At 37.0% G+C, this 144,179-nt stretch overlaps 8 protein-coding genes across 10 annotated transcripts in view; 5 read left to right on the top strand and 3 right to left on the bottom strand.

Annotated features, from left to right (window-relative positions):
* Positions 1–23,237: 23,237 nt before the first annotated feature.
* On the top strand, positions 23,238–35,027 carry rbpms2a (RNA binding protein, mRNA processing factor 2a). 2 transcript variants are annotated; one of them, XM_084398046.1, is made up of 8 exons: positions 23,238–23,772; positions 26,937–27,014; positions 27,143–27,181; positions 28,510–28,572; positions 29,085–29,235; positions 29,491–29,639; positions 33,860–33,940; positions 34,017–35,027. In XM_084398046.1, exons 1-7 carry the CDS (start codon positions 23,719–23,721, stop codon positions 33,923–33,925), a joined length of 600 nt encoding a protein of 199 aa, XP_084254172.1. In that variant the 5' UTR covers positions 23,238–23,718; the 3' UTR covers positions 33,926–33,940; positions 34,017–35,027. The 2 variants fall into 2 exon arrangements, with proteins under 2 accessions (XP_084254172.1, XP_084254171.1); XM_084398045.1 differs by having other exon boundaries at positions 23,287–23,772; positions 29,491–29,654.
* Positions 35,028–39,199: 4,172 nt separating this feature from the next.
* ap3b2 (adaptor related protein complex 3 subunit beta 2) lies at positions 39,200–78,608 on the top strand. Its single transcript, XM_084396321.1, is given in 28 exon segments — positions 39,200–39,346; positions 54,119–54,194; positions 56,468–56,542; positions 56,743–56,838; positions 57,789–57,949; positions 59,009–59,075; positions 59,159–59,341; positions 59,735–59,914; positions 61,611–61,708; positions 61,973–62,027; positions 62,389–62,460; positions 62,632–62,694; positions 63,642–63,774; positions 64,102–64,211; positions 64,289–64,465; positions 65,689–65,875; positions 66,081–66,199; positions 69,868–69,982; positions 71,096–71,215; positions 71,218–71,284; positions 71,386–71,557; positions 71,822–71,909; positions 72,008–72,117; positions 72,787–73,015; positions 73,094–73,178; positions 73,866–73,963; positions 76,519–76,657; positions 77,758–78,608. Coding segments are annotated over 28 exon segments (3,333 nt in total). The 5' UTR covers positions 39,200–39,239; the 3' UTR covers positions 77,909–78,608.
* Positions 78,609–79,732: 1,124 nt separating this feature from the next.
* Positions 79,733–97,085, top strand: cpeb1a (cytoplasmic polyadenylation element binding protein 1a). 2 transcript variants are annotated; one of them, XM_084398042.1, is made up of 12 exons: positions 79,733–79,836; positions 80,329–80,422; positions 83,212–83,394; positions 86,068–86,273; positions 86,404–86,659; positions 88,939–89,052; positions 89,624–89,713; positions 91,875–92,011; positions 92,090–92,288; positions 94,030–94,124; positions 94,209–94,289; positions 95,991–97,085. In XM_084398042.1, the coding sequence occupies exons 1-12, from the start codon at positions 79,822–79,824 to the stop codon at positions 96,099–96,101; spliced, it is 1,581 nt and encodes a 526-aa protein (XP_084254168.1). In that variant the 5' UTR covers positions 79,733–79,821; the 3' UTR covers positions 96,102–97,085. The 2 variants fall into 2 exon arrangements, with proteins under 2 accessions (XP_084254168.1, XP_084254169.1); XM_084398043.1 differs by lacking the exons at positions 79,733–79,836; positions 80,329–80,422 and adding an exon at positions 82,978–83,120.
* A 2-nt stretch (positions 97,086–97,087) lies between these two features.
* Positions 97,088–103,215, bottom strand: sv2 (synaptic vesicle glycoprotein 2). Its single transcript, XM_084398044.1, has 13 exons — positions 103,042–103,215; positions 102,383–102,439; positions 102,126–102,287; positions 101,586–101,748; positions 101,361–101,482; positions 100,366–100,529; positions 100,158–100,238; positions 99,946–100,041; positions 99,772–99,860; positions 98,840–98,967; positions 98,649–98,744; positions 98,366–98,525; positions 97,088–97,749 (listed from the first exon to the last, which is right to left on the bottom strand). The coding sequence occupies exons 1-13, from the start codon at positions 103,103–103,105 to the stop codon at positions 97,566–97,568; spliced, it is 1,566 nt and encodes a 521-aa protein (XP_084254170.1). The 5' UTR covers positions 103,106–103,215; the 3' UTR covers positions 97,088–97,565.
* Positions 103,216–103,531: 316 nt separating this feature from the next.
* Positions 103,532–121,756, top strand: snx1a (sorting nexin 1a). The gene is made up of 15 exons (XM_084398041.1): positions 103,532–103,677; positions 106,643–107,333; positions 109,896–110,032; positions 110,656–110,722; positions 113,091–113,134; positions 113,227–113,368; positions 113,456–113,534; positions 114,638–114,713; positions 114,908–115,021; positions 115,142–115,235; positions 115,384–115,589; positions 118,931–119,074; positions 119,155–119,235; positions 120,277–120,348; positions 120,439–121,756. The coding sequence occupies exons 1-15, from the start codon at positions 103,576–103,578 to the stop codon at positions 120,487–120,489; spliced, it is 2,100 nt and encodes a 699-aa protein (XP_084254167.1). The 5' UTR covers positions 103,532–103,575; the 3' UTR covers positions 120,490–121,756.
* Positions 121,757–124,384: 2,628 nt separating this feature from the next.
* Positions 124,385–133,531, top strand: snx22 (sorting nexin 22). The gene is made up of 6 exons (XM_084396285.1): positions 124,385–124,557; positions 130,753–130,941; positions 131,485–131,579; positions 132,258–132,296; positions 132,737–132,804; positions 132,907–133,531. Exons 1-6 carry the CDS (start codon positions 124,468–124,470, stop codon positions 133,098–133,100), a joined length of 675 nt encoding a protein of 224 aa, XP_084252411.1. The 5' UTR covers positions 124,385–124,467; the 3' UTR covers positions 133,101–133,531.
* Positions 133,532–133,566: 35 nt separating this feature from the next.
* Positions 133,567–135,508, bottom strand: ppib (peptidylprolyl isomerase B (cyclophilin B)). The gene is made up of 5 exons (XM_084396286.1): positions 135,145–135,508; positions 134,611–134,724; positions 134,437–134,530; positions 134,091–134,275; positions 133,567–133,950 (listed from the first exon to the last, which is right to left on the bottom strand). Exons 1-5 carry the CDS (start codon positions 135,277–135,279, stop codon positions 133,828–133,830), a joined length of 651 nt encoding a protein of 216 aa, XP_084252412.1. The 5' UTR covers positions 135,280–135,508; the 3' UTR covers positions 133,567–133,827.
* A 1,790-nt stretch (positions 135,509–137,298) lies between these two features.
* The window catches only part of depdc7b (DEP domain containing 7, paralog b), a 7,457-nt gene continuing 576 nt past the window's right edge, over positions 137,299–144,179 (bottom strand). Inside the window, exons 2-9 of the mRNA XM_084398029.1 lie at positions 144,072–144,179; positions 143,850–143,977; positions 141,242–141,434; positions 140,915–141,165; positions 140,680–140,822; positions 140,474–140,599; positions 140,289–140,364; positions 137,299–137,612 (exon numbers count right to left, since the gene is read on the bottom strand). The exon at positions 144,072–144,179 is cut by the window's right edge and continues 337 nt beyond it. Of these exons, the coding sequence (XP_084254155.1) occupies positions 137,389–137,612; positions 140,289–140,364; positions 140,474–140,599; positions 140,680–140,822; positions 140,915–141,165; positions 141,242–141,434; positions 143,850–143,977; positions 144,072–144,179 (1,249 nt within the window). The 3' untranslated portion in view covers positions 137,299–137,388. The remainder of the gene's footprint in view (positions 137,613–140,288; positions 140,365–140,473; positions 140,600–140,679; positions 140,823–140,914; positions 141,166–141,241; positions 141,435–143,849; positions 143,978–144,071) is intronic.

Below are 144,179 nucleotides of genomic sequence, written 5' to 3'. Positions count from 1 at the left end.
TTGGCTGCCGCCTGGCTACTGTATTTGCATAGAGCGATCCTGATTGGCTGATGCTTCCGTCTGCGGCGCTTCACTGGCGTTGCTCGCGGCAGAAGTTGAAAAATTCTCAACTTCTGCCGCGAGCAACGCCAGTGAAGCGCCGCCGACGGATCCACAATTCTTTTCGGCAACGCTTGACGTCACCCATTCAAAGTCAATGGGAAGCGTTGACGCTGACGCCCCGTGTGAACGTACCGTTACTCTCTGGTGCTGTGCACTCGCCCCGAGACTCCGCCCACACGCTGTTCTGATTGGCTGTGGGATTTGATTAATTTAATGCATCTTGTAGTCGCGTCGCGTCTAGTGTGGACAGACAAACTATTTGTCGCTGGAATGTTATCTTATCGCGTCTGGTTAGGACACGGTGTCACAGTGTGTTTGCTGCTACTACATCTACTGACTAGCCAATAAAAAAATGCAACATGAAATGGCGTATTGATCAACGCGACATGCCTCTAAAACTTAAAACTACTTCCCTCAAGCTCCATTTGCAAAATCCCTAGCGATGATCGCGTCCATAATCTCCTCTTCCGCTTCCTCCTCTTTTTTTTCAGCACACATAAAAGCCACATTCCCAAAGTGTGAATCCTCTTGCTCTATATGTTTACCACTAGCGCATGCTGATGACGTTTCATTCTTCTATACTAACTTGCGTCGTAGCCTACGATTCAATAGGTGTCATCATCGTACAGTCTACAAACATGTTATAAACAAGTTTATCAGATCCATGTCGTACAGTGTGATTTGTAATGATCTAATAGGATTGCTGAAATCGCTGTACCAGTCTGTAACAGGCATAAGATACTGTTGTAGGACTAGTGCATCTTTGAGCCTACATTCAGTACAAGTAAAATACTTAAATACTGTTAAAATCAGATACTTTAGGGCCTGGTTTCACAGACAGGCTTTAGATTAAACCAGGATTAAACCTTAGTTCAATTAGGACATTTAAGTATAGCTTTTATAACCATGCCTTAGAAAGAAAAAAAAAACATTACTTATGTGCATCTTGAGACAAAACAATGGCATTGACATATTTAAAGATATGCCAGTGCAAACTGCTTAAACATGCATTTTAGTCTGATACTTGCGCCTTTTCTGTTCAATTTTACTCGAGTGCTATTGTGATGGATCGCTACGATATATCTGTACTTTTACTCTATTTTTTCAGGTCCTCTTTACGCCTCTGCACATTAGTGAGGGGAGAGAGTGAGTATTTCCATTTCTCACAGTTTATAAATAGTTAACGGCAGCTCGCGATTGGAAGAGGGCGTACTACACTTGGATATCTTATCTTAAAGAGACTCTTCAAAGCACCAAAAAGGAAACACAGCCGGTGAAACGGAGACTGTAATCTGAGGATGTTAGCAGTACTGTAAGTTTGTATTTATATAAGGCAAAAGATGAATCAGTTCTTCCCGAAATCAAGCTCAAACTAACTTGATCAACAAACCCGCCCCTCCAGCGCCAGGAACCATGTAGTCTAGCAGCATATCTGGTCTACTTTCAAAGATTCAGCAGCGTAAACCTCACAAACTTTTGACGAATCCAGTGACTTTCCTTCTTCAGAAGTGTTTGTTGGGAACTTGTAAACATGCCTTTGCTTCCTGTGCATGCTGACTCAGTGATGTTGAGTAGAGGCCAGCTAATCTGGCTAGTGCTCTGTGACAGATTCATGCTTTTTTGAGAAAGCTCTTGATGTTTTTTATGCTTGAATGCTATGCTTTTATGCCTGGAACTGCGTGCCTTTTCAACCTCTGGGATTAGGTGAAGCGATCATCTCACATAGACGTGAAGAGAAGGTTAAAGGCCATAATTCTGCTTTCCATCACACTTCTACATCCACATTATATGTGTTCAAAAGATTTAAATCTGGATTTATGACTATTAGTTTTTAGAAGTCGGAATATAACCTTGAGAACAAAGCAGAATAGTGTGGTCAAGGATATCTCTTTTACTTCCTACTAACTGCAAACTCTTTCATGCATTTGGAAATACCCTACAAACGCTGATAAGATTTGAGACCAGAGCATGTCTGGAATATTTATAGATTAAATGACACAATCCAGTGACTATTTCTTCATTGTACGTACAGTGTGTAAGAATGTTAGCTGGTGGAAAACATGCTCAAGGGCTGTTTGACTCAAAATGTATCCTGAGATGTTGGGATTCCCACGCTGTGTTGTGTGTGTGTGTGGATCAGTTCACCGTAAACAGGGATAACGGGTCACAGAGGAAGGCGGGACACTTGTGGGTGGAACCCCAGCAGCACCTCCTGTCCCGGCTCTGTGGGTTCAGCCTCACTGGGGACGCGTGGAGGTTGTGGAGGTGTCAGTCATGTGGTCATGTGGTCATGGGAAAGCTGGAGCCGGAGCAGAGATGAATCTGACATTGTTCCAGCAGGGTACTGACCTCAGAACAGGGCTTCTGCACAGAGAAAATGAAAGAAAGAGAGACTTTTACTTACATAACGGCTTAATGTTACCTCAGAATTATTTTGTCAAATTGGCTGATTATACATTTCTTAAACAATTTTCAATTATTTTGTTTCACTTATTTTTGAAACTTAGTTTTACTATTATAATTTTTCACTGCACTGTTTTCAGTTTAGTTCAGCACTGCTTGGGAACCAATCTTAAACTTATACAGAGCTAATTTATTTTGGTTTAGTTTAGTTTAGTTTAGTTTAGTTTAGTTTAGTTTAGTTTAGTTTAGTTTGGTTTGGTTTGGTTTTGGTTTTGGTTTGGTTTTATTTTGGTTTGGTTTGGTTTGGTTTAGTTTGGTTTTAGTTTAGTTTAGTTTAGTTTAGTTTAGTTTAGTTTGGTTTGGTTTGGTTTGGTTTGGTTTGGTTTTGGTTTGGTTTGGTTTTATTTTGGTTTGGTTTGGTTTGGTTTGGTTTAGTTTGGTTTTAGTTTAGTTTAGTTTAGTTTAGTTTAGTTTAGTTTGGTTTGGTTTGGTTTGGTTTTATTTTGGTTTGGTTTGGTTTGGTTTGGTTTGGTTTGGTTTTAGTTTAGTTTAGTTTGGTTTGGTTTGGTTTGGTTTTGGTTTGGTTTGGTTTGGTTTTATTTTGGTTTGGTTTGGTTTGGTTTTAGTTTAGTTTAGTTTAGTTTGGTTTGGTTTGGTTTTGGTTTGGTTTGGTTTTATTTTGGTTTGGTTTGGTTTGGTTTAGTTTGGTTTTAGTTTAGTTTGGTTTAGTTTGGTTTTAGTTTAGTTTAGTTTGGTTTGGTTTGGTTTGGTTTAGTTTAGTTTAGTTTAGTTTAGATTAGATTAGATTAGATTAGATTAGATTAGATTAGATTAGATTAGATTAGATTAGATTGGATTGGATTGGTTTGGTTTGGTTTGGTTTAGTTTAGTTTAGTTTAGTTTAGTTTAGTTTGGTTTTAGTTTAGTTTAGTTTAGTTTGGTTTTAGTTTAGTTTAGTTTAGTTTAGTTTAGTTTAGTTTAGTTTAGTTTAGTTTGGTTTGGTTTTAGTTTGGTTTGGTTTGGTTTTGGTTTTAGTTTAGTTTGGTTTGGTTTAGTTTAGATTGGTTTGGTTTGGTTTGGTTTTAGTTTGGTTTGGTTTGGTTTGGTTTTGGTTTTAGTTTTAGTTTAGTTTAGTTTAGATTGGTTTGGTTTGGTTTGGTTTTAGTTTGGTTTGGTTTGGTTTGGTTTTAGTTTAGTTTAGTTTAGTTTAGTTTAGTTTAGTTTAGTTTAGTTTGGTTTGGTTTTAGTTTAGTTTAGTTTAGTTTAGTTTAGTTTAGGTTAGTTTAGGTTAGTTTAGTACTGCTTTGGCAGTACAAATTCTAAATTTAAACAACTAGTTTAGTTTAGTTCAGCAATTCTTGGTAATACAATTTCTACATTTATGCACAACTATTTTTTAGTTTAGTTTAGCACTGCTTTAGCAATACAAATGCACGATTTACAATGCATTACTGTTTTGTTTTGTTTAGTTAATTAAGAGAGAAAGAGACAGAGAAAGGGTTAAGAATGGAATTTCCCACGTTTTTCTTTTCTCTCCTCAAAGTTCTCAGCAAACTATATTTAGTAGCATTGGAGATGCTCTCAGTGACTCTGTGAGGCAGAAGGTCATTTTCCTGCTATATTTTCCTTCTCAAGAGACCCCCTCGGCTCCCTCCATATTTCTCCCCTGCTGCGAAAGTCCTGTTAATCGTTTTCTCTCCGTGTTTGTTGGGAACATGTTGCCCTTGACCCCCTGGTTGGACCCCCACTCGGCCGTCTGACGTCATGTGGGAGCTACAGCTCAAACACACTCCCTCTCTCTCTCCGCCAGGTGTGATCCTGATCAATCATTGCCCTATTCATCCCTCAGATTCAATCCGCTGGTCATGTGACCTCTTTTGTTCTGCACATGCACTCGGTCAAACTTCACGCCACAGTATTTCTCTCTTTCTGCTCTGGTCTGCGGCCAAGTCCCTCGTTCCTTCCAGTGGATTGTCCTCCTCCACAAAGTGAGGGAGGGACGGTTGGGGGAGGTGGAGAAAGGGAGGCAGGAAAAAGAGAGAAAGAGAGGAGAGCCCAACAGAATGTAAACACCTCTAGTCTAGGACAGGCTGTTCTTAAAATGTTCAAAATAAGTGATTTATAAAGCTTAAGACGTAGAGCAGCACCAGATCTCTCTGAGCTCATGCGATCGATCAGAAAACCACGTCTCTGTCATTCTTTCAGCACAAACTCGCTGTATTTACTGTATCATTCACTGGCAGGGGCCTTGTGTTGGGCTATGTTGTAGGGACACAAATGACCGTCTGTAATATATTCAAACTGTGCACCTACTACAAAAATTACGGTTATCTCTGGGAGATACAGAAAAAATAGGATTAAAAAAAATTATAAATCATTTTATTTTTACATTTCATTATTTTCACATTTTAACTTGATACTGCTTTTCGATACTTCAAGCACCATTTGCTTAATTAGTATCTTTGTTCTATTGTTTTTTAATTTCTTTTATTGCTTGTACTTTGATGTTTTGGTGATTATTTTAATTATTTAATGACTACTTGAGTAAATTACTTGAAACTCTTCACTTAATTGAGAATTACTTGATGGCTACACTACACACCACCATTGTTTTGATATAATTAGTTGTTTATTTGAATGTTCATTTTAATATTTAATTTGATCCTATAAAAATATTATCATGGAATTAAAATGTTAATATAGCGTTTAACTTTAAAATAAAAGTGGAAATGTTCGTAAATTAGAGAAGTGTTTTAACACTGTTGAATGATGTAATCATATTTAAAACCAGGACAATGTAATGATTTATTAATAACTGTGTACTTGATTAAATGACTTGAAACAATCTTTACTTAGTTGAGGATTACTTGTTTTAGTGTAATATATTTTATTATTAATATTTAACCTTTTAAATAAATGTATTATTATTTAAATATTTTATATTATTTTATTAAATATTATAAAAAATATGAATATAAATATTTAGCTATTATAAAATTGCATGAATCACATTTTTTCCCCCTAAAAATATTGAGATATAGACAAATGTTAGTAGTTTGAGATTGCAGGAAGACTGACTCAACACTCATTTTGACACATTTGAGGTCATTTGTAAACATTTTTGTGCCATGACTTTTAAACTTTTTAAAATATCAGATTCCGGCTTCCCCGTGTGTTTGTACACGTGAGTTTAGCACAGATCATCTCTCCTGATTAATCAGCTCTGCATCTGGAAATACCCAGAAAAACTCTGATAAGATTTGAGACCAGAACATGACCGTAACGTGAACAGAACCGAGAGCTAATTACAAAATCACTGGAGTAATTTTGTGTGATTATTGGCATTATGTTGTCTTGAGCGTTATCAAACACAAACACAAGGCCTGCGATCTTTCCCGTTCGGAGAGATTTCAAAGTGTTTCTGTTTGGTGGAAATGAGGGCGGCAACAGCGCAGAGGACAGAGGGGGCGCAGAGAGAGCGTTTTAGCACTGCTATGAGGCTAACGTGATCGGACGTTTTCATTGAGGCGAGAAAGAAAGAGAGAGAGGAGGAGGGAAGAGAAAGGAGACATGCGGGGGATGTCGAGGGACCTTTGGGACGCTCTTTCTGCTTTTAGGTGAAACCGCAGCTCTGCTTGTACCTGCAGCACCTCCTCTCTGAAGAAAAGAGAAAGAGAACACCAAAAAATGCTGAAAATAACAATGGAAAGACATGTTTAAAACATGAATTTCCATGCTGGTCCAAGCTGGTTTATGCAAATTAGTGCTGGTCAAATAGTGAAGCTGTCTGATAGAGTTGCTAGTTAAGAACAGAAACATACTCTACGCAAGTACATGCACTTGAAAAACACTGTAAATTATTGATGGTTTTATCTGGTGTTATTTATACTAATATGTATCTTTTTAAATATTATTTTAATATTTTACACTATGCACTGACTCATATACTTATGCAGTATGTACTCATTCGTGTAGTGTGTGAATTATAAGGTTATTTTGTCATTCAACATCGGAGTCTGATGCCTCTCCCCCTCCGCTAAGTGTCCAACATTCCACATTTTTCCATAAATTTAGTGCATCATCCGGGTGTATGAACACTATACTCACACTATTTGTACTTAAAAACGTCCTACAATAGTGCATAAGTATGCAAATTGGGACGCACCTACTGTAAATCAAATGATTAAATCAAATAATTAAACCAATAAAAAATATTATTTATAATAAAAATGTTATCATTGGGAAGAAATAATGATTTATCATTAAAACAGCAACTATTGGAAATTTTGAGAAGACTTGATGCTTTATTATTAAAATGAAATTTTAAAATAGTGTTATTGGATTGCAGCAGTAGTTTTGTGAAAGTGAATATTATGTGATATTAATAAACAATAAATCCTGTGTTTTCATGATAAATTTATTTATTGGTTTAATTATTTATTGACTTCATTATTTTGGTACATTTAATCATTGCTTTCATTAATTATTGATTGATTTAATTATTTCATTTTGAGTACTGTGGTCCATCATACCTATAATCTAGTGCTGTCAAATCAATTAATCGCGATTAATTATACATAGACTTTTATGTTAAATGCGATTAATCGCGATTAATCATTTTTGGCAGCGATACTCATGCTCGCGTTCCCCTCGAAACATTACGAGTGCGATATGTTCTGATGCATTTCGGAGAGCAATGTGAAATCAAGCTTGCGTATAACTGTTTGTGTCCATTCACAGAGTATGTTTTCAGGCCTAAGAAGCCTTCATCTCACCGGCATCCCAAGCTGCGTACACCAAACGCACCACAACAGTGTCTTTTCTGCAGGGAAACTGGACATTTGGGGACGTTTACAATACTTCACAGCAGAGAAACACAACTGACACCTTCCACACAGACTCTGTTCTTCACCATGAAGAACTGAAGAGCTGTCACTGTGAAGAGCAGAGGCTAGATGATGCTAGCGGTGTGACATCATGTCCAGACACCTGACCTCCAGGGAGTCTGGCTGCGGTGAATCACCTGGAAGAGAGAGAGAGTGAGAGAGAAAGGTGTGACACACAGCCTGATCAATCAAAACAAGATTACTGAAAATACTAAGAAACACATGATATTGGTACCAATTTATCAGTTAACTGTCCTCGTTTCCCCTATTTAGATCAAATGCTCACTTACAATTAATCTTTAAAAACACTAATGTTTTAATAACACTGTTAAATGGAATCTTTAGCCAATTTCGAAATGAATATCCATTTTTCATACTGTGCGTTATAATGTTGTGATGCCTAAATTCACTTTAGGTGGTATTTAAAACAACTGATTTTAGTTTTTAGTGTTGTATTTTTCATTTATTAAGATAATAAATATTAGATAGTATATTAAGATAATATTAATTGCAATATTTATTATAGAAATATTAATTATTAAATATATATTTTAATATTTAATATTTATTGGTTATCAACCATGACATTAAAACTATTCTTGGCTTATCAGTATCGGCCAACATTTTGATTACGACAATTAAAGAACAAAATATTCCAGAATTTATCATTAATATTAATTACAGAACTAGAAAATTATATGAAATAATATTAACATTATCTAAAAAGAATCATAAAGCAAATTTCCGTAAAAATGACCAGAACGACTTTTCCGGTAAAATACACAAATGTGCTGGTCATACAAACAATATCACTTAAAAAAATAAATAAATCTGGGTTGTTTTAACCCATGTTTGGGTCAAATATGGACTACTTTTTTTTAATTACATTTTTGAACCCAATGGTTGGGTTTGTCCATATTTGACCCAAATATGGGTTGAAACAACCCAGATTTTTTACCATAAAAACCATTTACCATATCATAACGGTAATTTACTGGAACATATTTACTGGTATTTCTGAAAAAGTCCTGTTTACACGTGATATCGTAACTGTAATGTACCAGTAAAGACTGTATGTTTGCAGAGTTGGTGGAGATTTGGTGTTGTCCTTACATAGGAAAATCCATAAAGTGTCTTTCCTTCTTCTCCAAAACAATGGAGTCGTCCACTCTTTATGCTCAGGTGTATAATTCCCCAGCCGGGCTTCCCTGAGTACAATGACCTCACTTCCTGTCTTTCTTCTCTTCACAATTCCTGTTCGACAATGGGCCAGATTTTTCCACATGCTGCTGCTTCTTAAATCTAACATCAGGATCGTTTCCACTGGGAATGCCGTCCGGTGGCCCATGAATTCAAGCGAAGACCTTGAGTTAAGACCAGTTAGGACCAAACTAGCCATGCCAACTTCATCTTTTACTTTACCGTAGACCACAAGCGAGCAGAAACTTTTCTTTCCGAAGCCACTGCGCTGTGAATGATTTAGCGTCCCTGCGGCGGTGCTGCTGGGAACAGCAGGATTACACCAGCGCTGACTTTAGCGCTCATCATTTATGGAGGTTCAGGCTTGTCCCAGCTAGAGCTTCTCGGGAGCTGGAGGGCATGAATAAGGCATGTTCAGCCGCTGCTCCGTGTGTACGGTAGGCCTCAGACGACGTGATGGAGTCCAGGGGGGGAACAGGAGGGGTCGGTCGCAGGAAAACACACACTAGGCCAGACAGGAGGCATGTTGTGACTGGGAACAATGAGGTTTATTTAGTATGACAGCAGCAGCAGGAGACGCAATGAACACGAGAGCTTCAAGCAGGTGTGTGTCCGGCTGCCTTCAGACCGGTGGACGGAAACATTATTATACTGGGGTTAAGCGTTTCGCATTTTTGTGATTCAAATATTATAATTTTTTGGACTTAATCAGGAAAGTGATCTTAAAGGGATAGTTCACCTATTGTAAACACTTTGTCATCATTTACTCACCCTCGTGTCATTTCCAACCTGTTTCTTCTGCAGAACACAAAATGAGAGAGTTTTTATATCTTTTTAGCAACGAAGCTTCAAAAAGGGGCTCAAAAAGCTGCATAAAAGTATTATATCCCTATATTTCAATTATATTCAAATATATACCTGTATGATCACTTTGTTTGAGAAACATTTAAGTTATTCATTGAAAATCTTGACATCTGCCTCTATCAGGGTTAATAAGTGAATAGCAAATGTCCAATTTGAGAATGAATCATTCATTTGAATTAAAAAAACAAAACAAAAAATGGTTCACAAAACCGGTCTGCATGATTTGTTCATGAATCAAACTGAGTTCAACTCACTGATTCAATGATTCAGTCACAGCAGTTAAGATCTTACTGGAGGTGAATATAATTCAAGAAATTTTGACTTCAGAATGTTAGTTTTTGTCCTGACTAAAAGTCTTAGTGATTATAATTCATTCAATACATAAAATCATCTGGGTTTGGAACGAGATGAGGGTGAGTAAATACCTTTTTTTAAGGGAGTCAGATTGGCATCTCTGGTGGTCCCAAGGAGAGATTCAAATGTAAAGTTGTAGGAATCAGTCATTGGAAAACCCATATTGATTCATCACTAATCAGATTATATCCCCTTCGCTCTCCGCCTTCACATTTGTGTGCTGTAATTTGTGAGACGAACATTTGATTACACATGATGAATTAAAAATTAAAAGAGACGGCTTTCCTCTTTTCTCCATTCTCATGTATCTTTGATGTGCATTTCATTTCTTTTTCTCTGGTTCGCTCTCAGACCGGCATAACACGAGCGCGAGGACGTTTTTAGCTCGGTTTGGGTAATGAACTGTAAGATTTGACTGTGTGGAAGGAAAGGCAGTGAGACGGAAGACGGTCCCTCTTGAGGGCTGCTAAAAGCCTGCTGTCGTAAAGCCTTTCTACCGCCACACCCCACCAGAGCAACGACCGCAGAATCCCGCACAGATGACATTGACAATTTCGTATATAAATGCAGTTTAGATTTAGGAAGACCAGTACTATTGGTAGCGTCATGAATTTCTATGCTGGTTTGGTTCTGGTGAACGTCACTGTTGAAGCTTGTGGACCAAGTAACTAGCTTAAACAGAAACGTTTCATTGGTCAAGCCAGGTTTAAGATAATGTTGGTACACCGGATAGACCAGCGCCAAACAAGTACAAACCATTTTGGACCAGCGTAAAAATTCAAGCTAATTGAGTTACTATAGCTAAACTGTTAGAGCAAAACACAACTAGCAATGCAAATGGCCATGGTTTCGATTCCCAGAGAATGCATATGCTTCATTTGTAGCTTGACAGGGTTTCTACAGTTCTGTCATGACAACTTTTGGAGAGATTGGCATGCCAATGGATATGGCAATGTTGGTGTATTTGGTCTTGGTGGAATGGATCTGCTACGCTGCTGCTGTAGTACGGAGACTTGATACTGCCAATACATTCACAGACATGCAGCTGCTGCACATGTACATACATGAAATAACCCCCGTATCAGATCTATACAGGTGGAGCTGGGGAAGGTGGAGGGTTTCTGAAAGCGCGGTGCAGTCTGATAACATCAACACTACCGGTATTTGAATGTTTAGCTTGAGCTCATTGACCGCTGATGCATCAGCAACCAATCAGCTGCGTTATGTAGATGATGATGCGATCACTACCAAATGGGTTAAGGACCTGTAAGCCTGCGCCATCTAGAGTTTCATACCAGAACTTGGTGTTTATGAAAAGCAGAGGAAAATCTGGGAATTTTAATAATGTAGACCTGGAAAAGTGAATCAAATGTTTGGCTAAATAATTTCATGAGATATTCAAATTATTTAGTTTCATTGTCAAATAATTTTTCAAATATCCTTATCGTGAAAAACTACGGAAGCCCTGAACCGCAACGTAAAAAAATAAAAATAAAAATTTAGAGCATTTCGAGATTAAAGTCGAAACATTTCGAGAATAAAGTCGAAACATTTCGAGAATAAAGTCGAAACATTTCGAGAAAAAGTCGAAACATTTCGAGAATAAAGTCGAAACATTTCGAGAATTAAGTCGAAACACTACCAGAATACAGTCTTCTGTAGAAGTTGCGTGTGTGCTTGCCGTTATTTCACATTGCCGCACAGGCATTCATGCGTGTGTGTGTGTGTGTAAACTGGATCAACACAAAATAATAGCTTTACTTTTATCTTGGCTTTCAACAAAAGGAAAATCTACAGGTCTACCAACATGGCATTAGGCTATAGGCCGAAATAGACTTTAGCCTACAGGCGAAAACACTTTTCAGACTGGATCAAGATATCCAGCTTTATAAATGAATGAATGAATGCATGAATGAGGCATTTATATAGCGCTTTCCTATGTCTACTGTAGGCCTACACTTAAAAGCGCTTTACAATCATTTCAGGGAATCTCTCCTCAACCACCACCAGTGGTTATTATATTTGAGGAAATCTCGGGATCCGGCCAAATGATTGGATACAGAATGATGCACTTAAAATGTATCCAGAACGTATTTACGGTGAAGAGGGAAACAGTGCGGTGACTGTTAAGTGTTCTCGACCCAGATAGTGTTGCCTATTATAGATGAGCACGAAAACACGTCAAAAACACTGCCACATAAAGTTTCGACCAGATTGTGAACCTACTCCGGCGGAGTCTGTGCTCGTCTATAGGCAACGCCATGATAATCATGCATGTTGGTAGATTGGCACCTGTCGAATTTTCTTTTTGTTGAAAGGCCAGATCAAAGTAAAAAGCTACTATTTTGTGTAGATCCATGTCCGAGGCACATGTGCATTTCTTTACACAGACACACACACACAAAAAAAAAATTTAGAATTGGAAACACGCCCTATGCACCAGTGGACGCGAGCCGTTATGAATGCACACACACGCAACTTCTACAGAAGACTATATTCTGGTAATGTTTCGACTTTATTCTCGAAATGTTTCGACTTTATTCTCGAAATGTTTCGACTTTATTCTCGAAATGTTTCGACTTTATTTATTTTTTTTAAAAATACGTAAAAAAAATAATAATTCTAGTATTTTGAGATTAAAGTCGAAACATTTCGAGAATAAAGTCTAAACATTTCGACTTTAATCTCGAAATGTTTCGACTTTAATCTCGAAATGTTTCGACTTTAATCTCAAAATACTAGAATTATTTTTTTTTTTACGTATTTTTTTTTTTTTTACGTTGCGTTTCAGGGCTTCCGTAAAAAACAAACGAACAAGAGTCGTGCAAATGCATTGGTCAAAATGTGTGAGAACCAGGGTTGTGCAAAATTCAGAATTGGCTCCATTTCAATTCACAAGTTGGTATTTGAATTGTATTGGCCACTTGTCAAAGTTCAAAGGTATTCAACACAGGTGATGCATTCTGGGAAATTAAGTAAAGTTCAGTTTTAAAATGGATGATTTACAATGCATTCTCAATTCAGTTATGAATAGTGCGCAACCCTGCTGGGAACCTTCCTTGAACTTACTGTTAGTTTGGGAATTGTACATGCTGGTCTTTACAGCAGGGACATCCATCAAAGTTTCAGTTTGAAGTTTTAGTTTGGACCGGACTGAAAGTCCATGTCTGTGAACTTGCGCTGCTATATCAGGTGGACGCTTCAGGGGGCCAGTGTCGCTCCGGCCCCTAGTCAACAATACGACTGACAGCCAGGCCTTTTACGGAATAGAAACCCCCTAGAAATGATAAGTAACACACACACACAAATGGACTCACCACTGTATGGACATCCAGGCCTCGGCGTGTAACAATAGCTGGGACTGATATTTCTCTCCGTTCTTCATGCTTTGATATACATGAGCACCTTTCCTCCCTAAAAGGACGGAGAGGATCTACAGAAACAGACCTTTAAAATCCTCAAGACTTTTAAGCTTCTTGACCACACAGGTTTACAAGACCCAGATCTTCCATCCCGATAACACCGGATTACGTAGTAAACTTCTACTTCCATCTTTTTTTTTTTTCTCGTTTGTCCTTTTAAGTCTGGGTTTTCTGCTCTTTATATTAGTTTATATTAGTTTTGTCTCTCGGCCTCCGTCAGCGTGTTTTATCAGCTGTCAAAGGGCTGGAGTGCTCAACTGCTGATTTGTTGGAAAATAAACACTGACAGTTTAATTTATCTCAGCTGCTCTGGACTCCATAAAAGGCCTTGGTCTTCTGAAAGTCTTTTGTTTACATTTGAGCTCTTGGATGTTTGATATAAAAATACTTAAACAATGGGAAAATGAAGCCATTGGGTGTCGTAGACAATATTTAAGCTTTGCTAATCAGCAAATCTGTGCTTTTTTTACTCACATATCACGTATTTGGGTGAGGAATCACTCAGCGGGCTGGTTTATTTAGTTGATGTGTGTCAACAGCTTTGAACTTCTGTGTCTAGTTGTGCTGAAAAGAGAGATTTATGAGTGTTTTGGGAGGAAATGAGGAGAGAGATCTCATTTATGTTCCAGTTAAGCATCAGCTTTGTCTTAGATGTTTCTGCCAATATCATAAAAATAGAAACAAATAAGCCAAGTGTTGAGATACAGCATATGCAGGATATAGACATATACATATACAATTCACATGATGGACATACATTATAGATGTAATTCTAGAGCCAAGATACCAAAATCTGCAATCAAAAGTCAAATATTTCTCATCAAATACTAAGACTGAGCTATGCCATCTGCATTATTTTTATCACTCTGTACTATACTGTATATCTACAATTGTCTCATTTCATTTATATATTTATATATATTTATTATATTTAATATTTTAAATACTAATGCTGTAGTACAATAATATTAGTATTATAATGTAAATATTTGTAATGTATAATATAAAATGATATCAAAACTATTAAATTATATATTCTATATACTCATTATATATATATATAATATAGCCTATACTTATTAGCATGCATATTACTAGGATATAGGCTGTTTATTAGTACTAATAATGCACATATTAATGCCTTATTCTGCATGACCTTATTCTACATCCCATAATCCTACCTAAGCCTAATAACTACTTTACTAACTATTAATAAGCAGTAATTAGGAGTTTATTAAAGCAAAAGTCATAGTTATTAGTTAGTTAATAGTGAGAATTGGACCCTAATCATATATATATATATATATATATATATATATATTTTTTTTTAAGTACTAATACAAGTCATATTTAATATTATAATATAAATAATATACTGTAGAAGATTTACTTTCTTATTCCTGCTGTTTTTTTGTTTTTGTTTTAGAAACATCTGAGAGGTTATACCTACAGTAAATTACATATTGAAATTACAAATTAAATATTTTATTATTATTTATTATTATTAATCTATTTAATATTTTATCTATTTTATATTTAATCTCATTGCTGTCTCATGTTTTTACTTTGCTATAACTAGTTCCTGTTGTCCATGAGGCTCTCTCTCTCTCTCTCTCTCTCTCTCTCTCTCTCTCTCTCTCTCTCTCTCTCTCCCCCTCTCTCTCTCTCCCTCTCTCTCTCAGGGAGACTCTTCACTGGAGCGGTCTCCCAGCAGCTCTTGGCAGCAGACGTTCAATGCAGAGAGCAAACAGGGAATTCACCTTAAAAGGAGCCAATCTTGAGTCTCTATAAACCCGAGAGAGCTGAGAGTGTATATACAACGGCATGAAACAGTTTACAGTCACTCCAGCACTTCTTAAATAGTTATTTACGTCTGTTTTTCTTGTGTGTGTGAGAGAGAGAGAGAGAGAGAGAGAGGGAGAGGGAGAGAGAGAGAAACTCTACATTTGCATGGCTTCACTTTCCTATAAGATACCTCTGTGTGAGTTTATTGTCTTTTATAATCTATTGTCTTTTTTACTGTCCGATGCACAGCTTACACAACAAAACGCTCACTGTTGGGCCACCAGACAAGCATGTGATGAATAAAACTTTGAACTTTGAGAGTTACAGAAAATGGCTTACTGAGTGTTTACGAATGACAGTGGTCTGGGTTCATTGGTTGAAGTTGTTCTCTGAGCATCATGGGAGACCAAAGCCCCTCAGATAAACACCTGAAAATCACAGGATTATTATGTGATTACACTTGAAAGTCAAACAGTGTTTAACAGTCGTAAAAAAACATCTTAATCTAGCCTAATCTAGTTTCTTGTCTTGTGCCCAAAAACCCTATAAAACCATCAAGCCAGACCAGCCTGAGCAGGTAAGGCCAGAAAACCAGATTAGGCTACATATAACAAAATATAACAATAATAACAATTGTTTTTTAAATGACAAAAACAACCTGATGAATGCAAATATTGTTTAATATTTTGTGTTGACACAATTAAAATAACCACAATGACGTTATCCTCTTGAAGGTGAATCATCCTGATAAATTTGGAAATGTGGTTTATACCAGGAACAAATTTATGACTTCTGAATCTCGACACCGTCTTCAGACAGACACGAAACTGCAATAAGAGCTTTTGAATATTTTACACGCAGCTCTGCGGTACGTCAAACACAGCTGACAGCACCGAGAGATACAGCGCACATTAAAGTTGGTTTCAGTGACCCCTCTGCTGATCTGAGATCAGCCGTCTGTAGTCCTACATGACAGTTTCAGCTGAACTGAGTTAATATTTACTTTGATAGATATTAAGTTTTCATATTATGAGTTTTGTGACCGCATTTAGGGTAAGTTTACATGACAACGCTGAACTAAAAACGGAAAAGTTTTTCACGTACAGATGACAACACTGTCAAAACGATCCCGTTCACACTGATCCGCAAAATGAGGAAAAAAAGCCCGCTGTATTCTGCTGCCAGGCCAGTAGATGGCGATGTCAATTTTTAAAGAAACGCATGCGCCTATAGACTGAACATGTGATACTCATGCGCATGACATCACCTTTTTTGTAGTTTACACAGAGACGATAATGTTACCGTTTTCAAAAGTTTGCATTTTCAGGCCCCTAAAAAGTTTTCCATTTTAATTTAAAAACGGTGTCGTGTAAACGGCCTATAATGACAAAAAAATGCTATATATATACACTGTAAAAAAAATCCCGTAGTTTTTACGGAAAAAAACTGGCAGCTGGGGTTACCAGAACAATTCCGTAAAATATACAACAAAACAGTAATTGCTTTTACCGAATAACATGTACATTTTATAGTTTAAACCAGCATATAACACACTGGAGTTCTGTTATATTTACTGGTTTAAACTGTAAAATGTACATGCTATTCTGAACAACATGTCAATTTTACAGTATAAAGCAGTAAATATAACAGTAAATTTCAGTAATATGATAGAATGGTAATTTACCGTCCTATTGAAGTATTAATATCTGTTTTGTACACTGATAACCACCAATCACAGCAGTGATGAGAGTCACATGTTCAACCAAAGCTCAACACAAGCAGTTCTTCCATAAGAAGGTTAAAACTAATATATATAAAAGCTGCACAGTGTCATTCACACAAACATTAAACACCATCATGGTAACACATGAAATTTTAAAAATGCAATAAACATTAATTTAACAACATTAAATGTAACATAAACCGCTAATGTACATAACTGATTAGAAAAAAACGAAGAAAACTATGAAGAAACAAACATAGTTATTTCAACAAAAATACATCAAATGTGAAGTGTCACAGGGAATTGTTTTTCACTTTCAAAAACTGTAAATTTAACAGTATGTTACAGTAAAATTACATTAAATGTACCGTTAGATCTATCACAGTTATTTACCGTATATAGTACGGAAACTTTCTGTTAACCAATTAACAGTTTTTCACTGTAGCATTTTTACAGTCTTTTACCGTTAAAATTATGATAATTTTTTACAGTGTATATATAGCCTATATAGCTTTTATGTTTATACTTATGTAATTTTGCTATTTTAGTTTTTTTTGTGCATTTTTTTAGTTTTTTTAAAATATTGATTCTTTAATTTTAGTTTTAGTTTAGTTTAGTTTTAGCTTGATTTATTTCCAATTAATAATTGTAGTGCTTCATCTAAAACTTGTTTCAGTTTATTGTCAAATCAATATTTCTAAGTTTCATTTAGTTAAAGTTTTTCAACTAATATTTGCATTTTCTTTTATTTCAGCTTGTATGTGTTTTTAATAGTTTTAGTTAACAGTAATAACCCTGCACCAAACTGCCATTTTTAGCAGATGTACTGTACGTTTTATAATGCGTTTTCATCACCAATAAATCTCCACTCGTACACTGAAAAAAAAAAAGAAACAATATTCACTCAGAAATATAGTGAATTTCACAAACAATTACAAAGAAATAGCAAAGTAACACATTCGATTAAACGTGAAATGTAGAAAAACTGACAAGTATTTTCTTGTTTTATTTCTAACATCAAAAATATGTTTTACAGTGTATAACACGGATGTCCAGCCAGTTTCCCCGCATTGATGCTGTAATCCTGCGAGCGTGTAAATCTCAGAGCCAGAGCGAGAACATCTCGCCTGCCTGTGTCAAACAAACGTGTCAGATGTGCTGCTCTCCTCGTGCAGTGGAGATCTGCACACTGTCATCTTGATCATAACAGAGGAGCAGAGCTATACACAAACACGATTTACAGCGAGTCCACGCTCTTTTCCTTTCGCTCATACGCTGTTCCTTAAGAAAACCAGAATCCCTGTTTGTTTATGAACTTTTACATCTTCTGAATTTTATTACTGACCCCTTGCGTGACCCCTGCAGTTCCTCTAAACACTAAGTGGGGTGTGAGTGCTCTCATTTAGGTCCTCTTGCTGTTATCTCCGCGGCGATGAAGAATGTTAGGGGTTGTTATTTATACCGCTCGTGTCTGATAGCGAGGTGGCGGTGGCAGACGTGTTTATCTCTCGATTAGGAAGGGGGCAGGGTGGGTCCCCCGCTGGGACTCCATAGGGTAAAAGAAACGCCCTCTGCTAATTAGAGTGTTTATCTGATATCTCGATTAACCGAGATAGACATTTGCATCTGAGGAGAGATTCAGCTTAAACACGAACCAAACAACTGTTGCTGTTTGGATTTAAAGAGGCAAATGCTTAAGAGTCTATGGTTGGATCATTATTGGCATGTTATATGTTTGCCAACAGTTCTTCTGACTCTAATTGATGGAGTGTGTAGCTTTTCATTTCATGAACAACCATGTAGGAAGACACATGATCATATTCCAGGATGACAATGTCAAGATTCCTCAGGCTCAGATTGTGAGGATCATGAAGAATCATTTTCACACATGAATCGTCTCCTCTGAGTCCAGATCTTAAATTCACTGAAAGTCTTTGGGATGTGCTGGAGGAGACTTTACAGAGTGCTGGACTCTTGCATTGTCAATACAAGATCTTGACCAAATATTGATGCACACGTTGATGGAAATAATATCACAACGTTAATTTATATTATATATCATGGCCAGGCGGTGTATTTAATATGTTCTGTCTCATGGGTATTTACAGAAGCAAATACTTTACTATTTACAGACAAAATGCTGTTTTAGAGGAAGTTGTTGTTCGAGTTGTTTTATATCTATTTTCGTGCAAAGCAGCGCAGTTACAATACATTAAGGAGGAGGGCATTAATAAAATATACAAATGACAACATTTTTATTTTATTTATCTAATTTTATAGCATTCTTTAGCCCAGTGGTTCTCAACTCCAGTCCTCAGGACCCGCTGCTCTGCACATTTTGTATGTCTCTCTTATCTGACACACTCAGTTCAGTTCATGGAGTCTCTCCTAATGAGCTGATGATCTGATTCAGGTGTGTTAAATAAGGGAGACATACAAAATGTGCAGAGCACTGGGTCCCGAGGACTGGAGTTGAGAACCACTGCTTTAGCCTGTTCACTGTCAATAGCTATGTTTCCATTCACCTGTTTTTTTTTTTTTTTTTTACATTCTCTTTATTAATTTTTTTCTACATTGGCACACACACACACACACACACACACACAAATTAACTTTGCGAATACAGTGTGCAGAAATATTCTTATATGTGACGCTGGACCACAAACCCAGTCACATGGGTACATTTTCTGAAATTGAGATTTATACATAATCTGGAAGCTGAATAAATAAGCTTCCCATTGATGTATGGTTTGTTAGGATATAACAATATTTGGCCGAGATAAAACTATTTGAACATCTGGAATCTGAGGGTGCAAAAAAATCGAAACATTGAGAAAATCTCCTTTAAAGTTCTCCATTTATGTTCGCGATTGTGATGCATTCACTCACAAAAATAAATGTTTTATATATTTACGGTAGGAAATTTACTAAATATCTTCATGGAACATGATCTTTACTTAATATCCTCATGATTTTTGGCATAAAATAAAAAACAATAATTTTGACCCATACAATGTATTGTTGGCTATTGCCACAAATATACCTGTGCGACATGTGACTGGTTTTGTGATCCAGGGTCACATATGTAAACAATTAATATTTTAACACAAGTAGTGACATAGGGAAGAAAGAAATAAGGAAAAAAAAAAGGGGGGGGGGGGGGGGATAGTAGTAGTAGTGGGGTTAAGGTTCAATTATTGCTGTCTTATTATAATAATTAATAAAGGGTTTCCATACTGCATAAAAATTATCAGTCTTATTTTTTTAAGGAAAATCTATTATTTTCGAGTTGAAGGTGGTGCATAACCATTCACCTATTCTTAATGCACGTTTTGGGATATCGCAAAAAAAAACTAAAACACTGGATGGAAACGCCAAGATGTGCATAAATTCTAAAAAAAATAAGAGACCTTTTCTACATAAAAAACTCTCCCTGAAATCCTAAACCATGAGTGTGCATTTATGAGTCATGTTAATCAGTGGCTCAAAACCCTTTTAGCAATGCTCATGAATAGTTAGAACTTGCTAAACTTAACAATGGAAAAATAAAGCAATAAATAAATACTTTTACAACCAAAACTGTCTGGACTGTGCCATTTCTTAAATGCATGTGAATATTCTGTAGATGGAGGAGGGATTGTACATAAACAGGCCTACACTACAGCTATAATACTACAACAATTTCCATATCATACGAGAATATCAGTGACTGAAGGTGTGAACTGCTGATACTGTGGCATCTTTTCCTCTTTAAATATGAACTAGGAAGTTCAGAGATTGCTTTAGTTAAGCAGTAAGCAGGTAAATGATTGTTAAGGCCTCAGGTTTCTGGTCTCAGAGTAATTGTGTTCCAGTCAGGAAGCCAGTCATTCCTGCACACACAGTCTGCATTAACACACACACACACTGCGACGGCTTAGGCGGAAACTGACTTCAGCTCTGCTTGTGTACATAGAAGACTAGTTGAATCACAGACTAAAACACACACTGTCTCTGACCAATGAATCACGGCATCTGTAGATCAGTTATTACAGATCAAACTGCAAACACATCTATCATTCAGAGAAACACATCATATGACGCTCAAGAAGAACCAGCTGACCGAAAACTAGTCTATGGCCAATAATGGTAAAATAACAATGAATAATAATGTATTAAAATGTATACATTAAATATTAAAAAATAATGTATTAAAAATACATTATATTTATAAAATATTAAATATTTATCAAATATAAAAAAAATTTTTTTAATTAATTTTAATTAATAAAAATTTTTTTTTTAATAATGTATTAAATATAATATCATTAATTAAAAATATATACTTTAAAATACATATTAAATTATACTAATAGTAATATAGTCAGATTAATATTATTATAAATTATCATGCACCATTACATAATTATTGTTGTAATATTTATTTAATTTAACACCTAATCTCTTATTCTTCAAATGATTGAAACCGTATGTTAATTATTATGATATTTATAGAAGAACATAAATAAAGTTAATACTGTAGTGTTTAAACAAAGGTAATATAATATTCACAGACAAACTGCTATATAGTTGTTTCACATCTATTTGATAAACGAAGGAGCTTTAATAAAATATAAAAATGAAAAATGATGTGTAACCAGATGAATTTGTTCTTCTGTTTTTGTTTGTCTGCTTTAACACCAGCGTCTGGTAAATGCTTTAACAGGATGATAAATGTTTCACACTCGAGCGCATTTACCATAAAACATGCGCGGGAAATCAAGAGTGTCACGAGACCGAGCCAAACACGTCACGGGACAGCCGTGAGATCTCGCAGGCCTCAGAGGATATTTACAGAAAGGGCAATGTGGAATATTTAATCAGAAATGAAATGTGTGTAACCTGTATATCCAGTATCAATGTCACACGCAGACAGAACAAATTCTGTTCATTTTGGCAACATGGGCCAAAGACCCAATAGATCAGCCAGTTAAAATGAGTGTGAAGTTGATTCTGTCTCACTTTATATTCAAGGAAACCGTGGCGCACACACACACACACACTACAGTAAAAGACATAACAATTAGAAACACGTTCAATAATGGAGGACAGAAAGAAGTAAAGAAAGAGGAAGGTTTACATACAGGGCTGTCGTCGATGCTGTCCCGGCCCAGGGATGAGGGGCGCACATGTCCTGGATTTTAGCAATGGCCCTGGTTAGATGTAAAGAGTTAAAGGTATAGTGGAGGATTTTTTACTTCCGAGTGGATCACCTATACTATTGGTCCTCCTAATTGTCAATCATTCTGGTAAATCAATCAAACTTATTCAAAAAGTGGAGAGGGCGGGTCTTATCTAAAATTCGGAAAGATCCTCATACCTTTAAATGATCTGCAGGTTTAGATATGTTATGTTAATGTAAAGATATAGGCTACTGTATAACATCAGAGGACTGGTTGATAGAAACAGTGTTTAACAGCGTTATTATTGTTAACTAAAACTATATATATATATATATATATATATATATATAAAACATTTTTGTTACTAAATAAACGTTAACTCAAATAAAATAAAATATTTTAAAAAATTCAACTTATTTTATTTTAGCTGGTTGTCAAGGTAACATTTCTCATTTTCATTTAATTTACCTTGAAGCACAGTGTAACTAAATTTAAATAAACTAAATCTAATAAATAAAAATTTATAAAAACTATATAGATATATTTAAAAAATGTTAATAAAAATGACAAAAGCACATAATAAAGTTACTTAAACTTTACCTCAAATTAAAGTGAAAAATAAAAATAAAATCTAATTCAAAATACTAATAGTAAAATAATAATAATAAATAATAATAGCATAGTCAATGATACCAAAATAACACTGGGTAGAAGTGAATTATTATCCATAAATATATATATATTTTAAAATGACTCAATTTCTGTCAAGTCATATTTATCTTAAATATTGATATATTATATTGATAAATTAAATCTATATATATATTCATGAAATTATTGAAATAAAATTGTTATTATTTGAAGAATAAGAGATTATATATTAAATTATATAAAGATGACAACCTATAGGCCTACCTCACTTGAATAAATTTTAGATCATTAGGCAATGGTCTGAAACCAGAGGCCTTTCCTTTGGAGGCGCTGTCATGCAAAAATATTTTAAAAAAGACATACTTTCCCATTGACCGGCTACTTAAAAGTAGCCGCATTCTGATTTTACCAGCACTTTTGGAACCTTAAAAGCATGAAATTGACCACTTAGCTTTTAGTCGCAAGTAAAGGGGTTTTCTGGTAACTTTTCTCATTTTCCTGCGGCTCCAGAGTGTGTAGTCACGTGACACATACGCCTCAAGTGATTGGCTCAAAACAGCCTGGCTGCAGAACTCAACGCTGATGAGCAAAGATGGCAGATTGGCGTACTTTGGGGGTCATTGACATAAATGGTTCTCTAGTTATTATAGACCTCCTTGGTTTCGGAAACAGCCATCGTGTAGGCAGGGTTAGAGATCCAGAGAGGAGGCAGGCATGGATGTAAAGGAGGGGTTAGATATGTTGATGATGGTGGTGGTGGTGGTGGTAAAGTGGGCCGGGCCTCGCGCAGCTGAGTCCCATCTGAAGCACGGGTGCGCGCATTTAACATGATTGATCCGCTAATAGGACAGAGGAGCAGACGCACAACTTCAGCTTTAAATCTACCAACGGTTCCTCTTTTCTCCTTTCTTTCCACTTCAACTCAAACGAGCTTGATGTGAGCGAGGGGGGAAAAAAAATCCAAAAATCACCTCCTTTCCCTTCTGTCACCCTCACAGAGCACCTCTCACCTTTACTTTCGGATTGTGGCTTTAACTCACGGCTTCACTGGGCACAAACGACACGAGATTCTCTTCTGCAACTTTAACGCACACCAGGGACAAAATCACCGACAGGGAAAACTGATTTTTTATTTTTCTGGCACAAAGAAGCGTTAAAGTTACACAATGAGTCTGAAGTCAGATTCAGAGACGAACACCAGTGTTTCATTAGAAGAGGAGGTAAGAGAAATAAACTCTTTTAGTAAACATAAAACTTCATTTGGTGGAGTTCAAGCTTCTGCCGGCGGATGACTGTGGAAACTCTTTTGGCGTTTGACATGTTTTAAAAGTCGCTTTAAAGGCGTTTCAGAGGCATGTTTGCTGCGGTTTGAGGAGGAACGTTTGCTGAGGAAAAGCTTGAGAGGGAGTTTGAGAGGAATGTGGAGTCTGTTGATGATTAATCTTAAAGTTGGCATTGAAATATGAGACTCACCTGATGAGACGCACACACTCTTGTGTGACTGTGGATAAAGTTTAATGGGAGATTTAACAAGCAAATACTCCAGTGTGTGTGTGTTCTTTAAAGTTTTTCTGTCCTTTTTTCTCCCGTCATTCTCAAACACGCGCAAACAGTGACGTATATTGAACGTGGGTCTAAAAGACGCAATGTATCTTTTTGGAATTCTTTTCACTTTTAATGGTTTTAATGTAATTTAATCTAATTAAAATATGCTCTTGCAGTGTAGTATTGTCAGTTATCGGTCAATTTTTTTTTTTTTTTTTTGACAAACGGTTTAATTTGCATAACGTGAAAATTTGAGACCCAACAAGATTACATTTGAATTCTTGAGATAAGAATTACAAATATATTATATTACGGTATAATATAATAAACTATAACTTCTGTCCTTTTTCTGTTTGTTTCCAGTCTGTCATCTCTGACTTCCGATGAAGGCGTTATTTTTTATTAACTTGAGACACAAGACTTTTATTTTTATTTTTATAGCCTAATAATTTAATGTTTTAATTTTTTTTGGCTTGTCTTTAATTTGGCATTTACATTCAATTATATTTAAGTAATGTACAACTTGCAGTAAATTGAGTGAACTAAACATCTCAGTCTGATTGAAAGCCTTATATTCTGTATAGAATCGTATTTTAATAGTGACGTTCTCAACTAGTTTCTTCACTGAGTGTTTGGGTCTGCTCTAGATGTCACCTCTGACCTCTTGTAAAGGCATTTCCTGCAGTTCAGTGTATTTTACTTACACAAGACCTTACAAAGCGGTTTGCAAACACTCCCTGTCAGGAAATATCAGACTAGAGCTGTTTTGTTTTTTTAAATTAATGTCATTATGAGAAGTTTGTGAGGATGGTTGTGTAAATGTTCCTGTAGTTTAAGCTGGACTCTGGTTCAGGGTTTGGGGTGGGAGTCGTGTCCTGTCATTGTTACTGGGCAGCACTGGGTCAGTGCGTTTGGTGTGGCGCATTCAGATTGTTCATTGTGTTCAAGCCTGAACCTGCAATAATTAGGACAGGGGTTTCCTCCCTCTGTGCTCCGACCCAGTCGCTCACGTCCCCCGTATATGCCCTTTGTTAGTTTCTGTCCCGTGTTTCTGACCGCCAACAAAATCAATGGTTTATTTTGCTTAAGTGGCACATTGTCCCTTATTTGTGGTGTTTATTCCTTTTTGATTAAATTCCTGTTGTTTATTTCCCCTCTCAGCTATTGGCAGCGTTTGAGCACTGATGCTCGTGTTTCAGGAACATTGAGGATAGTCAAAGTTTACGCTGAGGGTTTGTGAACTGAACTCCGAGACCGTCCTCGCCTCCAGCCGTTCCACCACTCGCTCCTCTGAGCCGGCCAGGAAATGATGGCTTTCCAGTGGATGATGTATTGGTGGAAAAGCGTAGAGGAATCTGAGCGATGGACATGTGTCCAGTTTTACACTCTGATGCTTTGCTGTTTTAGCACTTTAATGATCTGACACTGTTTTTAGGTTTCATTGGTGGTACTATGATGCTCAATTGGTACCATATATTCTTGTACCATGGCGTTTATATGATACCATGTTACTACATGTCCTTAATATCATGGTATTATCATGGTGCTTGTCCACAAAAAGCAAAAACTTGGTGCTGTCTTTTTTCTTGTAGTTAGTGCAGGATAAAAAGGTGACTCTTTCTTCCTAAACATGTCTGGGTCCTTATAAATATAATCAATTATTGAAACATTTAACATAACATTTTGATTAATGGTCATTAAAAATAGAATTTTTGTGCATTTTCATGATTGAAAATATTTATTTAGCTATTTTTCTGCACAGAGTAATAGAAATGACAACTTTTATTATTGCTTTTATAGGACAAATTACTGACGATTACATTTATAAGACTTGCAAAACACAGGGGTATTATTATTATTAATAATTGTATTGTTGCTCTTGTATTATATCGAATCAAATCCGTTTTGAAAATGATAGGAATTACAAAATGCAGAGGAAAACGGTCAATTGGAAACTGACACCTTTGTAGGGAAATTGTGTTAATGTCACAATGAAGGAAAAATAATAATAATTTTCTTTTGGTCCTGGACATGTTTTTGTGAGACTGAGCCAAAAACCAGTGTCTTTCAGATTGAGTCGGTTCACCTCTGAGGCGTTTGGAGAATGTGATGGGTCAGCCTGAACCAAAGTTCTCTCTCTCTCCCCTCTTTTCCGTAAAAGGTCATAGCACACTGTGTCCTTCATCCAATCGTTCTCTTCTGCTCTCTGGATCTGTGTGAAGTTGCAACATCTGTTTTTAAATGATCGTTGCTTTTTGGGTAACTCTAGAATCTGTGATGCTTAGTTGTAATTTGTTGGAAAAAATGTGTTCTAGGAATTGAGGTCGAGTTTCTCTTAGCCATGTTCATTCTTCAAATAACGTTTTTTTTTCTTTATTTGATTGCCCTTTGCTCTCTCTCTTTGTTCACTGTAATATTTGATCCATCCTGTTAATTTGCCGAGTTAAATTAGATTTTCTACCTTCCACTCACATTGGAGCAATAATGCTGTCCGTGGCCTGCAGACGTCTCTGCATCCATGCTTAGCCTTAGGGTCACACACACTTGATCACCACGCACACACTTCTGCTCACTAAACTAACACGATCTCATGATTTTGATCTGAACACATTTAGTGTCCAATAGCAAACTCTGCAGACAAACGGGGAGACTCTGACACAATAGGAAGGGAGAGAGACGTTCAAAGGTAGTTCTAAACAATTCCTATTTTTATTCCTTTTCAGGTGCACATTTCTAAGACCATACATTGTTACGGCACTCATAGCTCAGAGGTCACGGCCTTCTGTGTATCTGTCTGTCATTTGTGTGCTGATGTCATTTAGGCATTTCCCTGTTCTAGGTACGAACGCTCTTTGTCAGCGGGCTGCCTGTCGACATCAAACCACGTGAGCTTTACCTGCTGTTCAGACCCTTCAAGGTAAGACGCGTCAGCCTGACGGGGGAAAGCTGGAGGTTTTGTTGGTCCTCTTTATTTGACTGACTTTCATTTGAGAATTGATTTTAAGTTGTCAGATTGATTCTGAATTTGTCCTTTTTATCAAACAGGGATATGAAGGATCTCTCATAAAACTGACCTCAAAACAGGTAAAGTTGAAACTGATTTCCCCTCCAATGATGTGTAAATTTGAATAAGCATAAATGTATCAATTCAAATAGATATTTTACGTAAAGTGTATTAATAAAATTTAGGGTACATTTCACATCAGCAAAAAGTGTAAAAACAACATGCCTTCTCAAAACTATTCGTTTCACTTTTATATACTTGTTGCAGAGTTCAATCATTAAACACTATTTTGATATTACCAAAAAAAGGTGAATTTTAAGACAATTTTGCAAGAATATCATAAACTCCAGTTTATGCGGATGTAAACTATAAAATATCAAAAGCTGCAGTCTAGATATTTAATGTACAAAAAAATATGACTGGTTGACGGTAATAGTTGATAATTTCACCATTTTTTTCCTCATAATTTCAATGGCAGGCCTTGTCTGGCCAACCAAATGTTATTTTCTTGATCGGGTTAACCTCACATTTTATTTATTTGACAAAATCATAAATATTGCAAACCATAATGTACCCAACGTAGTTGACAGGCAGCTTAAATACTACTTGACAATGTCATTGGAGATGAAATATAGAACAAATTAGGAGGATATTTACCATAATGTTCAAAATAATCGACCCAGAAGAAAATGACATTGACATGCTGGTCACATGGTTTTTGGATTAACCAAACACCCCCTAAAACCTAAAAAAAGTTTAACATAGTTAACAGAATTTTTGCGGACATTAATAAACTGAGATTTTCTTATTTGGAAGAATTCAATTAAACGATCTATTTCTAAGGTATTTAGATTGTAGAAATGTAGTAATCTTGAGTAACTTTTTTTTTTTATATACATAACTCATGAGACTACTTTTAAAAAGTGGACATTGAAAAAAAACTATAAGGGACAAAGGCAATTTCAAGCAAACTGGAAAAACAGGGTATGTAAAATATTGGTGTGAGAAAGTATGCGTTCTTAATGGATAAAATATTTCTTAAGAATTTAGGATAAAAATATAATCACTAATGGACATGAAATGTACCCCAAATGTATATTAGTTTTTAAATGATGTAGTTTAGGAGAGAACGCTTAATTCTCATAAAATCTTGGTCCTAAAATTGGGTATTTTAATATATTCAAATATTAGTATATCAAATATTAGTATAGTCAAATATTAATATTTAATATTTCAATACAAATCATATATTTAAACTACTTTCCCTTTGATTTTTGGGGTGAAATACAGTATGACTGCATTTTAAGGAGATATGTTTTCCTACTTTGTTTTGATTGGAAACCTAATTTTGTCTCTCTACCTCTGTCTTTGCGTCTGTCCATCTGACGCGTTTCTTTCCATTGTCTAGCCTGTGGGGTTTGTCACGTTTGACAGCCGGTCTGGGGCTGAAGCGGCCAAGAATGCCTTGAACGTAAGTAATCACTGGTCCGTCAGTAAGCTGAAGCGATGGCAACTTTTAATTATTTATAAGACACTGTGCTTTATGTCCTCCAAACTTCGCTTTTAAAAGTCTGACTCAGATGCTGCTCCTCTCTACGGGGGGGAAGTTTCTCTTGCGTACACATGTTGGTCCCTACGAAAAGTTCCATGACGTCATGTGTTTCTGGCTGGATGTGGATTGCTCTGGGAATCAGTGCACTTGTGCTGCAGAGGGAAACCTGATGTTCTGTTATATCAGGGGTGTCCAAACACTGTCCTGTGGAGTTTAACACTGACTTGCCTCAACACACCTGCCTTAAATTTTCTTGTATGCCAAGTAAGACCTTGATTAGCTGGTTCAGGTGTTTAATTGGGGTTGTAGCTAAACTCTCCAGGACAGTGGCCCTCCAGGAGCATAATTGGACACCCCTGTTTTGTGCATTTGTGTGAAAACTGTTTGAGTAATTAGACTGTATTCGGTCAACACTTATAATCTGTTCTCAGGGCATCCGCTTTGACCCAGAGAGTCCTCAGACGCTTCGTCTGGAGTTTGCAAAAGCCAACACAAAGATGGCGAAGAGTAAACTGATGGCAACGCCAAATCCGTCCAACCTGCACCCGGCTCTTGGTGCACATTTCATCGCTCGAGACCCGTGTGAGTAAACTACGGCGCTTACAGAACATGCTGTTGATTCGCCATCAATGTCTGTGATTCAGATGAATTGGAAATGTGTCTTGACTGTCACTTTTGATCAATTTAATGTGTCCTTGTTGAAGAAAGCATTAATTTATTCAAAGGTTTTTGAGTGGTAGTGTGTATTTTGGGTGCTGTAACGGGTCTCTTGAAGTGCTTCCGCTCCCTGGCGTCTGGTTCTGTATGTGACGCTCAGATGTGTGTGTGATTCTGTAGATGACCTGACGGGGGCAGCACTGATCCCTGCGTCTCCTGAGGCGTGGGCGCCGTATCCTCTCTACACCACTGAACTGACCCCAGGCCTGCCTCACGCCGCCTTCACCTACCCCGCCGCCGCTGCTGCCGCTGCCGCCCTGCACGCCCAGGTGAGGGACCAGCCGGTGTGTTCCCCTTTTCTCTGACTATCACTGTGTCTTTCTGCTTTCGGGGGGGGTTTCTGTCCAATGTGACATTGCCAACACTTCTTGAAAATGACTTCCATTAGTTTGTAGCAAATCATTGCGCTTTTGTACTTTGAAAACACAAACAGGGATTCGGTTCCAAAGTGACTGTGTTTTTGTACTTCTAAATATGGAGTTAGTGATTGCACAATTTGTTGATGTATCCCAATACTTGTGTAAAGGATTGTGGGTAAAGGCCAAGTTTTAAGGGTGTACAAATTTATATCTTTGAATCGGAATCTTTGAATCGGAATCTTTGAATCGGAATCTTTGAATCGGAATCTTTGAATCGGAATCTTTGAATCGGAATCTTTGAATCGGAATCTTTGAATCGGAATCTTTGAATCGGAATCTTTGAATCGGAATCTTTGAATCGGAATCTTTGAATCGGAATCTTTGAATCGGAATCTTTGAATCGGAATCTTTGAATCGGAATCTTTGAATCGGAATCTTTGAATCGGAATCTTTGAATCGGAATCTTTGAATCGGAATCTTTGAATCGGAATCTTTGAATCGGAATCTTTGAATCGGAATCTTTGAATCGGAATCTTTGAATCGGAATCTTTGAATCGGAATCTTTGAATCGGAATCTTTGAATCGGAATCTTTGAATCGGAATCTTTGAATCGGAATCTTTGAATCGGAATCTTTGAATCGGAATCTTTGAATCGGAATGAACCTGATGCGTAAACATTATAGGAAGTGCGCTAGCCAGACGGGATTTAAACTGTCGGTTTAAGACCAAGTTTGGTTTGAAAAATGTACCAGTCACAATGTTCTCTCACCATTCCTGATTTCTAACACAAACTCGCAGCGTTCGGCTGGTCTTGTGGCTGTCAGAGCAGAAAAAAAAGCTGATGCTCTCTGTCTCCTGTCGCATTCACATGTAAATTGTGCGAGTTTATTTCGTCCGTTAGATCGAAAGATCTGAAAAAGAAAAAAAAACATACATTTACCACCCATAGACCCTCACCTCGAAGAAATCGGGACAGAAGTGGTTGAAAGTGGACAAAAGAGATGGTTTAAAACACCAGATGTAAACCGGAATGTGTCTCTCTCGTCTACTTGATTCGACTGACCAAAAACATCTTAATACCAGGTGTAAATGGGGCCTTAAACTTTTATATTTTGGTTTTAGCGTATTTACTTTAAATCATTTATTTGCATCCTTCCTGTAAAGTTCCTGTAAGTCCTTCTGGTAAAGCCCAAGAATTAAGGGTGTACAAATTCATGTATTGCATACTACTGTACTTTTACTTTGACATTATTGTGAAGTGTTTTTGGAAATGTTTTTTTTTTTTTACATCTGTTTTTTGTTTATTGTAAATGTCCTCTGTTCAATTGAGTCAGAAAAAATCGTCCATGCATTGCATCGTGGGATGTATTTCATCCAGTAATGCGTACTGTATACTGCAGCAATAGTAAGTAGCATGCGCTTCAAAAATTTTCAGTCTGACCGAACCAAGCTCACCTTTCCCATAATGCCCCTGACTCGCGCTCTGATGGAAACTGACCCTGGGTCACATGACGCAGCAAAACCAGAGGTGGTGTCAGGGGTCCACTCTGAACATGACAAGTCTGATTACCCAGAATCCCTCAGAACAGCATTCCTTGGCCTGTTAGCGTTGCTAAGAGATGACATCAGAGAAAAGCTGTTTTTAATTGCATCTCAGGTTGGATTATGACTTGGTCGCTGAGTGAATCTGGGCCCAGAGAGGTGCCGATTAAAGTTTAGCCAAAAAACAATGTGCAACCACTTTTATGATCCATTAAAAGCAGCACATGTGAAAAATTCTCCCACAAACACATTGCCTTCAACTGCTCTTGTAGTTCATATACGTTTTGCACTGGTAAGAAACCGTTTGCTCCTCAGGCATTCTCACGGTTTATTGTAAATCTCGCATTGTTCGCGTGCATGTTTAATGTAATGTGACTGTTTTTGAAGACTCTGTGCTTGACAGATCAAGTTTATTGATTGGATGGCTAGACTTTGTGGTTGTCATGGCAACAACCCAGTGAAAGCTAAAGGTCATGGATGAAGAGGCTTTACTTGAAGTCTCTTGAGCCGTACTGTATTTTAACAGGTTCCTTAAAGCGTAAATTGAGCTTGTTTTGTACGTTTTTAATTGTCTGTTTAGTTAAGATCCGATCCCAACCAAATGTTTTACAGTGGTGTTTGGCTAAGGCTGTGGGCGCAGTGTGTTTTGTCAGGATCTCAAAGGGGTTGTAAAAGGTTTCATCCTCTTGGTGAGAAAGAGAGCGAATGTGCTAATGGATCCACACGCTAACACATTCTCTGCCCGATGTCACTCTGAGGGCCTTCAGAGTTGAGGTTGGTGGATAGCTGGTTAGATGGTGGTTGGTTATTTAGTTAAACTAAAAATGTTGGTTGGTGGTTGTCATTTATGATCTTTTTCCAGATTTTATTTTTGTTGTAATTTGAGCTATTTTTGATTTACAAAGAACCACTTTTTTTTTTTGTCTTTATTTTTTACTTTGGGTTTATGTTCACTTTTTATTATTTTATTTTTTTTAAACCAAAATCACCATATATTGGTGTTTTTTATTTTGGCCATTTTTATTTGGGAATTATTTAATTTAATTTTTTGTCATTTTGATATGCTATATTTTAATTATTTTTTTATGAAATGACTCAAAATGATCAAATAATTTTACTTGGTGTCTTTTAAATTTAGATTATATAAAATTGTGCAAAAGTTACATTAGCATAGCTTTTTTTTATTCGTTAATGGTGGTTATTTACATTAGTTTCAAATGTCCTTTTTATATGGTATAAACACAATTTTAAGTTTTCAATTATTTTACATGAGTATCAATATAATTTTGTGTGCAAACGCTCAGTCATAAATGGGAAGGCGCTCCTATCGTAGAATGACTTGATGATTTCCTGCTTCGTCCAGCATTATTCAGCTCAAGGAAAACAGAAATGGAATTCCTTTGGCATGTTTGCGTGTAGTCGGGATGACGCAACCATAAGTCTGCAGTTAAACTGCTGGAAGAAAGGAACGCTTGGCTTTCTCTTTCCTCCAGACCTTTCCAACACACACCTGCCGGAGTGAGATTACAGCTGTGACGCCTGCGCTCTCGTCAAACCGCCGGACGCCTCGTAAAGAATGTGGGATGTCCAGATTAAGTCAACGAAGGGCTGGAACGGACGTGCCAGGGTGATTGTTGTCGTTCTCTTGCCCTTGGCTGGGGAAGTGGGTGTTTTGGCGTGGTTTGGGAAGGCAGGACGGGAAAGGAGTTAATGTCATCTTGCTGAAAGATGTTTATAGATGCACTGATAAGAGTTTCCTGCTCAGGTCGTGCTTGCATCAGTTCATTAGCACCGCTAACATAGCTTGACTATGAAGGTTGTTGTAGAAATGGCTCTTTCTGGGGTTTTTGCCCTCTACAGTTGCCCTCTACATTGTTTAATGTAATTATTAATAATAAAATGGCTCTTGGAAGCAACTTTTGGTTCATCAAGAAGGTTTTTATATGGTTCTTTTGGAGATTTTAAAGTGTTCTGGTTGATAAAGCCGCCTATTGGAAACTTCCCACTTCTGAAGTCGCATTCAAGTGCTTTGTTGTAAAGAACAGGAATCATGGAGGATACCAGTGGTTTGTTTTGAGAATCTAATGAAAGCCAAGATTTAATATTGAATAAAATGTAGCGTCCCATTCATTGACAATATTCTGAGACATGCGAGCATTTGTCTGTCTATTGGAAACTTACAGACTTTTGACTCGGTTCACACTAAGTCAATCTGTTACATTTGAGGCATAAAGATTAATAAAAGAAAAGCGTTAAACATGCATTTTAAATTATAATAATGGTAAATGAGAATGATTTCTCAAAATATGATTACATTTGAAATATTTAAGATCTAAATGATAAAACCTAAGCAAATGATGAAACTATTTATGCTAAATTTCTTTTTTCTGATTTCATCGAATGAAGTTATTTTAAATGTTTAAAGTGTACATTATATTATGCACCATTATATGCACATTCAGTTTAGAGTCAATTGTAATCTTATCTTGTAATGGACCATAAATTGAGGCTTCTTTCCTATGATAAAAGAAACATCTGCAATATATCAAAGATCTCACTGTAATTTTTCTTGTTCCTCTTGCCTGTAGATGCGCTGGTACCCGTCTCCCTCTGAAAGTTCTCAACCGGGGTGGAAGTCACGCCAGTTCTGTTAAAAAAAAAAAAAATCCGTGAGTATCCGTCACTTCACCTCATATGGTCACACGTCTCCGACCGTAAGCTAATGCTCTGTCCTCGTCTCCACAGATGCCGTTCCCTAACAGACGTTTAGTTATTTCTCCCTCCTGTTTGAACGAAGGACAACTGGGCTCAGCGTTTAATTTAATCAGGTTTATTTAATGGACAATCTAAGCATGAAGGATTATTTTCCCGGAGGAAGTCTTCTCTAAAGCACTCTGAGGACTGTGACGAACCTCACGGTACTGTCTCCATTTCAAAAGCTGCGCTTGACGAGCCAATCACACGCAGACGTTCAACGCGTCTAGCTGCTCCTGTAGATGGGTGTTTTTTTTTTTTTTTGTGGGGGGGGGTGTGTGTCGTCATTCTGCATGCGATAAAACAAGTTTTAGAATGCAAACCTTTTGCGTCTGTTCGTTTGCGCTCGTGTTTCCAAGTCCCAGCTTAACCCTAAAAGTTTTCAGCCTCTTGTTCTTGCATTTTTGTGAAAGGTGGAGACTTGATTTTGATTTTTGCAATCCGGTCTCTGTGTACTTTTTTTGTTTCCTCTTTTAAAGAACTGATGACATATGCACTGGGTGTTTGTTTCTGTTTGTGACCCTGACGTGAACCGAGCGGATTCGTTCGAGTGCTCGTCTCCCTCTCTGCATCTTCCTCTGCCCTGATTTCACCAAACCTCTGCTATCTGTGTCTGCTTGGAGAATATTTGAACAAAAAAAAGAAAGAAAAGAAACGTACAAGTATTTTTGTACACTAGTGTAATGAATATTTATGCATTATTTTTGTTTCGTGCAATTAAATAAGTATATATGTATGAGCAGTTTAGTGTTCCCTTGTTATTTTTTTGGTGTTTTCGTTGGTTGTTAATTCTGTCTATAACCTGTTTGAAGTAAGTGCAATTGATTTCTTTTTTTTGCTCTGTGTTACATACTGAAGTTTCCTGTGGCAGTACTGCGAGTTTAAAACGGGCTGCCGACATGAGATTGCTGTATTATAATATAAAAAAAAAAATATTAAAAATGCTGATTTTTTTTCTTTATTTCAGAATGTGAAACTGGAGAATAAAAGGAAATCTGAGAATCGATGTTTCGTGTGGGTTCTTCAAATCCAGCTTTGAGTTTCCATTTACTAGCTTTTCCTTGTATGGGTTTTCTATCCTTCTGTAAACTCATGCTATCTGCAGCGGTAATATGAGGGGTATAGGTTATTTTAGTGTGCATATCTGCTCTCTCGTTCCATGTTTTACCTTTTAAGGCGTCAGATCCTCACCAGCTGAAGAACAGCGCTTCATCTAATGGCAACAACTGCAGCTCTGGCCTGTGAGAAGCTGGTGTGTTTATTTGAGCAGCGCGAGTGTTTTCAAACTACGTCTGAAAGTCTGGCTGTGAAAGACTACCGGTGGGAGACTTCAATTTATCTGAATGGTGCTTTCAGAGTGCATCCAAATCAGCTTTACAAAAAAGTGAGCAAGTGGGAGACTAATTGTAAGGGAAAACCCATAGAAGAGGAAGAAATGACTCCTTAAGGGGAAACCCTCCTCGTCTGGCACATATTTAACTTCTGTAGCCCCGCCTCTTTTCAGCGCTGCGCTCGTGTTCGGTCTTCCGGTTTGTATTTCCACACTCAAATGAATTTTTGCCTCTTGTTAAATTTAATTAAAATAAGAAAGTAACACGGTTTAATATTTTGTCACAACTTAATTTAATTGTGTTCAATCAACCTAATATATTTAAAACTGAAGTTTACTTAATTTGCAAAAACTACATGAATCATTTTTGTTGACAACTAACTGGGCAGTGGATCTGTAGTTCCCAGCATGCTTTGCAAGGGACTGCATTAGGAGGGTAAATTTAGGGATTAAAGTGTCATTTTATGTGTTTTTCTGTAAATGGAAAGATGTTAATGTTAGTGTTTAATATTCAGTTATGTTAGAAACTTAGAGGACTTTCTGTAATGTTTTGGAATTTTGTGGTTGCCATTATGCAGAAGAGTGGCGACTGTTTAGTTGAGGCCTGTGGGCACTCATACTGTATACATGCATTTATCCTCATTAAATATTCAATGTTACTCTGTAAAAAGTGGTTTTAATTAAATTGAATACTAGTAGCTTCTATTATTGTAAATAACTGTAGAGTCAAATTTGCTAAATGTTGGTGATTTTAGGCAGGGCAACAAGTAAATGTAGTCAACCTGACAAAACTTTATCTAGCAGGAATGACTAAATGAATTTAAGTTCATACAACAAGATTACAACAAATTTCAAACAAATTAGATTTTGTTGGAAAAATGTAATTCATTTTCGTGGAAACGTTTTCCTTAATTTAATCAAGTTCGTTCAACAGCTTATTTTTTTGAGTGTGCACAGCATGAAGGTAAGATCTTATGAATTTATGAACGAACCGCTAATTTTCAAACATTACAATGCTCATGATAACTTTCATTAACTTTACAGTAAGTAAATACACTTTACCAGCTAATTATTCTTCGACAGCAACGCCATAGAAATATACAGAGCTAACGCAAAAACTGAAGTTCAAACACGAGATTATAAAGATTTTTTCTCTGACGCACAAAGTCTATACACACAAAAAATAGTAACCTTATCAACATCTAAATTACCTGGATTTATTCAAGTAAAAATGTATTATTGCTGAATCAACCAAAATACATTAAATTATACCAACAAAAATGTTTATGGGTTAAATAAAGTGAAAAACAACTCTTTAAAGGGATGGTTCAAATAAAAATTGTCATTTACTCGCCCTCAAATTGTTCCTAACATGTGAGTTAAAGGTATAGCGAAGGATTTTCTTTTTCCGGGTGGATCATCAAGACTATTGGTCCTCCTAAGTGTCAATCATTCTAGTGATATGTTTACGTAAGGCCGTCGTACGTGCTCGTGCACACGATTCACACGATGGCGTGCGCTCAAAACACAGGCTGGGCTTCCCACTGATGCCTCAGTTGTGAAGTTTCTACTGGACAGGTAAAGTTTGGCATGCTATTTGGAGAAATCCATTTAAAATCACTGCTAGTAAAAGTTAATGTAAGCTATGATTAGCTCGTGCATGCTCTCTCGTGCACACGTTTAATAGGCGTTCCCTCTCGGGAGCAGGTAGAGTGTTGCGCATGTGCATTTTTTCAAAAAGTGGAGAGAGCGGTTCTTTTCTAAAATTCGGGAAAATCCTCCGCTATACCTTTAATTTCTTTCTGCTGAACACAAGATATTATTTTAAAGAATTTGTGTAACCAAACCATTGTTGGTCCATATTTACTTCCATAGAATTCATACTGTGGAAGTCAATGTGTTTCACAAACTGTTTGGTTACCCATATTTTCATGTTTGGGTGAACTGTCTCTTTAAGGTAACGTTTACAGTGTAGTCCATGTCTGTTAGCTTTGTAGGCTTGTGTTCTCCTGAACAGTTGACAAATGGATTTCAAAAGGTTATTAAAGTGTAAGTTTTATTCAGCAAGGACAGTCTCTCTTTAAAAAAAGAAATCAGCTCCACAACTTTTTCCAACATTACTAAGAAATGTTTTACATTTTTAATGTGTTAGTTTACTGTATTTTTGAACAAATGAATGCATCCTTGGCTAACAGAAGAGATGTCTTTCTAAAACATCTTATTAAACAATCTTAGCCAGCATAAAACAGAAGTTGCGAACTGCGAAGACAGAAGATAGTTCCTTCTCAATTGTGACATCTGAGTGAATCGGCTTCTCCAACAAGAACAAAAGGGCGGGACTTTATTTTGTTCATCTGGAATTGATTGGATAGTTGAGGTTTGCTATTGGTCGATCTCATGTGAGTGACAGTTTGCCCCGCCCTCATGACGCAGAAGAGAAGAGACTGCAAGAGGGAGGTTGGGACGTTTTAAGATTTTATTAAAGATTAAGAGGGCATGTGAATAAAAAATCAAAAAATCAAATGATGTGCACAGATAAATCATTTATAATAAAAACTGCTATATGCCATGTCCAATTTGATTTCATAGATATTTTAAGCGGATTGCATTGTGGAATTTCCTGAATCCAAGAAAAGATCTCAAGTGTTCCCTCTCACTATATCTTACAGAAGAAAGACAAATCTTTAGAAAAAATCTATCTATCTATCTATCTATCTATCTATCTATCTATCTATCTATCTATCTATCTATCGTGTTTTGAATGACTACAGCTTCTTTCAGTTCCCATTAGAGCATCAAAGTATATTAAAACTAGAAAGAAGTAGCAGAAAAGACTCGCTTTACAGTATTTTATTTGATGAATGAACAGAAAAAAAGTTTTGTGTTGATTCAGACAGGCTGATGTCATCTTTTGGCAACTTTTTAACCTTTTTTCTTTTACAGCTACAGGAGACTCTTCCTGCGATTATTTTCTATTGGTCTGTTTCTATGACGTTCTTTGTAAAATTATGTCATGTTGCTATTTTCAGTCTGTGTCTCTTCATTACAAATTGGTCAAATTTGTAGAGAGTACAAATATTGTGTATAAATATAATTCATGCACTAAATATCTGCGGTGTGACCAAACCTCTCCTAGCAGGAGCAGTGATGGAGTGATGGAGCGCTGCCGCCATCTGGTGGTTAGAAAACAAACCTGAAAAAAAAAATGAATCACACCGACACTAAACATTATTATTGGTTAAACTTAAAAAATTAAGTTATCTGGTTGCCTTAAAATTGTAAGTTCATGAAAATTAAAGAGTTTGAGTTAATACAATGAAGGAGATTGATTTAATAAATATAAACTCAAAATATTATGTTATCTGAACCTATATTAATGATCGAAGTTATTTTGACAAAAGAAAGAAAAAATGTGTACAGTACTACTAAGAAAAAAGAAAAGCACTTTAGTATTTTATATGTTGTTTTAATGTCAGTCAACATTAAATCTTTCTCAAAATTCAGATCTTATTCTGTTTTGGTGTGTATGTGTTTGGGTACATTCATGTACAGAGAATGAAATGAAGAGAAATGAAATTATCTCTAGTGTTTTAGGACATAAAAATAAGATTAAATAAAGTATTTTAATAATTTAGTTCAAAAGTGATTCTTCAATCAATTTTTCTCACAAAATATTGAAATATGAAATATTTTTCTGCCGTTTGTAAATCAAGTCGAACCAAATAAATGCTTTCATCGCAACTGGGGGCTGATATGAGCAGGGACGAACGTAGAGGTGCTCGCGCACGCATGCGCGCGCCCCCGGCCCTGTCCGCTTCAGCACCGCGTAACGGGTCACGTGACTCAGTCTCGCTCTCCGCCGCTCCGCATCATCAGCAGCAGAGATGTCCGCGAGCTCCGCGTTCAGCGATGAGAAAGGAGGCTCCTCCAGCGAGCCCGAGTACGGACACGACCCGGCCAGCGGGGGCATCTTCTCCTCCGACTACAAGAGGTGAGACACACCGAGTCTGTGCGCGCGGGGAACGCTCGCCACCGGGAGCGGCCCACCGGAGCGTTTAACGTACAGAAAATCTCAGACAGGGCGAGGTGCGCATGCGCGGATGAACGAATGAATCCTGTGGAAAAACAAAGAGATGATAAACACGATGAAGTGTGAGATGAATTCGCGTGAATGGAGTGTGTATCTGTGTGTTATTCGTGGGTCTGTGTTTCAGCACCGGGCGGTGGACAGCGCTCAGGTCCCATATGATGACTTCTGTGCTGCTTCACACTTCAGTGTGCCTGTTTTAGTCGTTTATTTGTTGAACTGGTTGGTTTTTGTATTTAATATTTGTATGGCTATGATTTGTCGTTGTTTTTACAGTTTAAATATAGCCCTGTGATCCTCATTCTCTCGCTATCCTTCAGGTTTAGCCTTGCTAGCATCGTTCTCTAGCACAGCTCCCTCTTCATCTACATCTGTTTCTGTTGGGATTTCACAGTTTACCCTGGGTTAGCATTTCCGTAAACACAGAACGTTTTTTTCTTCTTTTTCTGGGAACGTTCTCTGTTAGTTAGTTTTTTGTTTTTTTGTTTGAACAAAAAAGTAACATTCCCACACATTGCACAGATTTTCTTTTTTGACATGACCTTACCAGCCACTGTTGCTAGCTGTTTTCCAAAGTTACTAGCCACTTAGCATTTTCACTGGCCACAATTTTGACACCGATACCATGGGGAAAAACAGCCATACAGATATTTTTTATATTATCTAATAATTTTGCTGCAGGTATATTAGGCTACTGTCACTTTAAGAGCTGACGGGATCCATTATCCTGTTACACATGCGCTTTCTTTCTCAACTGTTTACGTTCACTTAAAACATAACTGACTGTTCACGATGAATACTCGTCAAGACCGGCATTTTGACATTATTTTGTGTGTTTTTGACTGTTTAAGCGCAATAAGCAGTGAAAACAAACTCAATTTAGTCCTGAGAGGTGGCTTTATGTGCCGCACTTTGAATGTGAGCACAAAATCTGCGGGAATGAGTCAAATTATGAACAATCCCACGCCGAAATTCATCAATATTCATCCGCAGCAAATGAAGAGAGTGAGTGAGGAGAGGTGGGTTTGCTGTTGGAGAGATAGAGAGAGAGAGAGAGAGAGAGCAGCTGGTATCGTGTATCTGTTCTGTGGAAAATGGGTATTGGAAGTGTTTCAGATATTTCATTATTGATATGTATTGAAAAATCTATACTTTTTGACAACACTTTTGACTAAAATGTATATATTATTATATATAAATTTCAACCCCGCATTTGGAAGGTTGGCGGGTGTTAATGTCAAGGTAATAACCTTAAGAGCACCTATACAGAATGTTCTCTAATGCTTTTTTCAGGTTTTATAACCATTAACCAACATTCCCAGAACATTCTGGGAACCAAACATGTTAGCTGAGATACCTCAGAGTTGTTTTTGTCCATGTTCCGCACTAAAACCTTACCCTGGGTTTGTTCACTGTTTACCTTTGGCACCACAATTGGAAGCAAATGTGAAACTGTTGCTTAACACAGGGTTAAAATTGGTGCACTATTTTACAGTGTCTACATCTACTTTTGCATCTGAAGCTATCTGGCATCTACATCTTCCTCTTCCTCCATCTACCTCCGTCTCTTGTGAAGATTGTGAAGTTTAGATCTTTAACTGAGATTGATAATGTGGAGAATATCAAGGCTCTGGTCTGTTTCCCGCTGAGGTCATGTGACACGCTCTTCCTGTAGCTGAAGGTTTCAGTGATTGTTTGCAGCTTGAAACGTCTGTTTTATTGTTTATCCAGTGTGTTTTTGATGCTTGGATCCAGTGTTGTTATCATTAACTAAAACTAAAATGAAAACCATTCAAAATCTTTTTCGGTAATTAAAATAAAGCTGAAATGAAACTTAATTATTACTAAATAAAAAATAATTTAGAAAATAAACAGAAATATTATAAAAACAGTAAAAATGACAAAATTACTAAAACTTATAGTAAAATTAAAATATACAAATAAACGTTAATTCAAAAATATGAATAAGTACTATATAGAATATAAAGAATGCTAAAATAACACCGCTTAGATGAATCTGGCCTTTCATTTAGTTCATGTCATTTCTCTCTCGGACAGCAGAGGGAAGCACATCATTACTTTTATGGCAGTCTGTTCGAGTTCATTTGAATATATAGAGAAATCGCGTCAACAAACCTAACTTTACTAATACTTTACTCCTCGATGGTGCTTAAAATAATGTGTTTGAAATGGCGTTCAAATTATATATCTTTTCTTTTTCTATTTAAAAGTTTGGGGTCGGTAAGAGTCGAAAGAAGTCTCTTATGCTCACAACGGCTGCATTTCTGATCAAAATGATCTAACATGTAACTGATCAGTTAAAACTTGAAATATTATTATAATTTTAAGTACAATTTAAAATATATTTTCTTTTTGAATATCTTTTAAAATGTCCTGTGATGCAAAGCTGAATTTTCAGCATCATTACTCCAGTCTTCAGGGTCACATGATCCTTCAGAAATCATTCTAATATGAGGATTTGATGCTCAAGAGACATTTCTGATTATTATCAGTGTTGAAAACAGCTGTGCTGCTTCATATTTCATATCTTTCAGGATTCAGGATGAGAACGTTTAAAAGAATAGCAAAGCTTTTGTAACATTATGAATTTTAATCAATTTTTAATCAATTTAATGCATCCTTGTTGAATAAAAGTAGTAATAAATATAGCAATAAGTAGTAAAAAAAAAAAAAGACTGACCCCATACTTTTGAATGGGTGGTGAAATAGTAAAGTAAAATTTTAGTGGACATACAGCACTGCTTCCACCAGGGGGCGCTATAACACCACAGTGTATGTCTGAGAAAGAAGCTATTCACAATATCTTGGATGATCCGTTTTTAATTTTTACTTTTTTACTTTCTGTTTTTAGTCGTATATCGTTAATTCAGCAGTGCATGTTATTATAAATAAAAATCGGTATCGGAATAATCATTTTCTTCCCTTCTGAAACAACGTTTCTGTTCTGATGATGTCATCAAGGCCATAATAATATTAACCAATAATAATTTAAATAGCATTTTATCATATTTTACACTCCCCATCCTTGTTTATTTCCCACTTAATATTTCACAGTATGACCATAAAATGCAAGTCTTTATTGTGAATGAGCCATAAACGTGACAGAGCCTGACATATATTTTTCTCTCTGCATAATCATCACTTTCTGATTCCTGCTCTGCTATCACAGAGCTCTGACACTGTTGCGCTGCAGGATTCGCCTGTGTGTGTGTGTGTGTGTGTGTGTGTGTGTGTGTGTGTGTGTGTGTGTGTGTGTGTGTGTGTGTGTGTGTGTGTGTGTGTGTGTGTGTGTGTGTGTGTAATGGCAGTTCGACTGGTTCCACGGTAAACACGAAGACGAGTGATCCTCATATGCTGTTGCCGTGGCAACACGCCCCTCTGATCTGACTGCTACTGTACAGCTCTCCATCTCTGCTCCGTTAACAGCTGAATTAACAGAGAAGCAGAGACGCTAATCTATAGAGAACCACGCTCAAATATTCATGAGATTGCTGTGTGCGAGTTTAGAGAGATTTGGGGTTTCTGATGCAGGAGAATGTCTCTTTAGAGGTCAGTGGCTTTTAGCACTGCAGTGTGAATTCTGCGTCTGACTGTGAATTCGGCTCTTCCCTTCTCCACGTTATTCAGGGCTCAGAAACGCCACGTGAATCAAACTGTATTGGACAGAAGGAAAGTGACTGACCTGAATCGGACTGATTCAAATGAATCAAACTGTATTGTACGGAATGAAAGTGACTGACCTGAATCAGACTGATTCAAATGAATCAAACTGTATTGGACGGAAGGAAAGTGACTGACCTGAATCGGACTGATTCAAATGAATCAAACTGTATTGGACGGAAGGAAAGTGACTGACCTGAATCGGACTGATTCAAATGAATCAAACTGTATTGGACGGAATGAAAGTGACTGACCTGAATCGGACTGATTCAAATGAATCAAACTGTATTGGACGGAAGGAAAGTGACTGACCTGAATCGGACTGATTCAAATGAATCAAACTGTATTGGACGGAATGAAAGTGACTGACCTGAATCGGACTGATTCAAATGAATCAAACTGTATTGGACGGAAGGAAAGTGACTGACCTGAATCGGACTGATTCAAATGAATCAAACTGTATTGGACGGAAGGAAAGTGACTGACCTGAATCGGACTGATTCAAATGAATCAAACTGTAACATACAGAAGGAAAGTGAATAAAAGAAGCAAATCAGTCTGATTTAGTTCAATTCAGTATGGTTCAGTTTCATGAACTCGGTTTTAAACCAATTTGAGCTAGACAGACGCTGTTTAGTATGCAGTTCTAGCACACTAGTAAATACTAAATACTACATAGTGTACAAAAATAGTATGTGAAAAGGTACATATTATGCACCTGTAAATAATAGTATCCAACATTGTTTGGTTTTACATCAAGCAAGTAGCATCCAGACGTAATATTTGCCGTAAAACCTGTTATTTCAAATGTTGTGTAAAAAAAGAAAAGTTAACCTTTGGCAAATGGATCAAATAATGAGTCAAAATGCTGACGGATAGTTAGCATAGGCTATAGTGTCACACTCAAGACAACATGAATGTCTCTATGTGTGAATGTCTGCGCTGTTGGTTTATTTAGCATTCAAAGCAAATGATAATACAGTGGTTGTGCGTTTCAACATCCCGAGGAGGGGGTTTTCCTGTGAAAAGCCTTTTCTGAGAGCAGCGTTTCTAGCTGAGTCATATCACAGGGAGAGGCAGTCGGCCGTCGCAGAAAACACGATGGAAAAGAGGACGAGGGACAGAAAAATGTGCCAGAGAGCTGGGAAAGAGCGATGGTGTGAATGAAAGGAGAGAGAGAGAGAGAGAGAGGGGGGAGGGGTTATGTGTTAGTGGGCGGGGCTTAGCTCTGCTCAACCATCAGAGCAGTGTGTGCAACATCAGTCGGCTCTGAGCAGGATGAGAACAGCTTTTACTGTCACCTCCCGCGAAAGACGGAAAAGACGCAGAGCGCTTTCAAGCCTCCACATCTGCTTGATGGACACAGCTGAAGACCAGACCTGAGGATTCAGCACAACAGGCTCTTACGTGCTTGTACTGGGGAGTTGCTTTTGAGACGGAATCTACAGGTGTGTGTGTGTGTGTGTGTGTGAGAGAGAGAGAGAGTGCTTGACTCCTCAAGAATCATCGACAGGTGTGTTTACCTGCCTCGGAGGATCTGCAAAAGTTTTCAGACTGTGCCTTGAGGATGACCACCATGCAGAAGTTGCTCCAGCTGCCGGCGAACGCGGTGAACATGGTGAAGAACGCGCAGGGGGTCGGTCAGGGTGAGGAGGAGGCTCTCAGTCCGGTGCTGACGCCCGACGGCGGCCCGCAGAACTGGTACAACGCCGTCCAGCCCGAAGAGCTCCGACACCTGAGATTCGGGGGGGCAGGGGGGGAGTGGTCTGAGGAGCGACCTGTACAGGAGGAGGGGCTTACCAGCGTTCAAACGCAACCCTTACGGTATGATGAACAGCTGTGTGAATGATGCCTCTGCAACGCTTCATTTAAGACACTTTGTCTCTTGTGACTTTGGACACAAATGTGTTGATGTCAGTACAAGATGTACATTTGGTTGAAAATTTAAATTTCAAAATTAGAATAAATTTGTAAAATTAGTGTAGCTCTTATAATCTGGTCTTGGAAAAATTTGATGAGAAATTTATATACATATATACATATTTAAATTTTAGCTACAAAATTAGTTTTAAATTTAAATCTTTAAACAAAATTTCTAAGTAAAATATATGAATTTTTATATATATATTTGAAAAATAATCACTTATAATAAAAAATTAACTATTAAGTATTCATAAAAAATGGTGTAGAATTGAATCAGAAATGATTTAAAAAGAAACAGCAAGTGACATGTTGAATTAAACATAAAATATTGAAGTCGAAAGACAGAAATTGTGTTTTCTTGTTAAACATACACTAACAATCTGTTTTATTTATAATTTCACTTTTTTGTGTGTAATAACAACTAATTCGCTAGAAATAAAACTGGTTTATATATAAAACTAATTTTATATATAATAATAAATGTATATATATAATTTTACTTATATAATAATACATTTATATATATAAAAATATAAAATATATATAAAATTAATATAGCTTATATCATTTGGGTTTGGAAGATATTTTATCGTATACAATAAAACAGTATACATATAATTATATAAGTAAATAATTAAAATTGTAAATATTTATCATATCATGTGGTCTTAGAAGAATTTAATGTCTGAGTTCATATCTCTAAGATCCCTTGTTTGAGAAACAATTTGTGATTTTCTTCTCTACACGTTGTTATACTTCTTGAGCAGAGGGTTTGTTCTTTAGCTCTGGTTGGTGTAAGAGTCACTTGTGCACACGCTCGTACAGTAACAGCCGAGTCAGAGAAGACTCATCGAGACCCAGAACAGAACTTCTAAAGAGTATCAGAGATTGTGTCCAGATATGATGTCTGTGCTCTTCAACAGGCCGTCAGAGAGAGTGCTGAATTATGAATAACTTTAATAATATGGAGCTCAAAGTGTCTCATGCATGAAGAAGGAGATGAGAAATATATCGCAAATCAGATTCCCTGCAGGGATCTTATATATTTCATTATGTGTGGTCATTACATTATGCTAAAAATGGCTTTACATTTACATTAGTTAAATGTTCCTCTCCTACAAAAGGCAGATGTGAATGCCGGGACAATGCATTTTAGTGCTTTGTGCTGTTGAACATGCAGTATTGATCATGTTCTTGTGTTGCTACTGTGCTTTAGGAGATGCTCGAGTTTCCTTCAAGTGTCTGTACACTAAACCAGATGTTTTATTATTCACATAGCTACTGTAACTTTAAACATCAACAGCAATTCATTTGAATTCATTCATTTTCGAATGATCCTAACTATGTTAATCAATTTCAATTCAAGTTTGTTTGTATAGAACTTTTTGCAATACATATAGTTTCAAAGCAGTTTTACAGTGCTTTAATATTATAACATATATATATTAAAAAAAAATACTTTTTGAAAATCAGTTTATTTAAAGGTGGTATCAGTGATTTCAGGCCCAAAAATACTTTTATCACATTCATCTAATCTTTCCTAACGATCCACTAGCTGTCCGCCCCATAAGCATGCCGTCAAAAAACCGCGTCTCTGTAGGCAGCCTAGGCTCTGAGATCTGCACACAAAAACAAATGGTTTCACCAACCACTCAAAACCAAAACAAATAGTGTTCCAACCAATCACCGACAGGGGGAGGGTGTTGTGAGGTTTTGTGCTCGTGCACGGCTGCACGCGAAGTCAGAGCTGAAGAAAAAGCTGGCTCAAAACCTCACAACACCCTCCCCCTGTCGGTGATTGGTTGGAACACTATTTGTTTTGGTTTTGAGTGGTTGGTGAAACCATTTGTTTTTGTGTGCAGATCTCAGAGCCTAGGCTGCCTACAGAGACGCGGTTTTTTGACGGCATGCTTATGGGGCGGACAGCTAGCGGATCGTTAGGAAAGATTAGATGAATGTGATAAAAATATTTTTGGGCCTGAAATCACTGATACCACTTTTAACAGCATATACCTTATATTAGCTCTGCAAGCTTTATGCATTTTGTAAAAAAAAAAAAAAAATTATACATTGAAATTTTGTACTGTAAATAGTTTTCATATGTGTGTGTGTGTTTTCAATTAATTAATTTAAAAAAAGTTATTTCTTCTTAAAGGTTAGAGTGTGTTTTGGGCTTGCCAGTTTTCCATTGTTGTAAATATACCCAGCGTCCGATCTGTCGTCAGGACTAATTAATTTGCTAAAAGCTTGAGTATGTAAATCAAAGCATTGGAGCCGCAGGTCAGGAGGGAAAGCGATTACAGGTTTGCATTCCCTCTGCATGCACCGGTTCATACTGTGATTCTGAGACTTCCCGCAGCTCTCCTGTGATGTACGACACTGTTTATACACTATTTATTATCCAAAATGAAATACAATGCGTTAAGTTTCTGCTCAATGCTCTGGAATATGACATATGATAATCTGGTGTAATGTTGAGATGATTGTAGCATGTGTGCTGAATCACCAAGCCCATGTTCATCCTCTTACGTCGCTCTGATCACGACCCACCGTGTGTGTGTGTGTGTGTGTGTGTGTGTGTGTGTGTGTGTTTGTGTGTGAGGGAACCGAAGCTGACAGAGTGCATCCACACACCCACACCTTCAAACACACACACACACACACACACACACACACACACACACACTGATACGATACACTCTAATATTTGATATGGTGGTGTGAATCTCTGCAGACCCCTTCCAGCTAATGAAAGCCGCCGAGGGAATCTTTATTCAAGAAACACAGCGATAGATGGTTGTGTTGGGTGGGAGACTCTGGCATAAAATCTATTCACTGGAGTTTATTGCTCTCTTTGTTGCTGTGGAAACCAGAGAGCGGGACCTGGGTGTGTTGCGAGATATCATAGTCGTTTAATTCCAGCGACGTGGCGTGATGGACACCGGGGGAATGTTTTTAATTAGCGAATTGTGTTATCTCGGCCAGCTCGTAATGTTTTCATGCCACAGCTTTAGAGGGAACACGCTCGCTCTGATTGGTTCTTTGGGAAACCGCGGTGACATGATTAGGCGTGTCATAATGCTTAACATGTTTTCATTCATCAAGGTTCTGATTTATGATGACATCCAGTGTTGCATCACTGGAGATATTGATAATCTAATCTTGTTTGGCAGTTCACGAGTTACTTTGTAAATTATAGTACTACATGAGCTTGTAACCAATTTGGAATTTGACTATACATACACTACTGTTCATTTTAATAATGGAAAGCTATCTTAGCTTAAATTGTACCCAGCGTTACTCGTCGTAATTGCATTTTTACTAGTAAGAATTACAATTAGAGAGCTCTACAATTGAATTATTACTAGTAAGAATGCAAATGCAGAGCTCTTTAATTCAATTACAGAGCTCTGCAATTATACATATCTTTAATTCGTTTTTTTACTAGTAATAATTTATTGTAATTGTTACTAGTAATAATTGAATTGTAGAGCTCTGTAATTAAAAACGAATGGAAGTCAATGGAGACATATGACTAGTAAAAATTCATTTGTAGAGCTCTCTAATTGTAATTCTTACTAGTAAAAATGCAATTACGACGAGTAACGCTGGGTACAATTTAAGCTAAAACGGCTTGCCATATTTTGAGTCTTTATGCTAACCAAGACTGCACGTATTTGATCACAAATACAGTTAAAAGTGTAATATTGTGAAATATTCAAAGAATTAGAAAGTTCAAAAGAACAGCATTTAGGCCTATTTAAAGGTATAGCGGAGGATTTTCCAGAATTTTAGAAAAGAACCGCCCTTTTTGAAAAAATGCACATGCGCAACACTCTACCTGCTCCCGAGAGGGAACGCCTATTAAACGTGTGCACGAGAGAGCATGCACGAGCTAATCATAGCTTACATTAACTTTTACTAGCAGTGATTTTAAATGGATTTCTCCAAATAGCATGCCAAACTTTACCTGTCCAGTAGAAACTTCGCGACTGAGGCATCAGTGGGAAGCCCAACCTGTGTTTTGAGCGCACGCCATCGTGTGAATCGTGTGCACGAGCACGTACGACGGCCTTACGTAAACATGTCACCAGGATGATTGACACTTAGGAGGACCAATAGTCTTGATGATCCACCCGGAAAAAGAAAATCCTCCGCTATACCTTTAAGATCTTTTGTAACATTATGTTTTTACCATAGATATATATATAAACACTAGATGTGTTATGGCGCAGTCACTTCCGGCATCATCGTTCGGCCATCTTGTGACAGTGCTCTGTGCATTAAGGTGAATGATCAGCACGCACACAAATCCTCTTATCTCGCTGAAATCTTGACGGATTTACAAACGGTTTGGTTTCTTACAAACGTTATTAACGTGGCTATAATTCCGAATGCTTGAACATGTATGTTATAATTTTTCATATGTATGCAGTGTATGTATGCAGTGTCATAACTACATCTCTGACGTTTATAACAAACCAAACCGTTTGAAAATCGGTAGAAAAATGAGCAAGTTATGGTTATTTAAAAGTACATGCACCATTGAAGTAGTGAGCGAGTACACTGTAGCAAGATGGCCGCCACGTGCGGACGTCGACCTCCATTGGCCAACAGCGCGTACGAGGTATCTAGTGTTTATATATATATCTATGGTTTTTACTGCCACTTTTGATCAATTTAATACATACAAAAAAAAAGTATTAATTAATTTCTTTAAATGAAATAAAATAAAATATTACCTACTCCCAAAACTTGAAAGCAACAAAACCTTAATTTTGATGTAACGCAGGGCTCAACGCTCTTTTTTTCTACTGGCCCGGTCAGGGTAGTGGTTCAAATTTTGACTTGCCCTGCCACAAAAAAGTAATAAATAAATAAAATAGGCCTAGTTATTGTCTTCGTTGTTTTTGAGCCATAACCTTAATACATAAGGTTGTGACACCAAAACTACTTGCCTAACCCATATAAATTTCAAATATTATTAAAGACAAGTAAACTGTCAGTAATAAAATAAGAACAAATAATCAAATTACATCCAATAGCACAATAGAACAAACATACAAATAAAATAAACACTGCTTTTCGTGTTTTTCAGGTAAGTCTAATAGTAATTTTCGGGTAGAGGAAATGAATAATCAAATGTAAAACAGCACTGCATAGTCTTCACTATATAAACTAAATATAGATACATTCTTATTAAAGTTACAAAAGTTATTCAGTCAAGGGCAGTGAGTGATCTATTCTTTGTCCTTGATTATAGCATTAAAAACACAGACATCATCAGGTTCATTAGGCTACTGTCACTTTAAGAGCTGCACGGATCCAATATACTGTTACACTTCAGATATAATAGATTATGTTTAGTAGGAAACTCCAGGAGACCAGCATTTTTTTGCTGTAATTTTGTGCGAATATCAAGCGCAAGAAGACGTGAAAGAGAGCTCAATTCAGCATTCGCACGCTGTCTGAGAAGCGGCTTTCTGGGCACTTCTCACACTATTGAGTTCCCTTTCACGTCTTCTTCTTGCACTTGAATATTTAAATTGGCAAGGCTTAGAAACACATGCAAATGATAAACTTTCGTGATGCAGCGCTGGCCCAATTGAGCAACTGACATTTGCACCAACTGTCCCGTACGATGTTTACGCTGGCCACGGGCCATCAGGCAGTTCTCATTTTTAAATCTGACAGCTATATATTGCTGTGTTTATGAATATTATGATCATCAAGAATTATCATTATCACAGAACAAGCATCATTTATTAAAAACACATATAGTTCTCTTTGAATCTGAGCATAGTTGAGCCAAGACTGCGCATATAACTGGATTTGATACTAGATGTGTTCATTCATTTGGTTTGTGAGTGAACGTGTCTATATGTGTGAACAGATGTCCGTCTGTTGATTTAAACCCAGCCAGTGTGATTAATGGTGAGAGAGAGAGACAGAGAGAGGGGGAGAGAGAGAGAGAGAGAGAGAGAGAGAGAGAGAGTGAGAGAGGGAGAGAGAGAGAGAGAGACTCATTCATCTCAGGTCTCCCAGAACTGATCTCTGGACACCCACGTGTAAATGAGTTTAAAACAGAGTGAAAGACAAAAAAGTCAAGCCAACGTCTCTACTTTAAGACTTTTTTTTCTAAAAGGAGATTGCTAACATTATGTGGTTGCTATAGTAACATGTATCTTTGGACAGAGGGGTCATGGGCTTATACTTCCTGCACACAGGATGTCAGACGGACTCATCTGTGTTGGATTGACGAGTTGACTGATCCAGGATCAGATGTGGGTCTTAAAGGGGTGGTTGATTATGATTTAACTTTTCTAACTTTAATTAGTGTGTAATGCAAAGTTGCAACGCTCAAAGTTCAAAGCAAAGGGAGATATTTGCTTTTAAAGAAATTGCTTTTTAAGGACTACAATAAACGTCTGGTAGCGACTACACGACATTCCTCCCGGGTTAGTGACATCACCAACCCTAGAATTTACATAAACCCCGCCCCCGGAACACGATTTATAGATTATCAAGACAGAATATGCTAATCAATGACTAGAAGATAACTACACATAAGCTACATAAATTCATCAACTAACCATTCAGAGACGTCCCGTTGCTTCTACATGTTGTCACTTCTTCTTGAGTCTCCATCATTGTCTGACTCCGGTTTGAACATATAAGGCTAAAAGTTTTAGAAATTTTCAGTGTGTCTGTGTGAGGTAATGGGAGCTGCTAACACACAAACACACACACACACACAAGCTCTTGAAGCTCCGCCCTCTGTGACAAGAGCAGCAGCTCATTTGCATTTAAAGGGACAGACATAAAAAAGGTGCGTTTTTGCTAACCCTCAAGAAATGACAATTTTAACATGCTATATAAAAATATCTGTGGGGTATTTTGAGCTAAAACTTCACATACATACTCTGGGGACATCAGAGACTTATTTTACATCTTGTGAAAAGGGCATTATACCACCCCTTTAATGTCACCGCTAAACTTTGGCCAATCAGAATGAGTTTGGCTCGTCATGTGACTGATGTGTAGCTACTTAATTAAGTGATCTTTCCTGACCCCTCTTGACTCATTTGTGGTATAAATAGAGGATCTCTTACATTTAGTTACATGCAGAGAGTGTTCAATATTTATATCTTTGCTCATTTGAGCTAATATTAATAGGTTTTCCCAGACATCTGGAAGATTATCTGCTTTATTAATTATTGTGGCCCTGGGTTCATTTGGAGACACAGACATCAGCTAATGAGAACATGAAGTCAGTTTAGATTAACAAATAATTAAATCCATCTTTAAAGACCCTTTGAAAAGGCATGTTTCCTTTTCTGTGTTGAAGTATTTTGTGAAACAGGGACATTTTGAAGGTGTGACCCCTTTTTTGTAAATAGCTAGTAGCTTTTAGTTTAAGCCACAGCCTGGCAAAATCACACTTTTGTGATGATTTTGCACATTTTGCATTCGCTTTTTCATTCGATTGCTTGTACTATGGGTAAAAACAAGGAAGATACTTTTAAAGTGAATAAATCTACACCTTTTCCTTTGTGAGAGGAAAATAAGCTATTAGTATTGGCACAAACAAAGTCACATCATCACACCAGAATTTGCTGATTGCTAATGCTAGCAGACAGTACTTGTAAAGGGAAAGGATATTCGTATTCCCTGGTCTTTATGACTTATTCTAGTCGAAAAAGCACCGTTTTAACATGAATTAAGATAAAGAAGATACATTTATTATACTGCACCCTGTCACATGAGATATGCTGACAAGGAAACTTTTATTTTGAAATATACACTGGAAACGCTTAAATTAGTTTTTAGCTTTCTAAATAAAGACAATTTTAAAACAAACATGCATTATCATTGTTATATATATATTCAAATTTCATTTAATCAAATTCAACTAAATAAAAATTACTTTAATTATTGCAAATGATAAACTTAAGGTGGGTTAATCTGTATTGCAAATTATTTTAAGAGTTTTTAGGCTTTCCTTTTATAAAATGCTTTAAGGATTACATTTAAATCTTTAAAATCTTTTTTTAAGTTATTAAAAATTCAGAGCAACCTGAAGGAAAATTACAGTAATTGCTCTATACTTCTGCAAGAGGGTACATACCAACATTCTGCAACAGTACATACCCATAATGCTTTGCTACATGAACAACCAATCAAAACTGTCCTACGCTGGGGTGCTACAATACCACTTTTATAAGATTTCATTGGCAGTTTTCATATATACATAAGCTTGGCAAACTGTTATGGATATTTTAGTCTTTCTCCTCTCAGTATAAAGCTGTACTTGCGTGAGTAGAAAATGGCTGCCTGTGGGTGGAACCAAGATGGCCACCGAGTGAAGCTTGAAAGGATCTTTCTCAGAGGAAATTAGTGCTCAGAAGTTGCTCTTTCAAAGAAGACTTAATGGAGATCTCATTTATAATTGATTATCAATTTATATCAGATGTTTCTCCTGTATTTCTTAGGAAAATAAAACCAGTCATAAACGAGGCATATGTTTACATACAGCAAGGGTATAGTGATATAAAATAAATGTGGATGGTACAGCTCAGATCATTCGGATTTGAAATAAATTGAAAGGAAATTGTTTGACTTCATTCTGAGATCTCTGACTTTTGATGGCAGACTTTGGAAACTTTTGGTATCACAGTTTAAGACTCTTTTTTTGTAGAGGAGACAAGTTTTTCCTCAGGAGAGCAAAAGCCAACAATGTACTGCCATTAATGTTGAGGAGAAACAACAGAGATCTATTTGAGAAAGAATAGCTATTTCATTCGTGGCTACATATGGGTTATGATCATGCTGTTGATGGTATTTTTGTGGGTGCGTTTGTCTATTCTGGTTCTCCTTTGATGGACGGTGTGATTTCATTTGCTCTGGTTCGTTCTTCTGAACTCGTGAGCGTCCGCAGGGCTCTTAAAGAGCAGAAATGAGTCTGAATGATTCTTGAGTTCCTCTTATAATGGACACCTTTCAGAGAGTTTTAAATGATAGAGAACCAGAACAGTTGATAAAACCTCTGTCTTTTTTGTTTTCCATCTTCAGACATGATGACCTGAAGGAGATGCTGGACAGTAATAAAGACTCCCTGAAGCTGGAGGCCATGAAACGCATCGTAGCGGTGAGAAAAACACGCACACTTACTGGTTTTTTGACTTGTTTTCCAATACAAATATCTAAACATTCTTAATCGAGATACATTTATTTGAGATATAAAATCTCAAATCTTTTTTTCTAAAAAAAATAAGTAGTTTTTGCTTAAAACAAGAAAAATATCTGTCACTAGGGTGAGAAAGATAAACTTGTTTTCCCTTTGAATTAGGTTTTATTTTTCCCACCCCCATTGGGAGATATTTTTTTCTAGTTTTAAAATCACTTAATTTTAATATGGAAGCTTGTTTCCGCCACTAATTTTTTTTCTTCTGAATAAAATAAGACTTCTTAAGCTATTTCTCTCACAATTTAGAATTTTTTTACATGTTCTCTCAGAATTGAGTGATATAAAGGCGGAATTGTGAGTTATAAAATCCGAATTGTGAGATATACTTCTGAGAAGAAAGTCAGCCTCCCCCCCCCCTCATCATTTGGACTTAATTCGCAATTGCAACTTTATATCATGCAATTCTGAGAAAAGAATTTGCAATTATCTTTTAAAATGTTTCATTCAGTGGCGGAAACTATAGCGTCCATATAAAGCAGAGCGCCGTGTGTTGGGTAATGTGTCCCACAATGCAATTCTATAAATTTCATTGTCTCATGCACCAATGTTGTTTGATGCACAGCTGGACTGTGAAATTTGCCATAATTGGCAATAAAGTCCCAGCATCCCTTCCGGGACACCAGGTTTAGTTTTTTTTTTAGCTGTAATGATGAACAGAACAGAACCAGAAAACAGTCATATACATGGAAAACTAAGTCAGATAAAAAAATAAAAAAAAACCTGATTGTTTAGCGTTTCAGGAAGAGATATTTGGATTCATGTCGGTAATTACATGACTGAGTAAATAGACAGAAGGCTGTAATCGTGGGCAGTAAATGCCGCCGTCGCTGTGTGTTTGGTGAAGTCTTGACTCTCGCTGCTTTGTAACTGTTGCATCAGGTCTGGCCCGCTTTGGAAACGGGACAGAAATGCGTAATGCGTTTAATATTCATGAGCGGTTTTAGTGTCTCTCTATTGTGTAGGATTAGATCAGGAATGAAATATTTATCACTCAGAGCTCGGAAGCCACGAACAGCCACCTGATACTGTTTCCATTCACAGAGCACAGGTGGCAGCGGCAGCAGGTCGATGATTCCTTCAGGATCGCTCCGAACACAAATGATTCATGTCAAATTTGACCCTTTTTTTTTTTTTTTTGCTTTTTACTGTGAATGATCCATCAGTACATGTTATAAAAAACGTGTTCTTGTCTAGTTGCAAACAAATGCAACCAGTATCATCATAGAAACAAAATTGCCCTCTTTCTCATAAATGGTGCTTGGAAGTCCGATTCATTGTAGTTAATTGGTGTTTTATTATACGTTCTGTATTGTAGTGTGATGCTATCCTGTTTCTGATCTGATCTGGTCGCATAAATAAATTAGATTAGGTGAAAGTAATATGTTTATAAAATATAAATGTATTTTTATATTATTTATATAAGAAATATATATGATTTTCTTTTTCATAAGGAGACTTTTTTTACATACACTACCGTTCGAAAGTTTGGGTTTAGTAAGCCTTTTTTTTAAAGGAATTAATAGTTATTTAGCAAGGACATTTATAATGTAACACAATATATTTCTATTTCAAATAAATTCTGTTCTTTTGAACTTTCTCTTCATCAAAGAATCCTAAAAAAAAATCCTAAAAAAATATAAAGACTTTTATCAACATTGATAATAATAAGAAAAGTTTCTTGAGGAGCAAATTAGCATATTAGAATGATTTCTATCTATCTATCTATCTATCTATCTATCTATCTATCTATCTATCTATCTATCTATCTATCTATCTATCTATCTATCTATCTATCTGTCTGTCTGTCTGTCTGTCTGTCTAGCCTATCTATGTAACTAGTATATATATATATATATATATATATATATATATAGTTTGTGATTTCTTAAAAAAAAAAACTCGGCTTAAAGGGATTGTGCTTAATATTCTTTCAAATGATAATATAATATCATTTGTTATATAGACAGAATTATTTTTAGGTGAACTGTCCAAAGGTTTTCTCTTCCCTGCAGTTAATTGATCTATTAAATTGACAGTAAAGACATTTATAATGAATTGATGGTGAACTGTCCCTTTAAGTGTCCAAATTTATAATTTTTTTAGGTCACAGTATAAGTGAATCAAACCATTTTCCACATCTAAATATCTCCCTGTCTGTGTGTGCTGTCCCACAGATGATCGCCCGGGGGAAGAACGCGTCCGACCTCTTCCCTGCGGTGGTGAAGAACGTGGCCTGCAAGAACATCGAGGTGAGCGAGACGGGAAGCGGCTCAGTGCTTAAATGAAGTCAGCTTTTCTGGGTGTTATTAAGCCTTAATCTAGTGTTAATATGCGATGACAACGTGGTTCTGCTCATGAGTCACTCTGAGCTCAAGTGCTGAGTCACAAAACCACATGAAACGCCACATCAGAGCTCTATTCACCAGTATATGTGTGTTTTCTCTCTCAGGTGAAGAAGCTGGTGTATGTGTATCTCGTGCGCTACGCTGAAGAACAGCAGGATCTCGCTCTGTTGTCCATTTCCACCTTCCAGAGAGGACTGAAGGTCCTGAAACACACACAAAAACATTATTCAGGGTTTAAAACGTACAAAACCCCATGATCTTCTCTGATCTCTTTCATAATATCAAGAGCATAATAAAAGCCTGTACTGCATATTTGCTATTAAAAGTGCATACTGTTCTTTTGAGGATGTATTAAAACTATATATTAGTTAATGCTGTTGTTTATCACCGTATTTTCAGTTCAGTTATATAAAAATATGAAAGAAGTACATTTTAAATTCTATGATATAATATATAAAAATATGTAAATATTTGATATTTTTATCGTTTTTTTTATAGTTTATTGCAAAATAAACCCCGAGATCAAGTTTGTACCAGTGTTATTTTAGTATTATTTATTTACTATTATAGTTTTTGCTAATATTTTGAATTAGCTTTTATGTTTATATTTTCAAATATTCATTTTAGTTACATTTTTAGTAATTTGTTTAATTTTGATCCAATCTACTATTTAGATTTCATTTGTTTTTACTTCAGTTTTAGTTTTTATTTACGTCCAATTAATTAAATGCTTCAACTTCAACTGCCAAGGCAACATTTCTTACTTTCTAGGAGTTTTGCATATATTATTTCTATTTTATTTTACAGTATTTCAGATTTATTTCATTTAACAAGCATACTCATCATGTTTTGAGTACGTAGTAGTATTACATCGTAAAGTTGTTTTGATACGACAGACACTACATGCTGTTTGCATCTAACTAAATTCATATATATATATATATATATGCAAATACAAATAGTGATGCAGTTAAATGCTTACTAAACATGCAACATATTGCAAAAGTGTGTCATATGGGAACAAAAATGCCCTCTGGTGTTCAGATGAAGGAAATACCTGTCACACCTTTTAATTCTGGTGTGTGAAGTCACATTATTGAAGCATTTGTTCTCAATAAATTACATTATTTTCATTGTAACCCTGATCCAGGACCCCAACCAGCTGATCCGTGCGAGCGCTTTGCGTGTGCTGTCCAGCATCAGAGTGACCATCATCGTGCCCATCATGATGTTAGCCATCAAAGAGGCGGCGTCTGACATGTCTCCATACGTCCGCAAGACCGCAGCTCATGCCATACCCAAACTACACAGGTACAAGAAAACAAACGTCTTTTCATCTGCAAATTAGCGTTAGAAATAACAAACTGCTTTCAATTCAATTACACTGCCATTCAAAAGCTTGGGGTCGCTACAGTTTTACATATTTTTGAAACAAGTCTCTTCTGCTCACCAAGGCTGCATTTATTTGATTAAAAATACAGTAATAATAACAGTTAAAATGTGAAATATTTTTACAGTTTAAAATGACTGTTTTCGATTGAATATAATATATGTCAAATGTAATTTATTCCTGTGATCAAAGCTGCATTTTCAGCATCATTACTAATCATTGTAATCATTCTAATATGCTGATTTGCTGCTCAAGTAACATGTCTTATTATTATCAATGTTGAATACTGTTGCACTGCTGCATGTTTTTATGAAAAGCATGATACATTTTTTCCAAAATTGTTTGATGAAAATAATTTTAAAAATGACTTTTAGTTCATTTTGATCGATTTAATGCTGAATAAAAGTTTTCTTTTAAATAAAATCATAAATATTTATTATATAAAAAAATGAATTTTTATATTATATAATATATACATGTGTGTGTATATATTTATATATATAAATATAAATATATATATATATATATATACACACACACATATATATATATATATATATATATATATATATTATATAAACCTTATTATATTCTATCATTCTATTTAATTTATTATATTATTATATTTATTTATATAGGTTTGTTTATTAATCTTGACTGCAGTTAAGCATGTAAAACATAATGTATAATCAGTGATCAAGAACCTTAAATATCGCACTAGCAAATAAATAAATGAATGAACATTAAATATGTATTTGGATTGAAATAATTTTCTTTAGAAAGCTGGAATGATATAAGAAAACTATTTGACCACACAAATGCAATTGACCAATCACAATCAAGAGCTGTATCTATTAAGTTTTCTGATGTTGTAGCTAAATATGTTAGCTTGTAGTTTTGACTACTTCAAATGTTCAGTATTCAATAAAAGTAAAACTAATTCACGAAGCTGATGGCCATTTTCTCTCTCCTTCATTCAGTCTAGACCCAGAACAGAAGGATCAGCTTATTGAAGTCATCGAGAAGCTGCTGGCTGATAAGACGACAGTGAGTGACAGAGTCATTTCAGGACAGCCCTGACATATAATCATCACTTCTAATGTGATGTGTGTGTGTGTGTGTGTGTGTAGCTGGTAGCGGGCAGTGTGGTGATGGCGTTTGAGGAAGTGTGTCCGGACCGCATCGATCTGATCCATAAGAACTACCGTAAGCTGTGTAACCTGTTGATTGACGTCGAGGAGTGGGGTCAGGTGGTCATCATCAACATGCTCACGCGCTACGCCAGGACGCAGTTCCTCAACCCCAACGTCAACGTGAGTATCATGTATCTGTGTGTGTGTGTGTGTGTGTGTATCTGAGGAGGACTTATACACTTCTTTCCCTGGACAATGTCTATTTTCTTCTTCAAACCACACATACTGTAATAAAAACATGACATAGTAGCTTATACAAAGGAAGAAACCAATAAAATATATACAGTACACACACACACATGCACAAGGGAGAAAAAGGACAGCAAGATATATAGATATAGTAATGTGGGTAGATACAGTGATAGATTAATGTAATGTAATATAATTTTGTTCTGGTAATGTTATGGAGAGAAAAAAAAGGATATAATGCACTGTTATAGATAGATATCAAGACAATTTAAGATAATAATAATCCACTTGTAATTACATATCAACACGTGTGTATATGCGCAGGAGTCTCTGTTAGAGGAGAGTGGCGAGAGGGCGTTCTACGCCTCTGATGATGATGAGGAAGATGAAGATAAGAAAGCCGAGGCGGCCGCTCTGCCGAAGAGGAAGCCGTACGTGATGGACCCCGATCACAGACTCTTGCTGAGGAACACCAAACCTCTGCTGCAGAGCCGCAATGCTGCCGTGAGTCACACGCACTTCTCCTCAATCAATTATTTTTAGAAACAGAATTATTTATTTAATGATTTGTCTAACCTTTAAAATTGTTATTTAGGCAAAATTTTTTATTTAACCCTCTGGTGTTGCTCGCTTGGCGGTCAAAAATGACAGAATTTTTATTTAAATGAAATGAATGTACTTTATTTTAGTTGGATAATTTTTTATTTATTTAATATTTTGTATTTTTATGGGGATTTTATGGTACTAAATTATATTTATTGAATAGTTATGATCCATTTATTTCCTGTTAATCACTTTTTGAGCATAGACCTGCTGAAGTGGAAAAAGTAAAAAAAATTAAATTTAACGAAAAATTTTTTAGAATGAAAACCTGCGCAAAAATACTATTTTAAAATTTTATATGAAATATATATTTTCCAAAGCATGTTTTACTCAAAAACTGTAAGAAAATCAAAAGCCATAAATCTAAACAAGTTGTGCTTCAAATTTGAGGTTGACGTCTCATAAACTGAGCTTTCAGTAAGATTTTGTTTGGGCGCAGTACCAAATGCTTTCACTAGATGAAATTCGTCTCCCATTCATTTCCAATGCCGTCAAAACTTCGAAAAGTTCAAATTTCAAGTGTTCTGTTTTCCACCTCAATTTAAGGCCCTGTTTACACGAGAACGCTCGCGGGTGAAAACGTACAAATATTTTATCAGATGTGCCTTTCGTTTAGACGGCGACGGCGTTTTTGGGGCTTAAAAACGCAAAAAAGTGAAACCACCCTCCAGAGTGGAAATCTGAAAAACGCTCCACCGTCGCGTTTCCGTCTAAACGGTAAAAACGCAAAAGTCCGCTAGACAGTGAAGGCACCGATCAGTGCTTCACATTGCCACCTAGCTGCCTGGAGTGCATACTACATTGAATTTCACACACTTTTGCGTCACCATATGCACGCAGATTTCCCCCCCATAACGCTCGTCTAAACGCAGAATAAAAAGCGATCACTTTTGCGTTTTCTCTTCAGATCGTTTCCGTGTAAACGTAGCCTAAATGTAATTCAAATTCTAGAATTTAATTGGAATTTATGAGGCATTGTCAATTCAGTTCTGACTGGTACACAACCTTGTTTATAACAGTTATCGTTCTTTATTTTAAAATCCACTTAATAAAAAATGAATGTGTATCAAAATCTGAAACTTAAAGTCTTTTTTTTTTTTTTTATCCCCCCACATTTTATACTTAGTTGCTTTGGATAAAAATGTTAATGTTTTAATTAGTGTTGGAGTCATGCAAATGTATTTTAGTTCAGTGCCAATTCTCAATTATTATTATTATCCTGTTAGTTTTTATTATTAATAAGTTAGTTTTTTATTTTATTTCAATTCGTTTATAAATTATTAAAATGGTTTTAAAATGGGTTAGTTTAGGGTCAGTTTTTCTCAATTATTAGGTTAGCTTTTAATCTTTTTTAAACACTTGTTCACATAAAGTAGCATCAGTTTTTAACGTTTCTAAACAGTCTCCTTAATTTGACAGAGTGAAGATGAAGCTGATTTACCAGTGTCACAATGACAATGAGACCTTTTCACACATGACCTCTAAACGGAAAAATGATGTTCATTCAGCCGTTATCATAATAAATCTCTCTCTCTCTCTCTCTCTCTCTCTCTCTCTCTCTCTCTCTCTCTCTCTCTCTCTCTCTCTCTCTCTCTAGGTGGTGATGGCAGTAGCTCAGCTGTACTTCCATTTGGCTCCTAAAGCAGAGGTGGGCGTCATTGCCAAGGCTTTGGTCAGGTTAATGCGCAGCCACAGGTGAGTAATCAATCACATACTAATGAAACATAAACACACTCACACCAGCTCTGACACGAACAGGCCCACGCTTCCCGTTTGACCATGTACGGTACGGTCATCGGCTGATGACATCATTAGCGCAGGTAAACTGGCACTGGATGATGCATCACTCCAATTAGCCTCTTTTTGGAAATAGAATTGTCCCTCACAAACACACATGAAGGTTTTTGAATTATATGTAGTTTAGTCACTGATGTCGCCGTGTGATTTGTGTCTCTGTAGTGAAGTGCAGTACGTCGTGCTTCAAAACGTCGCTACGATGTCCATCAAGAGACGGGTGAGTGATTCACATGACACTGTAAAGGACATGCATCACGTTGACTTTGTGGATCATCTCACAACACTTGATCTGAAGCTGGATGATTTACTCCATATTGTTCAATACATTGATGAACGTTGGTGCAAATCATATGAAAAGGCTTTAATATAGTTGAAATATTTAAACTGAAGACCCTCATGTGGTGCTTTTTATACATTCAATACTTCGTCCTTGAAAGATTTCAGATAAAAACAAAAAAAAGGTTTCTTTAAAGGCATAATAGAATATAAAAATTCAATCAGTATTAAGAAAATGTAAGATATGCAAGCATTTAGATGAAGGCTGTGGTGTTTGAATATGCTGCGTGTTTGTCTTTTAGGGAATGTTTGAGCCGTACCTGAAGAGTTTTTATATCCGCTCCACAGACCCCACGCAGATCAAGATTCTCAAGGTGAATGGACACGCAGCTGAATCACATCTGACTTTGAAAAGCGTTAGTTTTAATGAGAAACTCTATGCAGAGATATTATGTCACGAAATTGTTTCACTAAAGAGTGTTGCTTCAGATATTTTGAGTGTTTTAAAGCTGGACTGATGATTCTATCTTCTCTTATTAACACAGCTGGAGGTTTTGACTAATTTGGCTAATGAGACGAACATCTCCACTATCCTGAGAGAATTTCAGGTATCTTTTTACATTTTTTGTTCTTATGGTTTAATAAATAATATAATATAATATAATATAATGTAAGTCTACAAAAGTTTGGGTTCGGTAAGATTTCTTTTTAAATGTTTAAATGTCTAATGCTCATGCTCTGTATTTATTAGATCAAACATGCAGTAAAACATTAATATTGTGAAATATTATTACAATTTAAAATAACTCTTTTCTATTTGAATATATTTTAAAATGTAATTTATTCCTGTGATTTAAAGTTGAATTTTCAGCATCATTACTCCAGTCTTCAGTCAGTCAGTGTCACATGATCCTTCAGAAATCATTCTAATATGATGATTCTGATTATTATCAGAGTTGAAAAGTTGTGCTGCTTCATATTTTTGTGGAAACCGTGATACAAGAACAGCATTTATTTGAAATGGAAATCTTTCATAACATTATGAATGTCTTTACTGTCACTTTTGATCAATTTAATGCATCCTTGCTGAATTTTTTTTTTTGCTTCTTTAAGAAAAAAATCTTACTGACCCCAAGCTTGAACAGTAGTGTATACTTTTTGAAACTAATATTAAATTTACCATATGAAATTCCTTAACACTTAAATATGAATATTAAACAGTGTTTGCAGTTTAAGATAGATGCTTTTTAGAGACTACAGAACATGAAATATTTGCACTTTTAAAAATGATTTTGTCACACCACATGATTACTTAAGTGAACTAAACTAAAACTGCAAGCTAAAAGGTGGATGAAGAAAAGAAAGAGAAATGGTGAACCATAGTATCTAAAATACATTTCCTTATACACAGATACATTTTAACCTAAAATCTTCATGTTGAATAAAAAAAGTTTGAAATGTATATAAAAAAAGATTACGATTGTAGATAACAGTATATTTCTCTCTATATATATATGAATAGGGATAATGATGTATTTCTCTTTTTGTATTGTAGACGTATATTAAGAGCATGGATAAGGATTTCGTGGCGGCCAGCATTCAGGCCATTGGTCGCTGTGCTACAAACATTGGTGAGGTCAGAGACACCTGTCTGAACGGCCTCGTACAGCTGCTGTCCAACAGAGACGGTGAGAGTGTGTGTTCGCACACGACGCTAATGCAACCAAACTGTGTTTAATTCTCAGGCTATCATTAATTATCCATAAAGTGAGCGCCGTTCAAGCTGACATCAAAAGTTATTAGCTCTTATGTCAGAAGAGGTTCTTATCATGCAAAAGAAGAAAAATATGAGCCTCTGACATACAAATGTTACAATAAATACGCTTGAAATCGGTCTCATCACATGCTGTAAAAAAACAGAGAGATGCGATGCAGTGGCCGAAGATGTCCGTCTGATAATGTTGAGTAATATTTAGTGTGTGTTTTGTATAACATTGGTGTTTGTGTGTTTTCAGAGCTGGTTGTGGCTGAATCGGTGGTGGTGATCAAAAAGCTTCTACAGATGCAGCCCGAACAGCACAGCGACATCATCAAACACATGGCCAAACTCATCGACAGCATCCAGGTAGCGTTCTGATCCGAACTGCCCAGTTTCACGTTTCAGATTGTCTCCGTGGTCCTGATAATGTGCCTGTGGTTCAGGTGCCGATGGCCCGGGCGAGCATCCTGTGGCTGATCGGCGAGTACTGCGAGCACGTCCCCAAAATCTCCCCCGACGTCCTGAGAAAGATGGCCAAAACCTTCACCAACGAGGAGGACATCGTCAAGCTGCAGATTATCAATTTGGCTGCCAAACTGTATCTTACTAACTCAAAACAGGTGAGAGAAGAAACACTGTATTAAAAATATTTTTTTTAATAACCTGAATTTTTATATTTTTTTTGTATTTAAACTAGTAAATTTAGTATATATATATACATTTGTTTTTATTACTTTTGAACATATTTAAAATAAATGTCCATTCAATAATTTTAGTGCTTCAGCTTAACCTTATTTCAGTTAGTTTTCAAGGCAATCTATTTTTTTATCCAATATTTAGATTTTTATTTTATTTTAGCTTTATTTCAATTAAAAAAATATGTTTTTAATAGTTTTATTTTTAGTTAATTAACCCTGACCATATGCATGCTTGCTTGAATACTGTTTACTGCTGTTTTTAACATGCTAGGATAAATAATGCATCACACATTATCAGTAAGCAAGCTAACTTGCATTATGCAACATAACGAAACTCAAATGAAAGTAAACAAGAAAATAAATTGGCAGTAACATTAATCGAACGCATTAAAATTTGAAGTTTTCACATTAAAAATACACGAAAAGTCAGTTTAAGACATCCAGATAACTGATGTTTGGCAGTGTTTTCCAAAAACATGCCTAAAATGTGTATTTTATCTAAAATATTATGGATTTTTTTAATTCTCTCAAATATTATGGATTATTTTACTCTCTAAAGCATAGATAGGACATGGAGTCACACAACAATGCACAAAAAAAGGATTTTATTCTTTGTATCTCATGGTAATGTGTGTTAGAAAGCGAAATAAATGCTTTTTTTGTGTGTTCCAGGTAGTTTTTTTAATTAATGTTCTAAATTATACATTGTAAATGTGCAGGACACTTGCTTAAAGGTAAACTATGTAACTTTTTTTTAGTTCAATGCATCATCAATCCTTCATACAATACATGTTTTTCTCTGACCCAGATTCTCTATGGTAAGTGTTTATATTTTAGTGGGATGGTTTCCACTGGAAATTGGCTTTGGCAATTGTTTTTTTTATATTTTATTTTATTTCAGTTAATGTTTCTTTTATTTCAAGAAACGGAAATGTGTATTTATGGTTTCAGTAGACTATAATAACCCTGCATCAGAGCATCAGTCTGGATGAAAGCTGGAGAGACACAACAAGAGTCATTGTTTAATCAAGCGAGACAATTTCTGTCTGCGTGTCATATCATTTAGACACACACATGTAACATTGCCTGTCAGGCATGAAACTCTTGAGACAAAATACATTTTCCTTTGCTTTTCCGTCTTTCAGACTAAACTGTTGACGCAGTATGTACTGAACCTGGCGAAATATGATCAAAACTATGACATCAGAGATCGTGCCCGCTTCATCCGCCAACTAATTGTTCCCACCGATAAGAGCGGCGCTCTCAGCAAATACGCCAAGAAGCTTTTCCTTGCGCTCAAGCCCGCCCCCGTCCTGGAGTCTCCATTTAAAGGTATCGCCTAACCCATATTTCATTGTTCAGTATTTCTCTGATGTTTCTCCTAAAATGACGACATAAAGAGTTGAAAGAGGTAGATATTTGAGTTCATTTTAAGATTTGAAGGTAATCTCAGCACAGTTTGAGGCCCTCAGAAGAAAAATCGGAGGAGCAGGAGACAATTGAGACATTAAAGAGATCTCATTTGTGATTTTTGCAGACAGAGATCACTTCCAGCTGGGATCACTGTCTCATCTGCTGAACGCCAAAGCCGGCGGATACCAGGAGCTGCCCGACTGGCCCGAATCGGCGCCTGACCCGTCCGTGCGCAACGTGGAGGTGAAGGATTCTGTGTGTGCAGGGAGAACAGTTCTGACAGAGGCAGGGCCAGAGGGCGCAGGGGTGCTTCTCCTACAGACCACCAGAGGGAGCTCCAACATGCAAGACCTCCCAAAGAAACACCCCAAAGCCCTAACAAAAAGAACATGTTTATATCGCTCACTCTCCTCGCTCATTAGCATAACTCCACCCTCATATCGCATTAATCACACACTCTGCATTTCAATTGGGTGGGAGCTACTCATCCTGCAGCCCTATTGGTTGATGTGTCAATGATAATTTTCGAAAAAGTCGGGTTCCGAAAGTAAAAAATCCCATTCATTTTCGCCATAATGGAATTGATTCTTAATCATAACTGTGGACTATGAGGTTATTAAATGATGGTGTATTCTTTTGTTGAAACATTAACCACATTATTTAAACTTTTTTTTATATTTTTATAACCACGTTCAATTCCTGATGAGAAACTACATTACCCATGATTCTGCAGAGAAATCTCTGCCAATCAGAGAATCGCAACAAACACAGTCTTGTACCTTTGCCTTTTTTGTCCAATTTTCAAATAATTTTATGCTTCAATTCAAAGTTTGTAATTTTCTCTATGAGAAAAATGAATGGGACAAAAACTTCCGGAACCAACGCCGCCGAAAAAGTTGTTGTTCACTGTTGCACTCAATTAAAGGTAGGGTAGGTAAGAATTGTCTAAAGAACTTTTTTTCAAATTGGCTTAAACTGTCTTTATATACCAATACATAATTAAAATGTAAGTACTTTGAAAAAGAGAGTATAAAAATTGAGTGACTATAGTGTATTTAATCTTCAAAAAACACAGCTCATTAATTCCTACCGGGACGAAACAAGTGATTGGCTTGCGCGACTGTCACTCTCCGTCGCCATGACTACCGCCGCTATTACTGGTTCTGCCCACGTGCGTGCAGTCGCGCACCCGTTTTTAGGTGGGAGTGAATGGAATTAATGAGCTGTGTTTATACACTAGAGTCACTCAATTTTTTATACTCTCTATTTCAGAGTACTTGCATTTTAATTATGTATTGGTATATAAAGACAGTTTAAACAAATTTGAATAAAAGTTTTTTTAGACAATTCTGACCTACCCTACCTTTAACAGCGTGTAAATCTTGATAGAGTTTAACTTGAACATTCCCTCGAGCAGAAACGATTAAAAACAAAATCCTGGAATTATTTGTCCGAATGCTTTAAAAAGCTAGAATTGTGGTTCTAGAATTGTCCATTCAATCACAGAGAGTTCTAGAACAGACACACCCACATGCCACTCCTTCCTGATTAATATTCCATGATCAAATCTGCATATGCATGAGGTCTGCACCACACACTGATCAGTCAGGGTCTTGTTTCCAGCTTCAGGTTTTTGTCAGCATAATCATCTTTGTTATTTCATAAAGCACTCGTCACTCACAGCAGATTTCTCATCTAATAGATGGGTGCGTTATTGGTTATATCCCCTCCGATGTTCATCCACATCTTCTTTTTGACAGTCTGTCTGTCTCTTTATGTTCCCGCCCACCATATTATGCAGCAGGAGGAGGTCATAGACAGCAGTGAGGGCCGAATCGGTCTCCTGGGAGACTGGAGAGAGGTGCTCACAAGAGTGCAGTGGCTTCTCTCTCTGTCCTCTTTGTAGTCGGGCCACCCAGCTCGACCTTACTGTACTAAAGTGTGTGTTTTTGCATCTCAGTCTGAAATCTGCTGACCTCACTTCCTGCCTTGCAAACCATCACATCACAAAATCTTCATATTAATGTTGCACTTCCATTACTGTGACACCAAATGCTCAGCAAAGCATTAAAACTTCATCTTAATACAGATTTGTTATTGACATATTGGGTATATGATTAGAGACCTTCTGAAATCTCAAAATAAAGGGGTGAATTCACTAAACAGCCACTTTTTCAACGCAAATACCTGTGTGTTATTTACACATGAGCCTACAGAAATCTAGAAATGTCTGTGAGCATTTTACTTGAAGGAGAAAAGCAATATAACGATGACTTTCTGCATTTTAAAGGGCCGATTCAGGTGCCTGTACCGTCCCAACACAATCTCATGGCAATTCGTAACTATTTTACATTTTGGCTTATTGGTGACTAATTTGTATGAATTCGTACATTCTCGTTCTTATGTTTTCGTATGATCTGCTTACTCCCAGTGGCGGTTTAGAGGTGTGGTTATGGGAGGACCTTCATAATTACTTCACATTTTCACATACGTGAATTCATATGAAACCGTCACTTTGTAAAATAGTTACGTTTTCCTGTGAGACTGGGTTGACCGTCCCGGTAGAGTATGTCAGTTAGCGGTAATCTGCTGCATTTGTTACCACTTATAACACTTAGAAACAATTCAAAAGATTGTGATTGTGCAAATTGCTTTCAGCACTAAATTTGTGGGCGTGTTTACGTTGTTAGCAAATTTGCATAGTAAATTGAATATTAAAAGTAAATAATGCTATTCATTCTTAGTGAATTCCCCCCTAAAGGCCCATTCTTACCAAGAACAATAACTATAACGTTAACTATATTAGAGTCCACACCAACTGACGATAATGTCCTGTTTATTATAAGCGCGCAGTGCTTACGTCGTTTGCAGCCTTCGCGCTCTTTAGACTCGGGTGGATTCTGATTGGCTGTCAATGTTTTCATCGTTCATCAGCTGGAAAAAAATACTCCCAACGATATCGTTCTTCTGTGTCGTTATTGTTATACCTACGAAACTTTATAGTTATAGTTATGGTCCTTGGTGTGAACGGGCCTTAACACTTTCAGTTGCTTTGACTGAAGCTGTTAGCGAAATATGGATGTGAAACGCATCCAGATATATACGTGCTAATCTGTTGACAAGTGCAACCTGAATCCTTGTGTGTACTTTTTAAATCTTTTTCTTTCTTTTCTGTTCTTTTCTGTTCTGTTCTTTTCTTTCCTCTTCTTCTGGCCATCTCACAGCATCATTCTTGCGTTTCTTTTTATTCTTTCCTGTTTGCCAGGTTATTAGGCTGCTCGAAAGAGTCACCACTTTAACCAGCGTGAGTCTGTCAGTCACCCTTAGCGTCAGACCCAAAGAGCTTTTGCCACCAGCCTAGCGTAGCGTCTGTACTGTGCTAGATCAGCCTTCCCCTTTCCTCAGCCCTTGCTCTATGATTAAAGACCAGAATCCTCAAAAAACACCTCAGAAATGGCCTACAGCACTGATGCTAATCGCTAATTTATGCCCTAAACATCCGTTAAAGCATGCTAGTTTAAAGTCAAATTAAATTTGGGTTAATCAGTGCTGGAGGTCTTTGGGTGTTTTTTTTAGGATGTGATTTCTTTAATTATACGTGTTAGTGTACACAACAAGAATGAAAGTGGCCATGAATGCACAACCTTCCCTGTTGTAGACACCAAATGCTGAGCGGAGAGAGATGCAGGTCTCAAGAAACTTAATCATATTAATGTATGAGTGTAGACGAAGACATTTGATGCTTGTAAAGAGGCATTCATGGCCGTTATATGAACCTCTCTCTCTTTCTCTTTCTCTCTCTCTCTCTCTCTCTCTCTCTCTCTCTCTCTCTCTCTCTCTCTCTCTCTCTGGTTAGGTTCTCCAGGTGTATTTGAGCTTATTTTGATGGTGTTTTGCGATATCTTTTGCAGATTCCAGATTGGAGCAAATGCACAAGCCGGAAGGATCGTAAGGAGAAGAAAGTAGAGACACCATTCTACTCGGACTCTGACGGAGAATCCGGCCCGACCGAATCAGCAGATAGCGGTAACTGTGGCCAAAATATATCATAATATGGTCTTCATGCCAACAACTGCATTAATGGTCACTTAGCCATAACATATAAAATCGAAAACCAATAGATTTCAATAGAGCCTGATGTTAGTATTTTGCTAAGCTAATGTAGGCTAAAAAATATATATATAGTACATTTGGTGAAATAGAGCATTAGACTCAACACTGATTCCTTTTTGACATTAGCATGTTGCTAAGCTAACGACTACTTAGGCTAATAAGTACAAAAAATGCAAATAAAAAAATACTAGAGATGCACCGATACTAAATTTCTCTGCCGATACCGATAGCCGATTATTCAGATTGATATCAGCCGACACTAATAGTTTGATTTTCTCAAGGGAAAAAAAATCTACAGGGAACATTCTCATTTTATAATATCAGATGTTAAAATTAACAACAGAGCTATTATATTCAACTGGTATTTATTTTCAGATATAATAATTACACTCAAATAATCAACTTTAAATACTGATTAAGCCATTGCAAGAGTTGTGCTGTATCTTTCATCATAACTTCTGATGTTCATGCATGTTTTTACGTGCTGTAACTTATTTTAAAGTGGACGAAAAGACTCTGGGCGCTACAGCGATCGCTCTCATCACATTTAAGAGCGTCAAAACACCATTTATTGTTTGATTTCGTGATAAAAAGGACAGAATTTGTTTTAAATCACAAGTAACAAAGCACAAAGCTCTTTGTGAGGATGAGAGGCATAACAAATAATGTTTGGTGCAGTGAAAAACTGCTGACCTGGCAATCCTGGCTTGAACTATGGGTGATTCATAGGATTGAATCACCCATAGTTTTTTCACCCATTTTGATTGACAGGATATAATCGGCCCTGATGGCCGATAGTGAAAATAATGGCAATTACTGGCCAATACAGCGGTGCATCTCTAGAAAATAAATTTTTAATTAGATTCTCTATCAGTTCTTTTCATTAGTAAATAAAAATCTATTTATATTTTTATTAACATTTCCATTGACTGTGCTGTTTTGAATGAAAATTGTAATTGAACTCACTACAATACTAAGCTCGTCAGTGCTAGATAATATGATTTATTATGCTGGCTCTCTTGGCAGAATCAGACTCCGGCAGCAGGTCAGAAAGCGCTAGCGCCAGTGAAGAAAGCGCCTCCGGTTCAGAGAGCGAAGAGAGTGGAGAAGAGACCGAGTCTGAGGAGGAAGAGGAAGATGAGGAGGAGGAAAGAAAAAAAAGAAAAGGCTGGAAAAGACCAAAGCAAAGAAGCCAGTGGAGGAGAGCGCCGAGAGGTACGCCATCCACAGATCTAGAACGGCCAATGTCAATTATCTAAAGTTTTGATCCGTTTCTTTCTCCAAATGTCTCATGTTTTGCTCCATCATGCCCACAGTGAGCAGAGTAGCGGCGCCGAGGACCGGAAACGAGGCAGGAAAGCAGTGAAAAATCAGAAGAGCGCTTCAGAGTCAGAGAGCGAATCAGAGAGCAGCGAATCAGAGGAGGAGGAGTCGGAGGAGGAGTCAGGGGAGGAGTCTGAATCTGACACCGACATCAGGAAGAAGAAGGTTAGACTAGTTCAGAATGGGATACTAGCTTACTACTTAGTGAATACTGTGCAGAATATATCATATATTGTATACTGACTGCTATTTTTTTTAAATATTAAAGAAAAGTTTATTATCTGGTAATAAACATTTCTAAAAGTAGTATGCTACTGTTGTCACATGAATCAAGGTGTTAATTAACTGTGCTATTTGATGTTATTCGCCTCTACTAACTACTTTATGCACAGATGAGAGTTCATCCATGTATTTTCTTGTTTCGCTCAGACGCCAGTATCAAAACAACCTCCCAAACAATCCAAAAAAGAGAGCAAGAAGGAGACGCAAGAAATGTCTTTGTTGGATCTGGATGACTGTGAGTGAGACATACAAGACCAAATACTAAAAATGCTTGAATGTAAAACCATATAATCTCTCTCTCTCTCTCTCTCTCTCTCTCTCTCTCTCTCTCAGTTGAACCGACCACAGCAACAGCTCCGGTGACTCCAGTTAACTTCATGTCGAGTAGTCTGGTTTCTGATCTAGAGGGTTTGTCACTGACCGACTCTATTCTGGCACCTACAGTAAGTTCTGGGCCAAAGTACAATAGTAAATTGCAGTAAATGTACTATGCATCTCTATTTTAGAGACAAGACTGTAGGAAAAATAGTAGTTTTCCCTTTTTAAAGCATCTCTTTATTATTTTCAAAATACAAAAAAAAAAGAATTTTTTTTCCCATTACCAACAATTTAAGATTGCTCTGAAATGTAATATTATTTACATTTAATATAATGTTCAGTTTTTTTGGTGTGGCCGGGGCTAGTTTTATACTATACCATTCAAATGTTTCATAAAAATATACTAAAAACAGATACAAATTTAAATTATATTTTTTTCAATTTGAATATATTTTAAAATGTGATTTATTCCTGTGGTCAAAGATGAATTTTAAGTATCATTACTCCAGTCTTCAGTGTCATATGATCCTTCAGAAATCATTCTAATATGCTGATTTGCTGCTCAAGAAACATTTCTGATTATTATCAAAGTTGGAAACAGTTCAAGAATCTTTGACGAGTAGAAAGTTCAAAAGAACAGCTTTTATTTGAAATAGAACTCTTTTGTTAATATAGTTATTTTAATACTGAATAAAAGCATTCATTTCCTCTAACTGACCCCAAACCTTTGAATGGTAGTGTATATAAAATTTCGATTAATTTGATCTAAATAAATATTTTCTGTTTTCCAATAGACCATTGCACCTTCTGGTTCGATAAAGATGTATGAGCTCCTGCATCGTATAAAGGGCGAGGGTCTTGCGGTTGAGTACTGTTTCAGCCGGCAGCCCTTCAGTCCAGACCCCAACATGGTGGCCGTCCAGATCCAATTCACCAACAACACCAACTCCGAGACCAAAAACCTGCACATCGAGGAGCCCAAGCTGCAGTCCGGGATGAGGATCCGAGAGTTCTCCGAGATAGGTCTGCAGCCCAGCACAGAATGAGTTCTTCTACAGGAGCTTCAAGTTTATTTTTGTTCTATTTGCGTTGTTCTTTCAGAGGTGTTAGCAGCAGGTGATTCGGTTACTGTGGTGATGGGCATAGACTTCTGTGATTCTACGCAAGCAGCAAACTTCCAGCTGTGGTGAGTGTTTAAGAGGAGCTAAATTATGCACTTCGGTTTCCTGATGTCGACTTATGATAATGCTAGTCGAAGTGTCTTGCACTCAAAATGGTCATAAATGGTCATAATTTAGAACTTCACATTTAGAAAATTGTACAAAATTTAACTCTTTCCCCGACATCGGCTTTCCGTGTTTTCACTGTTATACGGTTATTACACACCTTGTGAAAGAGTACTGAATTTCCTGATCAAAACACATGCAAAGCAGATGCAGGAACAAGCGAGCGATATCATATGTAAGCAGATGCATATGTAAAATAATGCGATCATCAACATTAAACAGCATATAAATCAAAACTGCCTAATGTTACTGAATGAAATGTCGACCTAGGACGAGCTATAGGCTTTGCAGCTAGAATAAAACTGTTTTTTTTTTTAAAGCAGAGGGTCTGTTCTTTCTTTTGATATATTGCATAGCAGATCTTCATACAACCAAATATTCTGGGGTCCATGAAATTTTTGTGAAAATGATCAAAAACACTGGTGGTGGCTAAAATGCTGGCGGGGAAAGAGTTAAAATATTTCTATATGCAAATTACCTCCATTATGATTGGCTAAACTCCATTTATATGACTGGGATCAGTTCTTTGACTCCAATTCCAATTAGCTTTATTGACTGAAAAAATTATATTTCAATCTCTTTTTCAGTACTCACACCCGCAAATTCTTCGTCACGATCCAGCCGCCCGTCGGGGAGCTCATGACACCGGCGTTTCTGACAGAAAACGACTTTAAGAAGGAGCAAGGTGAGCGGACGTCAGCCTTTCTCATTTTAGCGCTCACAGTCTATCGATTGATCCTTTTCCTCAAAATGTCTCTCATTTTTTTGAGTGTCTCTGAAATAAATTTCCAAGGGTTGATATGAGGAGAAAAACTTTTTATGTCTGTCATTCATTATTCATGAAGTATGGCCCCATTTTTCTGTTTCATGGCTTTTATCAAGGCAGAATCCTAATTTGCATACTTCTATTGTGCACAAAAAAAAAAACTACATACTTTTGTAAGCCGAAATTTGCCTCTTGATACCACAGACCCCTTTCTCGTGTACTGCATGTAAGCATTAGCTTCTAGTTAAACTCATTAGCTTAAAATTATTATTAATTCACCATAGCACAAAGGGGTTGTGTGTTATATAGCTTCAAAAGCATGCACAGATACACTGGAATTAGTATGCCATCCATGTAATTTTGACATACTATTTTCAACATATTACAATGTTGAACACACTAAACTGAATCTAGTATACTTTATAGCATGGATAGTGTGCAAATTGGAATTCAGCCCACGCTAGTTAGTTAGCATGCCGCTAACAGCTCAGCATAAACCTGTCTGTCAGTTTAGCATACAGTGTTAACGTATTTGTTGAAACGTATTAGTTTAACATACTCATGTCTTCCTCTTCCATGGGGTTGTTTTGACGCTGTTCATTAGAGAATCTTTTGGATGGTAAGTTTCTCTGATGTAGCCGATTAGCATAGCACTTACAGTCACCTCCTCTTCCCCTTTAGTCTCTGAATTTATTTTTGTTTAACTGCACACCTCCTTCCTGTCTTCCTGTAAATGCTTTTGCTTCCAGCTGCCTCTCCCTCTTAACGCAGTCTCCAGTTATTGCCTTGGCGACTGTTACCATGACTATGCATTTTCTTATGGCATGTCAAGGTAACATCACGCTGCATCTCACTAGGAATGTGCCTTAGAAACACTGAACCCGTCCGATCGACCCTGAACCTTCACGACACTCTTGAGACCAGCACGCTCAACATAGCTCACAAAAACTCTTGTGTACTGTCTACATAGACTGCTACCTTCCAAGGTGACATCTATAATGACTTTTAAGCTTTAACGTGATTGAATCAAAACACTCATTTTGGGCAGCAGCTCTGTTAATGCACGACAGACCAATAGAGTCTGACTTTAGTTTTATGTTGCTAAGCTAACAACATAATTCATTTAATTAGATGGAATTATTTCCTATTTATGCCAGGGTTCTCAAGTTTTATCAAAAGCTTGGAGTGAGATCACATGCGGTTAGGAGAGGAGCCCTAATGGAGCCCCGCCCCGGCCCGTCCCCCAATTTTACCCATTGTTCATAATTAACCAGCACAAATTGGTAAATCTGATAAATGACAGAGCAATTCATCACATCAAATAAAAATTTTAATGTTATATTTAAAAATTACAAATATACAAAAATTACAAAAATATAACAAATTGCTCCAAACAGTTTGGAAAAACAAATCTTTTTGCATTTTGAATGTGTCTAGTCGCAATGGTATAATGATTTATTGTGTGGTGGGACATTGTGAACAAATGGAATGGGATGGGATGGGATGGGATGGGATGGGATGGGATGGGATGGGGTGGGGTGGGGTGGGGTGGTGTGGCGCAATGGATAAGACAAATGCCTTTGGTGTGAGAGACCCGGGTTCGAATCCACTGTGAGACACCAATGTGTCCCTGAGCAAGACACTTAACCCCTAGTTGCTCCAGAGGCGTGCGACCTCTGACATATATAGCAATTGTAAGTCGCTTTGGATAAAAGCGTCAGCTAAATGAATAAATGTAAATGTATGTAAATGTAAATGACATATTAAGAGTATTAAGGTGTGTGTGTGTGTGTGTGTGTGTGTGTGTTTGTGTGTGTGTGTGTACACAAGAGTAAAAACTGAGTTGGTCTGGTTGCAAAGTAGTTGCAGAGTTTTTGACTGCATCAATAATAATGTATACGATGGGCTATATATTAAATGTTCTAGCCTAAAAATGTTAGACGAGCTTTCTTCCAACTTACCTTCTCCATCACGACCATAGACAGTATATAAACGATCACGACGTGTGTTCGCGCGATGTTGTTGGTTACCTAGTAACGAACGTACAGTGGCCGAGAATGTTGCGTCAACTTCCGTGTGTTCGCGCATCTATGTTGCCTAGTAACGGAACGCAATCTGGCCGAGATACTTTGTGTGCCTGCGCCTCGTATACAACGTTATATATAAAGCTTGCAGGACAACTTGGTTGGCATTGCCTTTTCAGTGTGAGAAATAACACGGTGTGGCGTGTGAGCGTGTGAACTGGTTGAATTGCATGTGTCTCACAGCCAATGTGTGAGACTTGAGAACCCTGTATATGCTCTTCAGCGCTTGGTCTTGGTATTTTTTGGTCATAATTTTGCTGCCTACTGTTCAGAGCCTTCACATCTGGAGTGCAAGTGTGATTCCTAAAAATTGTTGTTGATTAGGTAGTCAGCAGAGTTAGCATTTGCATTAGCTTTCAGCTAATCGATGCTTTCTGTGTCTTTTTGCAGGTAAACTGATGGGAATGAATGAAATCTCAGAGAAGTTGTCGCTAGGAGAGAAATGTGTGAACGAGCACATCATCGTTGAGAGAGTCACGGCCACCGCCAACTTGAGCAGGGTACCCTGCGGTTCTGATAAAGAGTGCAGGTAACACACACACACACACATTCACATGAATACAGTGGCCGTGTCCCAAATGAAGACTTTAGTAATGCAATGTTGCATAAGGGCTTTTCACATGGAGCTTAACCCTGTGTTATTGTCGTTCTGAACCCTGGGTAAAGGAACGTTTCACCATTGATGTAAAGTATTTGAGTGAATGTAATTAGCTACTGTACTTAAGCATATTTTGGCTACTTTGTAGTTTTACTGAGTGTTAGTGCTGTCAAATCGATTAATTGCGATTAATCACATCTAACAAGTTTGTAAAAGTTTTGTATACATTCGTAGATATATACATACTAGTGCTGTCAAATTGATTAATGGTGATTAATCGCTTTTAACATAAAAGTTGACATAAAATATGTTGCATACCTTTAGTCCAAAAAGTCCATCTAGGATGACCTTGATAGTAAAGCCAGCAATATGTAAAATAAGGATGCCCAATGCTTGAGCCTTAATGTAAACAGGTCACATGCTGCGTTCATCCAATCAGTGACACTTACATTGCGAATATGCAAATAAGAACGTTAACACATATGTAAGATAACCCAGGATTCCGTTTGCCCAGGTTTTAGAATGACCCAAGGTTAACTATTTCAAGTGTGAAAAGCTAGTGAGCACATTTCTGTACCAAAATATAACAAACGGGACACTCGATGATCTTGTAGATGAAGTACACAGTAGTTGTGTCAATTGGAACGGGGCATTTTAACTACACCGAATAAATCTGGTGTAGAAACTGTTTTCACTCAAAAATGGCTAATCACAAAGAAACAGCAAGTAACACATTGAATTAAACATGGAATTTTGAAGGCTCAGATAGTATTGTCTTATAAAACACACTCTAATAATCTGTTTTATGTACAACTTTTTTTTTTTTTTTTTTGTAGCTCCAGTAAGAGCATTAGTTATATTTTCGAGCACTCTCAGATTTGTATGTGCAAGTATTTTTTGATTTAGGCTTATTATTTGAGTATGTAAAACTCTTTCATTCTTCACTTTTCTTTACTTTGCTGTCTGTTTTTCTGGCCTGTGATCTCTTGAAATCTCAGTACACCTCCTCCTCCTTCCGCTCCTGTTTACAGATTCGCAGGTAAAACGGTCAGCAGCGGCTGTCTCGTGCTGGTCACCGTCGCTACGAAGGAAGGGGTCGGAGCTCAGCTGACGGTCAACTGTGAGAAGATGGTGATCGGCACGATGCTGGTTAAAGATATCCTGCAGGCCCTGTCGCAGTGATGGCGCCCCCTACAGTCAACACCCTCCTACTGCTGCTTACCGCATTGAGTCGCATCGCTGTGTAGATATTTCCCCCGCGTGGACTGGCTTGTAGCATCAAAAATATACTGATGTCAGAACCGCGACAACAACAACAACATTCAGGGCCCCGTAATCAGGATGTTCCTCTTATGTTCCTCTGTTGAATGTTGCATGGCATCAAAGACAGTCAGTGCACCATAAACCTGCCGAATTACTGCACAAACCTGTGTCAGTTTTAGTTTAGGATCTCTTTAGGATTTACAGTACATGCTCAAAAGTATTTGGACACTACCTTGTATCAACAGCAACCAGTTAATAACAATCCATCTGCTCAACGAAACGAGACTAATAATCAGTTAGTTATTAATTTGCTATCAGATCAATCGTTGCCTTTGTGATCTTCATAAAATGAACAGAAGCTCAGTGGGGTTTATTTCTAGCGTTTAGCTTTCACATATTCTGAATGTAACATCTTGCATCTGATCCCAGACCACATCCCAATGACGACAGCAGATTTGTTTCCAGAAACCACATCAAACTGGTTTTGAAAACTAAGCTTTGTTGAACTCTCTGGAACATGTTCATATTAGTATCATAATGCAGTCAATTTCTGTTGGTTTAGCAAAATCAAAAGCTCTAAAACACTCTCAGATTTTGTAGCAACCTCATCTAATCTCTCAAAAGGAAATGTATGTCTTCTCTGTTTTTTTATTGTTTTTTTTGTTTTGTTTTTTTGTTGCAAATGTATAACTACTGAATCTAGGACTGGTTTTCATCAGCTTCTTGTTCTCGTGAAGCTCTCAGAGGAGTACAGTAACTCACAATCCCATTATTTTAGACATTTAAATGCAATCTGGAGCCGTTTATCTCGATGAAGACTCCATTAGTAGTTAGTTTTAGATATTTTTTAGTTATGATGAATATATCAAGTTATGCTTGTTGGCATAAACCAGATCTTCCTCCTGCCCTAGGTAAAAACGAAATCCAGCTTTACTGACTCATCTCTGTGTGACAGTGGGAAATCATGTGAAATCATGTGTTGTTTGAATATTATATCTCTATTTATTATAAAGAGTTTTAAATGTCAATAAAAGAGAACACACACTCAAATGAAGATGTCTACTTTTTATTATGTAACTTTGATGTGAATTATTGTTTATAATGTGGATTGATATTAATGCAGGGTAATTGTCACGCATTTTATTCCAGTTGGTGTATTTATGAAGCGCAATTTCTGTATAGGCCTATTATAGACGAAAAACATAAAGTCTACAAAAATCAATTGAACATTTCCACCATTATTGTCTAGAAAAACAGGAATTCAGTTCATTGAGCACGTGTGACAACATGCCCCAATAGCGGTCACAATGTAGCCTAAAGGGCCTTTCAACCCAATTTAAATAGTAAAACTATTTGAATGTCAAAACAATTAATCGAACGGCCATTTTTATCGGCCATTTCTGAGGACAGAAATTGTTTACAGAATTTATTGTAGGCGGCTAATACATTGTATACACCTATTCCTATGTATATAAGCATTTAAAACGCATGTATTAAACTACTATTAGAGAAAAAACATTTTAGTTACTGCAATAGGCCTATATAACCCTCGTGAGTCGTGACAACTTCCCGTGTGACAACTAGCCCCGACCCCCACTGTATCTTGATAGCTCGTTCTCTGCGCGTGAATGTTCGCAATGTGCGCGTGATGTGCTAATGCTGAGCTCATGCACCTGTTCAACGCAAAATGACTCTCTAACGTGTTCTGGTTTGAATCCTGGTGTGTCGTGCAGCAGCGTTACACTCATTTTGCGTCTGAACTGCAAATTATAAAGTCAAAATTGTCGTGTTTTTGTTTTTGTTTTTGTTTTTAGCTGCATTTAGACGCTCTAATGGATTTCTGCAGGGTAAGAGACATAATCTGTGTATGAAAAAGTCTTAAACTTTCAGTTTCAGTTTTGTATTGGCGCGAATTGCATATCATCATCACATTTGCAGCTTAGCTCTGTATAATAAAAATACTGCAAACATAAAGTAGCCTACACAAATTGAGGCAAACAACAGAGACAATACACAGAGGAATAAAAAAAGATGATGAACATTAATGCATGCAATTTAAAAAAATTAGGAAGATAAATCATATAAACGCACCTAATTGCTGTTTTAAGCAGTGAGCTCATAGCTTTTGAGACACAGACTTCATGTTAATAGTAGGCTAAGTGGAGTTTTTCATACTTTGGTAGGTTCTCGCCTTATTTTTCAGCTGTACGTCCCAGTAATTTCTTGAATTATTTTAGTTAATTAGTTACAAGTAGACTTTAAGGAAATGTTCAGCCATTTTGACAGTTCTGTCACCCATGTTCGCATAGAACAAACTGTCATACTGTTTCTTTTAACAGAGGGTGAAAAATCATCGTCATGCTGCTTATGGAGACCCTGGAGCTCACAGGGCCTTTGGGCTCTTTACAGGGGCCAACCAGCAGAACTTAACAGGTGAGATCCACACACACACACAGATAGGCTACACTAAAGTTAAGACTAAAGGTCCCAGTAAGGACAACATAAAGCGAGTTGTTAACGCTGGTCAATAAAAATACAACTGTTCATTGTGCATGTTAGCTCAGATCCGTTACATAAAATTAATAGACACAACTTTTGTTTTTCATAACTAGATAATGTTGAAATCAGCAATAACTAATATGAATAGATTCTTTGGTAGTATTCTGTTTAGAAATATAGTACTTGCTCGTATTCTGAAACAAGAGTTTTAGACTAGTGTGACTATAGTCAGACTAAAGTCACCCAATATACAAATAGCTATTTAAGAACTGTTTTAGCAAACCTGCAGATGCTGGAATCTAATGCACACTTTTCACTATCCTGATAAGATAAAATCAACTTTTTTTCTAACAATGTGAAAGTGACAGAATTTCACTTTCACATAATGTAGCTTGCAAAAGAAAAATTTATTTTAGAACGGCAATGAATATTGTGTTTAGGTATAGTTAATATATATTTGTGTGTGTATATATATATACAGTGCAATGCATAAGTGAATACACCCATGCTAAAGTTGACTAAAAAGAGGAATAAAAAATCATATTTTGGAAATTGAACTTAATGCCTTAATTAAAAACATTAGGAAAAATCCAACCTTTAAGGACACCAATTTTCTTTGTGAATGAATAATGTATCGTAAATAAATAAATGTTCTCCCTTAAAATACATGGTGCATAAGTGAGTACACCCCTATGTTAAATTCCCATAGAGGCAGGCAGATTTTTATTTTTAAGTATTTAAAAAAAAAAAAAATTAGGATACTATGCATCCTGATAAAGTTCCCTTGGCCTTTGGAATTAAAATAGCCCCACATCATCACATAGCCTTCACCATACCTAGAGATTGGCATGGGGTACTTTCCATAAGATCATCTCTCAATGCAAATCAAACTAGCTATTAGGCTAACTGAAATAAAACCATGCCAATCTCTAGGTATGGTGAAGGCTATGTGATGATGTGGGGCTATTTTAATTCCAAAGGCCAAGGGAACTTTATCAGGATGCATAGTATCCTAAAATCTTTTTTTTTTAAATACTTAAAAATAAAAATCTGCCTGCCTCTATGGGAATTTAACATAGGGGTGTCCAGACTTATGCACCCTGTATTTTAAGGAAGAACATTTATTTATTTACGATACATTATTCATTCACAAAGAAAATTGGTGTCCTTAAAGGTTGGATTTTTCCTAATTTTTTTAATTAAGGCAATAAGTTCAATTTCCAAAATATGATTTTTTATTCCTCTTTTTAGTCAACTTTAGCATGGGTGTATTCACTTATGCATAGCACTGTATATATATATATATATATATATATATATATACACTGTATATAGAGTATACATAGTTTATAAATTATAATTAATAAATTATTGATATATCAGGATGATCTAAATTTGATCTAAAAACTTTTTTTGTTATGTGAACATTAAGGGAAGATTCTATTTAATAATTTTGCAAATATTATGGGAACGCTAATTTTGAATGTTCTCTTGAACGTTCTGAAACAAGTAGTAAAATTAAAAAAACATAATTCGAATGACCAACTAAATCATTTAAGCGAGAAAAAAAAAAAAAAAGATGTATAATAATGTTTTTGTGCTGATGTTTTGAGAACATTTTTAAAGACTTGGGTTGGGTTGCACCAGCCATTCGTACATTCTTACTTAAATTAGACCGTAATGTCCACATTTATAGAAAAAAAAAAGAAAAGATTTATTATGAATGATTTTATATGATATATACAACACTGACCGATGAACACAAGGACGTGCTCGCGTGTTGAAGAGCTGCTAACAAAGTCATCTATTTACATAATGTTCTCTCTCTTAAAATAAAAGCGAGTGTAAATCTCATTATCATGTAGATATATTGAAGAATGTCTGTAACCAGACAGCTGATGGACCCCATTGACTTCCATAGTAGGGAAAAAACATGTTATAGAAGTCAATGGGGTCCATCACCTGTTCAAAATGTCTTATTTTGTGTTCAGCAGAAGAAAAAAATTCATACAGGGTGAGTAAATGATGACAGAATTGTAATTTTTAAGCGACCTATTCCTTTAATCGTGCAACGCCCAAAAAATATAGTAGTGTGTAAGTTAAAACTTAGTGCGCATTTTACGTCTAAACTAGGCTAAGTTGTAACTTACGCACAGCCGGTGCAACAGGCCCCTGATAACTGATTAACGTTACTGGACGAACATTCGTTCATAACTTATGAGAACCTTGCCATAAGTTCTGATATGTTTCATGTTAGCTGGGAACGCCCCTTTAGTCCAACTCTAGGGTGTGTCTGGTACAGCCTGGGTTCAGCAGTGTGTGTGTGAAGTCAAATGAGCTGAATCATAGTGATCATTGAAGCCCTGCCCCCTTCTGTCTGTCTCTCTGCTGAGTCAGGCCATGAACGGGAGACGGGCCAGAGAGACAGACAGAACACGTGATTCTCACACACACACACACACAGGGACGGGAGGTGGTGAGGCTGTTCTGGCAGACCGAGTGTGTGTGTGATGGAGTGAGCATGGTTTTAGCACTAGCAGCAGTGTGTGAGGTTTCAGTGGGGCGGTCACATGTTTAACAGGTCAGTGATGAACACACAGCGGTATAATGACCTCCACTGGACCAACGGCAGGTCGGTATGGGAAACGAGGTTCGGTTGTGTGTCTTTGTGCCTCTGTAACTCTCTCTCTCTCTCTCTCTCTCTCTCACACACACACACATAGATGGTTCGGGCTCAGGCTGCTCTCCGCTGGTTAGCAGAATGCTGTTCTCTCCAGAGCAGCAGGATCCCGTGGCTGTCATGCCCAGCGTTGATGAGCTCAGTCTGGGCCTGTTGTCTCTGAGCCTCCCCTGCTGGACCCAGAAGCCCTGGAGCCGCCCTGATCCCCAGCGCTCGACCCAGCCCGGTGAGTGAACCTGAGTGTTAAACGTGATGTTTACAGTTGTGTATGGCCGCTCCTATCTGGCTGTTCAAGCTAGTTTCAGACACTTTGTGAGTTTGTGAGTGAATTGCCAAAAAATCTGTGCGTTTTTCTTGATTATCTGAGAATATATGATATATAAACAAAATAAATGATATAAATAATAACATAGACTATATTTTATAATACAAATAGTACAAAATTGTGTCAAGATAATAAGACTTGACGTCAGAGAATATATCTATATTTTTATATAAGTATAAGCCTTATTTATAAATTTAAATTTAACAACACTAACTGAGATTTATGCATGTATATATATATATATAGTTAATTTAAATGCACATTACATTATAAATGATCTATATATTATTCCATATATATATAGTAGCTATATATTTTTTATTTTATTTTTTTAGCATAAATCTCTCTCAGCATTGTTACATTTAAATGGAAAAAACATGTAATTGTTTAACACTTTTTAAGGATTTTCAGTTGGATTTTTTTAATTTTTTTTGCAGTGTGTGTGTTAAAAGATTGTTCTGGAAGGTCTGAGCTGTAGTGGTGTCTCATATCTTGATTTCTCTCTCATGACTAATCATTTTCACACCGATCACCGAGGACAGACCGCTGGATTCATCAGCGTTGGGATGCGTTTCATTTGGACTTTCCCTATAGCTTCCCTATCTCAGATTACAAGCGTAAATGAGTGCGTCCATCCGTGTTTTAAATGAAAGCCATGATGTGCCTTAGGTTTGTTCTGACCCAAATCCTGTAAAAGAGGGACACACACACACACACACACACACACACACACACACACACACACACCAAGCTCGTTTCTGCTGTCTCATCCAGCACTTCTCCCATTCATTCAGTCTTTTCACAGGAATAGAGATAACAGTGTTATTTTTGTGCTGCTATTTGCAGCAGACATAAATGCTCAAATAAAAAACACGTCACCCACCCTGTCTGCCATCTTTTGGAAAAAAACAGGTAGTCCAACCCTAAACTCACAGCACTGGTTGAGCCAGAAGTTGGCCAATTTCTAAAATATAGCTATTAATGCTCATTATATGCTATTATTTCAAGAGCTTAAAATAATTTTGGTAACACTTTAGTTTAGGGTCCAATTCTCACTATTAACTAGTTGCTTATTAGCATGCATATTACTAGGTTATTGGCTGCTTATTAATACCTATTAATATCTTATCCTTTAATTCTACCAATACCTAAACTTAACTACTTTAGTATTAATAAGCAGTAATTAGGAGATTATTAAGGCAAAAGTCGTAGTTAAAGGGATAGTTCACCCAAAAATGAAAATTCTGTCATCATTTACTCTTCCTCAAGTTGTTCCAAACCTGTATGACTTTCTTTCTTCTGCTGAACACAAAAGAAGATATTTTGAAGAAAGTCGGTAACCAAACGACTGATGGACCCCATTGACTTCCATAGTAGGAAAAAAAAATACTATGGATGTCAATGGAGACCAGCAACTGTTTGGTTACCGACTTTCTTATCTTCTTTTGTGTTCAGCAGAAGAAAGGAAATCATACAGGTTTGGAACAACTTGAGGGAGAGTAAATGATGACAGAATTTTCATTTTTGGGTGAACTATCCCTTTAATAGTTAATTGGACCCTAATCTAAATTGTGACCATAATTTTTATTTTAATATCTATATTTATTCCTGTGATCAAAGCTGAACTTTCAGCATTACTCCAGTCTTCAGGGTCACATGATCCTTCAGAAATCATTCTAATATGATGATTTGCATTTCTCATTATTTTCAATGTTAAAAACAGTTGTGGTGCTTCATATTTTTGTGGAAACAGTGATACATTTACATATTTGCTCGATAGAAAGTTCAAAAGAGCGGCATTTATTTAAAATAGAAATGTTTTGTAATATTATAAATGTCTTTAGTGTCACTTTTGAATAATTTTTTTTAACGTTTTAAAGTGGGGTAAAGTTAAATATTTTACATTTCTAAACACATTTTCATCATTTTGCCCAGTTATTGTTTTCCGCTAAAATGATATGCCACTTAAAGGTGCTCTGAGCGATGTTGGGTGACGTCACTTCTAGTTGACGTTCGAAGTATTGTCAAACAAAACGGAGGCTAGCTCGACCCTCCCTCCCTCCTCCTCATCCCTCCCCCTCCCTTCCTTCCGTGCGTTCCTTCTCCTTTTCCCTCTTCTTTGCTATTTGTTCATCGGAACGTCGTCTCTTTGGTCGTGTGTCGGCCATATCAAAATTCAAGAGAATATAATTCTAACGTTAGTCGTTGTCGTTGTCTAGGACATCTCTCCTCTAGCTAACTTCCCTCTTCATGCTTCTCTCTCCTTCATGTGCACGCGCACTAACCCCCCAACCCCCAAATCACTCTTGTCGGTTATTGGCTGGAACACTGTTTGTTATGTTTCGTGGTCCAGGCTGGGCCAGTTTGTTTTTGTTGTCGTTAGTGGAGCCTGGGCTGTCTACAGAGACTGTGTTTTTTTACAGTGTGTTCAGGGGACAGGCAGCTAGCGGATAGTGAGGAGATGTTTGCTGTATGTGACAAAAAATGTTTCAGCCTAAAAAACGTGACATCGCTTTAAGAAATTAAAGTTGCTGTCAGTGACTGACATTTTTAATGACATATTCTCTCCCGCAGCATTTAATCTGTTTGGTGCTTCACGAGGCGATGATCCGGTTCAGCCGCTGGCTTTCCAGGCCCACGATTCTGCAGCCAGAGCGGATCCACTGGAGCGCTTCTCTAGTCTGATACCAGTGCTGGAGCCTCACTCTCTGCTGCACTCTGGATCCAGCAGTCCCGTCAACTCCGAGAACAGCGTGTTCTCTTCAGGATCCGAACACCTGGTGAGCAACAACATTCCGATCGGATACGGAACTCAAAAGAGTGCAGTGGAACCTTTCACAGATTCCGTTCTCCACAGTGTCAGTTTTTCAGTAGTTATAGTGCGGTTATTAGTGTGTCCGTCTCCATCAGGCCTCTCTCAGAGTTTCCACCCCGTCGCCCCTGGTGCTGCCTGAACTGCAGGCGGAGGGTGAGAAACTGGACGCAGTTGCCCGTTTGGAGCAGAACCCACTAACCACCTTCACGAACGCTCCCAGTGCTCAGGCTGAAGGGTCAGTGTTTGGGTGCTGGTCCACAGGTCCCTTCTGGCCCGGCTGGGACACTTTGAGCCTGAACAAACCCTCGTTCTGCATCGAGAGAGAGGCCAAACTTCATAAACAAGCTGCAGGTACAGTTACAATAGCCAGCTATGCTAAACTATTAGATTCAATAAGCATGATGACACTCAATGTAACTTAATTCATTAATTTTGCAACATTAACAATAAACAATGAATATTGTATAAAGCGCTATTTAAATGTGACGTTTAAAAAAAGAGAGAAAAAAAAAGCTCAATGGAACAGATATTTTGAGGTGCATTTTTAGTTTATTTATTTTGTAAAATGCCATATCAAATTAACCCTATATAAAGCCTATTATTGTATCATATTTGATTAGCAAATTTCTAAGGCCTTAAAATGATCAAAACTGCTGAAAACCTGTTGCACACAATCTACTACATGCCTTCTGTCGTCTGATTGAAAAGGCCTTTTATTGTAATTGTAAGCGTTCAACTTCAGGTCTTGGTTCACATGTATTTTTTGTTGTGAAATCTTTGCTGATTAAAAAAAAAAAAAAGTAGAAGAAGAAGAAGTAAAAGTGAAAATAACTTTTATATTGTTAGTAATATTGTGTTGTACACAATCACTGTACATGAAAACTACAGAGATTTGATCATAAAACTAAGCAATTAAATCAACTTACTAAGACATTATTTGGCAGATAGAGTAACAACAGATATTTATATGCTTTTTTTATGCAAGTAGTCTGTTATAAAGATCTGATTGATTTACATTACAAGCATTTCATCATACTTTTTGGACATATCCACAACTTTCCTGCGAGTCTTAATGGGCGTCGCCATGACACTCGATACTTCCTGTTGCCGGTATCTCAGTTCCGGTTTAGCGTAACGCTCAATGAAGCTTGCACACAAGGGATACTTGCGTCGCGGTACAAACGGGTGAAACTGATTACTGACAAGTAGTAATGCTGACAGATAAGCAATGGCTCCTTGTGGCTCAACGTGTACCGTTGTCAGGTGCACAAACAACACGCGAAAACTGAAGGATTTTATGAATGGGAGTTGTTTCCAACATAAACGGACCCTCTACGCAGAAAGAGTGTTTCTTGTAACTCTACTTAGAAAAAACTGCAGTACAACTGTATATATTTTTAAGTGGTATGTTTATTGTTTTCAATAATGTGAAAATTAATTCGAGAATTAACTTGAATGTGCAGCAATTTGTACAAATAGAGAGTATGTAGGCCTACTATATTTGTTGTAGCCATTAAATAAGAGCATTTAGTTTCATATTTGTTCAAATATTATAATGTAATTTTTTCCATCTATGTTGATTATGAAAAGTGAACACCATGATCATCTTCATCTTTGCAGCAGACACTGACAGAAAACACTAGTTTATTAATAAAAATCAATGCACGCGTGTCACTGGATTTACAAATGCACATCTTGCTTATTGCACGCACACTCGGCACACATTTGATGTCGAAATAACGAGATATTGTGTTGAAATAACATTATTAATAATAAATCTTTAATAATATTTGATTGAATGCCGAATGTTGTGCTTGTTCAATTTAATAAAATTAATACTTTAATTGTGATCATTAAAATAATTGAATATTAAATATTAAGTGGCCAATTTTTGCTCATTTATTAAAAGTATTTATATATATATTATATATAGCACCCCCTCAGCACACGTTAAAAAATTATCTGGCGCCGCCCCTGGTTATAACCATAGGTTATAACAGCCCACGTATTAAAAATGATTGGGTCTAAATTGGGCTCGGCTCATGTGTCGGGCCGGGCTCGGACACAACGGGCTCAGGTAGGGTCGGGCTTGATTTTTTGGGCCCAATCTAAGCTCTACTCATTATCCAAGCAAATTGTTTGGGCTTGTTGAGGCTCTCTGTTAGCGGTATCTTCAGGATAACGTAAACCGGAAGTTCGTTACCGGCTTGTTCTACGTTGCCATAGCGATCACGGGAAAGGTCAGAGTTCGGGAAAGTCGTGGATAAATAAGCAACTACATTAAAAGCATATTTTTGCTCAGTTTGAGCCTCTGAATAAAATTGAGCTGTTTTTTCCTCCTCAAGAATGAGAGCTATATTCTCACTAGATCATAAAGTCCTGATGTATCAAATATGGTACTAAAAAAAAAAAACATATGCAAACTTTTTTTAGATTACTTTATATTTTGTCTTAATCTTAATTAAAGTGTTCCATTAAATTTTTTTTTTTTAAAGTATTTCATGTCAACTGTTACAGGGTTAAAATGGTTAAACATTAAAATGCATCTTAAAACTCTTGCATTTAGTTGCTGCACTCTGTCCAGTTGTTACTGATATTGTTGTGACTTTATGATTGACTGCGTCTCATAGCCGTGAATGAAGCCACTTACACCTGGGAAGGGCAACTTCCTCCACGCCACTACAAAAACCCCGTTTACTCCTGTAAAGTGTTCCTGGGAGGTGTGCCATGGGACATCACAGAGGGTGAGCTGACAAACACACATTTGAGATGGAGATTGTTATTCGGTATCATGCGTCACATCAGAGGATGGTGATGAGGAAGAAAGGAGATGGATACATTTTGAGCCCTTTTATTAAAAGGGTCATGACATGGATTTTTTATTATTATTTTAATATGTTCCTTGAGGTTCACTTATAAATGTTAATTAAAAATAAAATAAAAATTTCAACCTTCATTCTGATTTCTCATGTCTTGACCCCTTTAACAAAAACCAAAAACAAAGAAGGTAATACAAATATAAACTCAACATTTGGAGAAAACGTAACCACTTACTTGGTCAGTAGCTCAAAGACAACACATGACACTGAACTGCAAACTGAGGAGGGTTAAATACACAGGATAAAGAGGGGTAAAACAAGGCACAGGTGGGGACTAATCAGTCAACCAATGAGTAACCATAGAAAAAAAACTAGAAATGGGAACAAAGGAAACAGGATCAAAAACAAAGTGGTGCAAACTACAAAGTCCATGAAAACAGAACTGAACTGAACACAAATGATTTGTGAATGACACATTTTTTCTCTCTCTTTGTAGCGAGTCTGTTGAACACATTTAGTGTGTTTGGTCCATTGAAAGTCGAGTGGCCTGGTAAAGATGGAAAACACCCACGCTGTCCTCCTCAAGGTAACAACTCCGGATCTACAATTCAACAACATCTATCTAACATTAATACATTTAAAATTAGATTTTTATAATATGTGACCCGTCACGGAAACCAGGGACACAAGTCGGCAGCACAACTTTCGAGCAAAATGAGAAAGAAGCGTTTTTTTTTTGCAGAATCTGTTAGTTGAGATCACGAAGAAGCCTCTCCATGTTTGAGATAGCAGTATTGGTATATTTAAAAGCGTACATTTTGAGTTTGAAATCGGCTTGTTTTTCGGAGATTCTAGCACGCAGTAGGGGCGTGTCATTGTCGGTGTGTATTTCCATACTGAATAAGCCGGCGTGGCTACTTATTATGCAGCGCTCTGGCCGGCTCTATCTGATTTCAAAATTCAATGAACATGGACGCCAATAACATTACGATGTCCAGCAATCGATTTAAATAGTAGGTTACATGGGGTTTAATTTGTCGTTTAATGAGATGTAGCCTAATACTTGTTGTCAGTGCCAATACATAGATCCGCCTTTATGATTAACGTGTATATGAATGGTACAGTGGTAGAGCTTTCGCCAGCCGTGTCAGAGGTTGAGAGTTCGAATCCGCCCTTGTATGGATTTTTTTTTTTTTTTCTCGTATAGTTTTTTTTCTCTCATCAAAACGATTATGTTCATCAGTGGTTGTATATCAAGCAGGGACATGCAAACGTTTGAATTATTTTGTTATTTCAACAGAACGAATAGAGAGTATCCGACCGCAACGCAACGGATTGAAGCGAGCGTCGAGTGAAGACAATGCAGTGTGTGCGCGAGCCACACGAGTAAACACTGTATCTGCGCCGCGGCAACGAGCACTTTGATCACTTGATTAAAAAAAACAACAACACACATTTCAGCGCTAGTATCTTATTTAAAAAACGAACGAAATGAATGCTCTGCCAGTTAACTGGAAATGTTTTATTTAGAGAATTTGTAGAATTGGTACATTCAGGGGGAGGGGGAGACGGGGGAGCTTTACAGGGGGTATGACTTATCTAAATGAGATGTAAATGAGCCCTATTGTCATTCCCAGAAGGGCGAGAACTTGCCAATCTTTAGAAGCAGATTTCTACCATTTCAGTTTTTTTTGAGTGCCTACCTTCAAATGGCCACAACTTCTCCAAATATTATCAGATTTACATGTGTTACACATCATTGGAAAGCTTGAATACTACACTTTCAGAATATGTGAATAACTCAAAATGCCCCAGAACCGACTTGTGTCCCTACTTTCCGTGACTGGTCACATATTCTAACGTACATATTTTTTCATTATCCATAGTTATGTAATTTTGAATATATTTATGAATATATTGATACATTTTAACATTTATATATATTTTTTTAAAGTTTCCAGGATCAAAAGTTATCAAATTATTTTTGATAATTTTCACAAAAGTTTCATGGCCCCCAGAATATTTTGTTGTATGAATATCTGAACATCCATCAGTCCCTCTGTTAAAAAAAAAAGAAGTTTTATTCCAGCTTCATGCATTTTTTTTTTGAACCATCACTTGAATGTGGGTATGTTTCATAAATAAAGCAACATTTTGATCAAAAAGTTGAGGAAATCACGTTTTTGTCAAAGACTACATCCAGATGGGATTCAGAACGATGATCAAATCATAGATGGAGTAGATCGAGTCCATCAACACCCCAAAGCTTCACAGTCCTATAGCTCGCCCTGGGTCGACTTTTCATTCAGTAACATTAGGCAGTTTTGATTTATATGTTGTTTAATGTTGATGTTTACGTTATTTTACATATGCATCTGCTTACATATGATATCCCTTGTTTTGATCTGGAGATTCTCTACTCTTTCAGAAGATGTGTAATAGCGCCCTCTACCGTAAACAAGGAAAGCCGAAAAAATGTCGTCAATGGCGGGGAAAGAGTTATATATTTGTATTAATATTTGTACCTGGTTCTTTGTGTTTTTTTTTTACTTCCACGAATCATAAGTTCCTTTTATAAACAAAAATGATTAAATTAATAGAAAATGCTTCAGAGGTTGTAAATGCAATGAAAAATACATGTTTATTGTGATTAATAAATTACCACACAAGCAATAAGTGTCAAACATAATACATAAAAAAACACATATATACATATTTTTGTGTTACAAGCGATTGTGTTTGTGTAGGTTATGTGTACCTGCTGTTTGACTGGGAGAAGTCAGTGAAGATGCTCCTGCAGGCCTGTACTCAACACCGCCTGCAGTCTGACGATTATCTCGAGTTCTTCTACAAACTGTCCAGCAGGCGGATCCACAGCAAAGATGTGAGAATATCATGCACTTAAACACACTGTTTTTGCCCCCTGGCCTCTGACCCCGCTCTCTCACTTCTTCTACTGCAGGTGCAGGTCATCCCGTGGGTGATCTCGGACAGCAATTTCGTCCGTTGTCCCTCCCAGCGTCTCTGCCGCAACAGGACCGTGTTCGTGGGCGCTCTGCACGGGATGCTGAATGCAGAAGGCCTGGCCCACATCATGGACGATCTCTTCGGAGGGGTCACGTACGCAGGCATCGACACAGACAAGCACAAATATCCCATAGGTTTGTGCACGCTTCTTTCATTTATATTAATTGGTGGTGTGTGTCACACTTGGCAGGTTTGGTTAGAATAAAATAAACTCTAGCGTGATTGCTCTGTTAGTGCGGTTCATTTGAATAAGTGTGAATGCTGCCATCTGAACCCTGGTGTGCACCAAACAAGCGGATCAAGAGTCCTGAAAAGATGGGTCTCTGTCTGCTAACAAACGAACTCTGGTTTGGTTTGAATGATATATGAACGCAACACGGACCAAAGACATCTAAACAAGCTAAAAACAGGACCATAAAAAGGACAGATTGCTCAAGCATACATGGTTCATTCATCACATGAACTACGTTGCCCAGTAGAGCGTTTCCATTACAGATTTGCGCAAAACTTTTTTTTTTCTTCTAAATGTCGACAAAAAAACTATTGCGAAATGACGCCGTTTCCATTAACCGATGTTATGCAACTACAATGTAATTTTTTCCTCTTGCGATAAGTCAATAAAAAAGTCATAGCAACGGACGTTAGTAGCTTAATGTATATCTCAGCTACTGCACTGGCCATTATTATTAATCGAAGGAGACGTATGTGTGTTATCCAATCATTAATGACTAGGAAAGACCCTTATACTTGAGAGCGGCACATATGAGGTGTTTCTGGGTGTTTCTCACTCATTTCTGCTTCGAGGTCTTGATTGTGGCATTTCTTTGAGGTTTAGAATCCATTATTCCTGTAATTCTTCTGTCTTTTATGAATTTAATAAAGAACTCTGTCTCGTATTCTGTCCAAACATACAGCGGCATCTACGTCAGGTGACCTGTAAATGCGCAAAAACTGTTTCCATTGCAGTTTTGCGAAATATTTATTTTTCAAATTGCTTGAAAAACCACCTCATGCGAGCGTAAAACTTTTTTGCGATAAATGGGAGTTTTTGCGAAATTTACGTGTTTCCATTGGGCGTATTTTCAATTCGCAATTTAAATTTGCGCAGTTTGAAGGGTAATGGAAACGCGGCTAGTGTCTTTTTGCTGTAGATCTTCGTTTGTGTGTGTGACGGAGGGATTCCTGATGCTGTTTTGACTCCTTTACACATTTTCTAAACTCTTCATGAGTTGTCAGTTGGTAGAAAACACACCACCATATGAAGGCACTTATAATGAGCACGTTTATCCCAAGCAAACAGCTTTGTTTTGGATGTTCGGTAAGTTCTGTCGCAAAATATACGTCATAAAAGCCATTGGTTTTGTTTTGTATCTTAAGGTTTGTTGTTGAAAATGACAGTGTGAACACCAAGTGAACCAGGACTAGATGTATCATTTTCTTTTTTGGTGTGGTCCAAAAAGAGAACCAAACTACACACACCCTAAAGGCCCATTCACACCAAGAGTGATAACTATAACTATATTGGCGTCCACACCAACGCACGATATCATTCTGTTTATTCTAAGCGTGCGCTGCAGTTTTGAAGTCTTCCGCTTTAAATGCTTGAGCTCTTTAAAGCAGGATGGATTCTGATTGGCTGTCAATGTTTTTATTGTTCATTAGTTGGAAAAAAATCATTCTGGAAATGATTTGATATCTTTCATCTGTGCCGTTATCGTTATTGTTGTGATGTGAACTCTGCTATTCTTTTATATTTAGAACGATTTTTAGAACTACATCTTTATCATTATCGTTATAGATATTGTCCTTGGTGTGAATGGCCCTTAAAAATATTTCTACTCCCATAGAGTGAATGTGTTGCATTTGTTCGTCTAGGTTCTGGACGAGTGACATTTAGGAGCCAGAGGAGCTACTTGAAAGCCGTGACTGGGGCGTTTGTGCAGATAAAAACATGCAAGTTTACCAAGAAGGTACAGAAGAGCAGGACTCGAATATACAGCCTCAAAGATCATCCCCTGTATCTTTACCTCACTCTCTTTCTGTTCCCTCTGTAGATCCAGATTGACCCGTATCTGGATGACTCCATGTGCCAAATATGTAACAGTCAGCCCGGCCCGTTCTTCTGTAGGGCCCAGGTATGAACACTGTAAAGCATCATATCAAGAGTTACAGCTCAGGTCACTTTGTTTCAGCATGATTCTGCCCTTTGAAGGTGTAGTAAGTGATTTCTGAGAAACGCTGTTGAAAGTGGATCACTCCGAGTACAACACGCTTGTAGCCAATCAGCAGTAGGGGGTGTGTCCACTCATGATGGGGGAGAGAGAGTGAGCCAATCAGCAGTAGGGGGTGTGTCCACTCATGATGGGGAGGAGAGAGAGAGGGCCAATCAGCAGTAGGGGGTGTGTTCACTCATGATAGGGGGAGAGAGAGAGAGAGGGCCAATCAACAGTAGGGGGCTTGTCCATTTATGATGTGGGAGGAGAGAGAGTGGGCCAATCAGCAGTAGGGGGTGTGTCCACTCATGATAGGGGCAAGAGAGAGAGAGTGGGCCAATCAGCAGTAGGGGGCGTGTCCACTCATGATGGGGGGAGAAAGAGTGGGGGAATCAGCAGTAGGGGGCGTGTCCACTCATGATGGGGGGAGAGAGAGTGGGCCAATCAGCAGTAGGGGGCGTGTCCACTCATGATGGGGGAGAGAGAGTGAGCCAATCAGCAGTAGGGGGCGTGTCCACTCATGATAGGGGGGAGAGAATCGGGCCAATCACCAGTAGGAGGTATGTCCACTCATGATAGGGGGGAGAGAGAGTGAGCCAATCAGCAGTAGGGGGCGTGTCCACTCATGATAGGGGGGAGAGTGAGCCAATCAGCAGCAGGGGGCGTGTCCACTCATGACAGGGGGGAGAGAGAGTGAGCCAATCAGCAGTAGGGGGCGTGTCCACTCATGATGGGGGGGAGAGAGAGTGAGCCAATCAGCAGTAGGGGTGTCCACTTAGGCTTTAGGACCCGCGTTAATTTTAGAAAAAATTTTCAGCTCTGGAGAGACTGAAGCTGTTAGGCCTATAAAACGGTGTTTGGTGTTTTTAGCCCCCAACGGTGCCTTCCAGGCAGCGAGGGGATGGGTAGGTTTAAGGTTGAGGTTGGGGTTAGCTGCCTGGAAGGCGCCATTGGGGGCTAAAAACACCATCGAGCCTAAAAAACCTGTGGTTGTGTTGTTTCTGCTCCATTCGTGAGTAACATTGGTTTTGCTGTTTCACAGAACCAAGATATGCTGTTGTAATGTTAGCTACAGTAACAGGACAGTTTTGAGTGTCATTGTTTATCTGGAGCTGCTGGAGACTGCCAACAAACTGAATGTTAATTTTTTGTTCTTCCTTGACGTTCATTCATCATCTTCACTTTATTTTTCGCAAAGCATTATTTTGCTTCGCTTCAGCTATGATAAAGCACCCACCCTTGCATTGAGTGTTTGTGAAGGGAGGGGTGTGTTTGTTTGGGTTGATTTCAGATATCAACTGTTTCTCAGGAATCACTTACTGCACCTTTAAGTCTCTTTTCACATTGTGTTATTTTACTGTACATTTGCATTATCAACGTGGCAGTGAACATGAACAATTTTTAAACATTGTTTGTTCAAGGTTTTAATGTATTTCTTTATTGTGGCCATGCTTCTAATAAGTAGGGCTGTGAATCTTTGGGTTGACAGCGAATTGATTCGATTATTGATTCACTGGGTTAAGTTGAAATTTGATATATACAAAGCACCTAACAAACCACACTCTTTACGTATTGCACTTATATGTATATTTCTTCAACTCTTCTTCTTTTTTTTTTTTTCAGGCTTGTTTTAAATACCACTGTCGGTCATGCTGGCATTGGCGTCACTCTCTGGATGTTTTGAGTAGCCATCAGCCACTCATGCGCAACCAGAAGGGCCTGAACCCCCACTAAACCCAGCGTCAGTCAGCGTCAGCGGCGTGGGGAAGAGTCCGGACTGAGTTCACTGTTTCTTGAAAGGATGTTGGTGTGAGTCTGGGCGGAAACAGGGGAGACACACTTGAGGAGGTTATTGCGTTGTATTGCACTGCTCTCGTTCATTAAGGCTCTATGCACACTAAAGGGTTCGTTGATGCTGAGCCACTTGCACAGTTAACCAGACAGCCATCGCCATGGATATCTGATTTTAAGAGTTGTATTTTAAATTTTGCATGAACAGAATATTAGTTTCTCGCAGTTTTGACCCTCTGCAGGCAAATGCCAGTCGGTGCCTTCGGCTTCTTTTTTGTTACCAGCTTTTCCAGACCTTTTTTTTTTATTATTATTATTGGCTGGTTAGCTGGTGATTTTTAGAGTTTTTTTTTTTTTTTTTTTTTAAACAGATTTTTAAGTTGGGCTGTCTCAGTGTCTTTTCCTTTTGGGCCTTTTTATTTTGTTTTTTTAACACTATTAAATGGTTGATGAGCATCTTGGCTTGTAAAATGCTCCAGGAAGTGACATCACAGCTGGCTGATGCTGTTGCTTAGCAACCACCCCGCCGCACCCCGTCAACCATCCATCAGATTGAATACAACTCTTGTTAGCAACTCTGGATGTTACTCTGACCTCTGTGCTGTACATAGTTTTTATCAAATCGTAGCACTTTTTTAAACATGACACTAGGGAAACGTTTGCCAGTGGTTTTAAATTTGTTTGTTAGAGCAGATCGAAGTGAAATCCTCGCATTGAGTTTTGTATTTTGCTTTAAACACTCCTAACCTTAGTTCAGTAAATCTGCACCGCTCTGGTTTCTCGCTGTGCCAAAGAGCATCATCTCTTCCTTGTTGCCTTTTGCAGCCGCTTTTTAGATTTTCAAAGTCTCTACCTCATTACTCTGCAAGTATTGCCATGGTTATTTACAAATGTTCAGATTGGACAAAATAAAGTTGTTGAAGCATCAATCCATTGGCTGTTCTGTTTATTTTAGTGTGCACACATGAAAGTGTTAGAAAATATTAAAAAAATCACTCTAAAGGGAATTATGCAATTAGATACAAATGTAAAGTCAACTGAATATCCTATGAATTCATTTAGAAACTATTAAAATTCATTAATACCATAACAATTAACTGAAATAAAATAAAAATGTTGTTAAAAATAAGAATTTATGACTTGTTATACAGAAGTCAAATGGGTTGAGGACAGATTTTGAACGTAATATTTATTAAATATTCAAGATTTAATTTAATAAGGCTTTAAGCTGCCAATAAGAATTACTGATACTAAAGATTTCAGTACAGAAAACATGGCAAAAAGTGTGTGGAACCTTCAGGTCGACTTTTCAAAGTGCACTTGTGCAACTTTAAGGCAAAACTGCAAATTGTCAAGCTCTTTGGTTTGGTATTTTGGTCCCAGAATGCCTCGCTTGGCTTGGCCGTATCATGTCAGTTCTGTCTGTTTGGTTTGAGGCAGGCGTAGAGCCGCCAGTCCTCCTGCCAGCAGGAGCGCAGACACCATCAGCAGAGGTACGGCACAGTTGGAGTCCACCAGCTGCCCAAAAACAACATTTCCCATGATGGCTGCCACGCGGCCCACTCCAGTGAAAACCCCCAGAGCTGATGAGCTACAAAACAGAAACCGCAATTAATATATTCATTCATTTCGTTCTCTGAATTCTATTTAAAGAAGCCATATTCTACACTTTCCTATTTATTTTTCATATAAAGTTAGTCAAAGTTTCATTAAGTCTCTATACAAATAATTAAGATTTTGTTGAAAGAAGTCTCTTCTGCTCACACAGGCTACATTTATTTGATCAAAAATACAGTAAAAACTGTAATATTGTGAAATATTATTACAATTTAAAAGAACTGGTTTCTATTTTAATACATTATAAAATGTAATTTATTCCTGTGATCAAAGCTGAATTTTCAGCACCATTACTCCAGTCTTCAGTGTCACATGATCCTTCAAAAAAAAATTCTGAAGGATCATGTGACACTAAAAAAATTCAGCTTTGCATCGCAGGAATTTTACATTTGAACAGGTTTTTTTTTAAATTATGTATTTTTTTCACAATATTTCACTGTATTTTTAATCAAATAAATGCAACCTTGGTGACTTCTTTTTAAAAAAAGATTTAAAAAAGCTTCATTAATCCAAGCTTTTGGAATTATGATTGGCTGACCTCTTTGCATGTGAAATCAGTAGCAATATTACAAACGAATATTGGGGTTTACCGTAGTTGTGTGGGGTAAAGTTCCGTCCCCACCACGTCCAGGGCGTTCCAGGAGATGACAGAAACGCCACTGAACACGCAGGACACGATCAGACTCTGAGTTTTGGTCTTCACCATGTAGATGATAAACACGCTCACGCTGGACGCCAGCAAACTGAGGGCTACCGGACAGAAAAAAAAATCATTATTATAGATGGACTTTTATAGTGCGCTTTATTAGTTCTTTAATATTTTGCAATAATTAATGTGGTGATGAGGTATATTAAGCTGCAAAATGTGCTAACACAGCAGAATTTTCCCGCCAATTCTGTCCATGAGCAGGATAGTGAAGATGTTTCCCGGCAAGTTTGAAGCCGCAGTTATAAAACCCTCCATGTATACTGCAAAACACACAAAGCTATTATAAAAAAAAATTCTTGATCATGATGACAACAAAAGAGACAAATAATGATCAGTCTGTTTTAGTAATATTAACCTGCAGTTTTGACTGGATAGCAGCTTTCATTCTCTGAGCTTTGGACTCGAGACGTGTTGGTGCATGGAGACCCTCCGTCCTCGGCTCTCTTAAAAAGCTCCGGAAACCACATCCATAACCCATAATACCTGCACAGAGAGGTTTACATCATTTAATCATACTTATTTGTAATCGAAAAATGAAGTTAGCTAATCATAACAGATTTAAAACTAGAAATATTAAAGGTACAACAGCAAAAGCAGCCTGTGTGGAGGTTAGCCAATCACAACAGAGCAGAGATATATAGTACTTCCTACTTTACCTGCATACACACAATACACTCATGCAAAGCAATATATACTATATACCAAATCTCATCTGTTCGATTTGCAAAAATGCAAAAATGTCTGTATTACCGTCTCTACATATATATAGTATACTCATGTAAAGCAATACATATACTATTATGTAACTATATTATCGCCCAGCTCTTTAGATATATAAGTGCATACATACAGTATACTTGCATATAGGACGATATATACTATATAGCAAATCTCAACTGCTTGAATCGTCGCAAAATGTAAACTATATTAACGTCCAGCTCTAATCTACTAAATGTGACTATAAGGCACGAAGATATTAACATATTATAAATATCAATGATTTTCTTTAAAGCTGCTTTAAAAACTGTGTATTGTGAAAAGTGCTATACAGATAAGTACATATTACATATATACTGTATATATAAATATATATATATTACATATTAAAGTCATGAAATAGTAGCAAAATACAGCCTGTTTAAAGGTCAGAGAGACTGGGAAATGGCCATGTCAAACTAAATTATGGCTTTCTTTGGTGTCAAAAACCTTGACTAACATTATAAGTGGACTTCAGAGAAAATAATCAACCTTAAAATGGCAGAATATTTAGCTTTTAATAGGTTTTACCCAAATGAAATGCAGAAAAATATAATCAGCAGAACGACACTTCTGGAAGCCAGCGGTCCAACAAACAGCTGTTTGATGGGGTCCAGCGCCTGTAGAAGAAGCAGCGACACCATCAGGACCTCGGTAATACTTTCTAAGAACATTTTTCGATAACGTATCAAACGTGATCCGAACCTGTTTGAGTTGATGGCTAAACCGCTGACATCTTGAGCCGCTACAGGGTCTGTTTTTCTCTTCATCATCTTGGGGTCTGATCACAAGACCTAGAGCCTGTTAACACAAACTCATTTTCATCAACTGATCATCTAAATAACACAGTTTCCCTCATGAACAGAACAGTGGGATGGTTTGACCTGGAACTAAGCAAACATCAGAGATTTACGCACAGGAAATGGTTTTGTGGCATGTCTGTTGTTCAGTTTGAACATCTTCTGAAACACAGATAAAGCCTCCGTCTCACGTCCGGCCTGTGGAAAAGAAACACCTAATGAAGTAGTGCCGCTAAACCTGACAATCATTCGTCCGGTAACGGACCCCAATGTAACTTGTTCAGATACATGAATGGAATCAGTGAAAGTTGAGTCAGTATCGCACCTCCATGAGGAACTTCGGGCTCTCCGGCATGAACAGTCTGAAGATGAGTGCTGATGACAGGCTGGGGACGGAGCAGAGGACCACAAAAAGACGCCAACTCTGAAAATCCAACCAGCCCCAATGAGCATTCAAAGATGTTCTGGGAATCACCATCCACGCCACACCTGGACAAAAACACACAACATACCTGTTCAAATCAATATTTATGTGTGAATGTTCTGTGCACATAGCAATGGTGTATATATATAAGTGTGTGTGTGTGTGTGTGTGTGTGTGTGTGTGTGTGTGCGTACAATAATATATTTATGGACAAGTATGTATATTTATATAAATAATGTAATTATTAAGATTAATCGATTTGACAGCACTAACTTTATTTTGTGTTATACAGTATATATATATATATATATATATATAATATACACATTTCTATTTATTCATTTATATATATTTGGTTATGTATTTTTGTCTCATTCTTATTTTTTTTAGAAAATATTCTTTTTATTTTAAGTCTATTTATATATCTTACATTTTTATGTATGCATTTATAAAATGTTTGGTTATGTCTCGGCATAAAGTTAATGCATTTTTATTTTAAAAAAGATATTTTTTATATTTATTTACATATATTTTGAATTTTCATATATTAATTTTGGTTATGTAATTTAGTCTTTATGCATTCTATAAAGCGTATATATTTTATGTCTATTTATCTTTTGTTTGTATTTTTTTTTTATATACATTTTTGGTTATGTATTTTGTCTTTTTTGTCTTTTATCATGTTTTTATTGTTTATTTATATAGCCGTTGCAGTTTTATTTATTCATTTATTTATTTTTTTTTGGTTAAAGTTATAGATGTTCTGATTGTATTCTTTACTGCTCATGTTTCAATATAACAACAACAACAAAAAATGGACAGAAAAAGATTAGTGCAACCTTCCAGCCAGTATTTTAGAGGCGCTCCTCTCTCAGCTCAGAGGATGATGGTTTTACCTGCCGCTAAAATATTTCCCGCCATCCAGAATGTGGCGAGAGCGCTGATCATAGCTCCCCTCCGCAAACGTGGTTGAAACTCGGAAAAATAAGAGAAGATGACAGGAATGGATCCGCCGACCCTGAGAGACGAGACACAGATGCATTCATAGTAGAGATTCTGTCTGCATAATATCTATCTAAACCTTGAAAATGCATGTAAAAACTCTTTTGGGATGTGGTTACCCGACTCCACTGAAGAACCGCAGGAGGAGGAAGAGCCAGAAACTCGGGGCCAAACTGGCCACTGCCCCAAACGTGCCATTCACTGCCAGAGAAATGACCAGAACGCTCCGCCTTCCTCTGCGATCAGCCAGATACCCCCAAACATAACCGCCCACCATCATCCCTGTCAGAGGAGATGCTAGTTATCTTACCGAGCAGAATGAGAAATGATCACATGACACAGTTAAGTCAGCAGTTTCAATCACTCAGTCAGTTATGCATTTCTTGTTAAAACTCTCACTGAAAACAATGAGCATGACTCTGCAGCTTTCAGACATCTGATAAGGCAAATACAATTCAAAGTTCAACCAAATAGAGAACAAACTGCATTTCTGACCTGACTTAACAGTTTACATGATAAAAATGAGAAGTTAATGTTTCATTTTCCTCATTTGTCCTGCTGTTTAAGAAAAATGTTCTCTTCTTAAAATGCAACACCGTCCATAACTGATTATTTTTAACAGTTATTTGGTTAGAAAACAAAGAAAGACAGATGATAACCCAGGAATATGCTGGCGGTGAGGAGCCCCATGTCGCCTGAGCTGAGCTGGAGGTCGCAGCGTGCCGTGGGCAAGAGGAACGACACACACAGGATCTCCACCGCATCACTGGCGTTCGCCCACCCGCAGACGACCAACAGCAGCCAATGGAAGAGTCCGAACCCTGCGGACAGACAGAAGCATGAGCGCCGCTGACCACTGCGTATATGGACGAACGTATGAAACTAGATGTAGGAAAAACATAAAGGTAAAATTAACCTGCTTTCTCAACAGCCTCCTCATAAGAAAGTTTCTGTCTACTGGACACCTGGTCATCTGATGGACACATCATGTATCAGTAAACATCACAACAATTATTTCCATCAAGAGGTGCATCAATATTTGGTCAAGATCTTGTATTGACAATGCAAGAGTCCAGCACTCTGTAAAGTCTCCTCCAGCACATCCCAAAGACTTTCAGTGAATTTAAGATCTGGACTCAGAGGAGACGATTCATGTGTGAAAATGATTCTTCATGATCCTCACAATCATTCTTTCACAATCTGAGCCTGATGAATCTTGACATTGTCATCCTGGAATATGATCATGATGTGTCTTCCTACATGGTTGTTTAAGAGATGATTAGCTACACACTCCATCAATTAGAGTCAGAAGAACTGTTGCCAAATATATAATATGCTAATAATGATCCAACCATAGACTCTTAAGCATTTGCTTCTTTAAATCCAAACAGCGACTGTGTATATGGTAAAACCCCTCATGCTGGATCCAGATTTAACAGTTAATAGTCTATAACTGGTGAAAAGTGTTTGAGTCAACATTATACTCATCTAACTTACACAATCCACCGGGATATCAACCACTGGACATCCAGTAATAATAAACACACATTGTACATGATTAATAATGCATTTTACCGTCTTCGTCCAAATGAGTGGACGATAGCAGGGGTGCTGTATCTTCATTAGCACGTCGAGGCATAATAACATTTCAGATTAAAGTACTTATGAGTGTAAACTACATGATCGTTGTGCAAAAGATTCAGTTCACTCCTGTACTTCTGTAAACAAACGCATTGGTGGGCGTGGCTTGTGTCGACGTCACAGCAAGGCTCGCCCCTCTACACACTCACTTCCTCAATTTTTATTTTTTTCTCGCGTTTTTTTTTTTTTTTTTATGTACAATTATGTGTGCTCCATAACGGCGGGACTCTAACGTTATTTAATTTTTACATTTTAAACCAGTGTATATATTTATTTAAAAAAAGATTTGCACTACTTTGGGAGTGGTCTTGTGAGCGTGACGTACAGCGCAAAGCCCGCCACTATTGACCACCGGGCGTCGCTGTTTCGCTATCTCTCTCTCTCTTCGCATCAGTTCAATGTCGCTCTCTCATTTTCACTCTAGCGTTCTCCGCTTGTAATAAAGTTTTTCCGTGTGTGGAGCTGAAGATGGCGGCCAGCTCGGAGCGCAGTCCTCCTCCTTTCCCGGACTCAGAGGAGCCCGAGCTGCTGGAGGACAGTGACGACGGCGCGGATGCGTTCACGGGCACGGTGAGTAACACAATTAAACGCATTTATGAAGCTAATTAGCCAGAGACTTCATTCAGACAGGCAGAAAGAGAAGAAAACCGATCACTTTCACTTCTCTGACACCTTCAGATCACCCTGCTCTTATTCTTCGTCTTCTTCAGCCGGAGATCTTCAGATCTGCTGGTTTATACGGCGTTTTTCTATGATCATATTTGCTTAACGATTTAATAAGGATATCATTTTCATCACCACCTCAGATTTGATTCTTCCGCAGGGTTAAATAGATCTGAGTTTAGGCCTGCATGTGACACTGAAGTTTTTGGAGGACTCTTGTAGTTGAATAAATAATATCACAAGGAATGTTGACCCAGTTTTCCAAACAGACTGAAGTCACACTGTTGTATGTGTGTAAAATGAGTGTTATGTTGTGTCTAATTATAAAGGAAGCGTGAAAGTAGATTAACTTCTTCATGCAGAACCACCCAACATATCACAGTTAAGATGTTTCATGTATATAAAATATGCATATTTTCATGCAGTCTAAGGAAGAGATCCAAACTACTGTATGATGAGTATTATGAAGGCAAATCTGTCTCTTAATAAATGAGCTGGTGTCCAGCAGTCAATGTTTACTTAGCGTAGTCTTTTCAGGGCAAAGTACTGATGGTCTGGTCATGTGAGTCTGAAACTTGAGTGAATGTCTAAATGCCTTTTTTTCCCCCTTAGTAAGCATTTATTTTCTTTAGAATTTGCTTTGTGGGAAGGAATTTACAGTTGCTGTACGTGAGTCAGGAAGGAGTGGATTGGTGGTTAAAGGTCTGCACTGGAACTGAAAGGTTGTAGGTTTGAACACAGCGTGGGTTGATTCGTAAGCTGTAACCATTGTACCGTTAAGCAAGACACTTAACCCTGGGTTAATGCAGGCGGACTGTCCCTTTAAGGGTGCTAGAAGTCGCTTCGGTGACTGCAAAATGACTACTACTTACTATCTCATGAGAAAAATGTGCAGGTCTTTAAAATATTGTATGTAATAAATACGTTACCCCAAAATCAAAAGATAGAAATATGAAATTTTATTTAGCATAATCAAAAAAAGTAGCCAGTTTCAGGACCATTTAGGACATTTTTCGTGATTACATTTTATGTAATCATGTTTATTCGAACCATCCTGTCTGGAATCAATGTTATATATTTATTCATGTTAAACCATCAATTGTACAAATGCTCACGTATATAAAAATAACAAAGACTAGCATGATGAATATTTTACCATTTAAATATTTACTGTTACAATAATGAGACTTTAATTTTCAATGCAAAGATAGCACTCAAATAGGCTTATTTTATCATTTATTTATTGTAAAATCTCAGTTGTACAAGCAATCAAAAAAGAATAATACCTGTAATAACATAAATATTTTACATTTTAATTATGTAATTACTATTACAATAATAAGCATTTGGTTGGATTTAATTTTCAATGCAACGAAAGTACTAAAATAGGCTTGCTTTACTTTTATTTATTTTTAAACCACCAACTGTATTCACAAATAATAGTAATGTAATAAATATTTTACAATTTAAAGGTAAAGTAGGCGATTTTCATTGAAGCTAGCGATAGCGAGTTAGCTTTAAAAGTGCTGCGTTAGATTAAACTGAGAAGGATCATAGCACTTGCATATTGTTGTCCTACTGTTAGTTTAACTGCTTCTATTGTTCTCATTTGTAAGTCGCTTTGGATAAAAGCGTCTGCTAATAAATGTAAATGTAAAAGCATAAAGATCCCACCCTCCCTTCAGGGCGTCTCCAAAGCCGCCACTCCTTCAAAACACATGAAAGCAGGGAGCAAACAAAAGCGTCACGAGAGACGGCGTTAAATTACCTCATGTGTCAAAGCACATCATATTACAATAATAATGAACATAACTTAAAGAGCTCTGACCTGTATCACCTGACTGCTGCAGATTCATAACGCCGTTGATAGTGTTGCCATTGAAACGCATAAATTCGAGTCACGAACCGCTCCGAGTGCAACGTCACGTGTTTCCATCTCTTACAAATGACAGTAGTTATGGCGTGAACGCAGCATACGCTCGTTGTTTTGATTCAGGAGGAACTACGGCCGCTGTTTCGTTTGCGGTGTTCTGTGACTGACGTCTGTCTAACTCTGCATAGCATGAAACGCGCTGATGATGTGTGACGTCTGCGCGAGCAGGGTGTGTAAAAACATACATAAATGTTAGGACAAAATATCGTAGCCCTCGGAACGAGTTCTATGATTTTCTCAAGTTATATAAGTTGTTTTTATATATCTCCATATACATATAAATACATTTAGACCACTTGACTTAGTGATTGCTATCAGGATGTGAAGAGACTTTCAACCAGCATAGCAAAGCATGTTTTTGAAGCAAATCACCTACCCTGCTTTTAAGTATAAAATGACCAATTGTAGAAATGCACAAATACATAAACTAAAAAATATTAACACGAAAAAAATTGTATATAGCCTAATTACTGTTGCAAGAACTTATGCTTAACAAAATATGCTTAATTTTTCAATGCAAAAATAATACTAAAAATATACTTTTTTCTTTATTTAGGGTTGAACTTTAACCAGAGATATGAAAATCCAAACACTGTTTAACTCTTTCCTTCATTCGGACCCAAATCTAAAAAGTTGCTGTTATATTTTGCAAATAAAGGAAAGAGTTAAACAGTGTGTGGATTTTCCTCATTTATTTTCATAACTTTCGTTTTGATCCTGCGCCTGTTAGACATCTTTGTTTTTTTTGGACAAATTTTGTGAGATTCAACCTGAAAATGTTTAATGTATTTGGAAAAACAACTCCATGCCAGATGGAAAATTATCCCACAGGCTGTTAAACACAATGGTAGTAATCCTGTTTAAACTCACAATATTTCTATTTATAGTAACTAAATTTTACAACATTAGCTGAATAATCATTTCTGTGCCGTTCCCTAGTCAATCTCCGAGATGGATTCACTGTCGCCTGACACAACCGGACCTCCTAAAGACATCTTCAACGAGCCACCAGAAGATATCTTCAGCGATCCTCTTAGCGACATTAACTCTGAACCCCAGAAGAACGTGAAGATACAATCTCCTGGCAGCGACGAGGCCGTCGACCTGCTCAGCGACCCGCTGGGCGATGAAGCCGATGTAATCGGTTCGCCTGAAGTCCAAAACCCCGTGCCAGATCTCTTGAAAGAGCCTGTAGAAACGCCAAAGTCTGTTGTCATCGGTAAAGCACCTAGTGATATCAGCAGCAAGCCTGTGCACAAAAACGCCATTGGAGTCCGACATCAGGATATTTTCGAAGACCCTCCGACGGGCGGCAGCAAAGGCTCTGCCGCCAAGAAACCAGGGAGCGCTGAGCTGTTCGGCGATGAGGATGATGAGGATGAGGAAGAGGAGGAAGACCTGTTCACAGAGCCATTAAAAGGCGTGACGAAGAAGCCTTCAGTGGCGAGTGGGCCACCTATCAATGTCTTTACAGAGGTGAAATCAGAAGCGAAGGTCAAGCCACATGTTAAAGACGACCCCACGGATCTGTTCGCAGAGGAAGCCGTGACGGCACCCGCCACCAAACCTTCCTCGAGCGGCAGCTCCAGGACCAATGGGGTTCACTCTGAGGAGCAGGACATCTTCTCAGGTACAGTAACACCAGATCATGACTGTGACACTTTTTGAATGCCTACCTAGGCCTGTTTTTTTGGGCATCATGACAAGTGATTGTTCAAATCTTCTAAACCTCGTGAGCTACTTGCCTAGACAGCATTTTGAGCATTATACACTTTATTAAAAAATAAAGGGTCTTTATTGGCATCGATGGTTCCATGAAGAACCTTTACATTCCGCAAAAGATTCTTTATAGTGAAAAAAGCTTCTTTAGATCATCAAAATGTTCAAACTCAAGTCCGAAAAACTGACTTTTTTTTTAATGACGGATCAAAGTTTCGGAGGCAAGTGTGCAAGGTCGTATTTATTTACACGTATAAATACGTGAGGTCGTATTTATTTTTTAACATGCAAAAATTTCGGTTGCGAATTTCGGACTCATTATGCAAGAGTCTTAAAGGAGAACTCCGGTCAATTTTAACATTGAGCTCATTTTTTTGTACATTTGGAGTGCTGTCAGTACAGAGAACAACGACAAAAATCGGTGTTGCCTACACCGTGTTATCCTCTTTTTAAAATGTGCACCCTGTTGACTTCAATGGGGCAAGTTTTAAACCTGCTTTTAGCCTCTTAACATCCTTGATGTGTCATTACACAAGTGCACAGGTCATGTGAGTGATTCCTTCTGAGTGAACGCGGGTGAATCTGACTGCAGTAGATGTGAAAGAAATATATAAAAAATTATGTTTATTCAGCCAGCGCACATACCTGTATTTACATCCTGTTTTCGGTCGAAGTCCACAGTAGTCGATTGTCGAGTTCAGGTTTAGGTTTAGTACCTATGATCACGCGCGTGAACTCGACAATCGACTACTGTGGACTTCGACCGAAAACAGGATGTAAATACAGGTATGTGCGCTGGCTGAATAAACATCATTTTTCTGATGTTTTTCATCACCCGCGTTCACTCAGAAGGAATCACTCACATGACCTGTGCACTTGTAATGACACATCAAGGATGTTAAGAGGCTAAAAGCAGGTTTAAAACTTGCCCCATTGAAGTCAACAGGGTGCACATTTTAAAAAGAGGATAACACGGTGTAGGCAACACCGATTTTTGTCGTTGTTCTCTGTATTGACAGCACTTCAAATGTACAAAAAAATGAGCTCAATGTTAAAATTGACCGGAGTTCTCCTTTAAGACTTTTGCTGAAAGGTTCTTTGGGGAACCAAAAATAGTTCTTCCTGCGAAAACCCTCGTAGCACAGGGTTTTGGGGCATCATAACACAAAAATGTATTGCTCAAAACTTATATATAGACAGCATTTTTTAGTGTTTAGTTTGTTTGTCAAAACTTGGCTACCTTGCCAGACAACATTTTTTTAAAGCATCATAAGCACTTTTAAATGCTTGGTTCATGTTTCAAGCAGCCTACCTAGACAGTATTTTTGGGTGACATTGGTGCATTTAAAAGTTTGCTTTGTGTTGCAAAATCCTCCGAACTGCCAACATAGACAGTGTTTTTTGTATATAAATGTTTTTTGTTTCAATATATAGTAAGTGCCCTTCCCAGAGAGCTTTTTTCGGGCATCATAGGCAAATGTAAAAGTTCATCTTTCAAAACTAAGGCCTGTTTTCACAGACAGGGCTTAGATTAAGCCAGGATTAGGCCTTAGTTCAATTAGGTCATTTAAGTAGCTTTTATAAATGGGCCTTACTAGTGTGTGCATCTAGAGACAAAATAAGGGCACTGACTTTTTTTTTTTTTTAAAGAGATTTCGGTCCAAGTTGCTTTCAGTTAAAACGGTTCAAACAAGCTGAAGTAGTAACATACAGCGTTTTTTGACATCTTATAACACACATTTATTGTTCTAATCTTCAAAACCTAGCGAGCTGCCTATCTAGACAACAGTTTTGAGTCTTAAAACCTTGAGAGGATTTTGGGGCATGTTTAAGCAAGTTTAATTTGTGTTTCAAAATGTATCTGCCCTCCCACATGTGAAAAGCATGTTTGAATGTTTAGGTCATTTTTTCGAAACCTTGTGAACGGGCCTACCTAGACAATGGTTTGGTGTCATTGGTGCATTTAAAAGTTGGACTTGTGTTTCCAAACCTTACGAGCCGCCTACCTTGAAAGCATTTTTGGCTATCCATAGGCATCGAGCAAGTGAACCGCCTTCCTAGATCGTAGATGCTCAAGTAAAATAATAAAACAAAAAATTAATACATAAAAATAAAACTACTATTAACTGCTTAGAAGTCACCTAAAGTGCTGTAGGGTTTTCAAGGCTTAGTGTTTTTTTGCGCAATGAAACATTTTCCTGCTTTTTTTATTATTTTTTTTTTTTAAATAAGCAGAAATGCATGCACATCACTTCTCTGAGTGATGGATGATGAATTCGCTTTCTCAGCGTTGACTCAGGAAGGGGAAAAGGAATTCCTCAGCGACCTTTGACCTCTCACCCTGCTTTATGTTGCTGATGGAATGTGTTTTGCATGTGTATGTGTGTTTGCGCTCTAGGTTGTGTTTGTGTTGCACTATCTTTTTAGTTTGATTGAATCCATAAAATGCACTTTCTCTCACTGTTTTTCCCAGAGGCTACAGTGGAGTTGTCTCTGGACAGTCCTCTTAATGACCGCAAGAAGAAAGATGCCTTGAAAGCGTCAGTATCGGCTCCTGCCGCCCCGGTAGCCAGCAGCTCCAGCAAACCTCCGTCCAAAACCCTGGAGGAGGTAAAACACTTATAAAGATGATTGGAAATTGAACATTTTTTAAATAAAAAGTACTGAGACCGAATGTTTTTAATGATGTTTGGCTCTTTTAGTGACTGATTCACAAGCAAATGACTCCTATGAGCTGATTCTTTTTGATGAATCATTCGAGACTGAATGTTTTTCTTGATGTTTGGCTCCTTTAGTGACTTGATTCACAAGCAAATGACTCCTATGAGCTGATTCTTTTTGATGAATCATTCGAGACTGAATGTTTTTCTTGATGTTTGGCTCCTTTAGTGACTTGATTCGCAAGCAAATGACTCCTATGAGCTGATTCTTTTTGATGAATCATTCGAGACTGAATGTTTTTCTTGATGTTTGGCACCTTTAGTGACTGATTCACAAGCAAATGACTCCTATGAGCTGATTCTTTTTGATGAATCAGTCAAGAATCAGTTTTAAACTTATGAATTATGTATTTATGTGTTTCATTTGAAAATGAAATAAGTCAAAACTACTAAAAGAATCAAGAACTGGAAACAAAAACTGGATTTGTTGCATTTCTTGCGCTTCCCGTCACTAGAGATCAGATCAAACCTTACAGGTTTCCTTCTTCCTTTCTCTTTTTTTTTCTCATAAAGCTGGAGGAAGAGGAAAGCGAGGACAAGTTTGATCTAAACATTTCCGTCACAAATCCAGAGAAAGTTGGTAAGACCATAATCTTCAACTGGTTTTGATGTCTTGTTTCAGGGTTAACGCTGTTCTCACAAAACATTAGTTTGAATGAGTATTTGGCTGAGTTTGCAGGAAACAGAAAACCGTGAACTAGGTGAAATTGTTCTAATTAAGGAACTGAGTCGCATATACGTCTGTCTAGAGCACTGCCATACAATAACAACTTCCTTTTTTTGCCCTGTACCAGCTTTTTTTCATTTCCCGTCCTTCTTCTTTTTTAAAGGTGTGGTGTTACCGTAAGGGCTAAAATAAGCTCTGGGGAGATAATATTTCACCTGATATAATATATCATATTTTTGCTGATAGTTTGCTCACTCTTACTTTGTATATAGTGGCCAAAAGTGATGTCCAGAGGGGATATTTGTTTTTAATGACCCTAAAAGTTAGATTAAACCATCAGGATATGAGGAAAATATTTTATATTTATCAAATATTTTTTTATATGAGGGAGAAAAACCCAAAAACACTTGGTTAAGGTATTTATCTTATAAAAAGAGGCAAACTACAGCTAAAGGTTTATTTTACTATTACACAAATATGCAAAATGCTTAGAAAAGCAAAAAGCATACATTGACTACTTATAATCAGTTATTAATGTCTCTTGTTTTCATGTGCTCTTAATTTCTTTGTATGAGAATTTATAGAGACGATCTAGTTATATGTGATCCAGCCGGCACTAGTTAGAAGTTTAAATAAAGTTGGAGGATCTTGGGAGTAAATGTTGTTTCGCTTAAATTGGTTTAGTAATAAAAGCAAGAATTTTTCTTTTGAAATAAAGATGTTTAATGTTGTATTGTATGTATTTACAGCAAAAAATCTCTTCCTAGTGCTTTGAAAGTAACTCGCGTGGGTTCGTTAACTGCATAACTAGGTTGAGGAGAGATGCCCTGATATGATTGTAAAGCGCTTTGGGTGTACAGTAGTACATATGAAAGCGATATATAAATGCCTCATTCGTTCATTCAACTAACATAGGTTGGTCAACACATTAGCATATCCCACCCACTTTTATGAATCCTCTCCTTTACTGAGCAGTTTTGCAAGGGCGTCGTAACACATTTTACGTGCTAATCATAACCGAAGTCATTTAAATATGTAAATCTTGAAAGTTTCGATAGTAAAAACTTTCTTTATTTTGTTGATTTACTCTAGTTTGCTGGTTTTAGCTGGTGACCTGGACAAACTGATATTTAAACTGGTTTAGTTTGACAACCCTTCTAAAACCAGCAAAACGGACCAGTTTAGGCTAGTCAAGCTTTTTTTTTTTTTTTTTCATCTGGGATCATTGACTCTAAACCTATGACCTTTGTGTAACCAGTCCTGGGCCCGTATTCATAAAGAATCTTAATGCAAAGAGTAGCTCCTAGTGACACAATTCTAAGAAAATTCTTAGAAATGTGGGCGTTTACTCTTAAAATTAAAGAAAAAATCCTAGTAAAGAAAAAAGTAATTCAGAAAGCATCTTAACCCTCAAAAGAGGTCTTAAGGTCAAAATTGTTAGGAGCACGGACGAGGACTTTTAAGAGGCTTAAGAGTTTCTTTAGCAGAGGAGAAAATGGCAGAAAGACGAAGAGGGAGAAGAAATGTGTTGCAGACAATGGATGACTGTGAGTTAATAAGACGCTATAGATTAGATCGTGCAGGGATCATGTTTGTGACTGATCTTATTAGAGACGCGCTAACATCTCCGACACAGCGCAGAAATGCCATAGCGCCAGAAATGAAAGTAATCACTACATTACGATATTTGGGAACTGGGAAAATTCCATGTTTGATACATTAAAACCAACATTCAAACCACCACTTAAATAGACATGCCAGTAATCAGTGTAATTGGAAAGAGTGGAACAATTTTTATCAAGCCAATCAAATACCTTATTGGAAATTAACAGCATGGTAAATAAAAAAAAGGATTTATATACACATATATAATGTGTGTGTGTGTGTGTGTGAGAACGGTCAAATAGGAAAAATTACGCATGTAATTTCAAAGTGGAGGCTTAGAATAGACCCTATACTTAAAATCACTCTTTTTTTCCCTTCTTGGTCAACCAACCAATCACAGTTGTCAAAAGATAGTGTCATACATAGCAACGGGGTCAACCCCGCCTCCTCACTAAGATAAAAGTTTTTGTCTTTTCCTTGCTCAGAGTTGCTCTCAGATCGGTCTCGAATCGCTCTTAAGCTAAGACTCCTACGTAAAAGTTTTTAAGCTAAATTAAGAGTTTTCTCAGAGGATTCTTAGAATCTTTATGAATACGGGCCCTGATCTTTAAGCTTGAGGTTAACAGCACATATGTGTGTTATGTTGGGGGTTTATTTCTCTCTCTGCTTCTTACAGGTGACGGTATGAATGCTTATATGGCCTACAAAGTTTCAACACAGGTGATTATTTTATTTTTGTCAGTCTCTTGCGCAGATTACACGAGCGCACGATACGACACCCTGTCTAAATCTCCCTGTTTTCATCCCCTCAGACGTCGTTAACCATGTTCCGTAGCAAGACGTTTACTGTACGCAGGCGTTTCAGTGATTTCCTGGGATTGTACGAGAAGCTCTCGGAGAAACACTCACAGAATGGATACATCATTCCTCCGCCACCGGAGAAGAGCATTCTGGGTAGAAACTTGCTTCTGCTAATGCATCCGATCTGCTCTGATTATGAGCAAGTGTCTGATTATGAATAACTGTGTGTGGATTTTCCAGGTATGACAAAAGTCAAAGTGGGGAAGGAGGATCCATCGTCAGCAGAGTTTGTGGAGCGGAGGAGAGCTGCTCTAGAGAGGTTCGTTACTGAAGATGACACTGTTTCTTAACTAGTTGCACTAGTAAAGCGGTGAATCACGCTTCTTCTCCTTGTTTTTGTCCTGACCGGCCACATCTGTCATCGATGTGTCATGTCAGAACGTTTCGTTACATTGCACTAAGAAGCCCCGCCCCCAGTGAAATCTCATTGGTTTAAAATCCCTCTTCATACATCTGTTTATAAAACACCATACTATGATTGGCTCTACAGTATTTTCATTTTAATGAGGACAGAAAAATTACTTAGATTGGTTAATATAATATAATGTTAATATTAATTTATACTATTATATTTATTTTCATTTTAATGAGAACAGAAAAATTACTTAAACTGGATAGTATAATAATAGTTGTATAATAAATAAAATATATTGTGTGTATATATATATTTATATAATGAGGACAGAAAAAATACTTAAACTGGATATTATAATAATGTCAGTAGTAATTCATATTAATATATTTAAATAATGAGGACAGAAAAATTACTTAAACTGAATAATGGTTACGTTCGCCATAATTAAAATCATATATGGGGATAGAAAATGTCTTAAATTGGATAATGTAATATTAATATTAATCACTACTATCATTACACTGTGTATTTTCATTTTAATGTGGACAGAAATATTACTTTGATTGGATAAAATTGTCATATAGTATATAATGTTAGTAATAATTAATATTAATAACATAATTTATTAAATAATAAATCAAATTAAATAATGCATTATTAAATTTGATAATGCAATGCAATTTAATGTTAGAAGTAAATATATATTTTAATGAGGACAGAAAAATTACTTATCTATACTTACCTAATCTAAGTATTGAATATGAATATTAATTACAACTAACATTATATTATCCAATTTAAGTCATTTATCCATCTTTATTAAAATTAAAATATACATTAATTACAAGTTTACAACTAACATTGCATTTTATTATTTCCCAATTTATGATATCCAATCTAATGTTGTTGATTATTATTTAGATCGGATAATATAATGTAATAAATATGATGTTAGTAGTAAATATGATGTTAGGTTGTGTTTGAGGATTGTTTGTGTGTTGTTGCAGGTATCTTCAGAGGATTGTAAGTCACCCGTCTCTCCTGCAGGACCCTGATGTCAGAGAGTTTTTAGAGAAAGAAGAGGTGACGCAGCTTCTGGCATAAAAACGAACATTTGTAATCATTCAATCAACGCATGCGACCGCAAACTCCACATTAACATAAACCTAAGAGAAGTGACTTTCTCACATGCAGATGTTTATCTATCCATTCCTCACATTGTGTGTGTGTGTGTGTGTGTGTGTGTGTGTGTGTGTGTGTGTGTGTGTGTGTGTTAGTTACCCAGAGCAGTCGGCACACAGGCTCTGAGTGGAGCCGGCTTCCTCAAAATGCTCAACAAAGCCACAGATGCTGTGAGTAAGATGACCATAAAGATGAACGAACAGGACGTGGTGAGTGGAAAAGCAAGCTGGTCTGACCCACGCTGAGCTCCTCTATAAAGAGGAATAGGCTTAAAACCAACCTAGAAAGGAGACTGAATATTAAACTGTGTGTGTGCTTGTTTGTTTCAGTGGTTTGATGAGAAGATCCAGGATGTAGAAAATGAAGAACAGCAGTTGCGGAAACTCCACGTCATGGTGGAATCGCTTGTCAATCACAGGAAAGGTCAGAAGGGCTAAAATGTGGATTGTTTTTTTTTTTAAATGTAGTGCATTCAGATTTGGGAATTGCAACCCATTCTGTAATGTGACATATATTAAGTGAAACAGAATCTGATTGGACTAGTTGTTAAAGGGTGGGATGTGTGTTTCAGAGTTGTCTGGGAACACAGCCGTGTTTGCGAAGAGCGTGGCGATGCTGGGCAGCTCGGAGGATAACACGGCTCTGTCTCGAGCTCTGTCTCAGCTGGCCGAGGTGGAAGATCGAATCGAGCAGCTCCACCAGGACCAGGCGGCCAACGACTTCTTCACCTTCTCTGAGCTGCTGGCCGATTATATACGACTGCTGGGAGCCGTCAGGGTACACACACACACACACACACACACACACACACACACACACACACACAGACAGAAGAAAAAGTCCGACTCGTCCTGTTGATTTATTGTGTGTTATGATTTAAGTGTGTCTTTTTTAACATTAAGGTATTATATAATGTTAAACTGGCACGGATTGATTTGTTATAAGTGATCTTATATTTCAGCTGGCGTTCCACATGCAAAGAGAAAATTATACCCTTCATTTGTAAACCTATTTAATTCACTGGATTGTCAAAAAATAAGCATTACCATATGGTTGTATGCACTATATAAAATATTTTTTAATTACAGTTTGTTTTTACCATGTTATCCAATTTATTATCGTTGTTGTTGTCAATAATAATAAATGTATTATTAATTTGTTATATTAATATTAATATTATAGATATATTTGAAAATAAAAAGAATCGTGATATAAATCTATATCTTATTATTAATTATAATAATAATGAATAATAATAATTAAATGTTAATGTTATATCTTAATTATTGTTGTACTAACAATAAATATTAATAATAAAATAACAATTATGTAAATACATACAGGTATGTATCAGGATCATTATTATAATTATTGATATATATTTTTTTCAGCATCATGATGCATATCTGTATGTATCTACATAATTGTTGTTTTTATTTGAATTATTAAGTTGGCTTGAGAAAGCCAACTTACTGATATTGTACTTAAACTTATTATTCTTCTGAGACTAAAAATTTCTATATGTAACTCCTCCTAGAGCTTTAACTCTACATACTCCAAACTCGGCTCAGACACTCAAACTTTTCTGACTAAGTGTGCTATCTATTTTCAGACTGATCGGACTTACGGTTTTCCTAAAAATGACGATCAAAACTCGAAAAAACTCATTCAAAAACTCCCATTGACTTACATTGGGGAGTTCTAAAAAATTCAAACCGACAAAAATTTAAATCTAAACACCTTGAAGACTAAACCAAACTGCCGTTCTATATACTATATGAGCCATTGAGACTCATTTAAACAAATAAACTCATCCATCTATCTACTTCAAACTACTTTAAACTTTAAACTATCTATCTATCTCTTTTTAACTAATCCATCTTTCTTTCTAACTTATCCATCTTTCTTTCTAATTAATCTATCTTTCTTTCTAACTAATCCATCTTTCTTTCTTTCTTTCTTTCTTTCTTTCTTTCTAATCTATCTATCTTTCTTTCTAACTTATTCATCTTTCTTTCTCTCTAATTAATCTATCTTTCTCTCTAACTAATCCATCTTTCTTTCTTTCTTTCTTTCTTTCTAACTAATTAATATTTCCTTCATTCTTTCTAACTAATCTATCTTTCTTTCTTTCTTTCTTTCTTTCTTTCTTTCTAACTACTCTCTTTCTTTCTTTCTTTCTTTCTTTCTTTCTAACTAATCTTTCTTTCTAACCTTTTTATCTTTCTAACCTATCTTTCTTTCTTTCTTTCTAACTAATCTTTCCTTCATTCTTTTCTAACTGATCTTTCTTTCTTTCTTTCTTTCTTACTACTCTTTTTCTTTCTCTTTCTTTCTTTCTTTCTTTCTTTCTTTCTTTCTTTCTAACTTATCCATCTTTCTTTCTTTCTAATTAATCTATCTTTCTTTCTAACTAATCCATCTTTCTTTCTTTTGTTCTTTCTTTCTTTCTTTCTTTCTTTCTTTCTTTCTTTCTTTCTTTCTTTCTAACCTTTTTATCTTTCTAACCTATCTTTCTTTCTTTCTTACTAATCTTTCCTTCATTCTTTCTAACTAATCTTTCTCTTTCTTTCTTTCTTTTTTTTCTTTCTTTCTTTCTTTCTTTCTTTCTTTCTTTCTTTCTTTCTTTCTTTCTTTCTTTCTTTCTTTCTTTCTTTCTTTCTTTCTAACTACTCTTTTTCTTTCTTTCTCTTTCTTTCTTTCTTTCTTTCTTTCTTTCTAACTTTCTTTCTAACTAACTAATCTTTCCTTCATTCTTTCTAACTAATCTTTCTCTCTTTCTTTCTTTCTAACTACTCTTTTTCTTTCTTTCTCTCTTTCTTTCTTTCTTTCTTTCTTTCTTTCTTTCTAACTAATCTTTCTTTCTAACCTTTTTATCTTTCTAACCTATCTTTCTTTCTTTCTAACTAACTAATCTTTCCTTCATTCTTTCTAACTAATCTTTTTCTTTCTTTCTTTCTTTCTTTCTTTCTTTCTTTCTTTCTTTCTTTCTTTCTTTCTAACTACTCTTTTTCTTTCTTTCTTTCTTTCTTTCTTTCTTTCTTTCTTTCTTTCTTTCTAACCTTTTTATCTTTCTAACCTATCTTTCTTTCTTTCTAACTAACTAATCTTTCCTTCATTCTTTCTAACTAATCTTTTTCTTTCTTTCTTTCTTTCTTTCTTTCTTTCTTTCTTTCTTTCTTTCTTTCTAACTACTCTTTTTCTTTCTTTCTTTCTTTCTTTCTTTCTTTCTTTCTTTCGAACTAATCTTTCTTTCTAACCTTTTTATCTTTCTAACCTATCTTTCTTTCTTTCTTTGTGTTAAATAATGCCAAGATCATGCTAAGAACTCTATAAAAACTCCATAGTAACCATCTGTGACAACTAACCAACCACTCAAAATACTTTAAACTACTTTTAAATACTTTAAACTTCAAACTACTTTAAACTTCAAACTACTTTAAACTTCAAACTACTTCAAACTAATTTAAACTTCAAACTAATTTAAACTTCAAACTTCTTCAAACTTTCTGGTCCGACTTTATCAAGCCAACTTAAAGTTTGTCTCGACGAACTTTCGCATCTAGTTATTATTATTATTTAAAAAATAATTAAAATAACAAATTAAATTTACAATGTAGATACAGTACTGGTCAAAAGTTTGGAATAATTAAATTTTTTTAATGTTTTTGAAAGTCGTCTCTTCTGCTCACTAAGGCTGCGTTTATTTGATCAAAAACAGTAAAAACTGTAATATTGTGAAATGTTATCACAATTTAAAATAACTGTTTTCTGTTTGAATATATTGTTAAAATGTAATTTATTCCTGAGATCAAAGCTGAATTTTCGGCATCATTACAGTCTCCAGTGTTCAGTGTCACATGATCCTTCAGAATCAGTCTGATATGATGATTTGATGCTCAAGAAACATTTATTATTATTAATCAAACAAATGCAGCCTTGGTGAGCATGAGAAAAAGTATTTCATATGTTTGACTGGTAGTTTACATAGAGTATGTATCATTATGCTAAAAATGTATATTAAATCTAAATCTAAATAACACCTAAATCTATAATAAAATAAATAAATTAGATTTGATTATTAATAATCATCATTTATTTGTATTCGACATTGTCAGGGGTGTTTTGATCAGAGAATGAAAGCGTGGCAGCGCTGGCAGGACGCCGAGAACATGCTGCAGAAAAAGAGAGAGGCCGAGGCCAAACTCCTGTGGGCCAACAAACCCGACAAACTCCAGCAGGCCAAGGACGAGATCTCTGAGGTGATGCACGACACCACTGCTCAACACTTAACATCTGTAACCCTCTAAGTCATGTCTTACTCTACTGTCTCGTCCTGCAGTGGGAGGCAAAGGTCACGCAGTTCGAGAGAGAATTCGAGAGAATCTCAGCCACCGTACAGAAAGACGTCATCCGTTTTGATGTAAGACATGATTTCCCTGTTGGCTTTGGTTATCTTGGCATTAAAGGGCCTGTTATGCTTTTTTTGGAGATTGCCTTGAATGTAGTGTGTAATAGAGCACTTTGTGAATATAATGGACTGCAACGTTTCAAAGATCTCTGTAAATTGAGTGATTGTCTTCTAAAAGAAAAAATAGATTCTGAACTGCTCGAAAAAATGTGCATAATGCCAGTGTATGGTCTTCAGTGGCTGCCCTCAAACGAAGTCTACTTTGACCCTTAAACACTTTAGTTGTAGTTGAAGTCTGGAAGAGTTTGGTTCAAGACGATGCTGTTTTCTGTGCTGCCCAAGCAAAACCACTTTGCTGCACTTGAGGACTCGAGCTCGAAACGATACTACAAAACCGAAGCCATCGTTACTGTTCGTATCACTGTGTGTCAAGTGCTGAGGAAGATCCAGAGCTGAAGTTCAGATATGGTAGTGCTGTAAACAGTCGACCAATTATAACAGACTGGGCCATCTGACCAATCAGAGCAGAGTAGACCAATCATAACAGACTGAGTCATCTGACCAATCAGAGCAGAGTAGACCAATAACAACAGACTGGGCCATCTGACCAATCAGAGCAGAGTAGACCAATCATAACAGACTGAGGTATCTGACCAATCAGAGCAGAGTAGACCAATCACAACAGACTGGGCCATCTGACCAATCAGAGCAGAGTAGACCAATCATAACAGACTGGGTCGTCTGACCAATCAGAGCAGAGTAGACCAATCACAACAGACTGGGCTGTCTGACCAATCAGAGCAGAGTAGACCAATCACAACAGACTGGGCTGTCTGACCAATCAGAGCAGAGTAGACCAATCACAACAGACTGGGCTGTCTGACCAATCAGAGCACAGTAGACCAATTACAACAGCCAAGACCATCTGACCAATTAGAGCACTTTAAGTACTCCTAATAAACATTTTATTTGCCGTTGTTCTCGCTTCAATTAATTGTTGAATCGTATTTAATGATTCTGACTGACAATTGATTTAAATGTCTTTGCTAACAGAAAGAAAAAGCTCGAGACTTTAAGAGACAAATCATCAAATATCTGGAGTCGCTGCTGCACTCAGAACAACAGGTACAAGAACACCTTATTTTATTAATTTTTTTACTGAAAAAAAATCAGTCTGAATGCTTGTAATTCACATTCGCTCTTTCTCTCCTCTAGCTGATAAAATACTGGGAGGCGTTTTTACCGGAGGCGAAAGCGATCGCATGAGGAGGCGTCCGCACACACACACACACACACACACACTCTCACCCTGACTGAGGCCTTTCTACACTCTTTACCTCTTGCCTATAAACCAAGAGAAATCGTGCTGCAAAGGGAATCATTATCCGGCCGCTCGTTACTCTGATTGAGTTAGTAACTTGTATATTTTCTGTGTAATCTTCACCTTTATTTTCTTACGTTGACTCTTGTTTTTGGGGGATGTAAACGCATGTGGTGGTGGCTGGGTGTCTTCCTCGTCTGTCTGCAACCAAACATCATGTTTATTCTCCGCTCAGATGCGTTACTCATCAGCAGTGACGCCAGTGGTTTACACTAGAGGGCGCTCTCCTCTCATTCGCAGTTAGAGAAACTTCCCAGCAGGCTTTCAGAGGATTTCAGAGACAAATGCTGACCTAGATCATTTCAGAAGTCCAGAATATTGGTACATACACTTTAAAAACACCATAATGACATTGTATTTTGCAAGTAAAAGAGATTGTAATGCAGTTGTTGTTGTTTTTCGGTGGACTATTGAAATCAAACTGGCCGGTGGAAATGACAGGACCTGTACATGTCAACACTTACACTTTTGCTGGCTCATAGTTTTCACTCAAAGGATCATTTTAAATCTTCAGTAGATTTAGGATCTTGTTTCTATTTGTTCACTTGACGTAAAGCGTTTATAAAGACGCTCCTAAAGCGTTTTATATCAATACCGGAGCTCTTTCAGCTGGTCAAACCAGAAGCCCAAAGCACTTCAGTCTTAAAACTGGTTTTCTTCTTCATTTAGGGCCTGTTTTTCCTCATTTTCAATCTTTTTTTCCCTCTTTATTTACTTCATCTTACATTTTCATGTGTGTAGACATTTATTGCCAACATGTTATCGTTTCGTGTCAAACCATATTTGACTCTGACATGTTAAAATAATTAATAGACTTTTGCTACGCTACTACTAATGATTAAATTGTTTCTACATGAGATTTTTTTTTTTTTATATACAGATTTTGCTGCTGTCAGAGTTTGTAAGGCTGTTTATTCATCGTCATTTATAACATTAGACATTTTTTGTTGTCTGTTTTTTTTAGTTTGCTTCATAAATGATATTTTGGGCCCTTCTGTAATAACACTTTGAAGAGACGTAAACAAGTTGGACTTCACCATTGGGTGCCATAAAAATCAAATGTTTGTTTATAAGAAAAAAAGGGGCAGGTATTTTTTTCACTGTGGACACTTCTATTGAGGAAAACAATAAAGATTTAATTACAAATATAAAGCTTTTGATTTAGTAGTCAGTTGTCTTGTATTTAACAAAAATGTAAATTTACATGTGTATACATAAATATATACATACATTTTCAAATTTTCATTAGATGTGATTAATCGATTTGACTGCACTTCTATTTATTTATATATATATATATATATATATACATATATGAACTTTTAAATTATCTTAGTATTATTTATAATTTATTAATATTTGAATTAGTTTTTAGTTTTAGTAATTTAAGTACTTAGTTTCTTATAAAATGATTAAAAATTATTTATTTCCAAAATAAATATGTTTGTATGTGTATATACACATACATCATGAGCAGTATTATTTCTGTTACGTTATTTATTAACATTTGAAAAAATTCAGTTTTCAATTTAGTTTTTTGTTTATTTTTTTTAATAAAAAAAATGTATTTCTGTTTTAGTAATTTAAACAAAAATATTTATCATATTTTTTATCATATATATTTTATATCAGCTTTATTTTATTTAATGCAAACTACTTTAATAGTTTAAGTTAATTAATATCAACTGATCATAACTGGTTATAGCTTATATTATTTTATTATTTAATATTTTAATTTGTTTTTATTTTCACTTTACTATTTATTTATTTTTTTTTTTAAATTTAGCTTATTTTTTATTTCTGTTTGAGTCATTTTAGTACTCAAACAATTGTTTTATCTAATATATTTTATGTCAGCTTCATTTAATTTAAGCAAAACAACTTTAATAAGTTTTATTTAACAGTAACATCACTGATTATAACTGGTGGGATAAAATACAATTTCTCTTCACCTGAAACCATCCACATCCACACATCAGACTAATGAAGGAAGTGATCCTTCCAGGCCTTCCGTCTTTTAGTATTTGTTCTGTGTTGAGGAGAAGCTCCACACTCTTATCATAAATGCTTGTTTCTCTCCAGCTTTGATGAGACATTTCCATGTGACAAGTTTACTGTGGTAAAATTATTGCAGCTGCAGCGGAATTAACCTTTCACCAAAATCCTTTAAATTCATTAATCATTAAACTTTTCAACCTGTTTATTTTCCAGAAATCTGTAGGTCAAAAATGGTCCAGGGTTCATGATCAGTTGCTCTGTTTGGAATTAAACGGAGCATGAGTTCTAACCTCCTGATGGGATGAAGTGGGAAAGCAGGGATAATAACACTTGAGCATCAGGAATGTGTGTTATCTTCAGACTGGAGTGTGTTTACTCAGCAGTAAATGCATGAATGGTTGTGTGTCACGGGAAATCATGTGATTCTCATTTATTCTCCATTCAGACAGAAGAAATGAGGACGTCAGGTTTGGTGTTGACACACCTCTGTCCTCTGACCTTACACAAATAGACTCATTCTTTGCATCTCATGATGCTCGCGCAATATCATCCGTAGACATGATTTAATGCGCAAATAAGTTTGCATTTGAACTCTGGTTGGAATAGACACACAACTGTCCTTTTATGCAACTCTATTACAGAGTTTATTAAGAATGATAAGTGTTTATACATGAGAAATCGCATGACAGACTTGTGATCCGACGGCACACAGACAGACACTGGACTCTTTATATTTAACTCTCAAAAAAAAAAAGAAGTTCCAGAAACATCCTAAAATAACTTTTTTTCTCTCTCTCTAGATCTTCAGAAAACACATTTCTGAAGAATTTATACTTGTATAATCTTCAAAGAAACAATGCTCAAAGGTAGAGTAGGCAATTTTTTCATAAACATTTTTTTCAGTAAAACATTTCAACCAAAAAAATGTTCGTCCAATCATTGCATTTCAGTAAATTCAGACTCTTAATTGGGACGCTCACATAACAGTTCCTCCTGAACCAAAACAAGAGCTTATGCTGTGTTCACATCATGTCATATAACCTTATTACAAGATGGCAACCCGTGATGTTCTACTCTGAGCTGTTTCTATATCAACAACACTATCAATGCCAAAATGAATCTGTAGCAGTCAGGTGGTACAAGTAGGAGCTATGTAAGTTGTTTACATTATTATTGTAATGTGCTTTGATACATGAGGTAATTTAACACCATCTCTTGTCTTATGACGTTCATGTGTATCGGAGGAGGCGTGGCTTTGGAGACTCTGAAGGGAGGATGCTAACTTTCTATTGCTAGCCTCTCAGGAATTGCCTACTCTACCTTTAACTCTAAAACACACGTGAATAATTAGTGAGACACTAATTTGTTAATAGCGAATAGGTATTAGTTCACATCAGTGTTGACTAGTGATTCGCTGGCAATTTTAGAGGGCGGGACATTCTCATTTTAGAGAGCATTTGATTGGACAAAAAATGCCTACGACAGTGATGACAACATTATGCGATTGATATTTTTTAATCCCATGGTTTATGCAATTATTATTTTATTTATTTTTTTACCATCTGGCAGTTGGTTACCGACTCCGAGTTGTATTGGTAATTGTATGTTTCTTTAATGCGAATTAATTAATTAATACATTGAATCAGGTCTGTTACGTAGGCTAAGTTCTTTCTTCACCATAAAAAGCATATCCTTCTGTATGAATGGCTTTATTTATCTCAGCTGTGTGTGTGTGTTTGTGGGGGGGTGTGTGTTTGGAGGAGGAGCTCTGGACTCTGGAGATCCACGGCGGAGTGATCAAAGCACGTCACGGAGATGATCTTCAGTTCAGTCTGTGTGTGTGATCTGATCTGTGTGTGTTTGGGATGTTGGATCATCAGTGTGTGTCTCCAGTCATCGAGGTCTTTATTCCGTCTCTCATGAGGGAAGTGGACGAGACGGGAAAGTTGCGCAAAGTAAGTCAGACAGAAACTTACTGATTTTGTGGTTCCTGAGTCAGGACTTAAATATAAAGCTCGAACGTGAGTTTGACGTTTTTGCACGTGATTTTGTATGTCATTAATTTTGAAGGCTAAAAATTAATTTATTAGTCAATCCATTGCATAAACTTACCATGGTAACCACATGTGCAGCAAAACTACAGTTGTTTTACTGTAAAACTGTAGTGGATTAATTAGATATTCAAACAGTGTGTTTATGTAATATCTTGTTTCATTTTCAACTAGCCTATTGACTATGCAGAAACTATGGGAACTGTTATAAATGATTGCAAAGTCCCTTGTATTTCAGATTATACTGTATTCATGTCATAATAGCCTATTATGTAGTATAAATTGTAAGAAGGTGCACTGTACGTCATGTTGTCATTTGTTTTATTATAATATAGGCTACATTTCATTTTAAATACACGTATAACAAAAGTTAGAAACATTTATCAACTTAACAGACACATTTTGTTGTGGCAACGTTTCTGCCATGGTCTGTGTGTTTGTAGCCTACTATTGCAAGCCACGGTGCTTGTTGTAACAATGCAGAAATGTGTAATGCAAGAGGGCTTTAGCAACATTCAGATGACCTTCCAACTCTGGATACTTTTTGTACGCTTTTTTTTTTGTCTCAACGTTGTTAGAGGGTTTGTTTGCATTGCATTGTGTTCTGCGTTTAGTAGGAAGCAACAAAAACAATTACGAGCATAGTATTATTATTAGCACAGTAGATACATGCTTTTAAATGCAGTAGAATAGAAGGTAGCCTAACACGTTAGTTAAGTGCTAAGGTGTGTCTTCAGCGGATTCTAACGCCTGAGGAAAAAAGACGAAATAGCCTGTGCAATTCTTAAGAATAGAGATGCACAACTACTCTACTGTCAACACTTACAGGAATGAATGGAGCAGGAATATGACAGAACATGTTCGATGACGCAACAGGTTTTGGACGGTCTGAAACGTCTAAACTCATTAGGGGTCCTATTATGCTTTTTTATATTTTCAACTTTCTTTAGTGTAGCTATTGTAGCTGTTTGTGTTGTGTCAGTGTCAGTGTCACTGTTTTTGAACTCCCTGAGACGCCTCCATTGTAGTCTTGAGTTTTCTTCTGCGAAAACTTAAAGGGTATAGGGGCGATTTCAGACACAGCCATGGTCTTATTATTAGGAGATATGAGGGTCCGTGACCATAGACTGTAAAAAAATATGGACGACGCCCCTTCGCTCTCTTCCATTGATGAGAACTGAAGCCGCCAGAGTCCCGATATGGCGCTGACATATTGGAACTTGAGTCTGCGCAGTAGCGATCTCGGGACCAGACCTGCGCAGTCGTGAGCAGGAAGTAAAGCCGCGAAATCAGCGCTCCGCCCTCACTCTCGCAGAATGCACTCAGGGAGAGTGGATTCTGCACACTTTTTTACAAATTGATTGCAGTTAGACAAGAGGCTTGTTAAAATATAGTAAATACAATCTCCTCAGTCCTCCGAAGATCCCGAAAAAATGTCCTTTGGTGCTTCAGTGACTACTTCGCTCAGAGAACCTGTCAATCACAGCTGTCAATCATGACGTTACACCACCGCATCACGTAACTAACTAAAAGCCAACTTATTTTTGAAACGGACACTTGAACTTACATCAGCGTGATAAAAATGACAGCAAATGAAATAAACCACCTTTGGAAAAAAGATATTTGAAGTGTAATTTAATTGTTTAGTTGGTCTCACATCCCGTTGAATAACACGGGGAGGCGGGACTTATAACCTATACTAGGACCAGTCACCGGGGGGCGATCGAGACGTTTTGGCTTCACTTTTGAGGGCTTGTGCGGCACGCTTGTCCGTGACTCCGTGGCACTACCGTTGGAGAAAGTGTAACGGCCAACTTGGATCACGTGTGCCTTGATAACCAATGAGATCACAGCGCTGACGTCATTGAATTTCGTTCAGTGTTGTGCGATAGTCAATCATTGTTTGCGAATACCATAGAAATGAATGAGAAGTGAACTATACCTGTGACCAAATTTTTTTTGGTGTAAACTCTAAAAATGGATCAATCCAAAAAAACGTAAAAAAAAAGCCTTTCCTCCATTGACATCAGGCGGGAAGGAAGGCCGCGTGCCGGCATCTTGTAGCAGAACTTCACCTGCAGTTAGCATCCCATTGACTCCCATTCATTTTGGCGTCACTTTGACAGCGAATAACTTTACATCTGATGCGTTTGAAGACTCCATTTGTCCATTATTTATTTCTAAAGAAACACGACAATGTATAAAATGCTCCATTACCTTGTAGCTTATGTTATGGCCCCGTAGGAAGCAGTTTTTGTAAAAGTAGGCTAACGATTGCGTCATAACCAAGCGACTCTCTGTCGCACAGTAGAGAGATTACCGTATGGACGGGAGGAGAAGCTTGCGGGCAATCGCGGGGACGTGGAGGCAAAATGACAATATAATTAATCAGAATACCTAGCAAAAGTTGCTCCTGCTCCAAGCTCATGGACAATTCCTACTCACACTCTCCGTCTCTGCAAGTTTCGTAAGGGAATGATTCAGATTTCTCTTGGCACAGCTACTAGAAGACAGACGGGTTGTTCACGTGGTCCGTGTAACGCTTTGCTCGGTTTGAGTCTGCGCGTCAGGAAAGGAAGTGCTAAAAATCGCTAAAAATGGGCTTCACTTGTCTCAATTGAGTTCCAATGGGGTCGCTGTGTCCATTTCTTTTACTGTCTATGATTGACATCCATTAAAAAACAGCCACTGTTCTCCTTGCATGTGTAGCGCAGCGTTAGCGTTACGATTTTATCGCTAACCTTGGATGATGCCTTCAAGAGGCTTTGACGTCACTGACAGACTGGGAAGAGAGGTGCTATTTGCACCTCAGTGTTGTTGTACATTAGCCTAAAGCCTGTTTTATGCTTCTGCGTCGAACTGCCGCCGTAGCTACGTCGTAGGCTGTGTGTAGCGCGCGTACCCTACGGCGTACCCTGACGTGCACCTCTCCAAAAATGTAACAACGCGTCAATTCTACGCGGACACAAGCGCTGTGATTGGTCTGCCAGAACCCCTCCCTCGGGGTTTCACACGCTTCCTAGGTACGCGTCAACGCGGACAACGACACAGAAGTATAAATTAAAACCAACACGTTGCCTATGGCGTATAGGCTCCGGCATAGGTCCGACGCAGAAGTATAATGAGGCCTTAACAGTATACAATAATAACATACTGTAAATTATTATATCATTTATTTAATGTATGCCGCCTTATTGGGACAATAAAGCCTTCCCTACACCCACCCCTAAACACTTTTTACTAAACACACGTTAGACACTTTATTTACACTTTTCGAATATTTTCTTAATTTTTATTGAAAATAAATGATATGTGATGGGAAAAGGGAGTAGATTGAGTTCGGCAAAAGACGGATTCGAACTCGGATCGATTTGCGTCAACTTTCCGCCACGCATCTTACCCCTACACTATTGCTACTGGCTTCCGTAGTTTTGTATGGCCCAATCAGACGTCAGTGGGCGGAGTTAGTGTCAATAGCCTAGTGTAAAAAGGCGGGCTATTTGGACTTAGTGTAGATATACGCTCCGGAAAAAGACGTTTTCTGAACATTCAAGCGTGAAAACCTATTCTAGTAGACCCAAAAAAACAAAATCAAGACTTAGATAATATAAGCAAAAGATATAAATGTTTTTCTGAATATTGAATTTTACTCTTAATTCTGGATTATTTGAGTAATTTACACCGTTTATTGCGCTGTCTGGTGTCTTCTTTAAATACTAGAACCAGTGTGTCGTGTGAAGTCCAGCTGCAACAGAACCGACCCAGCCAAGAGTGAAGGAAAGAGAGTCATTGTGCTCTCAAAACATGCAAACGATGATATGTGTCCTCATGCAGTTTTTGTGCATTTATCAGATCAGATGGAGTCGAATCATCTGAGCAAACACTAATATTTTACTGTTTTGAATTAGAACGTGTGCATTTCTCTCACATCCTGTGTTTTCTGTGCGATCTATCAGAAATGGCGGAGCATTTGCGGACAGAAGTCTGTCTGCATGAGAGGCTTTAACGGGGGCAGTTGCTAAAAGTAGAACAGCTGAATCACAAACCACACGGCAACATGCTGATGTCAGTCAAAGCCGTAATGCCCAACACACACTCACACCTGTCAGATCCAGTAGGCCACGAAAACATCTCCGAACACAGAGAACTGTAGAACGTCAGAAGAAGGGAGGTCAGAGGTCACAGTCGAGAGAGATGAATAGAGTGATTTGTGTGTGCGAAAGAAGCTCTTCATCCTAGCGGAAGTCTCCAGATCTGAACATCAGCAACAATGAGAGCTCTATGAGAACGAGAGAGGGAGAAACTGGGGTTAAATCTGAAAACAGGGCCCGAATCAGACGTGTGTCCTCGGCATGGTTAACCAATGCTCTCTCCACCCGCCTGCACTAACTCACTTTACCCAGAAAGCTCAGCGAGAACAAAGACGTACGTTCTGTAGACGGTGTACTAGAATTTCACGGATAATTGTGTAGAATTACTCATTTACTCACCCTCATGTTGTTCCAAACCTTAAATGCGAGTTTTTCCCCCAAGCCATTATGTGAGTTTTTCTGTTAAATGTTTTCCATAAAATGAAAATTAAGGGGACTGAGGCTGCCATGCACCAATACTTCTTTAAATATCATAAAAGTAGTATATATGGACTCCAAGTCATACAAATTATACAGAAATTAAAGACGATTAGTTCGACAGCCTATTCACCTTCATTGTAAGAAAAAGAGCATTCATGTTTTAATATATGCATATTTATTTAAATATATTTATATATTAAATAATTTATTTATACATTTATATTTATTTATTAATAACTGCATATTACAGTATATCAGTTTAAATGTATATATTAAACATTTATGGTGTTTGACAGTATTCACTTTCATAAGGAAAAGAGCAGTGTGAATATTTTGCTTTTGTGTCATACAGGTTTAAAACGATACGAGGGTGAATAAATGATGACAGAATTTTCATTTGTGGGTAAACTTTGCCTTTAAATGCTTAAATAGCTCTACATTTCCTGAGTTTTATTAGTCTGAGCAGATCATAACACTGCACATAGTTCACATCACCGCATGCTTGAGCACAGACTTGTCAAAACATGCTTGAGAAACAATCATTTTTATTTCCCTCTCTCTCTCTCTGATTTGGAGAGAAAAATATTTTAGGTATTGAGAAGCGAAAGATTGAGCTCACAGTGGGAAATGTTTGCTGGAACTGAATGTTCTGTGTTCCTTTGTTATGGGTGGAAAACGGGAAACTGCTAATTCTCAGATCTGCTCACACACACAGCAAGGTTACTGGCAATAGAGTACTAGTGTAGTATACACTGAATTCTGCCTACGAGTAACCAAAACCATTCAAACATATCAATTGTCCTCATATGACCTCATGTCAAAAGTCATTTTTAACATCTCTCTTGGCAGTTTGACCAAATTATAAGTCAGTGTATTGTGAAATACAGTATTCACCTGCTTACTGCACGGTTTATACTAATACTTACTATTTCTTTTAAGCTAATATGCTAAGCGGTTTCCCGTTCGCAATAGGCCCATGAATTTTTATATATAATATCTCTCACATGGAGCTCAGTGGCTGATAGAACCAGTAAAAATACTATTGTTCTGTCAGGATCTCTGGAGATGAAAGGTTTAGATATATCACATTGACATTTCTTTGTGTTGTTGACAATAAAGCCCCGTGAGTCTTTATAAAGAGGGTGTGATCCTGGAGAACTGCCACGCCTGTGCTGATTTAACCTGTGTAAACTTACACGACCTATATTAAGACGAAACTTTTGTTCTGTCGTTTTTGATGAGGTAATTCAGTGTGAATAGTCTTTTGAATTTCTGAATGAATTCAGATGGAAAGCAAACTTGAATTTGACTAATAATTGCTAATATCTGCTGTTGTAACCTGCCGTGAGCACATCAGAGCTCTGGAGGGCGCACGCGCACTGATGCTGGAGAATGAGCACTAGCGCCTCCTGCTGGTCAATACTCATCACTGCATAATGTGTTGTCTCGTGGTAGTTATTTAGTTTTAGTGAAGTCTGTAAAGTTAATCGTTTACAGGTTTTGTGATATGGACTTTCTTGTATTTCAGCTCTTCAGGGTGGAGATCCTCTTCAATGGAAGGAAACACTTTGTTTTACGGCGATACAGTGATTTTCAGACGCTTCACAGGAAGCTGAAGAAGATTGTGCGCGCTCCCGATTTCCCTAGTAAGAGAAACCAGCACCTCCGAACCAAACCACTGGAGCAAAGACAACAGGAACTGGAAGACTACATCCAGGTGGAGACCCGCCCCTATATGCTGTTATAGGATTAATTCATATTTTGAATTACCTTTTAGTTTTATGTTTTTTAGAATTTCCATTTTAACACACATACAAAAATATAGTATGAGTAGTATGCTATATATATCATTCTCAACCCTCATTGTTTTGTTTTTAGTGTATATTCGAATATAATGATGTGGAATAAATACTCTTATTGTATGCTTTCTATTATTAGACATAGGCTACTGTTCAAGAATTTCTTTTTGTGAAAGAATTATTTTCAGCAAATATGACAGTAAAGACATTTATAATCATTTTCTATTTCAAATAAATGCTGTTCTATTGAACTTTCTAATCATCAAAGTTTCCTCATAAAATGTACCACGGTTTTCACAAACATATTAAGCAGCACAACTGTTTTCAACATTGATGACAATAAATGGGTCTTGAGCTCCAAATCAGCACATTTTAAACTGTAATAATATTTCACAATATTACTTTATTTTACTGTCATACTGAGGTTTGTAATGTTTTTTTTCATTGGCTGCCAATTGCAGGTGATTCTGTATCAGAATGACGTTGTTCCTCAAGAGCTCCTGGACTTCCTGCAGGTCAAACATTTTCATTCAGCGAGCAAGAACTGCAGCTCTGAGTATGTGTTTATACCAGATCACAGTGTAATCTATTAATGTCTCTAAATTTTAAAGTCCCCCTATTATGCTTTTTGCATATTGCCTTCAAAGTTTCATAGATCAGAGTGCTTGATAAATTGATTTATGGTCTCCTAAAAGGAAGAACCGATTCGATTCATCAGTAATCCAGTCTTATCCGCTTGGGCTGCCCCCTTATAGTAGATGAAACGTTAGTCGACGAGAAGAGGCTTGGCTGACTAAACATAATTAGTTAGTAGCCCTGGGTAGGCGTTTGGTTTCCAACATACACTGTAAGCGGTAGACCAATCACAACAGACTGGGTCATCTGACCAATCAGAGCAGAGTAGACCAATCACAACAGACTGAACCATCTGACCAATCAGAGCAGAGTAGGCTCTCAGAAATGCAGGGTTTAGAGAGACTGAATCCTTTGTCAAAGCGTTTCAGACACTGAGAAGAGAGAGCTGATGCTGCAGTTTATATTATGAGAAAAATAAAGTGTTTTTTGACGGTTAATGCATGCAAACCTGTTGTAGGAGATCTCCAAAATAAAATTAGGAACATTTAAAAAATAGCATAAATGGGGACTTTAAGGAAAATCTTTAAACAGTTGAAAGTTTAATAATTAAGAGCAATAGTATTTAAAGAAATGAATAACAATATTAATGTCCTTTCAGTGAAAACCACTCAGATGACTATCAAGAGCAAGGATACAGGTATGTTCATCCTCATCTCATTTAAAGGGATAGTTCACCCAAAAATGAAAATTCTGTCATCATTTACTCACCCTCAAGTTGTTTCAATCCTGTAAGAATTTCTTTTTTCTGCTGAACACAAAAGAAGATATTTTGAAAAATGTCTGTAACCAAACAGTTGATGGACCCCATTGACTTCCATGGTATTTTTTTTTCCTACTATGGAAGTCAATGGGGTCCATCAACTGTTTGGTTACAGACATTTTTCAAAATATCTTCTTTTGTGTTCAGCAGAAAAAAGAAATTCTTACAGGTTTGAAACAACTTGAGGGTGAGTAAATGATGACAGAATTTTCATTTTTGGGTGAACTATCCCTTTAACCTGCTTATTTATTACCCCTACATTTGGATGAATTTATTCTAAACAGCATTCATGTCCTCTGAACGATGTGTTTTTCTAGATTTCAGTCATTCCATCAGAGAGTAGTTGGTTTCTCGTCAGACCCTTACCAGCTTGAATCCAGATCAGGTAAACCTGGCAGATTGTTGTGATTTCATTACAGAAATGTCTTTTTTTACACTCAAAAAACATCCTGCGAAACCGTGTGTTGTGGTCATTTCCCCCTCACAGATCTCCCTGATATCGTGGCGGCCGGTGTCCTGCAGGGTTTGTACCCCAGAGACGTCAAAGTGAGCTTCAAGAAGAGCTGTGGGAAACCCAGCGTCCGCGCCTGTGCACCAGAGCTGCCCGTGTATCCCAGAATCCCCATCATTACCATAAACAGAAGTGACATCAGCTCCCTGCCGGAGTCACAGAGAATATAAGTGCATGGCTGCGGTGTTGCCTAGCAACTCCACCTGCACTAAACGTTTATATCGACTGAATCTTGTCACGTTTCAATATGTGTGTCTTACAAAACTTTCTAGGTCATTTTCCAACTTTAAAATCTAAGAAAATATAGTTAAGACTTTTTTTTTTTTTAGGAGCCCCATCAATTATATGGACAAAAATAAATATTACAATGTATAATTTTTTTTTTTCATGATTTGTTACTATTAAAATTAGGTCTTATGAGATATTCACACATTTTTTCCCTTTAAAATTCTGTAAAAAAAAAAAACCTTTACATTTCAACATGAAATTCACATTTCAAATCATAGTTTAGGTCACTGATTTTGACTTTGCCAAGCCATTTGTCTGTATTTTGAAACATGTGTGTTTTTGTTAAATAAAGAGTGTGATTTGTTCTTGGTCCAAAAAACAAGTAATTACTCAAGCAAGACAACAGCATTAAGAAAACCTGGATCCTTTATTGAAGATTTGATTATAAAAGCAGGTTGAAGTGGGTCAGAAATCGGACCGATTGGAATGCCTGTTAGAACTGGACCCAGGATGTGCCGACTGGTGCGTGACGGTCCCGCGAAGGGGGCGGAGCTCCAGTGACCACATACACACTCTCTCACACACGCACACTCACTTTCCACTAGAACTCTAGTGGCACCAAATTGAATCCCCTTAAACCCAGAGTCCCGTTGTTCCCATAAACTTAAATTACTCTTTAGCTACTGCAAAAGGCTTTTCCACTTCGAGCTTGCCGCTGTCGTGGATAGTGACGTCCTTAAGAGGTTTATCTCGGCCATCGGTCTTCGTGCCCTCGATCTTTTTCACAACATCCTTGAAGACAAAGGGAAATGCTCAAAATTAGCACAATCTCTGGAGTAAAGCACTCCTATATGTAAAGATTCCTGACTGTTAGGTAAGGTAAATAAATTTGGAAGAACATCTCTACAGATGGACAACGTGGAGATACTCACCAGGCCCTCCAGGATTTTGCCAAACACAACATGTTTGCCGTCCAGCCATGGCGTTTGGACCGTGGTGATGAAGAACTGGGAGCCGTTGGTGTCTTTGCCGGCATTGGCCATGCTGAGCCAGCCAGGACCGTAATGCTTCAGCTTGAAGTTCTCGTCAGGGAAACGGTCTCCATAGATGCTCTTACCTACATAAAGACAGAGAGGGGTGTTAGAAATCTCAGATTATTGGGCGTTTTTTTTAATATTAAAAGTATTGGGCTGATGACTTTTGAGATCTAATCTTATGACACCATAAATGGTAACAAAGACAACCTGATTTCAATCAGGTTTTTTTTTTTTTTTTTACCTCCGGTTCCATCTCCCCTGGTGAAATCTCCTCCCTGGATCATGAAGTCTTTAATCACCCGATGAAACTTGCTTCCTTTGTAACCAAATCCTTTCTGGAAATCAGAATCATAAAAGTTAGTCTCAATTCACTGTGACTCATGAACACTGACCCCCAGTGGAAAGACACACTCACCTCTCCGGTGGCCAGCAGGAGGAAATTTTCCGTCGTTTTAGGGACAGTCTTTCCAAAGAGTCCAATAACTATCCGTCCTACATCCTCATCTCCAATCCTGATATCAAAGTACACCTGGGAAAACAACCAAATCAAGTTACACCAGAACATAAAAACAATCAGTTCTGCAGCATATGCATTATATTAGCCATAGCCTATAGGAATTTCACTCCACCAAGAGGCCACAAACCCCCCCACTAATCATTAGACTACTGTTTAAGTGACAAATACTGATGCAACATTAAATTATTAAACATTTGTGTGGTGTTACCGGCTTTATTATTATATTTTATTTTGCACAAATCCAATGAACTTTGGTAAATGCAAATGAAAAAGCAAAACCGATGCTTTGCAAGCAAAAAGAAACTGGCTCCACGAATCTGGCACGCTGAATTTAAGTGTGAACGCAACATTATTAATTCGAGCTGAAATTCGAATTCCATCATTTGTACCCAATAGGCCACATTCAATGTTGCAGTGAAGAATGTAGCGCACCTTAGCCGTGACTTTTGGTCCCTTTTTCTTCTCATCCGCCTCTGATCCGCTCGGGAAAAGCAGGAAAATCACCGAGCCAACGATCAATGTGACTGCCACCAAAAACTTCATCCTCCTCTCGCAGATCCGCACCATGAACGACCCGAAAAAACCGTGTGTGTGGCGATGACTGTGTTGTAGGGTTTCTGGGGCATCCGGGGAGGAGATTTGAGCTGCGCCCAGACATTAGGATCAAACCCGGGCGGGATTTGAGTCTAGAACTGATCCAGGAACAGATGAGTCAACACAATCACTATGGGAACACACTCCCACTCAAACTGATCTGAGAACAGCCGCTGGAAGCGCACTCTGTTCTGTGTGACGTGTCCCAACCTATCGGATTCTGAATGGACGGGCTTGTGTCTGTCTGGGCTTGAAGAGCCAATCAGAGTATGAAACGCGTAAAGAATGGACGGAGCCACAGGCGCTCCTGAAGACGCATCAGCATTAAAGGCACAGGACACGAAATAAAACCATATTCGGAATAACATTCAGCGAATTTGCTCAAATTAAAAACGCTTGCGACATAAATGCATCAGTACAAAACATATACGTACAGCACAATAAAACTTTAAAGACAATAAGACCAAGTCCTGAAAAATATTATTTCGGTCTTAATATCTGATAAGTTGCTGCATTTTGTATTTTAACACTTTTTTTTATGAAGCTATTACATAATATTGCAAAACTGAATAACCCATTTGTTTAACACACCCACTTCTATCCATGAATGTTATTCAAAAGCATAGGGGTGAGCAGACACAAACTAATGTCTGCGGGCTAGTTGTAACCATAGACTGGTTGTAACAAACATGGTCAAAAACATTCCACACATGCCAGCATGACAAAACTTAGTGTAGGCCTTTTTTAATTACTATTTCTGAAGCAAAATGTATTTTTAGACCTATCAAGAACTATTTTCCCACCAAGGAGGAAAATCAAATTTATAGGCTCACACTGAATATATATTCAAAGACACACACTCTGTTCTTATTTGACACTTAACCCTCAGACGGTCCTCGGTCATTTCTGACCGAAGCATTTTCTGTTTTGAATTTCAAAAATCACAGCTTCATCGGAATGTTATGAAACTTGGTGACTTTTATGGCATTAGGTGATAAAATAAAATAAAAATCGAGGTCATAATCTGAGCATGCTAAGTGGTCGTAAAAAAAAAATAGTAACGATTTTGGTCTTCGGTCAAAAATGACCAACCCATAGGAAATGAATGGGAAAGTAAAAAAAAAAAAAAAAAAATCTTCGAATTTTTGTGTACAATCTACAAATCGGCCACAATCCTAAAAAAAGTACACAGCTGTAAAGGGGTGACACTCTACTACAACATCAAGAGTGCAAAAAAGACACACCCACCCACACACAAACAAACACACTTTTATACACATACACACCAATACATTTTGATTACAAAAAATCTGTTTTGAAATTTTAAAAATCACAGCTTCATCGGAATGTTAAAAAAAAAAAAAAAAAAAAAATTAGGTCATGATCCGAGCATGACAAGTCGTCGTAAAAAAAAAAAAAAAAGTCACACGTGGTCTTCGGTCAAAAATGACCCCCATAGGAAATGAATGGGAAATTGACAAAAAATAAATAAAAATTATATATATATGCCTATATATAATTTTACATAAAGTGTTATAATTGAATGAATTGCATTTTTTGTTACAATTCTGTAAAAAAAAGAAAAAAAAAGTAAATGTGTCCATAAACAGCTGAGGAATTCACATGCCTCTCCATAGAGAGCTGTACATGCCATCTAGTGGTTACACCATGGTTCTACGCTTTCTCTCCATACTCCCACCAGCTGGTGCTAATCTGCTTAAAACTTTTTTTTTGAAGGCCTAGACTCTATATTAAACTAAAATACTGCATTAAATTTTTTTCTTTTTTTTAAATTATTTTCAATGGCAAAAATAGACCATAAATATTGCATAAATATGAATAAATTCAATAAAATTCTCTCAAAATACAAAATTAAAAAGAAAAAAAATATTATAGAACAAATATAAATTGCATTGGTTTTACTGGGATGGAGAAAGTTTCATTTTTAGGTGTCCCGTCACTTCTGACCGGGAAGGCCCAGGGTGTGACTCCGAAACGAAGACCGTCTGAGGGTTAAATATGTTTATTTTGATTTATTTGCATAAAGACATTCACAAAAAGCATTTCCAGGACACCGTGAACTTAAACTTCAAGAAGGTTTAGTGTGCTCAGTCTAGACCCAAAATACTGCGTGAAGATGTCTGGATGTCCCCTATAAAACTGTGCCAGGAGCCGATTCTTCTCTTTCAGGGAATATTTGGTGTTTTCGTCGATGTTTTTCAGGAGAGAGTACAGCTCGTGTCTAGTCGCACTCTTTACGGTCTCTGTGTATGCGTCTCTTGGCACTCGCTGACAAACTGGGTTGTCTAGAATATTCAGAAGATAAATGCAATAAATACTTGTCACGCGTTTGTAACCATTATCATGGCTAAGTTAAATGGTCACACAATAATATACATATATTCAGGGTTATTATTAATAAGTAAAATTGTTAAAAACATTTGTTAATTTAAATAAAGCACTAAAATGAACTAAAACAATATTTACCAAAATAGATAAGTTAAATAAATAACCAAAAAAAAAACCAATAACTAAAACTGACGAAAGCACATAATTATAAAAAGAAAATTACTAATTAAAATGAAATGAGAATATAAAGAAAAATAGCCATATTATTTATTTATTTATTAATTTAATGTATATATATGTATATGTATATATATATATATATATATATATATATATATATATATATATATATATATATATATATATATATATACAGTGAGGAAAATAAGTATTTGAACACCCTGCTATTTTGCAAGTTCTCCCACTTAGAAATCATGGAGGGGTCTGAAATTGTCATCGTAGGTGCATGTCCACTGTGAGAGACATAATCTAAAAAAAAAAAAATCCAGATATCACAATGTATGATTTTTTAACTATTTATTTGTATGATACAGCTGCAAATAAGTATTTGAACACCTGAGAAAATCAATGTTAATATTTGGTACAGTAGCCTTTGTTTGCAATTACAGAGGTCAAACGTTTCCTGTAGTTTTTCACCAGGTTTGCACACACTGCAGGAGGGATTTTGGCCCACTCCTCCACACAGATCTTCTCTAGATCAGTCAGGTTTCTGGGCTGTCGCTGAGAAACACAGAGTTTGAGCTCCCTCCAAAGATTCTCTATTGGGTTTAGGTCTGGAGACTGGCTAGGCCACGCCAGAACCTTGATATGCTTCTTACAGAGCCACTCCTTGGTTATCCTGGCTGTGTGCTTCGGGTCATTGTCATGTTGGAAGACCCAGCCTCGACCCATCTTCAATGCTCTAACTGAGGGAAGGAGGTTGTTCCCCAAAATCTCGCAATACATGGCCCCGGTCATCCTCTCCTTAATACAGTGCAGTCGCCCTGTCCCATGTGCAGAAAAACACCCCCAAAGCATGATGCTACCACCCCCATGCTTCACAGTAGGGATGGTGTTCTTGGGATGGTGCTCATCATTCTTCTTCCTCCAAACACGTTTAGTGGAATTATGACCAAAAAGTTCTATTTTGGTCTCATCTGACCACATGACTTTCTCCCATGACTCCTCTGGATCATCCAAATGGTCATTGGCAAACTTAAGATGGGCCTTGACATGTGCTGGTTTAAGCAGGGGAACCTTCCGTGCCATGCATGATTTCAAACCATGACGTCTTAGTGTATTACCAACAGTAACCTTGGAAACGGTGGTCCCAGCTCTTTTCAGGTCATTGACCAGCTCCTCCTGTGTAGTTCTGGGCTGATTTCTCACCTTTCTTAGGATCATTGAGACCCCACGAGGTGAGATCTTGCATGGAGCCCCAGTCCGAGAGAGATTGACAGTCATGTTTAGCTTCTTCCATTTTCTAATGATTGCTCCAACAGTGGACCTTTTTTCACCAAGCTGCTTGGCAATTTCCCCGTAGCCCTTTCCAGCCTTGTGGAGGTGTACAATTTTGTCTCTAGTGTCTTTGGACAGCTCTTTGGTCTTGGCCATGTTAGTAGTTGGATTCTTACTGATTGTATGGGGTGGACAGGTGTCTTTATGCAGCTAACAACCTCAAACAGGTGCATCTAATTTAGGATAATAAATGGAGTGGAGGTGGACATTTTAAAGGCAGACTAACAGGTCTTTGAGGGTCAGAATTCTAGCTGATAGACAGGTGTTCAAATACTTATTTGCAGCTGTATCATACAAATAAATAGTTTAAAAAATCATATATTGTGATTTCTGGATTTTTTTTTTTAGATTATGTCTCTCGCAGTGGACATGCACCTACGATGACAATTTCAGACCCCTCCATGATTTCCAAGTGGGAGAACTTGCAATATAGCAGGGTGTTCAAATACTTATTTTCCTCACTGTATATATATATATATATATATATATATATATATATATATATATACACACATAACTATATAAACAAAATAGAGCTGAAATAAAATAAATTAGATGAAAAAAACCGTAAAAACTAGAAATGTTGCCTTGGCAAACAACAAATTAAAATGAAAGCTGAAAAGAAAAAAGTATAAATAAATAAATGAAAATAAAGAAAAACCTGAAATCTGTAGTGTCAAATGAAAATTAGAAATGTTGCCTTGGCAATCAACAAATTATAATGAATGCTGAAAAAACGAACTAAATAAATAATACATAAATAAAATAAAAATAAACCTGTAATGAAATATAAATATTAGATGAAAAAAGTCAAATGAAAATGAGATTGTTGCCTTGGCAAATAACGAACTGAAATGAAAGATGAAAACGAAATAAATAATAATAATAATAATAATAATAATAATAATAATAAATAAATAAATAAACCTGATATTAAATATTACTTTTATTGCGCTCCATTACTTTTTGGTAATATTTTAAATTTTATATATATATATATATATATATATATATATATATATATATATATATATATATATATATATATATATATATATATATAAAATTTAAAATATTACCAAAAAGTAATACACTCAACAATGTAAACATCATACCGATAGACGAAGAATCTCTGTGTTTCACAATATCATCCAGTTTCTCACTGACCAGTTTGTGAAGAGAACCTGGAATCTAATAAAAGGTCAAACTGTTATGCACAAAAGCTTCTTTCTGAATTATATCATTATTGATCATCATCACTTTCTGAATTCATTATTAAAGGCACATAAATGAGAGAAACCTTGAAGATCTCCTGGTGGTTGTCGAGCATGAAGAGCATCAGCAGGTCCATCTTTCCTTTGTCCAGACTCTTGCTCTGGATGACGGCTCTGGTGAACGTCTTCTTCACAACCACCCGGTTTTCGATCTGAAGAATCAGATTCAAAATAAGTGTAAACGTGACAGAAGTGTGGTGAAGAACTCCTCACATGCATCAGGACTCCTCACTTCTTTGTGCAGCCGGACATTGGCAGCGTCTGCGGCTGCTGCCATGAACTCCAGAAGTCTGCGCAGTTCCTCGCGCGCAGACGCAGACAGCAGCTTCAGCGTCAGCTGCAGGACTTCCAAAGCTCCTTCAAACGTCCCGTTCGCTAGATATACAGGTAAACAGATGCTCAGACACAAAGAAAAACATTGTTTTCTTCTAGGAAAGAATGAATAATTTGAGGAGCGTTAGCTTCACCGATGAGCTCCATGATCTCGATGTAGACGTCTGCCATGCTGTCACAGAGGAGAGGCTTGCGCTCCATGTGTCCGTAGTGTTTTTCCAGCACATGAAACAGCAGTAATTTGCATTCATCGTGGCCTGAGGGTCTGACCTGCCCATCCTCTTCCTCACAGGAGAACGTGGGCATTTCTCGGCTCACCTCCACCACCAGCTGATCCGGAAGGAAATCCAGCAGGTCTATGGCTGCCGACAACCAAACATCAGCTCTGGATGGAGGAAGACTATTATTAGGCTCATCTGAGGTTTCATTTCTTGACGGATTAAAAGGGGAAGATTTCTCACTGGGATTCTTTGAAGGCCTTCAGAACCTCTCGGTCGAGGTAGGTGCTGGTGTAGAGCAGGCCTGGCTCATTATTACTGCCCCGGGACGGGGGCGAAACGATGTGTGCGCAGTTCAGCACCCCCTCCAGCAGGGGGAGATCTATCAGCTGAGACAGCCTGCGTACCGTCTGCTCCTGCCACACTTCTCTGACCACTGAAGGAGAGTTCAGATCAACAAACTGTGAAAGGGGAACTTCACCACTGACAAAATGAGCTTTTAATTAAACTTGGCTGCCAATACAGTAGGAAGGCAAAACGTTTGAGACTAGAGAAAACAAAGAAAAATGGCTGTTGTCTTCCCGTTTGCCAAATAGGTAGGAAAACTTCAACACCCATAATGCACTGGGCATGCTGCCATCCAAGACCACTCCCACCAGTCTGCTATGGATACGCTTACCAGAGTCAAATTCAGCCTTGCTTTAGTAGGAAATACTTGTTAGCAAACTTTCAGTTATAATGGTGTCGACTTGTATTGTTCCCAGGTGCGAGAATTCAAAGAGTAAACGTTCAGCGGGAGCGAGTTACTTTAGGTTTCCAGTGTGTTTTAGGCAACGGCTAAACACTGCAAAGAATCGTAAATGGGGAGAGAACAGCGTGATGAAAATCCTCTGTGTTTGTAGTCGACATTTCAGATTTGATGACCACGAACAGTGTTTTAGGCCGAACGGAGAGGAAAAACTGAAAGAAACCACCAGTTTTATGAAAGCCCTGGAACTGTCAAAAGTTTGGATTTAAAAATAAAATAAAGCATTTATTCTCACAGTATGCATATCATTGTTGGCAACTCAGAGTTAAAGATAATTATGAGACAGATTTAAGTCAAAATTGTATTTATATATATATACACACACACACACACACACACATACATACAGTACCAGTCAAAAGTTTGGAAACATTACTATTTTTAATGTTTTTGAAAGAAGTCTCTTATGCTCATCAAGCCTGCAGTTAAAAAATAAAATAAAAACAGTAATATTATGAAATATTATTACAATTTAAAATAATGGTTCTCTTTTTTAATATATTTTAAAATGTAATTTATTTTTGTGATCAAAGCTGAATTTTCATCAGCAAGTACTCCAGTCTTTGGTGTCTTATGATCCTTCAGAAATCATTCTAATATGATAATTTGATACTCAGTTATTATCAATGATGGAAACAGTTGTGCTGTTTAATATTTTTTTTGGAATACTTTTTTCAGGATTCATTGATGAGTAAAACGTTAACAGCATTTATTCATAAAAACAGCATTTATTCAAAATAAAAACATTTCTAACAATATAAATCGTTACCATCACCTTTTATCAATTTAACGCATCCTTGTTGAATTAAAGTACTAATTTCTTTAAAAAAAAAATAGTTATTGTTCCCAAACTTTTGAACGGTAGTGTATATTGTTACAAAAGATTTCTATTCTAAATAAATACAGTTCTTTTTAACTTTTTATTCATCAAATAATCCTGAAAAAAGTATCTCAGGTTATAAAAAAAAAATATTAAGCAGCACAACTGTTTCCAACATTGATCATAAATCAGCATATTAGAATGATTTCTGAAGGATCATAAGACACCAAAGACTGGAGTACTTGCTGATGAAAATTCAGCTTTGCATCACAAAAATAAATGACATTTTAAAGTATATTAAAAAAGAGAACCATTATTTAAAATTGTAATAATATTTCATATTACTACTGTGTTTTTTTTTTTTTTTACTGCAGGCTTGATGAGCATAAGAGACTTCTTTCAAAAATATTAAAAATAGTAACGTTTCCAAACTTTTGACTGGTACTGTATATATGTATATATATATATACTGTATATATATATATATATATATATATATTTTTTTTTTTTTTTTTTGACTTTGAGGCATACTAGCTCTAAAGTGGAAAACGAAATTGACAATTAGATTAAAAAAATATATTTTTTGTAATACTACATGTTTCCACCTAGAGTTAAAGAATTATGAGATAGTTTAAAATAAAGTCACAATTAAATTTCAAATTTAGGTACAAACTTTTAAGTCTTAATAGAATCAGAATTTGTTTAAGATATATATATATAAAAAAAAAATATATATATATATATATATTTTTTTTTTTTCACTATACATACAATGCCACCTCAGAGTTAAATAAAGATAATTATGAAACAGATTTAAAAAAAGTAATTATTTTATTTTTGACTGAGGATGACAAGCATTTTTAAATATTTGAAACAAAATTGGATTAAAATTAAGATTAAGATTAAAAAAAGCTTGTATGCCTACATTTAAACTGTGATTATTTTAAACTCTCTCATAATGCTTTATTATTCTTTTAAACAAATAAAACATTTAATGAAGATAATTATAAGAGTTTGAAAAAAGAAATAACCGAGGCAGACAAGCTTTAACTATTAAAAAATATATATATTTTTTTAAAGATACTTTATCAGTTATTTAGTTAGATCGACGCCATTCACACTGAATCAAACATTCAACATGAAAAATACTCAGAAGATCACAGTGCATTACGAGCACAGCCTTTGTACCTCAAACAGAAGCAAAATCTGAACAAAGGTCTCACCAGAGGGTGGAAGATATTCATTGGGAGGAGAACCAACAAGTCCAGTCAAGTCCAGCTTCTCCATGAGCCGATCCAATGCCTGGCCTGGCTTCACAGGTGTGCTGTGAGAGAACAACAGGATGTCCTGCCTACAAAAATCAATAATTGCAATCATTAGAATTCAAATGTAGAATAAAAACCATTCAGTGCTGCACCATAAACATCCACAGCGATCTGAAACACCTGCATGGTGTGATGTTCATAATGCTCTCTTCACTGTGAGGGAAAAGAGCCATTTCAAGCATGTCCTGGGACAGATCCTCAGTGTTCAGGAATCTGTAGAGACTGCTG

The sequence above is a fragment of the Rutilus rutilus genome (assembly GCF_951802725.1).
Source record: "Rutilus rutilus genome assembly, chromosome: 23".
NCBI lineage: Eukaryota > Metazoa > Chordata > Actinopteri > Cypriniformes > Leuciscidae > Rutilus > Rutilus rutilus.
Note: the sequence above shows the minus strand (reverse complement) of the source record. Positions and strands in the feature narration are given on the sequence as shown.

Excerpts from the sequence above, each read along its gene's own strand:
- rbpms2a (XM_084398045.1), top strand. The coding sequence starts at position 23,719 with ATGAGTCTGAAGTCAGATTCAGAGACGAACACCAGTGTTTCATTAGAA. Across the intron at positions 23,773-26,936 it reads GTGTTTCATTAGAAGAGGAG|GTACGAACGCTCTTTGTCAG; the intron begins GTAAGAGAAATA and ends TCCCTGTTCTAG. Across the intron at positions 29,655-33,859 it reads CCCAGGTGAGGGACCAGCCG|ATGCGCTGGTACCCGTCTCC; the intron begins GTGTGTTCCCCT and ends TCTTGCCTGTAG.
- sv2 (XM_084398044.1), bottom strand. The coding sequence starts at position 103,105 with ATGCCTCGACGTGCTAATGAAGATACAGCACCCCTGCTATCGTCCACT. Across the intron at positions 100,042-100,157 it reads ATGCCACAAAACCATTTCCT|GCTCTAGGTCTTGTGATCAG; the intron begins GTGCGTAAATCT and ends TTGTGTTAACAG. Across the intron at positions 98,968-99,771 it reads TTTTTCTGCATTTCATTTGG|GTATTATGGGTTATGGATGT; the intron begins GTAAAACCTATT and ends CTCTCTGTGCAG.
- snx22 (XM_084396285.1), top strand. The coding sequence starts at position 124,468 with ATGTTGGATCATCAGTGTGTGTCTCCAGTCATCGAGGTCTTTATTCCG. Across the intron at positions 124,558-130,752 it reads AGACGGGAAAGTTGCGCAAA|CTCTTCAGGGTGGAGATCCT; the intron begins GTAAGTCAGACA and ends CTTGTATTTCAG. Across the intron at positions 131,580-132,257 it reads AGCAAGAACTGCAGCTCTGA|TGAAAACCACTCAGATGACT; the intron begins GTATGTGTTTAT and ends ATGTCCTTTCAG.
- ppib (XM_084396286.1), bottom strand. The coding sequence starts at position 135,279 with ATGGTGCGGATCTGCGAGAGGAGGATGAAGTTTTTGGTGGCAGTCACA. Across the intron at positions 134,725-135,144 it reads GACCAAAAGTCACGGCTAAG|GTGTACTTTGATATCAGGAT; the intron begins GTGCGCTACATT and ends TTGTTTTCCCAG. Across the intron at positions 133,951-134,090 it reads GCAAAATCCTGGAGGGCCTG|GATGTTGTGAAAAAGATCGA; the intron begins GTGAGTATCTCC and ends TTTGTCTTCAAG.
- cpeb1a (XM_084398042.1), top strand. Across the intron at positions 80,423-83,211 it reads CAACCAGCAGAACTTAACAG|ATGGTTCGGGCTCAGGCTGC; the intron begins GTGAGATCCACA and ends ACACACACATAG. Across the intron at positions 94,125-94,208 it reads CATGCAAGTTTACCAAGAAG|ATCCAGATTGACCCGTATCT; the intron begins GTACAGAAGAGC and ends TTCCCTCTGTAG.
- snx1a (XM_084398041.1), top strand. The coding sequence starts at position 103,576 with ATGGCGGCCAGCTCGGAGCGCAGTCCTCCTCCTTTCCCGGACTCAGAG. Across the intron at positions 115,236-115,383 it reads GCTTGTCAATCACAGGAAAG|AGTTGTCTGGGAACACAGCC; the intron begins GTCAGAAGGGCT and ends TGTGTGTTTCAG. Across the intron at positions 120,349-120,438 it reads TGCTGCACTCAGAACAACAG|CTGATAAAATACTGGGAGGC; the intron begins GTACAAGAACAC and ends TCTCTCCTCTAG.